Source organism: Sander lucioperca, chromosome 20 (assembly GCF_008315115.2).
Source record: "Sander lucioperca isolate FBNREF2018 chromosome 20, SLUC_FBN_1.2, whole genome shotgun sequence".
NCBI lineage: Eukaryota > Metazoa > Chordata > Actinopteri > Perciformes > Percidae > Sander > Sander lucioperca.
The window spans coordinates 25,926,789-26,070,967 of NC_050192.1; the positions used below are offsets into that span (position 1 = coordinate 25,926,789).

The 144,179-nt window shown below is 42.0% G+C and overlaps 4 protein-coding genes across 12 annotated transcripts in view; 2 read left to right on the forward strand and 2 right to left on the reverse strand.

Annotated features, from left to right (window-relative positions):
* gas2l3 (growth arrest-specific 2 like 3) overlaps positions 1 to 16,610 on the reverse strand; it is a 46,445-nt gene extending 29,835 nt beyond the window's left edge. For 2 of the 3 annotated variants that reach the window (XR_004896089.1, XM_031306455.2), the window contains exons 1-2: positions 16,470 to 16,610; positions 2,449 to 2,504 (exon numbers count right to left, since the gene is read on the reverse strand). Coding sequence is in view for 2 of the 3 variants with exons in the window: in XM_031306455.2 (XP_031162315.1) it covers positions 2,449 to 2,472 (24 nt within the window). In the remaining variant the exon portion in view is untranslated. Of the gene's footprint in view, positions 1 to 2,448; positions 2,505 to 4,921; positions 5,187 to 16,469 lie in introns of those variants that run through there. The other variant, XM_031306456.2, reaches the window with a different exon arrangement.
* Positions 16,611 to 25,745: 9,135 nt separating this feature from the next.
* On the forward strand, positions 25,746 to 74,229 carry arid2 (AT rich interactive domain 2 (ARID, RFX-like)). Of its 4 annotated transcripts, none has more exons than XM_035996040.1 (22): positions 25,746 to 25,914; positions 28,029 to 28,214; positions 28,338 to 28,431; positions 29,356 to 29,453; positions 43,478 to 43,611; positions 52,552 to 52,770; positions 53,666 to 53,733; positions 55,080 to 55,149; positions 55,272 to 55,522; positions 58,641 to 58,737; positions 59,317 to 59,526; positions 59,996 to 60,160; positions 62,433 to 62,511; positions 62,890 to 63,024; positions 63,885 to 64,084; positions 64,265 to 66,675; positions 69,521 to 69,669; positions 69,760 to 69,898; positions 70,065 to 70,150; positions 70,467 to 70,590; positions 71,992 to 72,083; positions 72,571 to 74,229. In XM_035996040.1, exons 2-22 carry the CDS (start codon positions 28,123 to 28,125, stop codon positions 72,680 to 72,682), a joined length of 5,025 nt encoding a protein of 1,674 aa, XP_035851933.1. In that variant the 5' UTR covers positions 25,746 to 25,914; positions 28,029 to 28,122; the 3' UTR covers positions 72,683 to 74,229. The 4 variants fall into 4 exon arrangements, with proteins under 4 accessions (XP_035851933.1, XP_031162304.1, XP_035851934.1 ...); XM_031306444.2 differs by having other exon boundaries at positions 25,746 to 25,893; XM_035996041.1 differs by lacking the exon at positions 25,746 to 25,914 and having other exon boundaries at positions 27,602 to 28,214; positions 72,571 to 72,710; positions 72,751 to 74,229.
* A 3,161-nt stretch (positions 74,230 to 77,390) lies between these two features.
* Positions 77,391 to 94,419, forward strand: scaf11 (SR-related CTD-associated factor 11). 4 transcript variants are annotated; one of them, XM_031306448.2, is made up of 16 exons: positions 77,391 to 77,623; positions 80,323 to 80,368; positions 81,417 to 81,562; positions 82,016 to 82,099; positions 83,971 to 84,050; positions 85,476 to 85,555; positions 85,645 to 85,682; positions 85,786 to 85,856; positions 86,214 to 86,339; positions 87,485 to 87,570; positions 88,479 to 89,814; positions 89,848 to 90,746; positions 91,221 to 91,543; positions 91,728 to 91,901; positions 92,020 to 92,139; positions 93,408 to 94,419. In XM_031306448.2, the coding sequence occupies exons 2-16, from the start codon at positions 80,350 to 80,352 to the stop codon at positions 93,501 to 93,503; spliced, it is 3,678 nt and encodes a 1,225-aa protein (XP_031162308.1). In that variant the 5' UTR covers positions 77,391 to 77,623; positions 80,323 to 80,349; the 3' UTR covers positions 93,504 to 94,419. The 4 variants fall into 4 exon arrangements, with proteins under 4 accessions (XP_031162308.1, XP_031162305.1, XP_031162307.1 ...); XM_031306445.2 differs by having other exon boundaries at positions 88,479 to 90,746; XM_031306447.2 differs by having other exon boundaries at positions 88,479 to 90,746; positions 92,029 to 92,139.
* Positions 94,420 to 102,546: 8,127 nt separating this feature from the next.
* slc38a2 (solute carrier family 38 member 2) lies at positions 102,547 to 117,558 on the reverse strand. Its single transcript, XM_031306465.2, has 16 exons — positions 117,207 to 117,558; positions 115,832 to 115,951; positions 115,588 to 115,669; positions 115,359 to 115,474; positions 112,224 to 112,297; positions 112,028 to 112,120; positions 111,542 to 111,617; positions 109,759 to 109,841; positions 109,507 to 109,565; positions 108,546 to 108,713; positions 108,350 to 108,429; positions 108,107 to 108,207; positions 106,241 to 106,365; positions 105,998 to 106,142; positions 105,160 to 105,257; positions 102,547 to 104,343 (listed from the first exon to the last, which is right to left on the reverse strand). The coding sequence occupies exons 2-16, from the start codon at positions 115,948 to 115,950 to the stop codon at positions 104,227 to 104,229; spliced, it is 1,536 nt and encodes a 511-aa protein (XP_031162325.1). The 5' UTR covers position 115,951; positions 117,207 to 117,558; the 3' UTR covers positions 102,547 to 104,226.
* Positions 117,559 to 144,179: the final 26,621 nt, after the last annotated feature.

A 144,179-nucleotide genomic window follows, 5' to 3' on the forward strand; every position in this document is an offset into this window, starting at 1 on the left:
TCATGACTGTAGCATCTGTTCACATTATTATAAAACATTTTCTTCATGCCATATGTCAATGAGTCATGTATATGAAGCCTATAAACCACTTTCACTTTAAGCTTTGTCAGATGTTCAGCTCCAGCTCCAACTTAAACTAGAAGTTACGATTTGATCAAGTTAAATAATACCAGAACGACTTTCCACTCCTTTACATTTGAAGTGCTTTGCCATTACTTTAGCTCTCCCAATTTGTTGACTTCCCAAACTTCATGGCCTGGTTGTTGACCTTTGACCTTTCAGGATCATAACTAAACCAAGAGCTGATTGGTTTGGTCAGGCTGAACTAACGAGGTTGTGTTGCCCTTTTCAAATACTTGGAGGGCATTCTATTTGGTGTGCGTTTCTATTTGCTACCTGATAAAGATGCTACAAGGAGACAACATCTCCCTAACCCTGATCTGCATTGATGTGCATCTATATTAATCTCTGTCAACAGATAATCTGTAGCCCACGGGAAAAAGAAAATTGAGATTGAACGCACTGGCCAAAATGCAATCTAGGAACCCATTGGTTATCGTTATTTTTTTATTTATTATCTGCACCCTATGCAGATATCCATTCATAGAGATTGGCCGAAAAGTCGTCTGGACCTAAAACACCTACAAAAAGTACAGGCACCACAGAAATATTGGCTGTTGTCCCTAGAAACTAAATCGTCATCAGACCGATAGCTGATTGGTTCAGAGATTGTATCCCTCTAAACTTTGTTACTTCCGTGTTTTGCTTTCTACTTTTGAACTTAAAAATTGAAGGATTATAGGTTTAGAAAGGTCAAATCAGAAACACTATCGAGCTAAAAGATACATTTTTTTTTTGCTTTGTAGTGACAGGGTTTTAACCCCACAGCAACAATTTGTAGCCATCACCAAATATTTCTGAGGTTCGTCAGATATCCCAGGCATGAGACCAAAACCTGCAGACATCATATACAATGTGTTTTACTGTTGCATTAATGTACGCATATGCTACTTATACTTCCATGAGTGCATACATTTTCAGCATGGGTGAACAGAGCAGTCAGAGTGTGACCAGTTATCGAATGCGACTGTGCTGCTCTACATTGGCAGTGAAGCTCTGAGCTGAGCTTTGGAAGTAGCTGCAGTGTTACGTTCTCTGCAGCATCACCACAGCCTGATACGGATCAATACCCTCACAGGGTGCCTGCCATGGCACACAATATCATCCACCAATTCCTAGATTTCTTCTTCTATTTGAAGTGCAAGTGGGATTTTGGGTGCTCCACAAACATACATGAATTAACTAAATATGACCTCACACAATGACTGTCTATAATGTCTATATCTTTTTCGCCAATTAGGAAATCCTTACTGTTGTTTTCTGCGGTCTTTGGTATTGAATGGGAATGAGATGCACTGTAAAAACAAGTTTGAACTAAAAAACAGGAATTGTCCTTAAAAGGGTGATTCATTTATATGTAAACTACTCTTACCCACGTTTTAGACAAAGTGACAGTGATTTTGGGGAAACGTAAGCCTACAGAGATAAAGCACCATACAGTTTAAACCAACCTATAAAAAAAATCTCCTGGCACAAACAAACCTAATTAACACCATCTTTTGGTGCATTTGAAGCTAGAGCATCCGACCACAGTTCATCAACAACTCTGGGGAGGTTCCTCTTAGCCTCGTCAACACATTAGCATCAGTCTGAGACATTTCCTGCCACATGTTATGTGTGCAGAACTGGGATACATATTTTGCAATATCTACAGTCCAAGACGGATGGGGAGAGAGCCAGGACTTTCCAAACCAGATGACAGAGAAATGCCCTTCTCAACGACGACATTCTGCCATGGGACAAATCTGTTAACACGATACGTTTGTTGTTTGGGGTTTTTGGGATGGCTGACATTTCGTTGCTGGGAGTGAAAGGAGGAGAGAGAGAAAAAACGTGTTGCACATTCCACCCACTCCCTTTAAAAACAATGTGCGGAGAAACTCCTCGGGGTCCAAACGGTGGAAAGTCAGACATGCATAACAACAACAAGATGGCATGCTGGAACACAGGTGGGCTCGCCGCAGTTGTTGAGTGGGAGACAGATGTCAACACCGCTTTATTTAACCGGAATAACTATAGCACAGTCTGAGAACTTTTTCCCCCCCAATTTTTTTCACACAGATGTGACTCACTGCCCGGACACTAAGAATGGTACCGATTGACCAAACAGGGTGCAATAATGAGGTCTCAAAGTCAAGTTCAGCTCTACTGCAATGTTGACATTTGTAACTCATCTACTTATGTGTTGAGACTTGAAGAACACACAGCCATGTGAACGTTTCGGACTCCTTGATCTCTAACCTGTACCACTATCTGCAATGGACTCAAGGACTTTGTTTCTTCTCTGGCCAATCAAAGTACATCTAATCTAGATGGTGATGAGCCTACCTGGATGCCAGCCTGGACAGCCATGACTGTGACCACAGATTGTTCACTTCTTCATTCTGTGGAGAGATAAGACAGACTTGGGTTAAAAGAGATCATATCCAGAAGGTCTGTTGTTCATCTCACATTGCAATTCAAAGAGTGGGAATAAGAAGGTTCAAATGGTTGCCTCCGAGTTTCCTCTCATGGGGTCCGATTATGGGCTAGCTACAGTTCTAAAGAAACGGTTTGACATTTTAAGAAACGTCCCCGTTTGCTTTCTTTCCAAGAGTTAAATGAGAAGTTTGATTTCACTGTCATGTCAAGTGTGGATTCAGGGGGGCGATTATCTTAGCTCATTCTAATGGACTAGAAGCAAAGAAAACAGGTGATTTACATACTGTAACTATTTCTTGGTGAACAGCAAGAAGCAGCGACTAGAGTCTTGCCATCACCTTGGAGTTGCCAGACAACCAGCAGAAATGCTGAGCGGAAGGATTAAACTGTTGACAGTCAAGAAATAGTTCCACCACGCAACTCCCTCGAAGAGCACACATTGATTTAGATTGCCGATTGTGTACAGACTAAAACAAATGAGACCATGTGTGAATTTGTACATTTTAGAGGGGCTGGTAGACAGATTTTGGAGAGAGCCAGGCTAGCCTTTCCCCCTGCTAAACTTAGCTAATCACGTCTAATTCTAGCTCCGTACCTTACCTGAGAGTGTATCAATCTTCACTTCTAACTCTCAGCAGTACCAATGAATTATGGCATATCCCAAAAATGTCAAACTATTCCTTTAAAAGAGCGTTCACTGGAGTACAGTAAAGAATATTGTTCTAATACATTATCTATCTCTTCACTTCAATACATCGGTATTGATTCATTACTGCATGCCCAGTTAAAATTCTGGAGCGGTCTTTGACCAGACTGGTTTGGTATCATTGGTTGTAGCAGATTTTCTGAGTTTGAGTATTCAGCATTCAAACAATGTATCTATTGAAAACTCACTGCGATGATAATAAAGTTAGGTCAGTAAGAGATTAATAATATATAATATGTGGTTTATCGTCCAGCCCTACCCTGGAGCCCTCTGACTTAGGGCTGGGCGATTGGGAGAAAAACAGATATCACAATATTCTTGACCAAATACCTTGATATCCATATTGCGGCGATATTCTAGGGTTGACAATTGGTGCTTCACACTTAGATTTTACATAAATAATCATCAGTAATGTGGACATAATGTCTAAGTGGGGAAAAAAGGCAAATAATAGAACAGCTAGAACAGACTGGTAAGTTCAGAAAATGACATCACTTTACTGTAATGCAGCCTTTAAAACCAGGAGAAGACAACACTTATGTCATATCACGATATTACGATATCCAAAATCTAAGACGATATCTAATCCCATATCACAATATCAATATAATATCGATATATTGCCCAGCCCTACTCGGACTCCTGGGACAGGAGAAAGACATCAAAGAACCCTGTGAATGACATTCAAGCTTAACTGGCTCCACACAATTACTTTGAAGCTTAATTCAAGATTATCCCATCAAGTACATGCAGTATTTACACTAATTTCAGACATGGGGCTCTTTCATCTACAGTACACACTGTCAGTGTGATTCCTCTGCAAAAAAATAAATCAAATTTACAAGACATTAAATTCAGATGTCGCAAGGTATCCTGGTGAATCAGCTGGGAAAGTTGAAAACCATGTAGCTGTGATGCCCCGAGTAGTGATAAAGTAGTAATGGAGAAACATTAAAAGGAGGACAGTTGAACAGGATATAAGCTGCAAACAAGCACTCGGGATGACGCGAACAGCCCTCTGGGTAAAAAATAAATTAAAAAAACAGCCGGGATGTTGTTGTTTTTCTGGACAAGCAGTGGGTTTTAGTGGATCAGACTTTCTCACGAGGAAGTGATGAGGTTAGTCTGAGTGCTCCTCTCTGCCCTTTCCCACACAGGATGTGAAGGATTACCCCGACGCTCCACTGTCCCCGAGGGTGTGTGCGTTTGACAAAGAGAGGCAGCGGGTGGGGGGAGAAAGCAATCACAAGGACGTAGATCCTAATAACACTGATAATTTGGTCAACACAGCTGAGGCAATAGTCTCCTAACACCACCATATCCCCCTCCCCCCCCATGCTCCGCAGACACACAAATATCACTTCACATAAACCATCCAACCAACATTACACCCAACATTGGTTTGAGAAACTTCTAGCCCTATGGTGTTCTCACCTGATGTCATCATGCACAAAGTGATGAAAACGCTAGAAGAAGCCAAGAAAACTAGCGTAGTCATAGAAATGCCTTAATAACCACTTAAATTGCATCCTCGGCTGTTCATCAAAAGGCATGCCTAATGAGTGCTGCGTGCAGTCATCCGACACCAAAACTGCAGCTCAGGGGAAGAGAAGATGCAAGTCAGCGGCCAAGGACGGGACGTGACAGGAAGGATGACAACACAAGACAACTTACCTCAGAACAAAAATGGTACGGTACTGGGCGAGGAAGCTGCGCCAAACAACTGCGGTCAGCCTCAAAAGCACATCCTCATCATCAATGCTGAGTCAAAACCCTGCGCTAGGCTCAGTGCTGTCCATTCAGAGCGGCTCCTGCCTCTGTGGGTCCACGAGTGAGTGGGGAAGGAAAGGCAGCGAGGGAATGACAGGGAGGGAGGATGGATGGGAGGAGGAGGTGCAAAAGGAGAGCCCTGACTAATGAAGTGGCTACGCTTGGCTAAGCCCTGACCGCCCCTCTGCTTCCCCCCCCACCAAACAATCCTGTCACGGCGGGACCCTCTCACAAAGCCTCTATTGTTTTGTTAGCTTGCCACCCTCCCCACCACACACACACACACACACACACACACACACACACACACACACACACACACACACACACACACACACACACACACACACACACACACACACACACACACACACACACACACACACACACACACACACACACACACACACACACACACACACACACACACACACACACACACCTCATTTCCAAGCCAGCAGCGCAATCAGGAACTCCCCAACCAGGGTGCAATGAAATGGAATGAGATGGGATAGAGGAGGTGAGGTGGGGGTTACCTCCACTTCCTTTTCATCCCCCCCACCCCCACCTCCCTGTAGCCCCAACAGAGAACTCACCCAAGCTCCCACACCGGCACTCATCAGAAAGTTCGGGGAGGGAAGCAGGAAAACAATAAGCTTGTTCTGTTTTTTTTTTTTGGATGGTTGTTGATGTCGATGTCAAGAGAGTTGACAGCTGCATCCATGTGGAAAGGGTTCCAACAAGTTTGCCTTGGGGTGAGCAAAACTCTAAGAAAGCAAAGAACAGAACACATGACGTCACACGAGCTACTGAGATGCACAGATGTTGGGTGTCCACAGCTGTTCCAACCAGCTCAGTTCTGAAGACTGAAGTGCTGTCTGACTGACATTAGCAAGGCTCATTTTTTGAACATACTGTGTTAGATATTACATCCAAGTGTCCTGGGGCACAAAATCACACATGCGACGGAATACTCAGAAGACATGAAAATAAGTGAATGCCTGAAATTAGCCTGAAGTCTACAATGACGTTCTGGCAAAGACAACTACGCATGCTCTTGTATTCGTTCAATGATATTTTGAACAGCAGATCAACCGCTGAAATTAAGCTATTAAAACCACAACATGCTCCAAGCGATACCTTGTGCTGTGCCAACATTCAGTGACTGTGGGTCAATCACATCTGAAATTCAAGAGAATTACTCTTTATTTGTAGAAAGAAGGAAAAAGAATGGAAATAAAAGAAAGTCAAAAATGTCAAAAGGTCAAAGACCAGCACTGAAAAACTTGATTTGTTGCAGCTAGAGGATTTGAAAAGGATGGTTTTCTTCCTCTTTCAAGTCTTTTAAAGCAATGTCCTCAAGGCTATGAAGCGGAATAACCAGAAACAGTGACGGAACGACGACATTTAGGATTTCAGAAGAGGGAAACAATCCAGAATGGCTCTGCTTCTTTTCAGCGTGCAGGCGTTCGAGAGGGCTCGCACTTAACAACAAAGAACAAAAGGGCAAATCTTTGGCTCTGGACTCCAGTTGTGTGCATCTGGGGCCCCAGCAGAGCCTGAGAGCGTGACTCCCTACAGGGACCAAAGGCACCCACACACAGTCAAATGTCAAGCACAGAGGAGGGCGAGAGAATCGAAAGCCAAAAAAAGGGGGAGGGGGAGGCGAAGACACAACACGTTTTATATTGGCGGTGAACTTGGGAGTGGCACGCTGGAAAGGGCAGGGCTCGACACTGTGACACTGAGCACTACCACGCACATTCCCCAACGGTTGCCGGGAGAAAAAAGACATCCGGCAATGCTGGCGCTCTTCTGCCATCCATCTGTAATGTGCCGTTTCCTCCAGAACCTTCCTGCTTCTGTCAGCAAGATGTTGCATCCAAAAGATGTGGCAGTTTTTGCGATTATGCATTTGTGTATTATTTCTTTGGGGCCAAATACGCATCAGAGCCTCTTTGTGGATCAACTTCGTCGAGCTCATGATGAAGTTGTACTTCATATGAACAATGTTATTTTGGGCGTTTCTGTGAAAGCCCAGTTCATAGAACAGAGAGGGAATTTACAACTTTCTAAGAATCCCAATTCCCCATTCAGTTTACTCACACATGGTGCACATGTGAGCCATTACTATATTGTTAAAGCCACATTAGGATTACATTTTTTTCCAAATTGCTTTGGCACATTTACTGACAACAAACTTACAATTGTCAAAACTCTAAGTAAAATCCTCACACCACGTGTGTTTGTCAGTGTGTATGGGTCTGTGTTGTGTGTCCCCGTCTGTTTTGGACCTGAACTGGGTTGGTTTGGGGTCCGGTATGGGGAATTGAAGGGAAGTGACACGCTGTTCTCACTATGCTTTGTTCACCATGGATTGTGCTGTATGTCACGTGTTATGAAATTTTAAATAAAAAAAAGTTGGTGGAAAAAAAAAATCCTCACACCACGTGGAACATAGAGCACATCACTCTATGTGACCTGCAAAAGGTGATTACTCAATAAAAATTTTGTGCCAAAGCGATTGAAAAAAAAACTGTAACTGAGTAAATGAGGCACAGAAAAGCTGGTACACAAAGACCCTGGTCAGGTTTGGAGTGACTAACCTGTATTTAGGAGTGAAATAAAAGCTTTGTTGCCATTTTATCCCCTCAGGAAATCTGCTATTTCCAGGACTCCACTCCACACTTTTTTAGGTATTATCTTCAGATGGTGTTTCCAGATGTTAAATTTACAAACGCATTGCAGTGTTACACATGTGCAATTGCAGAAACTGCAGATTTTGAGGCTATTATCATATTCAGAATGCAATTCCACTGGTAATTCAAGATACATTTAAAGTCGATGTGGTATCTGGCCTGCAGGAATTCACAAACAAACACAAAATAATGAATTTAATGACATTAAATGTGTGGGTGCACCAACAGTACAGATCCACTTTGGCAACACGACTGAAGCGTGGTGTCGCGACGTCATACATCCATGGTTGATGCTCCACGCCCTTGACCGGGAGCTGATTGGACGAACGCGTCACGTGGGTCTGGCTACTCCCGAATTTCAAAACGACAGTAATGGCGGCCAGTTCGGAATACGATCTAGTATTTTACGAAAATAGTTCACCGGAACGTGTTTCTGAAAACATTTTAAGCGAGAAATGGGCCATGCAGTTGCTGAATCTGTCTTCATTTCAGATCGACAAAGGTCAGTTTGAAAGATTTTCTTCTACTTCTATTGGATAGTCGCGTTCAACGGATTCATTTGCATAAAGATGGGCATCGGCCAGCTTTTTTGACGCGCAGCATTTCGCGGGATGCTTTGCGGGCGCGTTAAAGTCACCCATAGGAATAAGTGGAGCGCGTCGCGACAGAAGCGTCGCATGGCCAGGTGGATCTGCACCGTAAGACAATCTTCAACTCAGCAAATTTGATTTGAAGGGATAAACAAGCTGCAACAACTACTTAAGATAACTGTCCTCAGTAGGAGGCCTGTTTTCTCCTTATAGTGCTCTACACACAATCCACTTCCTGCCAGAAAAAGGTGCTGAATAAATGAAAGGAATTGCCTTTGTCTAGGTACAAATGAGCGGTATAATAGACTGGAGTCTATTAAAAGGAAAGGGATCAAGTACGAGCTTCCCTGTATCCTGAACTAAACATAGATGCTGTGTGTGTGCGCATGTGCGTGCGTGTGTTGTTGAGGGTGGGGGTGAGACATCTGTCCGCATGTTGCCCACGCAGGTCGCCTCTCCCTGGTCTCATCTAGTAATCATTTAAGAGGATCAGCGCTATTCCAGACAGCAGAGTGCATCCACCTCCACGACGCTCCGTCATCACAACACACAGCGCGTGGCGCACGCATGCTGCCCGCGGTGCTCCGGTAGTGCACGCGAGCAACCGTGCATAAAAGTGCAAACAAAAGAAAAATGAGAACGCATTACGTAATGAGTTAAAAGTGGAATGTTCAGGCGACGATGTCCTTTTGATTTTCCACTCCACGGTGTTGAGCGTGTGTCAGGGGAATAAAAACAAAGTAAACATGAGCAAAAAATAAAATCAAAGACAGCCATGTGCAGTTTCAAGAACCCCTATGGGTCTTTAAAGGCATTTTATTTAGGTGGGAGTCCCAGGAGAAATTAATGTTTTATTTTCTAATTTAATTTCCTGGAAGTTATTCTTCCGTTACGCAAAATTTTTCATGATGGGTTTTCTCTAATATTTCCTGAAAGCTTTTTTTCTTTGGAGTACTGAATCATTTTCAGCCCAATCATTTTTCATTTACCAACTCAAAAACAACTTGGAGAAAAAAAAAAAAAGGGAAAATCGTCTCTGCTGCTGTTCACCACTCTGCATGTGATGGAGTCTTAAGGGGCCCAGTATGCTTCATGCAAAGGGCTTGTCAGATCATAGGAAAGCACCTGAAACCCCCTTTCTGAAACCGACAATTCAACGTGCACGGCGGCTTAGCACAGTGATTGGCCAGGCGTGCTGCAGAGCACATTTATCAGGATTTTATCTTTTCTCTCAAGCTGTGTTCTTTCATTCTTCACACAGTTACTTCCATCACGTTGTGTGTATAGAGCCAAGTGCAACAGCATGAGTGCCTTCAAGAACAGACTGTCTGAAAAGTGTGTACTGTTATCCCTAGTGTCATGGCAGGTCATACCAACTAGTTTGTTTCAAGCATAATAACCTAGCCTTTGGACATAGCTTCTTTTGCATCATTTATTTTAAACCTGGAAGCTTCTCAGTTTGGATTCTACTGAACACAATTTATAGAATTTAAATTGATTGACTTGAGCAGACAGATACAGATGAGTAATAACGTGTGCGTGCCCAGTAGCCGTGGTGTGAAGTGGCTGCAGGCCAGTGAACCTCCTGCGCCCTTCCCCGCAGTCCAAAAAAGGGTTCTGCTGGGCCAAACTTCCCCCTGGAGAATACTAACTCCTCCTCTATTAAACTCCATCCTGCTGAGCCCTTTGTGTCTGGACTTAATTACCCTGTCGGAGGAGAATTTCATTTAGAGCCCTGACTCCCCCTTTTCATTACAGATGGGGCCCGGCTTGCACTGTGTCGAGAGGGAAATTCATTCAGTTGCTGAGAATGAAAAAGTAAATATACGTCAACGGTCTGTTGTTGAACGTCTTCAATGAAACTTTACGTTCTAAAAGTGATTCAGTCCCCCCTGGGCCTGCACAAGCTTGCTCATCATGGTTTTCCATGGCAAAAGACTATCCCCCTCTAAAGCAGGATTAAAACTTTTCTTGGCCTCCTTCCTCCTGTCCTTGTTGGAGCGGTCTTTCCTTAGGTGGGACACTGTGAGTAAAGTCCATCTTAAAGGCTTGGCTGAGTGGGAGCCACCTGCCAATCCCATTTTGATTTGTTGATGCTAATCCACAGCTCAATACACGCCACTCGGTGTTCTCCGGGACTTCAAAGCCCCTCACTGCTGACTCAGGATCAGGCTTCCTGCCATGCCTTCTATAACCTAGACCAGCAGAGGAACCAAAAGAAGCCGATTCCAGGTCGGTGAAAAGAGACTGATTAGTTTGCAGCACACAAACAGAAAATACAATCAGTCATGTATTTCAGATTTGCCTTCTTTAAAACTCTGTTACTTTTTAAAAAGGACACATCTTTATCCAACTGTATCTTTACGGTCAGTTCTGTAGCCTTACAAAATATGTCACTCCTTGCCTTGGTAAACAGAGCCAGTAGTCGTTGATAGTCTCTAAGTAGATAGAATATGCTCTACTGTTGAAACAAACAAGACTTAAGACTTCAGGGTTTCCCACAGTGCTCTATTCATTACAACAGTAACTGAACACAACATCTAAGATGACTTGACCAAAAGATTCCACACAACATTTCAAAACAGCAACAAGATAAGCAGTACTTGCCCGTTTTGGTGACTAAGAGAATATCTAAACAGTGACTCCAATGTTTTACAGGAACTACAAGAGGAGACACCAAAACATCTGCTTTAGGGCAAGCAAATTAATCAGTTTTATGAAAACATATGAATGAATGGGCTGCGTGAAGCTGTCGGGTTTCACATCAATGTGCACTTTGACGTGTCTGAAACATGCAGAGGCCTTAGCTGTACAGTTTACCATGTCCCAGTAATCCACATTTGGAGATCAGACTGTTGACTTTGCCAGAAAAAAATTACTACACGGGGCAACAGCCAAACCACCACAAGCCAGTTCTCTTACAGAGTACCATCATGGCACCAACCTGCGCCAACTGCAAACCCTGAACATACAGTTTCAATTTTCCATTTTGAGTCATCTTCCACATTTTTAAATTTCCTCCCCTGCATGATGTCAGCGATCAGTTGGCTGAGTCAATCAGCAGTAACCAACATGCAGGCAGAGCATCCTTTAAGCTACAGCAGGCCTGGAATGATGCCCACTCTGAGCCGTTTCTGCTGACCTCATACACACACACACACACACACACACACACACACACACACAGGCCAACTAACCGTAATGACGTCATCGCTTCAGCTGCAGGCCCGCAGTTTGAAAGACCTAAGGGCACTATCACGCCAATCCGACAGTTGATTTTCACTCAGCTGTTCGCCATCAGCTGTTATTAAACGTTTAGTAACCGTTAGTCATCCCCTAATGAAGTGCTCACACGAGCGCATCACATCATGTGTTCATTAAATGAATGCACTGGGACGTGAAGCTGTTGACAGATAGGCGCACCAGGAGGGAAAATTGCAAAAACCTTTTGATTTCAAACATGACATTTACCATGCAGCCAAAAACTGCCAGGCCATAAGGGAAGTCTACTCCTACAAACTTACTAGTGTAAATACTTATGTGAAGCATGGCTGGGCTGGGCTCCTCCTTTATTGTCAACATTAGTTAATCATGTGAGCCCTTCCTTTACCGATAACATTTCACATGGGAGATTTTAAATCCAGTCACACCAAATGATCACGGTCATTGTGTGTCAGCGTTGTGCCAACAATCAAGGATTAGTTATCCACAAACTAGGATCTACAAACATAGTCTGGATCGACAACAGTTAATTTACCCAATAGTTCCGAAACGCCGGAAGTTCCACCGGATGTCCCTCACTTTCCGCTTTCTTTGGGTTAACTTTAAATTCCGGTAACATCGAGGAACATTAACTAGAATCCCTGAGCAACGTTGGCAACATGCTCATAAATGGCAAGTAAAAATGTACAAATTGCGATACGCTGGTACGAGCAAATGATGTTTAACCATGTATCAGCTAATTTAAATGGCTCACGTTACTGTATTGTGTCAACAGTTAACTTCATTTATTGTATGTGGCGATTCTTTTGGCGGGGTGCAAATGTTCCACCAAAACAAGTTCTTTCCCGAGACAACCCAGAGTGTTGCCATGTAACAAGCTTTATCGGGGTCAGTTCAGATAAGCCTGAGTAGCTCAAACAGCCACGTTGCCCGTTCCCAACTCTTCACAGAAGGTCAGGCCAAGGAGACGCAAAAGGTTGGCGGGGGGGTCGTCGAGATCAGCCTTATTAGCCATGTTTGTCACATAATTCCCCTAGTTAGTGTGTGGGGAGGAGAGGAGGGGTTTAAAAACATGGGTTACCTTTCACCTTAAGCCTTTACCAGTGCTAAGACATGGCGGGAGAACCCTGTGCACCCTTAGATCTTCTGTGAGCAGAGACACACTCACACCAGCCATACAAAGAGTGATTAAAAAGGATGGCTTTTAACAAAGTGACACCACAACGGAAACAAAGAAAAATTCTAATAAAAACGCAGCCCCTCAAACCGACAGGATATGACAATATCGGTGAATGCAAACTGTTGAAACTCATTTTAATGTACTACCAGGAATGCAAATCAGACTTAAATTAACCAAATAGACATTTTTCACCAGCCTCAATATGAGGATTTTAGTTCTAAGATGTCAAAAGAATACTGTGTTCATATAATGACTTGTAGCATTCAAAGAACACACAGATGACTCCATTATCTCACATCACGTTACCAATCCAAACCACCATCTCCTGAATGAAGAATGCATGATGTCAGCCCTTCTCTGCAACTATATACAGTATCTAAACGCATGCACCTACAGAATAACAAACCCCATTTTACACACACACACACACACACACACAAACACAAAACAGCCCCCACCATTACCATTCCCTTCCTGTAAACTGTACCCTAAATAAATGAGGGGTAATCCAAGATTTCATTATCATCTCCATTGTGTCCGGTCCACACGCAGCATCGCAGCCCATATGTGCCCACGTGCATTTTTAACTCATTAAGCCTTCTTTGTCTCATCTGGTGTGTGTGTGTGTGTGTGTGTGTGTGTGTGTGTGTGTGTGTGTGTGTGTCTTAACTTCCTTCGGGAGCCCTGGCAGGCCCACACTGCGAGGCCTGATGCCAAAGATCAAGCAGATGGTGGTTATGAAGAGAAGTTGGAATTGGGGTTGCTACTTATGCGTGGGCACATTCATTGAGAGCTGGGCAGTGACAGCTTTGTCTGAAACAGAGTGCTGTACTGTATTGTCAGTGATCTGGTGGCAGATCCTAGTGCAGTCTAAGGGACAACATCATAACAATGACACCTTCAGTCAGACACAGTGAGTCCCAGCTCCTAAACAAAAGTCACATCGCCGACTCAAAAGTAGCAAATTTATTGGATAGACTTTTAGAAAATTATTCCTGCCCAAAGCCAAACAAAAAGCACTTTTCTTAACCAGGTTACAAAGTGCTTTTCAGAAAAAAAAACAGCAGATACAACCAAGAACAAAAAATAACAATGAAATAAATTAAAAAGGAACAGAGGGATCATAAAAACATAACACCTGAGGACAAGTTAAAAAGACAGAAAAAAAAATGGCCAAGGAGGGATGTTAAAAACCTAACAGCATATTCAATATTCATAAACACTTTCCTATTAATGAAAGTTTTAAGTAGGGATTAAAAAGATGCTAATGATGTAGCATGTCTGATTTTGATAGGCAGAGTTTTCCACAGTCTGACAGCAAAGGCCCGGTCACCTTTGGTCACAAGCTGGGATCTTGGAACAAGCACCACATTTACCAAAGGAAGCCAAGCAGACAAGAACGGACACAAATCAAATGCCGGGATGGACAGGGTTGACTTAGTGCTTATAATTAAGTTTGACTCATGACTTTCTTTGCTTGGAGAGAGTCCAAACTGACAGCAGGATATACTTGTGCAAATTAGAATAAAAACTCAATTAGTGGGGACGGACACATTCTCTGTTGCAGCTTCACCGCGTGTGTGGGGCCGATATAGTCTGGATCGACGTAAGTTCATTCCGTGGATAATGGCCGGAACGTCCAGCGCCATCGGATGTTCCACCGGATGTCCCTCGCCTTGCCAAACTCCGTTCCTTTCAGGAAACGACGACAACCTTCGAGCTAGCAAGCTACACGCTGAAAATGGCAAGTTTTGAAGAAAATTTGGATCGTGCAACAAGGCAGGCCTGCTTGGTTCTTTCGGGGGAAAATTGTAAAGATTTACAAAGTGCATGTTTAACGTTATGGCATTTACTATCTTACTGGGACGTTTTGGGACCGATTGTGGCAGGATTGCTGTGGATGAAGTAATGTTACACACGGCGGTACACTGGTAAGAGCAAATGACGTTTAACCATGTATCCAGCTAATTTAAATAGCTCACGTTACTGTATTGTGTGAACAGTTAACTTCATTTTATACGTGGCGTTTTCTTTTATCGGGGTGCAAATATTCAAAACAAGTTCCTTCACGAGACCATTATGCAGAGCCACCTTCACTGTGGTCCGGAGATTAGCGCTGCCCCAAGACGATTGGGATTGGTTTCAAGAAATGCAAAACAACCCAGAGCGGTTTTTCCCTCCTATCCTGGAATGTAGGTGTGAAAGAGACTGCGAGACAACGGCAGATAAGACAGGCGTGTTTTGTTATATAGAGCTAGCTTAGTGTAACTTTAAGTAACGTAAGATTTTAAACACAGGGTGCACATTTAACTGATCACCGACTCTAATCCTAATGCAATCTGATACAAGTCAGTTTCTCAACAGCAAGGCAGAAAGCTGACCCATCAGACGATTAGTGGTTCGGATTAATGGTGATGTAGGAAATGATTGGAGGGTATGCTGATTACATACATACGTGTGGGACAATTACATGTTACGTTTCATGAACTGCATGTGGAGGAATTATAACGACGCGCCTGCGCCCGTTCACACCCTTCCTTTTGCTTGAGTCATGAGTTATAGTGACATCCAATAAGTGCATGTCATTGGATGTGGGAAAATGTATTCACACAGCAATATTCGTAAGTAGCCTGGTTCCAGACCTCTGAATCGACGCCCACATCTCCTACTCTTTCAGCAATTCATATAGAATGAATAAAAAAATTAAAAAAAAATCTTGTTGTTGTGAAGACAAAAATAGGCTAAATATCTCCATTAACTCATCACCAGAGTGTGAGTGGCCTTTCCCTGGTGTAACCCTTAGTGCAGGAAGCACCTGCAGAGCATTTACTTCATCCTTTTTCCTCAAACAGGAAACCAGGATTGTCACATATGTACACAACTTGATATAAGTGTCTCCCTCGTTATTGTCCCGGACACAATAGCTACACTAGCAGGGTCAAAAATGCCTGTGTGTGTGTGTGTGTGTGTGTGTGTGTTTTGATCTAAAAAAAACAAACAAAAAAAACAGCATGAGAGAGAATTGCACCCTGCTCTTCCTAATGAACTCATCACAGACACAACATTCACTTAATCCTATAACCAACCGCTGCAACGTCACATTATTATAATGAGAGACATAGTAAACTACTGATCCTCTTACCTATTTATGCCTACCTGCCAATCAAGGATATTTAAATGCATGTGCGCATGCTCCAGACTGAAAGCTGTTGTTTTACACTCAACACAAGCACGCTCAGACCTGTCAAAGTCAATTAACTGCCATTACGGAACAGTGAGATAGACTGTAAAAGTGCAGGGATGTTAACGCTAAATTAGTTCGAACTGCAGCCTTTCCGTTTGAATTTGATTGTGGCTCGTGTAAAAAGCAAAGGACATCGTTTATTTAACATTTGAGTCATAAACATAACCACAGTCTTTATGTGAAAGTCACGTCAATAAAGATAGACTTTAAGCTAGCTGCGTAGAAGACGTTTTAGGCAAAACCCTAAACTTTTATTATACTTCAATGTTCCGTCAGTTCTGCACTCCTGGCAGTATATGTATGGGAATTATCATTTGAAAAACACACTGCACTTCAGTTGTGAGAAAATAACGGTATTTTCAGTATTTTTTGCTAACAGCTTCCACGAGGCTCCCTCATGGATTTTGGGGAGAAACAGGAGGAAACCTCTTTCTCCTCGCAGGAGAAAACTTTCGGATAGACTCACCCCGCTTATTCTCGCTTTAATAAAAAGATGAAGTACACGTTTTAGACTTACCAGGAAAACGGTAGGGTATAGAGTCTTCAAGCAGAAAGTCCGGGCACTTTGAGTTGATTTTTAAAGCGTTTTCCTTGTGGAAATCTGACTTGGCACTCCAGTTATTTGGAGTTACTCATGTTCTCCGCTGCTGTGCTGTGTGTTTGTGGACAGTGCTGTTCGAATCAGCCAATCAGAGCGCTCCGGGCGCTGGGGGCGGGGCCATACGTCTCACCTGAGTGTCATTTTACTGAATGATGAAAACCCATTCAATTAAATATAAGTGCCTACATAAAGCTATATAAACTAGCATCCTAAATCATAGAATACGATTTGTATAGGTACTGTGAGTAAGATAAGCAATAAAGAATTTTTTTTTTTTTTTTTTACATTTTCTCCCCCCTTTTCATTCAGTTTCTATGCAGTCTTTTACTCTGTCCCTCCTTCAACTACTTTCTACTATCACCCTAATATGCTTTTTCTAGTTTCACTTGTGTCCATTTTACCTGCAGTTCACAGAGTGATGGATTTTTTTTTTTAATCCATCACAGCCTATTTATGATTCTATAAGATTTGAGTTACCACTCCGAGACGTTTCTATACATTGGGTGTGGAAAAAGGTCCGAAGAAAAGACAAGAAATTGTAATCATTTTTTTGTTTTAAAGCCAATATCAACAAAACACAAGGGTTAATTTAGATGGCAGTCTACTTTCACAGGATTGTTGTTAGTGATGTATGTGCAACACATAGGTCAATGGTGACAACTACCATGGACAAGCTGAGAAGAAGGTGGGGAGTCAGAAAACTCACAACTTGCACTACTGTACATACTGTAATATGTAAAAAAAAATAATAATAAAAAAATATACAAAAAGTATTATAAGAAATAGAATAAGAGTAATAAAAAATAATAATATCAAGATTTAGGCTACACTATAAACCCCTCTATTATAAACAGACAGGTAAAAACATATATGTATACAGATGAGTAAAGAAATGGGATATTGCACAGTAGGAGGTGACAGAGTAATAAATAAATAAATATGCAAAGTGCAGAATATTGTCAAGTGATGACTCTCAAGTGATGAGTGTTGCAAAATCAGCTAGCAGCGAGGAGGATGAGTCCCACTTACATCCAGCCATCTCTTCAGGGGCTAATCATCTCGTGAGGGGGGGGGGGGGGGGTTTGTGTTGAGTTTCAGCCGCACCCTTGCCATTGTGCAGTGAAACCATGGCAGCCCACACTTAGACATTTTTTTGTTATATATACTTCTGGAAACAGCCAGTCTTCCAGCTGCCCAGGCTGCCTTTCTGCCAGCTGACCCTTTTAAGCTCCCTGAAACTGGATCCTGTTCTGTTAGCAGTGGTGGAAGAAGTATTCGGATCCTTTACTTAAGTAAAGGTACTAATACCACACTGTAAAAAAAAAAACCACTCTGTTACAAGTTAAAGTCCTGTATTGAAAGTGTTACTTAAGTACAAGTATGTAAGTATAATCAGAAAAAATGTACTTAAAGTATTAAAAGTAAATGTACTCGATTTAGAGAAATCCTCACATTTTAGAAACTGGAAACGATCCAAACAGTTCTGTCTTTAACGGTGTAATCATTTCAGCTGGACTTGAAGTTTAATTTATAAGAAAACGTCGTATTTTATAGACTATGTGTGTTTTGTGTGCAAACATCTTAATTTGTAAAGTAACTAAAGCTGTCAGATGAATGTAGTGGAGTAAAAGGTACAATTTTTCCCTCTGAGATGTAGCGGAGTAGAAGTAGAAAGTGGCATGGAAAGAAAAGACTCAAGTAAAGTACAAGTACCTCAAATTTGTTCTTAAGTACAGTACTTAAGTAAACGTACTAAGTTACATTACACAACTGTCTGCAAGAAAACACACACAACTATAGATGTCAATTAACTGAATTTGTGAAGAATGTAAACTCAAACTTGTTTTTCTTGTAATTGCCTGGGTACTGCAGTGTACGGTTACTGTGTAGGTGGGCAGATTACACATTTGCCCTGTGTGCCTGAGCTTACTAAACCACAGGTTACTGTTCTACAAACAGTGTTCAATCTCTAAAACCTCACTGGCCTGATGAAGCTGCTAATCAGTACCAGCATAGCACATAAATGGTCCCTTTTTTATACAAGGAATTTGGGTTGGATTAGTGATTAAAAAACAAACAAAAAGATTACTTTGACACACATTTTATAAGTGAATTTAACCCTTGTGTTGTCCTCGGGTCAAATTTGACCCGTTTTCAAAGATTGTATATCAGAAGTAGGGGTTTCTTTTAACCCAATTTCCCAAAAATAACATGGATGGTTCCATACGCTAATTGATGATCACTACTTACCCGGGTGAAGATAAGTTAATAAGTAAGTTATAGACCATAGACTGTATAATATTAATGGACAAAGCATCCGGTTCGGCGATTACCTCAGTAAACATCTTCATAATGAGTTTATGGTCTCAATCGCTAGTTTTAAGTCTTCTGCAACACAGAATGATGTTCATTTTTTTGAATTATGGTCTCGTTGATTTTAAAATCTGCGATAAAGCAGGGGGTGTTTTAGGGCGTGGCTATGATGTGATTGCCAGTGAAAGTGTGTAACGTAACGTAGTGTAAGCAGCTCCTCCCTCACTCCTCCCTCTCGTCTAAAGTCGTCACATCCGCAACCAGAAGGGCTGCACCCGTAACGGCAAACTCAAGGATTCATAGCAGATCTCCACAAACCAATGGGTGACGTCACACATGCTCTGTCCATTAATATTATACAGTCTATGGATATGACGTTGACTAAGAAGCTGTAATCCAGAATTGGGTGATAATTTATAGGCTACTTTATGCTTCATAAACAGGTAAACCAAACGGGAGGACAACAAGTGCATGGTCGATGGGAAGATGATACGAGGGTAAACCCATATGTTGTTCTTTTGTTTTCACAGCTTTTTTTTATATTACAAATATGAGATGTCGAAAAAAGCGCAAACAATGTCTGAAAAAGCGACAGAAACATCTGAAAAAGCGACAAAAACGTTGAGATAGGGATAACTAAAGTGTTTTTTTCATGGTCGACGGGAAGACAACACAAGGGTTAATGAATAAAGGGTAATATATATTCTGTGCAGTGCAGTTCTGGACACACACACAATCAACTCTGAACGCGGCATTACAAACTACAGATCTTTTATAGGCCTTTTCACAGCAGTTGTTTTGGCTTGTCATAGTAGGAAAAGCACAGGTGTTACTAATTACATTAACAATGGCTATGCTCTGTTCATGTGTCCCAGTACGCCTTGACAGCATGCACAATACAGGGAGCCTGAAACTGGAGCAGCTAAATGGAATTCAGCCACCATTCATTTCATTATCTACACCTGTGCTTTTCCTACTACGACAAGTCAAAATGTCCTGAAACAAAGATACTTCCTGTAAAACAAGAAGGAGTTACCAGACATTGAGAACGTTTTATATATCAGTCTCTATATGGGTTTCAATCATGACATATAGTCAACATTTTTTAATGGCACATATTTGGACATTTTACAGGTGCATTAATTATGGCTGCATTCCAGTTAGGTGCGCCAATTCCAGCTCAATGGTGTTTTAAGCCCCCGACGTCGGCTGCCTGGAAGACGACGTTGGGGGCTTAAAACACTGAACACCCCAATTCCAGGCCCTTGCAATAGACCTTTTTCCAATGCAGACATGTTGACATGTCATAGTAGGAAAGGCACAGGTGTATTCCAAACCATTAATGATGGCTGCATTCCACTTAGGAGAGGCCCTGGTATTGTTCATGCTGACTCACTGAAATAGCTTACTGGGACACTTGATGGAATTGAGCCATCGTTAAGGTTATCAATTTCAGCTGTAGGCTACTTTTCCTACTATGACAAGTCAAAATATCTGCTGTGAAAAGGTCCATACTGTCCTTGATTGGAACCTAGCCATTGTTAATGTCAACAGTTGCACCTGTGTGTTTCCTGTGTAAAACAAGTCAAAAGGGCTGTGGAAAAGATCCTACTGGATTTCAGGCACAGGGGTCTATCGAGTCAATAATCTGCAGTGCATACTGAACAATACAACAATACAAACGGAAGTATTTGGGCTTTGTGTCATACAGGGGGCTGAATGTAGGCTAAATATGGAAAACACAGCTGCAACTGATTGAACATTAGTGAGGAGTTCATGTTATTAGCTACAGCTGTGTTTACTCTTGACACTTTGTCCCACTTCCACATCGTAAATCTACTAACTGTGTACTTTACACTGGAAAAATTACAAACCATAGTACCAGGGGTTAAATTGGGATTTGTTATGTGGGGGGGCTCTCCCTAAGGGGGTCCGCGGGTATGCCCCCACGGGAAGTTTTTTTGAAAAATAAACCATTAAATGGCACTTTCTGGAGAGTTTTGTGCAAAGAAATGGAGAAATCGAGTCTTACATGATATATGGAAAAACTGCAAGGTTCAGAGCCTATACTTTGCATTGTTGTAGTATCAACAGGTATTAGGGGATTTAGCATTTACATTACTGTATTGCATTACTTATTACATTACTTATTGTAGAGTTACTAATTTCCAAGCTAGGTTATTGACAAAAATAGGCCAACTGCCACTTTGCTTGTTTGAAAGCCATGATGTCTCTCTCTTTCTCATGGGTGGGCCAAATTCTCTGGGCGGGCAAAGCAGAGAAAGGAGAGGTAACCTTCCTCCTTATGACGTCATAAAGGGAAGATTCCAGATCGGCCCATCTGAGCTTTCATTTTCTCAAAGGCAGAGCAGGATACCCAGGGCTCAGTTTACACCTATCACCATTTCTAGCCACTGGGGGACCATAGGCAGGCTGGGGGAACGCATATTAATGTTAAAAAAACACATAAAGTGAAATTTTCATGCCATGGGACCTTTCATTTTTTAAAAGGGACAGTGTACATTAAATAACATTCTTTAGGAAAAGAATAATGTAAATTCACCCGAGTTAGCTAAAAAAAAATCTGTAGTCCCTTTGCCTGTTGTTAATAGGCTTCCTAAGGTGAAAACAACATACAAATACATCAGATAAAAGCACATTACATTCTTGTTTTATACACAACAAATACAAGCACATTTCATACAGCTTCCATTTAGTGATCTTTGTAAACAAAGATGGTCTAAGTTTTTAACGGTGCCATCTGGGAATTGTCTAAGTTGAATGTCCAAAAAAGAGAGATTTTTTTAAAACACTGAAATTACACAAATGGCCAAAGTGTCTTGGATATAAGAGCGTTTATGATGTGTTTAAGGGCTGGATCATAGGCCTATATGAAGAAGAAAAAAATGGAAGGGGATAATGTAACAGCTAACAGGCCAGTGTGGTTTAAAAAAAAGGTCAATAATTACATTAAAAGTATGGGCAATCAGTAAAAGAGTGCCATATTTCATGAGCTGCAACACCTCTGCTCTGATGTGATGACGAGCTCCCCAGCTTTAAACACAACTGCCACCTAGTGATGGAAATGGACAAACACACACAGAAGTCAGAAGACATTTTGACACATCAAAGTTTAAATGATTGTTTTTAAATAACAAAAATAAATGATGGTTAAAGGGCAGGAGCACTTTATTAAAAAGGATTTTGGTACATCCATACACTTACATCTTTAAACAATTTGTTATTTGTCTCATTCACCTTTGGCTTTACCTTACCAACATACTGTTTGCAATCACAACTAATTACCTTTTAAAGATGCTATTTTAGTACTTTTTATTGATCCTGGTTCAATGATTTATTTATGTATTGGAAGCAAGGTTATAATAATATTTTTTTAATAAGTTTAGTTTGGAGTTTTATATTTCATTCTAGTTAAGTTTTAGTTTTCAGAGTGTTTTTCTAGTTTTAGTTTAGTTTTTAAGTTTTTTTTGGGGCATTTCTGCCTTTATTTGATAGGAAAGCTGAGACATGAAAGGGGAGAGAGAGGGGAAAGACATGCAGGAAAACCATCGCAGGTCGGACTCGAGCCCTGAACCTTCTGCATCGAGGAATAACCCTCTGCGCATGTGCGCCCGCTTTACCAACTGAGCTAACCGGCCACATTTTAGTTTGTTTTTGTTAAGGGTAGAATGTCTCAAAGGTATGCATGTAAGTACGTAGCCACATGCTTGATGCAATAACGGACTCTGTGCACTAATTACTCTGTGTAATAACGTTTGTCTTGTCTTGGCATCTTTAAAGTTGATTCCATTTTACAGTGAACATGATTAACTTGGAGGTGTTTTGTAACAGAGATCAGGAGCCACTGGATCACACTGACTTGCATACACTGGATTGGTAATATTAGTTGCAGTTAAAATCCGGTTACGACTTTGCCGGAAAATAAGCAACGAAGAACAGAAGACTGTATGACTCCCCTAATAGCAAACAACATCTCACAAGTTCTTAATGTTTTTAAAACTGCCTTGTTGAGTTAATGTATGACTGTTTAGGTCCATTTTAAAATGTGTTCTAATGTGTTATTTTATAAAAGACATCTGTATGTTATGGGAATAGTAGAACAAAATGTGATAATGTGTATATATTTTTTTACTATAATCTATCAATTTGGGATGAGGAATATAATGTATATTGTCATTATTCGGTGGCATTTATTGTTTTTTCTCATTGCAACCTAGCAACAATAGCAACTATTCAAAACCAAGCACTTGAAAAAAGTGGTTGGTTGCCGATGCAATTTTCATTATTCAGCTCCTATAATGTTTATGAAGAGGCAACATAATTTTGCTCTCTGCACTGCTAGAGAACAAAATACACGGTCATGAGTTGTGATTTTATTGCATCATTGTTTATTTAGTGCTTTTTTTGTATAAAGGACGGGCATTGCAAACTAGCTTACAAATGCTGTGATATGCAGCATTGGTCCATTGTTTAATGGTCCGTACTTGTCCCTATAAAAATAAGCATTCAATAGATTTGATGTGCAACAAAATGTATTTTATTCAGTGTATTAGTGTCCAATCCACAACAATCTTAGGCAAATATTATACTGACTTAAAAATACTAAAAAAAGTTCCAATCCACAAACAACTTTTAAAATGACATTATCAAGTGAACTTTACTGCATAACTTCCTGCTCTATTATTAGGATCCCTCACTACCACCCACTGCTCCCTCCCCTAATCTCCCAGCATGCATCTTGCTCCAACTGTGACTGTATCCAGTTCAAAATCTCTCAACTGATCCCTTCCAAGTACAATATGTTCCTAATGCAATGAGGTGAATCCATCCCATCATTTAGACACGGTGCAAAGGCTGCCAGAAGATGGAGCCATTTTCCACCAAATGACTCCACATCAGCCATTACTTTCAGAGACATAAACCTCAGAGGAGGAAGCTGCAGGGGTGCATGGAGGTGTAAGGACGTTACATGTAAACTGGGATCTTTTGTCTGGGTGTTTGGAGGCGGCTTCAGCTTTACTGGCCCCATTTGCGCCATATGCCATGAGAGGCCTGGCTGTCACATCAGATGAAGACCTCTGTGTGATGGCATAACTGACCGTGCAGCTTGCAAGTGCACATTCACAGTCACTGCACATCACTCTTTAAATGCTCTTTAAGTTAAGTTCAAGCTGCTTTTTGTTTACAGATGTTAAGCTTACATTTGCCTTAATGTGCACCTTTATGGCATTAGTTCATAATGTAGTTTGATGACTGTCAAAATGCTTTGACAGTAAGTGCATTGTGTATATATTTGTTTCTGTATTTATTGTTTGTTTCATATTAATGTTCAATATGTTTATGTTTATGTATGCACCAACCACCAAGGCACATGACTTGTTGAGTGTTACTAACTTGGCAATAAACCCTTTTCTGATTCTGATTGAATAATGTCTGTGAAAACATATCTGATACTTACATAATGGTAATTTGCTTAAAGTCAGTTCATAAGCCTTTTCATTTCCAATTCCCTATATTATTGATTTTAAGGGCCTTGTTTGGATCTATTTAAGCATTTCCACAGTCCATATGACTGGTCAGAGTGCCATGAATTAAGGCATTTGAAAACACTTCAAGTCTCATATGGGAATTGTATCGCTCACGACATTTTGCAACTTATGCCCTATGACGTAACTGCAATATCATGCCTGATGTACGGTATCTTCATTGTGTTGTACCCATGTTTATAGAGCAAAGGTTTTGCTGTAGGCAACATCATCATTTCATCACATTGATATTAGGGTAAACACAAGATTTAAAGTGGTGCTTTTGCATGATTCTTTTTGGAGAAATTCAGTTTTACAGATCTGTCGATTAAATAAACCGATATTAGTTGACAAAATCATATTAGTGTTACTTGACTAAGAATTTCTTTAGTCGAGGACAGCCCTATTGCTATTACAGTTGATCCACCCAGAACATCCTTACAATGTGTCAATAATTTTGAATTTACTGGCTGGAATTAAATTAAATGTTTTGTTAGGTAATCTAGGATGCCAAAAGGTAAATAATGCACAACACTACAAATGTAATTAATATACGAAGTGCATGACTGCAGATATTTCATTGTTCATTTCTACTTGCTATATATATATATATATCATTACTACACTGAATACTTGAAATATATACAATACATATCAATCTTTATCAAGACCACCACATATTTGATGCAAAACTGAATAGCAGCTCAAATAATTTGATAATCCCCAAGTGTACCTCATGCCTGCTATGAATCGGAATAAGTAGGCCGTTTTCTAGCAAAGCATTTACGATACAGCAGTGTTCATCTTTGTTACTTACTCAACATTAATTCAATTAATGTATTCTATTTAACCACTAATGCAATAAAGTCCTAGTTAAAATAATGGAACGTTAGAGGTATGATTTGTAATTCCTAAGTAGCCAGAGAGGAAATTAAATGAGAAGCTACGTCTTTCACAAAATTATGATAAAACAAACAAGTGAAATAACTCGAAATTATTAATTAACGCTCTCTGTTTGACAATATAGTGTTGTAGCTAGTATTTGGGAACTTGTCAGTCTAAACGGTGGTCTCTGGTCCGCAAATACAAAAATGGGTTTCAAATTTAGCACGCCATTTTCCAACCCATGCACTGTATACAGTAGCTATATACCGATACAGAGGTAGCATAGAGACCAACAATACAGAGTAATTAATTCGTTTTACTGACTTTCAAGAGGTCCCAGAATTAGTAATAGCATGGACTGTTAAAAACTGAAAAGCTATCAAATAACTAGAAATGCAAAGCAAAGCTACGCACATACTGCGGCTAACCACCCAGTTAGCTACAACACCCGCGTGCCTTAAACTATTATAACAACCTAACGTTAAATTAGTTTGGCAGGTAGCTATCATGTGGTGAAAACTGCTCCGCGTTTAAGCTACATGTAGCTAAACGATGACAACGGCAAACTAATGTTTGCTATGGGAGCTTCTAGCTAGGTGAGCTGCTGGCATCCGGAGGTAACCTACTTAGCAATATTAGCAGTGTTAATAAAGGACTGGAATCTGACACGCTAATGTACAGCTAGCTAGCGCCCAAACGATTCACCTAGCTAGCTAGCTAGCTAGCACACCTAGAACAAAAACGAACTCAACAGAGTGGTAACGTTATTAATAACGACACAAAGTAGTAGATACATTCTTCTTAAACGTAATATGGTAGTGGATAATTGGATTACTACAAACTGCTCAGGACAGGTTCGTGGTACTTTTGCTAAGTTAGCTAACGCTTGCTAAGCTAACAAGCTAGCGCACGACCGACTCGTTAGCGCAGAATTCGGTTGACGGGAGTCCAAACAGACGTGAGGTGAACACGGGTGTGCCGCAGTTCGTTTGCAAAAAATATCACTTTTTTGAAAACCACACGCAAGGACACGCACTTTTCCGCTGTCTAGTGTCAATTCCTCAAAATGGGGTCTGCTAACGTACGTCTCCGCCATTTTGTGACAGGTTTTTCATTGAGCAAAGGGGTACGTGTAATGGTTGAATGTAACCCCATCAAGAAGATATTCACTTGGCAGTCACAGGGAGAAGGGATCAGGAGTAATTTCCAACCATCCTGTGAGATAAAAGTCGTTTTGAAGTGGTCAGCAAGGGATAGGGGCAGCTTCCCAGAAACGTTAACAAGTTTCCAGCAACAAATTGCACCATGAAAAAAAAAAAATTTAGTGACCATATGTGAAGCACCAAAAAAAATTGACAACTAACACCACTATAAATAGATTTTTTGCCAGATAGTGGTCACAATGTGTAACGTAAGTATACATTTTAACTTGATATAATAATACACCCTATTTACAAAATCAACAAGACTGCAACATAAGTGGCACTTAATGTCAAACTAACCCAAATCCAGCTCTAAATATAATGCTGATCATATAACATCTATCAATGTGTCATGTTTTCAATTAAAAGTTCCTACCCGGTTGCACTGTATTACTGTTCAATATGACATGAGACACAAAAGATGTCAAAATAATTTTAGAAACAAAAAAAAAAAAAAATACATTTTGGGGAAAGTATGATACACATACATGACCACATATGCAAGAAAAAAAAAATATTTTCAGAAAATAGATGTACATGAATGTCAAAACATGTCAGTATAGTGGTAAAAAGTGAGTAAATGAGCCTTCATAAAAAGCACCAGAAAACAATAATGATGCATGTAATTCATAGAAATATTTGTTTTTTTCCCCCTCTTAAATATAGGAAGGAAGTATTTCTTTGCGAAATGGAATTTGTATCCCTACACCTTATTTTGTTGTAGTGGTGAAAAAACTCATGTTAATATACTACATGCTTCCTGCAGTGTTGGATTTAAGTGGCTGCATGGTATTTTGAAATATTGCTGTGGTACTTGTATGAAATTGTTACAGGTTGACTATAGTTTTTTATTTCCTAATGAAAATACCACTTCTTCATTTAACTAATATCACTGAGGTAAGATATTCAGTTTGAAGCCAGTTATAAATATACAATGTCAGGTTGGAAAAATAGTATTTTGCCGTTAAAATGTAGGGTTGCCCTCTATTACACGCCTGGTTGGGATAACAAGGAAGCTATGTTAATTAGTGCTATCCCCTCCCCCCACGGGACATTTCCAAGTACCTCCTGACCCGTTCTCCTAACAGAGAAACGAGTTGTCAGACGGTCCCTAAAAAAGAAAACAGTCTCTATTGTTCCAGCACCCGCTCTGCCTGGACGGTGCACTGCCGCCTGTGGCCGCAGAGGGCGCTGCACGCATGGCAGGCTGGGCTCCGCGGCCTTCACATACATCTTTTTGTCTGAGAACTGATCCTCTGCCGCTCTACAGTGTGTGCGATAGCCTCGGAGCTGCGTCCGTAACACACTGTCAAACCACTCCAAACGAATACAATCGCGACCAAAAGCATTAATTCTACACATTCTGCCATGGCGTTTCTAATCTGCCGGTAAATCGTTTGTATTTCTGACTGTTCGTTGGAACTTAGTCCGGGGTTGAAACGGGCTTGCTTTCTGTGTGCATCAGTCTTTATTAGCGAGCTGCCGCTCTTCTTGCTATCAGCTATTTCTTTAACTTTTTAAACACTCAGCTTCGCGAATGACTGAGCGCCGGCGGAGTATGGGATCCTTGGTGTCTTAAGAAGCGACTGAAGTGGGGTTTAACCGTTTTTGCATGCAAAAACAATGGCAAATTCGACGGGGAAAAATCTACTAGATCAGCGGAGGAAAGGACAGGCTTTCCTGGACGAGCTGCGGCAATTTCACCAAAGCAGAGGGTGAGATTGGGGCGTCTTTATTCACAAGAAATATAACTTTAAATCGTGATTGCATGTGACTGTGAGTTAACCAAAACTGTTATTTAAACATACATGCATTTATTTATTGTGTTATTCCCTTAGATCGCCTTTCAGGAAGATTCCTATCGTGGGTGGGAAAGAGCTGGACCTGAATGCTCTCTATATCAGAGTCGTCTCTTTAGGTGGATTTGCTAAGGTGAGTGGGAACTAAAAGTGGATTTCTCCACACTCTGCTGTCTGTGGACTCCTCGGTGGACCACTCTACAACTCCGTGTGGGTACCACGGGAAGTATAACCCTCTACAAAAACGTTAGTTGGTCGGTGTTGGCCTTGTGCTAGTTTCCCATGTATCTCTATGCAGTGTGGTGGCTTGTGTTGTTGTGTGGTTTGAATTGAGAGTCTAACAGCTCGGAGTCAGAGTGCAGTTGGAGCGACTCAAAATTAGCGGGCACGTTTAACATCGATTATCGGTACGGAGCCCGGCCTCGGGAAACACCGCTTAGGACACAGCGTTTCGCCCGGGCTTTTACCGGTAGTTTTCAACCAGGGGAAGCTTAATTTCTCTTTCTCGCCATAGCCATCTTTCTTCGGCTTCATGGCTGATCACAAAATGTAGGCCTCACAGGCCCATGTAGTGAATACACTAAACGGTACCAAAACATACTCCACAATCAAACGGGTCGCCGCAAGCTAAATCATTTGCGTTTGGTGGAGACAGTTCGTCGGAGTTTAGCCTCGTTAGCTTTTAACGCCCAAAATTGAAAAGTCAAGTTAGCTTGTTAGCTACAGTGCTAACTAGCCTCAACATTAACGATACTATCCTAAAGGGAGTCAGTCACTTGTACTTACTGTTGTGTCAAATGTAAATATGTTCGGATAACAAACGCGTTAATAGCTAAATACATGCTAAAATACTAAATGTACTGCTGGATAATTTCATATTTCTCAGTATTTAAAAAAATATTTTCAGCAGTTTGAGAAAGTTATTGATTAATGGTTGTGATATGGCCTCATTGGTGGGGGGGAGGCTGTAGTAGACCAGATGGTAGCAGTGTAACCGCTCTTTTTGTTTGTTGCAAGTGCTTTTTTATCTCCTAACGAACTCATTTCCTCCTTTCAGGTCTCTGACAAAAACCAATGGATTGAACTTGGAGACGAGTTTAACTTTCCAAGGAGTTGTTCCAACGCTGCATTTGCTTTAAAACAGTACTACCTTCGGTAAGTAGCATGGCTCTCTCAGGTAGCATGTGGGAAGTGTTTACAAATGTGAAGATGCAGTCAGCAGGATCTAGCCTCTCCACTCCCCTCTACTAGGAAGCAGCGCTAGTACAATATTTTGACATGCAGAGCAAGGTCTGTATTGTGTACATTTGTCACAACATAGTATATATGTACTCAGTTGCTTCTTGCACACAAGAAAAGAACACTGGTCTTTTACAATTCAAAAAAGAAAAGAGAATATGTTGTCCCAAATGTCTCTTCTGCATTTTGTTAAGTCTGGAACATAGTTTTGGAGAACACTCTTAAGGTGCATTTTGTCTGTAATGACCCTAAACCATACACTAATGACGTTATTCCTTTCTGAAAATGGTGTAGCCACAGGGCGTTTGGGTTTGATACAGCACTAATGATTGAGCAGCTCCGGGTGCTGTGTAACGTGTCTAACATTTTAGCCTCCAAGTCTGAACACAGTCAGCTGCCAGTGATGGGAGTCTGGTGGAAATGCAGCTCTTAACAGCTGTACTCCTTTTCTTTTCTTCTCCCCCCTTACCTCATGCAACGATTGTTTCCATCACTAGCACCTGCCTGCAGGGGATTACACCTCTGTAGCAGAGAAACGCTTGTAGCCTGTAATGGATATGTTACAGGCAACTGCAGGTCACTGGTTGGCATCAGAAGTAGCAGTCAATTATCCATGCTATTTTTCTTTTTTTATTATTTTATTATTTTTTTTTACTTAAGTTGGCTTTTTGATGCAAGCTGATTTGATTACCAACTGTACACATCCGATGAGACTTGTTGCTCCTCAAAAGTTCACAGATAAAAATCAGCGCTGGCTGCAGGGGCAAAACAACTCAGGCACATGCAGGCGTGCAGTGCTGCTGAACTTGGTCGAGGTCTTTCCGAGTATGGCCACAAACCACTATTTACCTGCCACATATTTATATATGACGGAATACTAGACGTCTGACAAGATAGTTGTTTAGGTCTGTTCTTCGAGTGGAGGAAGTAGCTATAGAGCAAAGGTGTTGAGTTCCAGTGATCAGATTTTTGTTGTGAACTTGTCTTCAGTGGCTCAGTCAAACACTTAACATTCAGAAATCTTTTTTTTGTCTTTGTCTAACGGGCTTAGTTTTGAGTGTACCTGAAGTACCTTTCACAGAAAGTCAACTGATGATGTGCTCTGTTGAGCCTCTATACAACTTTATAGTAGGACACAGTTTGGGCCAGCTAACATGTCTAATTATCTTAAGTCAGAAAGTGGTTTATAAATATCTTGTTCTGCCGATGACAAAGACAGAGCAGAAAATTATTTGGAACCATTAACATCATAACATTTTTTTTATTCTTTTGAAGAATCCATCATTCCCCCTCCCCCCCAGAACATTTTCACCCGTGTTCCTCAGAACAGCTACAAGTCACTGTAATTATTACCTGTACAAATATTTTTGAAGGTTGATGAGCAAGGGAGGCCTGACAGCTGAGTCAACGGACATGGCGAATATCACCCTCGTGTCGCGACAGCCACTGGAGCTACTTGGTGGAGTTTTATCTAAGGCAGTTCAGCGTAGTGCATGTCAGAGGCAGCAGGCAGCTGGACTTGTCTTCCCTCAACTTTTAAGGCTGATAAAAAGAGACCTGCCTCGCACCCCTCATGCTGCTTTTTTTGGCTGACAGAGCATGGTAGAGAAATTAGGCTTTTTTTTTCCACGTCCAGTTTGTCTATGCATAAGCAGGCTAATAATGTGATCACTGTGGGGGGAAATCTTTCATTTGGACGTAATCCAGGGAGGTCAGAGTTCATAGCCGGTTACAAGGTGGGTACGTACCCAGTGGAGCTGGTTCAAATTCAGTGTCTCGCTCAAGGAGGCGTAAGCTGGGTGGATGTTTGCTAATATCATGTGTCAATCTTGATTATCCAGTCGACTGACTATCTGTAACTGGGCGTTTTTAAGCTGTGTGTGCAATTTTCAGGCCTTTTGTACAATTGAAGTAATCTATAGATGTGTGTTTTGTAGGTGATGATGTTGAAAGCAGTATCGAGTAACACTTAAAAAGATTGTAATGCGGCTCAGTTTTTGGTATCTGGCCTTTTTAACAAGCCCAACTTCAAGTTGACAACTCCAGTGACGATTCCTGATGCGTTTTAATTTAACCCAAGTGAATGAAATTAGGGCTGCAGGATTTGGAGAAAAGGTCATATTGTGATTTACAATACTGAGATTGCGATAATGGTATCATGAGTCTAGTTGCTTGATTATCAAGGAAAATGCATGAGATACAAAAATGTTTAAATGTGTATATCTTAACTTGAGCATACAAAGTTAAATGGGTTCAGGAGAAATGCATAAACCGTGCAATGCTTTTTTTTAAATTTTTTTTTATAACTTAATATTTTACAAAATAGACATTTTTGCCTTGTCAACAGTACAAAACACATAAGGAAAAATACATTCTTATCAAAATTATACATTTTGTATGGCCTTATAAACACTGACATTTAGGATGGGTGTAATATAGTCTTGCATTGCCAGACCTTCCTCCACAGCACTGTGGAGGAGGGTCTGGCTAGTCCACACAGCATGCCGGAGAAAACGTGCTCTGTTTTCTTGGCATTTCTTTAAACCAATCACAATGGTCTTGGGGTGGCCGGACGGTGCCTCTGCAAAATAGCCTCAGGAAGGAACTTGTTTTGGTGGAACTTGTGTACGTTTTAAAAGTTGTTTTAGTTGTGCGAGAGAGAACTCAGATTGGACAGATAGTCTAGCTAGCTGTCTGGATTTACCCTGCAGAGATCTGAGGAGCAGTTAACCATAGTCCTCAGAAATCCACCGGAGTTTAGAATTACAACAAAGAAAGCGGAAGGTAACGGACATCTGGCCGAAAAGAGTGACATCCGGCGGCACCTGAACAATCCCGGAAGTGGAACGTCGTGGATATAGACTATGTGTAATATAATAACCAGTGATTAAGTTACAAAATATACTTTGTACAACCTCTTCTTAAAATCTGCATGCTCTGAAACCCTCTACACTTCTGATACTCGTGTGAATCGCACACTTTGCGTTGTGAGCTGTATGAACGTGTTGGACTGCCTTCTCTATCAACACGGAGACTTCAACACTGGCATATCTTCATATACAAGGCTATTTTAGGTCTACTTCCATCCTACCTTATGACCTATATCAGTGTAAATGGTATCGGGACTTAAAATCTTCGTTCCCAGGATCTTTTCCTTCTGTCTGTTCCAAAGGTCAGAACTGAGCTGGGGAAAAAAGGAATTTAGGTTTGCTGCTCCCTCTACCTGGAACAAGTTACAGAAATCCATGAAACTTAATGAGCTGCTCTCATTGGTCGCTTTTAAGAGGATGTTAATTGACTCAGAGGCAGCCACATCTGGCTGTTGTGTTTAGGATTGTGGTTGACTTTGAGGGATTTGCTGTTTCAGTTGTTAGTGTTTTTGTGTTTGTATGTGTGGTTGTACTGCTGCCTGTCTTGGCCTTTTTCAGTCAGTCGTGCCGCCCATATTAAAATGAGTTAGCAGGTAGGACTTAAGGATACTCCATTGCTGCAGGGATCAAACTTGTGACTTTTCTGATACAGGGCAGTCTGTCTGTTGACCAAGTTTTCCTGTCTGAATGAATTGGATGATCACGATGTGTGTGTGTGTGTGTGTGTCTCTCTAGTCAGCACCTCCCACTCAGAGCAGAGTAATAAGCAGCACTGTAAGATCCGTGCCAGCTCCTGCTGCTGTCTATTTGATATCTGAATGTCACTCGGTAATAAGTGAGAGGCGCGTGCCAGAAACATTTTTTCCAGCTCGTTTTCAACTTGTCGAAGCGCTCCTCGGGCATCAGTCCTACCAATGGCGCGGGGAAAAAAATGCAGCCGCGTAAAGCTAAGACCGATTCAACTTTTGGAGAGACGCATTCTGGCGTCACCCTGCGGTGGCCAATCACGTAGCCGGCGATAAGACATGGCAGTCAGTTTTGAGGCGGCGTGACAGTCCCGTACAGTAAACATCCCTGTCTCTATCGCTGCCACAAGAAAGTTTTAAAACACTATAAGGTGTTCACTGAACTGCCCAGGAGTTAACAGCTGACTGTTTCCTGGACAACAAAGCACAGTCTGTCCATCTTAAATTAAGCTGCCTTCAAGTGCGGTCGGAAATGTGGAGATCTGCAAACAATATGACCGAAAACTAATTGTGAAATATAAAGTCTACTTGTGCTACGTTGGGGGTGTCGAAAGCCTCGACTGCCGCGTTCCCTTGGAAACTGAGTTCACACGGGCCCCGCTAAACAGGACCGCTACAGTAGCTTTGAAAATAGCGACATGGGACACCGAAACTGATGAATTTACTCTTTATCAGACTACAAATGAGACCAGAATTGGCTAGCTAGCGCAACCCCGTGGTCCCTCTGCCTCGCTCCCTGCTACTAGGAGACTATTTTAGCCAGGAGGAGAATGGGCGGCAGCTGTGGAGAATTCAGCCAGCGCCAGGGGTCGCAGCGGGCTGGTGGGCAGCGGCAGCGCTGGGTCTAAACTGTGGTAGCGGCAGAAAGTTTGCTGATCCGGTGGGTAAGTCAAGGCGGTCCGGGATCAGCAAACTTTCGGATAACGCTAACCTTCCTTGACATACATTTAAGTTCTACATCTGTGTACTCTGAACTCTTGTTTCAGTGGATTGGGTTAGGGTTACCAGCGGCTGCTTCCAGTTTTCCTGTGGCTACACTGATTTTGGGATGATTCTCAGTCAATGCCATTTCACATCTCCACGGTCTTCCTCTCCCATTAGTAGTGTCATATGATTGTGGTTTGCGCTAAGCGCTCAACCCTCATGGGTTTTTATTTTTTTCTTCAGTAAAACGCCATCCAGTTCTTCCAGGCGCACACTGTAATTTGAGAGTGAATGTAACGGTGTTTTGAAGTGTTGCTACACTCTTTGGCTCTTTTTTTTTTTTTCCTCCAAACTGCAGCACACTGAACACAGAAGCCAAGTCAGGTGACAGATACCCTGGCTCAACCTTTGTTTGCCCTCTCCACTGCATCCCCGCTGGGAGGGATCAGGCCCAGGAGGCACTGACATCGAGTTTAACCGCTGACTTAATTCTCTGTTAGCTCAAATGTTCAAATCATCTATTGTCTTGATGTGGTTTAAACACATGGTTGGAAATGTGTAAGAAGAAACTTGTTTTTCGGCCTTGTTCAACCATTTCAATAGGGAGAGTGTTGCTCTGTGATCTCGTTTCACGTCGCATGGCGTTCATTGGGAGGAATACCATTCATCCAGATTGAATTTTTAAAGCGCGCCTTGATTTGAGCACATGTAGCGGTGATCTATTGAAGGTATTTTGATTCATCAGTGTTGTGTTGCAATGCTAAAGTACAGATCAGGTTTCACCTTTTTAACCCCATGCTGTAATATGAGCAAGTTTGGCCTTTAGCTCTGCTGCCAAGGACCGTGTTTGCTGTCCTCGGTGATTATAGAAAAAGAAAGCATCTCTTAACTATATAACTTTTTTTTTCTGCTGAATCAACCACTACCAACCAAGTAATCTCTTTTTCAGGGATGAACACGCTGCTTCCTCTAAAGCAAAACTATTATACCACACTTTCATCTGTTAACCTTAACTGTTTGTGGCGTAGAGCAGCAGGTGCAGTCAGATTCACAGGTTTACTCATTTTGAATGTTTCACTTTTTTGATCTCAGTCCTCTGCTAACGCCAGACTACTTGCCCCATGTGTTTCTTGACTCCACTTTTAAGGTCCCAAAATTCTCATGACCCACAGCAATTAGACAGTGTTTTAGTTACTACTTTCCCCTCTATTGCAGCCAGCCGCGAGTGGATTATATTTATTCAAACCCAAGAAAATACAATTATATCAATCTTAAAGGTGTCCTGTGACCCTGTCCGCATATCGCGCACAATGCCACGTGGGTTTCTGAACCGAAGATTGAGAAACTCTTGAAGTTAATTATTGAGACTGTAGAGCAGCAGCGGTTCGAATGCACAGAGAACCCACCAGGAGCATGTTTGATACAAAGGCATAGCTTTCATTTAGCCTAGTTAGATTGTATAGAGATACAAAGTTTGGCTCGGGCAATCACTGAAAATGTGTTGCAGGCATTGGAAATGTTTCCAATTTACCCACCGTATCTATTAATGTGTCTACTCATCTATTTTTGTGTTAAAGAAATACTTGAAGCTGATAGTGCCAAACTGCGGAGTTAACGTCTTCATTTACCGATCATACTTTAGCCAATTCACACCTGATTTTCTCATTTAATTAATTAGAAGATAACATGCCATATCACTGTTTTCTACTGAAAAAAAAAAAAAAAAACCCAACAGAAAACAGCATCATTGTCCTATTGGCCAGCCTCACACCCCAGACGCATTTCACTGCCTCTTTCAGCTTGGCGGCTGTTGATTTTCGCACCTGCTTATGAGGTTATTGTGAGTACCATCATTCTCGTTGGTCTGCTTCCTGTGTATGTCGGTACACTCTCCCGCTCATCTGAAACATCTGGATGAAGTGGCCTTTGATCTGGCTTGCGTTAGTCGTGTTTTGTATTCCTCATCCGAGCTGCAGCTCAGCCTTTAGACATGCTCAGGTGACAGCCTTCCTACACAGCATAACAAGAGACTTTTATAACAGTAAGAGCGACGGAGCAAACTTGCTATCTCCGATATCTGAGGGCTCTTTGAGTGACTCACTTTGTCTTTTTGGCCTGTCTGTAATTTGACCTGCCCTCCAGCAGTGTTGGCCACCACTGATAGCCTAATCTTCTTCTCTCAGTTTCCTTGCTAACTAGCAGATGGGACAGCTCTGCCTTGTACTTGACGGTGCACCTAGAATCTGGCTTTACCATTTCATTAGATAGCTGATATGGTTAAACTAGTTTGCCCTGGGTGTAACATAGGCTACAGCTCTTCAGTGGAAGTAGAACTGCTTTATTTGCTAAGTGCATTTTACACACAACTGGAGCTTGTTCTGTGTGATTAGTCCATCCCAAATAATAGGAAAAAGTGTCTGATCCAAGTACGCCTCAGTGTTTCCTTTAGGATTTTTTTTAGCAGTGGAGGCAGGTCCGCACACCCCCCCCTTTCCCCCATGAAACGGAACTGACACTTCGCTGCAACACAAACTAATATATTTATTCACCTCTATTCACACACACAATGAGGCATATTTTCAGTTGTGATTGGACTGTATTTTTTGAGTCACTATATAGGCCAGCTTTGATCTTGACATATAGGCTAAGCATTCTGTAGCAAATAACAGTAAACCCACTATTAATTACATTATCTTAATGCAGTGTAACTACTTCAGCATGTAAATGATGTACCTAAAATACAAACGTGGGCGAGGGCGTTCAGCAATCGCTATCGACTCAACAGTCACGTGCAATTTAGCTCGCAGGTGAAGAACACAAACAACGAAAATCACCAGTTAACTTTAATTTAAATTTGCAAGACCAGGCTTAAATGATCTGACAACGTAAGTTATACGACTTACAGTTCTCAAGGACGTACACACACAATCTCAACTGGCTAGTTATCCTCGTGCGTCCGCGCTATTCTCCGACATGCACTCTAACAATGCGGCCCTATTTCTGATACCGTGGGGGGGCCACCACGGTCAAATCAAAAGTGGAAACACTGGGCCTGCTAACATTGTTCCTGTAAAACAAAGTGTGTATATGAGGAGATTTTATACAGTCTGTTATGGGTGCGTGATTCAGAAAATGTCACGATTCGATATTGATTTTTAGGCTCAAGATTCGATTCAAAATCGATTTTCGGTTAAAAAACGATTCACGATTATTTAAAAAAAAAAAAAAAAAAAAAGTTTCACAGTATGTAAATGTAGTTACTTTTCCCATGTGATTGCAGTAGACATGCAATTTTTGGAATTCTATGAATCGATTTGGAATCGATATAGCTTGAATCACGATACAAATGTGAATCAAATTTTTTTTTGCACACTCCCTCGTTAGGTTCACTGTCCCTAATGTCGCTTAAAAAAACCCCAGTGTAGGACTGTGTGATATAGGCCACAAAAAAAATCACAATGTCATCGTTTTTTTTCATGCAAAATGCAGGAAAATGAAAACGTAAAATAACCTGTTTTAGGACAATTAGGAATAGAATACTTGCACCACCTACAGGGCTGTAATCATTATGCCTATTTAAAAAATATATAAAAATACAGGTTATCACACACAGCTGTGGAATGTCAGTGCCAGGTGCCTCAACTAATTAGAGCCCGGTTTAATAATCAGTTATAGCAGATATCTGAAGACTGCTGGCTAGCTAGCGTTAGCAACCTGGTATTGTTGCTTATCTATTCTGGGATGGGGCAAAAAAAAAGAAAAGCTTTGGCGTGTTTGTATTTCTATAAACCAATTACAGTCAATCATGCAGCAACGGTGCCCTAGCAAAAACAGATAGCGGAAGAAGAGGGACATGCACCGGATGTCAGCTTTATCCCAGCAACGTACATCCGTGGAGCCAGACGTGCGACCTGGCTACATGGCAGGGACGGCCTGAATAAAGTCGAATCTGAACGCGGTCCCGTCTTAACAAGAGATAACCCCTCGTCAACAAACCCAGAGCGGAGATCGCGGCTGTCTTTTTTTTTCCCAGTATGTCTTTTACGTAGATGCAATGGGCTTGATCAACCGTTTAACGTCATCTGACCACACAGTCATACGGACGAGGCAAGAAGCGGTCATTTCAAACGGGCACTGAGGAACAGGATTCATATTTTGGAGAAAAGGAGGTGGATTCACTTCCAAAAAAAATTGCATGATGTAAAAGGGCTAGTCCAAGCTGGAATATACATTCAAGTATATATTTCCAAGCAGGTGGCTTACTTAACAACGAAAAGCAATCCCACCAAGTCCAACTTAGTCGAAGGAAAACATCTTGTCCCTGATGTGTATCACCTGTGTCGGCGGCGTTGTGGAAGAAAATGCACCGGTGTGTCTTCCCCTGCAAAAGGTCTAGTTTGAACCCAGGAAATGCTGCTCACCGCTGAGCTACAGTGCCATCGAGATTAACACGGCTGATAACTGAAATGGAAGTGCTTGCAGTGTTGTATTTGGTATTGCTTATCTTTTTGTGTGCAGACCTTTACATTAGCATACATGCATTGACGTTTTAGAATATTGTTATATAAAGAGTTTAACATGCACAAGATATCGTTTTTTTTTTTAATTGTCATCGCGATATCAACTTGCACAATATACACGTCGCAAAAGCTATGCTAGACACTGATTTTTAAGAAATATCAGTAGAAAACTGCACTTTAAAATGTAACCGTCAGTTGTTTTTTTTCAGTGGTGCCAATGTTAAAGTTGTTCAAAAAAATGTTTCTGTTGGAAAGATTTCCTTTTTTTATTTGTTTTTAAATTCAGCAAGCAATTTTTCTTGTATTTTAGCAGAATGCTGAAAGCAGCAGAAATGCAGAACTGAGTGCGCTTGAACATCTGTTTATTTGTCGCAAGAAATAGCACTATCGTGATATTCAAAGTTATCGCGTATTCTCCTCGTATCGTGCAGCCCTGACTTGTCCACCATGTCCACTTGCTTGCTTCCTACTATGCTCTAGTGTGACTTTAAGTCTGCTTTTAGGAAACATGTAGTCTGTTCTGTAACTGATCCAACTTTTACAGTAGTTTCTCAATTGGCTCCACCTTCAGTAAATGGCCCTGCGATTATTGACTTTAAGCAAACCCACCTCAGTCTGTATCGACAGCCGGCTCCATTAAATCCCAGCAAACATTTCTGTCCAGAAATTGGCACTGGGTGTGAGTCTGTGTGTGTTTGCATGTCTGCGTCCACGTCCAGCAGGGGGCAATGGACTCCCACACACCGACACATTGAGGGCATCTGGGCAGCTGAGGGTAATTGCAGCCAGGAGAATATGCACTGGTGCGATCCAGATGACCGTAAATAACAGAACACTAATGACAGCGGCTGTTTGCACATGTATGTCTATTCATCACTTCTCGACGTTCCTCAGTTCCCCACCCTTTGCGCTTGTTGTATTATTTTGGAGGGAAAACATGCCTCAGTGTTGGCAGTGATAGTGCACATTTCCCTAAAACAAGGCTGCCCAATTTGGGGCCTGCATGCCAAGTTTGGCCCATGCTCCCTTTTTTGTTTTGGCCCGTTATGGCATTTGACATGCTCATGCTTATTCCCCTTATTTTGAAAGTGCTGTAAAATCCTAACTGTAATGACTAGGAAAATGTACATTTTGTGCAGCTAAAAATGACTTGATGTGAGTTTTACGGCAATGTCAAGCACAGGACTGTGCTGGTAAACTTCCCTATTAAATTAAATGCGTAAGTTTTATCTACGGCGAATTACAAGAATTGCGGTATTCTTCAACATCCACATTTATTTCTTGGCCTGTGGCCTTCCACATCCAGATACATTTTGGCCCTTCGAATGAAATTATTTGGGCACCTCTGCCCTAAACAGTTGCTGTAGTAAAACAACGAAAGCCCAGTGGTTTCTGTTGGTTGGAAGTTGCGTGCCACTCAAGTTGGGGAGGGATTGATGTTTTTCTCATCATGCATGTAAAAAAAGGGGGAAGTGCAGACATTAGCAGCTGCAGTTAAACCCCTCCTCCCTCCCCATGCCCCCACCCGTCTTTCCCTGCAGCCTTTTTCTTGCTTGTGCCCAGACAGACAGCGGTTGATGACGCTGCAGTCGGGACTGGGGCCTATCTCTCCCGCTCTCTCTCACTCTCACTCTCTGTACAAATGAAGGCTGAGTGTATTTATAGTCCAGCGTGTCGCCCGGCAGCCAGCGGACGGGGGATTACCTTGGCCACGATGAACAAGCGGGGCCTCATTCAGTAACAGGCGCTCGCTCGGTGACTCAACGGCCACACAGGCAGGGTTCACCACAATATCACTGCCGAGGTATTTTGCTGGCACGCGTGTGTTTTTTGTTTGTCTGAGAGATTTCTCCGCATTATAACGGGGTGTTTATCAAATCCAAGAGCGCCTGATGTGGTAGTTGGCATGCTCAATGAGAATATGTTCTCCCAAGTTAAGTGCAAACTTCTCAAGAATGTGGGAGTGATTTACAGTTCAAGAGGAATTGTATGCTTGGTGTTGGCTCCCAGCTGTTGGTGTTGCAGACAGTTCACTCGGTTCTACTACAGGCTGTAGCGCTGTTTAGATGAGAAGTGGTGTTATTCAAATCACCCCAATTTACACATTTCTATTCAAAGTAGTTTGAACTGAAGTTTAAGGTCAACTCATCCTCGGAAATATGTTGCTGTATAGAATAATCCTCACTTATACAGGGATACAAACTTAGATTTTCAGCAAGGTACGATTCTGGGGGAAAAAAAGTGGGATTTTAGAATTGAAATGCATGACAATCTACGGTTTTTGTGCGATGGCAGATGCATTTTCTCATGTGTCACATCTCACACAGTCATGCCACTGACTAATTTTGCTCTATGCTGCGGTGACACTTGTCAGCCCTTTGTCATTAAAAAGACCTGCATATGTTGTGCAGTGCTCATTTTTAGCTTCACCTTTCTGTGTGGATCATGCTTCACTCAGCGCCTGTTGAAAAGCGCCATGGGCTGGGTAGAAGTGATTACCGCTGGCTCTGTCGAGCTTACGCTCCTTAACTAGTAAAGCGAGGTGAAAGCTCACCGTGGAAGCTATCAAATTGCATTTTTCAAATTACACTTTTGAACTCTGTAATTTACACTGAATGTGCAGCGTAATAAAAGGATTTGTTTCACCATTGGGTACACTGAATTGTTAAGTAGATCCATGTAGGGCTGTGCAATGAATCAAATTTTGATCGCGATTTTGATTTCGGCGCCTAACGATCACAAAAAACAATATAATAAAGAAACAATTATTTTGCGCATTACGTTTAGCAAGAAAACTCTTATTTTGTCTTGTTCTGAATAAAAAAATGTTTTTTTTTTTTTAAATAAATTCAAACGTGAAAAATATTCAGGGAAATTTCACAGTTTAAGGTGTTTTCACTGTTGATTTGTTTCACTGTTTTTTAAGCTCAATAAATGCAATACCTTTCCAAAAGTCAATAAGTAATCATTTTAAATAATTGTGATGATTATTTTTTTTCTATAATCGAGCAGCCCCAGATTCATGTCTTATCTTGACTTAAAGGTGTCTGTTTCTGAGATGTACAGGAACACCACAGCAACAAGCATTTAGTCGCAAAGTGGAGAGCTAAAAAAAGAAATGCAAATCAAATCAAGAGAGCGTCTTGCAGACTGCACAGGAACTACGGTAAAGTCTTTTCCCTCCAAATCTCTGTTGAGGATGTTCGGGTGTCTATAGGTGGTGCTCTTTGTCTCTCAGCCACGGTTGCTTACACTGCTCATGTTACACACGCACACTCATTCATCGGTTTGTAGATTCTAGTTTGACTGGGTCAACGGGTGGAATCCGTTGCATTCCTTCAGCCGATAAGCCAAGAAACGCTTCACGAAACGGCGGCCTGTTGTCTCCTTGACAATATGTCCGGATCGGGTGTAGAGCCTTTGTGATATGACTTTGTATAGAAAAGGTGATTCACTTCACCCGTTATTGAAAACATCTGAAAGCTGTGCCACTGTCATCTGGCATCAACAGCAGGTCGTTTCCCCCTCTAAACCTGGTCGGAACATGTCATGTTTTACATGTTAGTTGTATGGCACAGCTGGTGTGCTGTATGGCTTTTATCCAGCTTTGTAAATGTCAAGATGTTGCCATACTGTAGCTTCTCAATTGGAGTAAGAAAGATGAAGTTCGTTAGAAAACACGTTGAATTATAGAACTGCTCTAAATAATGATGTAACCGCTCTAAATAAATAAACCTATTTGTCTAACATTATGTTCTCTGACTCTTTAACATTGTAGCTACTTTTTGTACTGTGAAAATGTTTTATTCTTAATAAGTTATTTAAAAATTCAAATGAAAGTTTTGCATATTGATGCTGAATTTTCCAGAAAGGATAATTATAACATTCTTTGTAATTGACAGTTGTTTTCTTTAGGGATTTCCAAGCACAGCACAAGATTCAAGTATATATTTGTATTTAAGCTTTAGTGCGTAACTTTTTGATATTAATGAACGTCCGTTACATTCAAGCCATTGCCAAATGAGTTGCTACAAAGCTAATTAAGCTCCACACAACTCTCTCTCTGTATTTCTCAGTATGGCTATGTTCAGAAACTAGTGTCGTCCGGTGACTTTCCCGCGCAGAAACTTGAGTGAAGATAATGACCTCTTCTGAAGAGTCCATGTCTTTGTAATCCTCCGTGTCCTCCATGGCTACTAGCAACTGCGTGGAGGAGGGGTGGGGGTGGTGCGCGAGATCACGGAAGGCTTGTATCATGTGGACGCGCCAACAGCGTTGTTGTCAATACTCAGAATTCCTCATGGGGGAGACAGAAACTACGCACTATAGCTTTTAATGAGTTTGCTCAAAAACTTAAAGGCTAAGGAGTTAGGAAAGTGAAGGAAATGCCGGTCACACCTGTATTTATCGTCTGTTATCAAGATTTAGGGTACAGTGCAATCCTTCCAGGTATGAATGATACTACATTTATCAGCGTTTGTTTGTTTATTTATTTTTAGCCAGCAGTACTGATATTGTTGGTTTCATGTTGTCGTGCTGACCTAGAGAAAGATTCTATCTCTGAGTAAACTGTTTCCCTTCAATGGGGGACATTCTTTAGTGCAGATTTTTACTGTTTAGTTGAAAGAAGCCGTTACCACTTACATTTTAAAATACAGCTAGACTGTCAGTGGCTTGTTAGGAGTTTGTACTCCGTATCACAGAGAAAGAACGCTACGTCAACTTCAAGGCTTCTGTGCTCACTGGGAAATGTGCCTGCTGCATAAATAAAAATGCAAATCTCAAGTCACTCAAGTCTGGGGGGGAAGTCAAAAGCACAAATTCACAGCAAAATGTACACCAAGCAAGTCTTGGCTCATCTTTCTTTTCTCCCTCCGCAGATACTTGGAGAAGTATGAGAAAGTGCACCACTTCGGTGAGGATGATGAAGAAGCGCAGCCGGGGAATCCCAAAGCCTCTCTTCCAATCGGTGCAATTCCCAGCTCCTATAACTACCAGCAGCACATTGTATCAGGTAAGGCAGTGACTCCTCTTCTTGTGTGCACCATACTTGGTATTCAGAAGCGTCCTTATTCTTTTCTGTGTTCACAAGTTCACTCTTTTGTTTCTGTCTGAGTCACGTCCGTAAAAGGTACATGGATTCAGCTTCTATTTGCATACTTTTCTCGTTTTCTGTCTCACTTCTGTCTGCGGCTCATCCTCTCCGCCTCGGTCTGCTTCTCTCGGCCCCTCGGCCAACTCAAACACTCAATCCTCACACAGACGCGATTACAGCAGAGCATCGCTTCATCAGAGCTGTGTGTGTGTGTGTCTGTTTCATGGGAAAACTGGTCAGCCCATAGGTCAAGCATATGCGTAGAAATGCGCTTCATCAATGGCTGTTTGTTTCAAGGATTTTTCTAGTGGGTTGAATTCATTTCACAAGAATATGATGAGGAAGGAAATTGCAAGTTTTGATGGAAGGTTGAAATAACTTTAATATCTCTAATATTGTTATAAGACGTAGAGTTTGGCATGACAAATGATTCCGTTCATGAAATGTTTTTCATTTCAGCTGCTGGGGAAACCCAACGTGCTGCTGTGTTAATGAAAACAGGTTTTTATGTGCTGAAGTCGAGCAGGCAACGTTTTTGTTGCTCTGACGTAGGCGCCGGCCGGTACATGATTCTGATGGTATGATAACCTTATGATATAATTTTCAAACAATTACAGCTTTAAAATGTATTACTTTTGAAATGTGTGGGTAAAAAAAAAAAAAAACACGTTGAACACAATGTATTTTATTTTGACGCACACTGCACACTGGCAGGGAGAGGGATTTCTAAAGTGCACTTTCTGTCCTTGAAGACTGAAAAACAGCTCACACCTTAGCAACGGTATGACAGAAAATGTTAGTGGTTGTGAAACCGTGACTTTTTTCAAACAACGGCGTACCTTGAAACCAGTAACTGGCCCATGCCTACTCTGACGTGACGTAACCTCCCGTACAATGTTGAATTGACGTTTTACCACTTGGACCTTTCTCAGGATTAAACTCTTGAAATACAACGTGTCGATCGGTGACCTTTTTTTCACACCTACCTCATTTGGTCCGTCTAAAACGACCCAAATACGGGAAGTGAACCAAAAACAGCTATTTACAAGCCTGCAATTTCGACCTTGCACACGGTTACCGGACTTAAGCACGACTTAAGGGACGATAACTTTCAGATCCGTAAGCTGTTCTGAGCACACATCGCTGCTCGTGTGACAACACATCATCCTCTCTCTCTCTCCTTCACTCGCTGTCTTGTCATCTGCTCGTTGTTGGCCTTCTTCTAAATTATTAGAAACCCTAAAGCCGAGCCAGAAAACCCCCAAGACGTTATAAATGTGGCGTTTCTCCAATTTTTTTTTCTGAGACCAGAAGTGTCCAGTTTCGGATATTCTGTCCAATAGACCAGCGACCGCTTTGTTCACGTGACGTGTGTTTACAGCGTTTGGTGCGCTTGACAAAGTGCAGCGTGAAAGCAAACCGACCCAAATGTCAAACGCAACAATGTTGCCACAATTCACCCCCGAATCGCACGGAGTCTACCGAACTATATATAAAGCGCCCTTTGAGGTGCTTGTGAGGAGGACTTTGGTACCTTTGGACAGAGCTACGCTAACAGGCTGCTGGCTGCAGCTTTAAATTTACTGTACAGACACGAGAGTGGTCAAACTATTCCTTAAACCATTTAAAGCTAGGCCGGTGGATCCCAAAGTGGGGTCCGGGGACCCACAGGGGGTCCTTTTTTAAGGGTGCTCCAGGGGGTCCTAGCAAAAAGGTAAAAGTTCCATCCATAAGTAACACAATGACTGAATGTATGGCTATTTTGGTCGTGGGGTTCATACACTTTCTGTCATAAGCAAGTCTAAAAGCAAAAATCCTATTAGATGGGGCGAAGTCTTATCCGTTGTGTAATTTGTGTCAGTTTAAGGGTCCTTACCCTCAGATTGATCCCATTCATACACTTCAAACTAGTACAAATAACTGCGTCATCTCTACACTGAGAAGTTCAGTCAGAAGTAAATAGTCTCTTATGTGGAGTTATGTCCTTGGCTATTTGAAGCTGAGCTTCCTGCCATTTGAGCAGTTCATGGGCATGCCTGCTGTACTTCACATTTATCACTTTTATTACACAGTGACTCATTTAATTCCGTTTTTACCTTCCTAAGCGCTGCTGTGTTTGAATCAAGGCTATGAAGCGTGCAAAACGCATTGTTGATACCTTTTTTTTCCCTTTTTCTTTTTGCTGTTGGAGGTTGCCTACGCGCACCTAAGCATTGACTGCTGCCCGCTAATCAATTTTTTAAACCAAGCATGCTGCTGCTTTCATGATGAAAGAACAGCCTTTGAGTAACCACATTTTATTTCAAACCAAATGTTTTTGTGCAGCCTGCCAAGGTCTTGTGTGTATTGTCCAACCCCGCCTGCACCAAGCCCCCAGGAAGAGCGCCAAGTCTAAAAGCCACCATGGGCTTAGCGGATAACGGTGGTACTGCACCCCATGGCCCAGAAAGACTTTTCACATAGACTTTGCATGGCGAAAGAAACGTCTATATTTCAGCGGATAATTTGTTTCTGGGTATATCAACTTACCAGCCCGAACACTGAAAGGGACCTTGTTTAAAACGTCACGTTTTTAACATTTTTAACATTCACTAGAAGGGAATGCAGAATTATTAAATTTGGCATGATGAACGCGCATAATGGACTGCGCCCGCCCGCTCACATGACTGTTCTCCTGAGCTCATGTAGCTAGCTGTAATAATGGATATAGCTAGCTAGCTAATGGTTGTAATTCACCATGTGTTCTATGAATACGTCCATGGTATTATCTTATGAAGTTGTGATACATCTGAGGGATGTATGTAGCTATGCTGTAAAGCCTGTTAGCTACGTGGATGTAACGTCATTAGCGTTTCCAAAACTGGCGGGCTATCGGCTAGCTAGCTAGTTGCTAACATCAGGGGTAGCTAGCATGGCTGTATTAAGATCTATAGCTACATAGCTAGTTATATGCCTACATAACGTTACTACAGACATAGTGATTACATCGCCTTGGTTCTCTCTTATGATACATCCGAGGGCCGTATGCTGTAAAGCTTGTAACGTAGATGAGGGATGAAGCCATGGATGAGCTCTGTTCACGAAACTGCAGGCTAACAGCTAGCTAGCGCTAGTTAGTAGCTAGCTAGCTAGCTAGTAGCACAACCTAATTATTAAATCTCCTTGGTTGTCTAGCTAAATACATCTATCGTTTATTTAGCTAAGCATGTAAACGATCGGGAACAACGAAAACACAGTGTTTAACGTTAGTGAATATTTTAGACAATGAAAACGGCGAGTTCATGAGTTCGCCACTTGTAAGAGACACGAGAGAGGAGCTCATGAACGAACATGTTGCTACCGGTTGCTACGACAACACAAACAAATTGTTGCTAGTGCGCATGCCCATCGTGAGCCAACCAGCGTTATGGGCCAACAATGCGGAAGAGCCGAGCTCCATGTTTGCTTTATGCGCTTTTGAGCACTCTCATTGGAATGTACGGGGCTTCCCGCCGAACACTGTATCCAGTTCTCTTAATACATCCATGGCTCGCACCCACGGTGAAAGGGAGCTGTCCATTAGCCTCAGTGTTGTAGTGTTGACCGCGGGACTGCTCCCTGAGGTACTTGACTGTCCTGACAGCAGTTCATGATAAAGGGAATGGAGGGGGCAGCAGTTGTTGTTTTTTTTCCTCCACCTCAGTTTAGAGCCTCCAGCCTTTTAAGGCCTTGGCACATTTAGGCAGGCGGGAAAGAACTAGTGGCGACAAAGGCTGACTGTGGCGTCCTCGCGTTGCCTGAATCTTGAATAAGAAAAGTTCCACTTGAACACACCACAAAGACTACAGGCCGCGGCCAACTACCACATGCGTTCTGTGCATTTGTGATAGGAAATAACTTTCCATGCCAGCAGGCGGCAGTAATCTTTTCATACAAAAAAGGGAAAACGGATAAACAAAACTGTTGCTGCTATGATGCATACAACAAAACGTCGTTTGCCCGAATCAACCAGCGGCAGCACAGAGCCTAAGGTTCCTCTGCTTCACTCCCAGACGGGATGACAGTGGACGCCGGGAGATTGGCTAGCCAGATTGTCCATCTCGCCAGGCTGTCATCTGTTCTCGGCAATGAAGTCTCACTGTGGAGGGAAAGCGAAGGGACCGAGCGGCCCGCTGCGGGCCGGTGGTCCTGCAACAAGCTCCAGCACCATCTCTTTTCTTTCCTCTGTGAAATGAAGCTGCTTTTGGTGCGGTCTGAAAATGTCGCTCTATGAACGATCTGACAGAAAATGTTAATTGTGAAATATAAAGTCTACTTGGGCTAAATTGGGGGGCTAAATAGCACAACACACAATTGAAGTGACCCTGATCTCTGCACGACCCTGCCATGGATCGCCAGATCACTTCATTTGGTCTGAATGAGCCCTTAAGTCTCACGCTCTTTCCCCTAACAATCAGCTCTCTGCCTGCTGAGCTAAGAGACTCCACAACATGACCTGGGTGAGAAAAGGCACACAAACAGTGGTGAACTTTGTTGTGGCTTGTACATTTTTTTTTTTTTTTTTTTTTTTTTCATTCACTGCACGGATGAGTCAGACATCGAAGAACACAGTGGGTCCCCCCCCCCCCCCGCAGTTGACGGTGCAACTCCTTTCGATTGTTGTAGGTCGATTGTAGGTTTGAGGCTGGTTTTGAGCGATGATGCTTCACTGTAATGCTTTGCTTGTAGGGGTTGCTGGAGTGGACCTTTTTTTCCTCTTGTGATTTGAATGTGTGCTGACAAGCCCAGTTGAACACACACATTGTCATACTTGGGCTGAAACCATTACTTCAGGAATTTGAGTTTAATAAAAAAAAAATGTAATGTGGCTATATCAATATTTTTTTTATGTTGTCAATGGATCACATGACTGACTAAATTATTAAAAGTAGTAGAAAGTGTCAGATACTCAGAGATGCCCAGTGATATTGGCTAGTTTTATTTAATAGTCTTAAGCCCAAAGAGATTTAGGTGAACATTATACATGACTAAGAAAAGTATGAAATCCTCCCGCATGGGACGCTGGAAACGGGGGATGTTGGGGAATTTTGCTTTACAAATGACAAATTAATAATGAATTGTCAGAGTAGTTGTTTATCAACTAATGGATTGATCCGCTAATCATCGTGGTTCTAATCGGCGTGTATAGCAGCTAAAGATATTAGGGCTGCTCCGTCTTAGTCGATTAGTCGACTAATCGGTCGTTTTGGTCTTAGTCAACTAAGATTTCTTTAGTCGATTAGTCATGTTTTATGCTTTTTTCATGCTGAATGACTTATTTCCAAGAAACGTACGAGCACATCTCTTGTAAACACAAGAATTAAAGTGGTGCTTTTGCATGACTCTTTGCAGAGAAACTCAGATTTACAGATCTTTCGATTAAATCAACTAATCGATTAGTCGATACAATTGAATGAGTGTTAGTCGACTAAGAATTTCTTTAATCGAGCACAGCCCTAAAAGATATTTCCCTCCGGTGTTTGTAGGGACCAAAAGCGGTTTCTGAATGACCTGAAACCTAGTTTGACGTTTCCTTCGACAGTCCTACATTTCCTTGTTCCAGTACTCCACAGCTGACACATACATTGCAGAGGGGTTCCCTACCATTTTATAAGGCTTGAACGCCGCACCCAAGCCGTTTTGGGCACCACCTAAGCCAAATGAATGTAACTTAATGACCTTTCTCAGATCTAATGGTTGTAGTTGGTCCCAAGTGGACTTCTCTAGCAAGTTTTGTCTTTAAGCTTTTTGAGTTTTACTTATTCCTCTGCTCTACCTTTTTTCAACGTTGTAGGGGTGTAGGGGATAATTAGGGGTGTAAGAAAAAGTCAATAGACTTGAGTATCGCGATATTTTATTTTGCAATACTGTATCGATTTTCAAAAACGCAATATCGATTTTAAAAAAATATATATATTCATGTAAGACAGTGGTTCACGTTTATGTTGTGTTCAAACCAAACTTTTTGCTAGAAGCTAACAATGTAGCTATGTCTGAACTTTGGCCTACTTTAGCATATAAACTCTATAAACTTGCTCACTAAGAACCACAATCCCAAACAGTTTGATTTTCCGCGTACTGAATCGTTTACCTAAAGTAAACTTCTTTGACTTTTATACACATGTCTTTTTTTTTAAATATAAGTTTTTCTAAAATTATACTTTCAAAAAAATCCTAATGTATCGCCTTACGCACAGTATCAAAATGTATTGCAATATATTGAATCGTGATCCATGTATAGTGATACGTATGGTATCTCCAGATTCTTGCCAATACACAGCTCTAATGATGATAATAATAATAATAATGGTCCAAAATGATGCGATTGATACATCTGCAGTAGGCTAATATTGGCTAAGATATCTGCCTGGCTGATTGGTCTAGCTCTATTACAGACTTTTCATAACTGAACTCTGTCTGTACTCCGGGCTCTGTGTTTAAATGCAACTGTAATGTAGTAGGACAGCCAGGCTGAAATCATGCTACGTTGGCTTGGCAGGCTCAGTGATGCTTAATTATTTGACAGTTAGTCTGTAAATCTCTCTCGCTGAGCTTTGGTCTTCGCTGCTTCGTATCATGTTTTGGTCGTAGGCCTGCGACAACGTGTTCTCCACTCTGCTCATAAAGCCCTCTCTGTCAAATGCGATGTTGTACATCAGCACTCTGCACCTCTGTACAGAGCCGGCTCGCCGCAGGTGTCGGGGCAACAGCAGACACAGGCAGGTTTTTTTTTTTTTTTCCCCGAACGGAGCTGTTGCTGCTATAATAGCAACTCGGCTGAATCCCATTCGCCTGCACAAACCTTTTCAGCATGGAAATGAAATTCACTCAGCAGGATTCCTCTCTGCTTTGTGATTGGTTTCCAGAGGCAGCTGTCTACAAAGCTCCTGCACCAAATTGAAGTATCCACTTTATGGAACAATGACACCTATGCACACAAATGATTGATGGCAGAAAATCAACCCATAGGGAAGGGTGGACACTTGGGTCTTTGTTGACAACATGATTGCCCTTTGACAGACTGGATCATCTGTCATTTAGAGCTGTTCAATAACAGTCGAGTCATGACTCCCCACACGGGGATACCCGCTGTTTAGATTAGAAACCTTTTTAATATTAATAAAAAAGCCCATCATGGAGGTTGACTGAGTCAAAGACGATCGCGATTTAAAAGTTGGCGAACATTTATGTTCCTCAGTCACACGAGACACAGCTCATCAAACTAATTTGAAGACAGCTTTCACTGAACCGCTGAATGCCCCATTTGGTTTGCTTAAACTCAGTTAAAGGAAAAAAATAAATCTGAGTTCAGCTGGCTGAAGGTGTGCAGAGGCAATGGCAGTGAGGGAGTAGGGCAACCAAAGGCATTTACGCTGCAGCTCTAATGCAATACTCACATGATGCAATGAATCCTTTTAAAATCCTCTACAGTGTGCGAGTGTTTGTCTTGTCTTGCTCCATTTCTCCTCCGTATCTCCTCCAGAAGCAAGTGTGTTACGGTCGAATGCCATGACGGCGGTTTATATTTAACATCATTACTGTATGCTTTAAAGTCATTTGTGTTTACCTTTGCTTTGGTAGGCAGTATTATAATGCTTTTTGGGGCTTTAAATACAACGTTTTCAGACAGTTATTGAGCCTGTTCAACAACAGTTTTTTAACTCTTGGCATCACTAAGGACATTTTTGGCTTTTTTAATGCATTGGCATGCATTTTGGCAAGGGTTTGAGATTATTATTTTTTTTGTGGAAGTTTAGTCTCACATTGCCAGCTCTATCTCCACAGCGCTGTGGAGTAAGGTCTGGCCACACCACAGATACATGCTGGAATAGGAGAAAAAAAAAACGGACGCAGTGACGGTGGCTCTGCAAAATAGTCTCTGGAAGGAACTTGTTGGTGGGACATTTGCACCCCGCGAATGAACATGCCACATACAATATTAAATGAAGTTACCTGTTCACACAACACAGTAACGTGAGCTATTTAAATTAGCTGGATACATTTATACATGGTTAAACAGTGACGCCATTTGCTCTTACCAGTGTATCGCTGTGGGTAATTCGTCCACAGCAATCCCACCAATCGGTCCCAGTTGGAGAGTAAATGCAGTAAACATATTCTTTGTAAATCTTTACAATCATTCCCCAAAAGAACCACGCAGGCCTGCCTTGTTGCACGATCCGAATCTCTTTCAAAGTTGGCATTTTCAGGGTGTAGATTGCTAGCTCGAAGGTTGTTGTTGATCCCCGAAGGTCCCGAAGGAAACGCAGTTACACAGCGGCAACACACATCCTGGGAATGTTGTTGATCCAGACTATTGGAAGTTCAAGCTCAGCTCCTACAATTATACAGTCTATAATAAACAGCCTCGTCAAAATACAGACACTCTCGGACCCTTAAGGACAAAATGCCCCTATTTAAACTCATTAAAACCACATTTGTTGGTCCCACGGTCATTACAGCATAAATCATGCATTCTATTATATCAGGCTTTCAATCTAGAGCCCTGGCTTCAAAGTTGTAGTTTTCACTGTTTTCCACCAGGTTTGCATCATGGGGCAAATACATGCTATTTTTCTGGTGAGTGTCTGTTCGTCACACATCATCGCTCACACGGCTGACGGGAGTTTGGTGAAATCCGTGCCCCTCGATTTGGAAAATTTTGTCCATGCACATGTCCAGCAAGTGTGTGTGTGTGTGTGCGCGTGTCTTTTTATATAGAGACCTGTAGTAAGGAACAAGTTAACGACGTCTCTCTCTCACCTCCCTGACATTTAAATGCCAGATTTGATCATGGAATATGTAAAGTAACCCTGAGATATGCTGCGTTCTCTCTTTCAGACTATCTCCGCCAAAGCTATGGACTGTCTTTGGATTTCGTCCCGCCGTGTGACTACAACAAACTGGTGCTGTCTCTCCTTTCGGGGCTACCCAACGAAGTGGACTTTGCTGTTAACGTTTGCACACTGCTCTCCAACGAGAGCAAGCACGCCATGCAGCTGGACAAGGATCCCAAACTGGTCACGTTGCTGCTGGCGCACGCCGGCGTCTTCGACGACTGTACGTTGCGAAACCTCACTCATCACCTCACTTAGAAGTAGTCTCTCACTTCATCCGTTGCACACATTGGAGCACATTAGACAAACCTTGTAATACACATACCTTTGGAAAGTCGATTCTCGACATGTAATTAAAGTAGACTATCTGTTGAAAATGGTAGTTTCATTAAAGATGTCCAAAGGGAATTAGCTAGAACTAGGGATGTCCCGATCAGATCGATGCCACCCACATCACCTTACTCCGATCATTTACCTCAGAAAATTCTACACCATTCTAAGTAGAATTAGATTTTTATATGTGAGTTTTACAAAAATGCTAGCTGCACTAAAATAAATGAATTAAGCTGAAGGCATCTTTTAGTTACTTTGTTTTCTTTTGTAAACAAAAGACACTGTGCAGCTTTATTATCTAGGTAAATACAAGTATCGGATCGGGACTCGGTATTGGAGGATATTCAATATTTTTAAAAAAAATCGCATTGGGATCGGGTGCTAACAAAGCCGATCGGGACATCCCCACTCGAATCCCTTGTAATACAAAGAATCCTATAAACATTATTTCGGAAAACCCAAGTTTTCATTTGAATTGTGCAGCCCTACAAAACAGTGTTATCATTCAATCAGTTGTATTTGTCACATGGAATCATATGAGGTACAATCCGGATACATTAATAACGTAACGTATTACAATATATTAGTAGGACTCTGCAAATACGTTCCCAATTTGCTGCTTCCTTTCTAACCTCTCTCTTGCTCTTGGATCAGAGGTCCTCTGTTCTTGGCGCCTCCTAAATATAACTGATCGAGGGGGAATTGAAGAACAGGGGATAGAGACAAATAACACTGAACTGAACTCTGATGCTGTACTCTGACCCTCCCTCTGTGTTCCTTCGCAGCGCTAGGCAGCTTCTCCGGGGTATTCGGGACGGACTGGAAGGAACACACCTCCCGGGACTTTATCAGGGTAAAGTAGAAAACGATATTTACGTGCGTGACCTTTTTTTTATGCCTTGTGCAAGTAGTCGGCTAAACATTACTACAAATGTCTGTTGAATTATATATAGAAATAACATAGATCTAGTAAATATGCTTACAGAAGCCACCGAGCATCTGTTTCACTCTTTGCTGTATGATGATTGGCAGAAAACCAAGCAGTTACTCCCAACAGAGCAACTTTTAAAGAGCAGTTTTCTCTGAATTTGCGAGGCGTGCGTACGAGTTCAGTCATGACTCAGACATGATGCAATGTAGCGTTTAATTTATCGCCAGTCACAAGTGCATTTTCAGGTCAGAGTTCACAGTCGGAAGCCAACAGAAGTCCAGTGTCTTTCTCAATGACATTTCAATTCAATCAGTGGCTTTGAGCCGTGTTAGGGGGAAGGCTGGTCTCCTACTCACATTGTCTCGACAGCATGGTGCAGGTTTTCATGATTGTGGGTAAAAATGTGTTCAAGTTCCCAACGAATTGTTAACCATGTAGTGGCGCTAGTGCCAGATTAAAGGGGAACATTGAATTCGGTTTACAGGTGTTTGGGAGTACTACTGCATATGTGGGGAAAAAAAAAAAAAAAAAGTTGTGTAAAGCCTTTTGTGGCTCCAGAGGGAGCTGTGTGAAGTCTGATAAATGTCCCCAAGTGATGTCACTTGAGTCAGCTACGGTCGGAGCGGAGTTTTCAAGAAATCTGGAGATGTGGAGTTAGAAAGAAGTGAGCTTACCAGACCTCTGTAGCCCGCTCCTCATCTCTGTTTGAGCTACGTTAGCCGCGACTAGCGTAGCACACCTGAATCTTGGACCAGACTGTTGGCGCTTGAGTTGCATTGTGGGTAGTCTTCCACTGCTAGGCCTAGACCTGTCTCCTCAGCGCTGGGGTGAGGGCTGTGTACACCGCGTGTCTATTCTGCGATAGGGGAGAAAAAAAACCACTCTCGCTTTTTGTACGCGTTTCTTTAAACCAAATCAGAATCGTCCTGGGCAGTGCTATGCTCGGGATGCAGCAACGCTGCCCTTGCAAAATAGACAGCGAAAAGGGAGGGAAGTGTTTTATCCCAGGTGAGCCAGGCTACATCGTGGGTAATGTAGGTTTTGACAAGGAACAAGAATACGCGGAATAAAGAAGACAATTTCTCTGGTTCTGCTGCATCGATTTTGATGTTTTTAACTGGAGATTTGATTTTTAGTTCCGGTCTGTTATGGTCTGGTAGATCGTTACCACAACAGTTGCAATTAACTTGCTATTGCTGAAGTTGGCTGTGATTTGAATCATTATTATCTGGTCAAATGCACTGCTAACAGCTGCCGTTCTTCTGCAGTTCTGGAAGGAGGTAGTGGAGGACGTGGAAGTCAGGGAGCTGATCTGGGACAAGAACAGCCCGGCACAAGGTAAACCCGCTCGCTGCTAGAAGCCACAGAAAGCAACGAAAGGGTATACTCCTGCTGAGCTCTATACATGCATGATAAACAAAAATGGCTAAAAGCTGGTTCCCGCTCTGTTGTCGTTGCAGATGGTATGTCGTGCGAGGGCCGCTGGCAGAGCCTCTTCCACCCACCGCGGAACCTGGGCATCAGCGACATGGAGGCCCAGCGGGTGCTGCAGATTGCCGTTATCCTGCGGAACCTCTCCTTCGAGGAGGCCAACGTCAAGCTGCTGGCGGCCAACCGAACGTGCCTGCGCTTCCTTTTGCTCTGTGCCCACTGTAACCTCATCTCACTCCGACAGCTCGGACTCGACACGTTGGGCAACGTGGCTGCCGAGGTTGGTCGGGTTGCTACCGTTTTGGGGCTCTCGTCAAAAATAACTCCATGCCAAAACATTGTGCCAAATAGGGCTGCACGATATGAGGAAAATATCCGACATGACGGTAACGCTGTTGTAAATGGCAATGCCGTTCTGCGGCTTTCAGTATTCTGCTAAATACAACAAATTGCTTGAATTTAAAACAAATGAAAGGAAATCATTTCCAAACACCATTTTATTGAACAAATTGAACATTAAATTGAATATAAAAGGCACCACTAAAACAAGAATGACCGTAACGCTTTAAAGTGCAATTTTCTACGGATAATTTCTTTCAACTAACACAAAAAATCTCTTGAGTGTTTTTCGTGATACATCGCAGCCTTTCCCGATGTTTGTTGCGCCAGTTGATGTCGAAAAAAAACATATATTGTGCAGCCCTAGCACCAAATATAGCAAGCATGGCTTTAAAAAGAGCCAGCTTTTTAAAAAAAAATAAAAAAAATAAAAAAAAATAATTATAATTATTATCTAATCGATAATTTGGGTTAGTTCAGTAATGTAGGAAAAAGGTGCCAGATGAGCAGGGCCACGCGGACTCTGGGGACGCAGAATGTTTCACAGATTTTAAACAAATTTAAAATAGAACTCTAATGTGTACACATCTCCACCCCAAGCAGAAAACCAGTCCGCTAAATTCCACAGATTTTCAAAAAGAATCTGCAGATTCCATTTGGGCCTGCTGATGAGGGAGCTTTGTTTCCAAAATGTAGGTTACTGTACAGTAAACACTCTGGTCTTTAGCCAACATTTCTGCTCCAAAACGGTCTGAATTGGAGCTTGAGATGGGCCAGTCCAGTTCATGTATGATAGGAGTTTCATTCATTTGTTTATCACACTATCCAGTGGTCTAGACAGATTTCATTGACCGTTCGTTAAACCCCTCCTCCGTACCGCGATTGTCCAATCATAACATAGCAACAGTTACTAAACGCTGCAGGTCTGTCGAGCTTTGGATTCCATCCACATGTTGAAGTGGTGTGCATCAGGCTGTAGCAAAAGCGATGCTCGGTATTTGAAGAGTTTGGAGCGTCTTTTTTTTTTTTTTTTTTTTCTTTTTTTTCTTCAGGCTTTCCAAAACCAAAAACGCAGCAGCAAACGTGTAAAGAATGGATTTAACTGTGGGCATCTGCCCTTAGCTTCTGCTTGTGCAGATCAGATGTCTTCACAGATTTTCTAAACATGCACAGTGGTTAGTTAGCTAACAACCTTGCATTATCCTCTTCCAAAATCAGATGAAGTAATAATCAAATGTTCCTGCTCAAAAACAAACACGTCTGCAAGGATCATTAGGGACGGACCAGTGCTCTGTTTTAGAACCCAATCAGCTGTAATTGTAGTTAGTTTCCTAAGAAAGGAGCTCTGCCAGATGGTGTGTTTTTCTGTTTTTCAGAATAAGTTTTACGTATTCATTTGACCGAGGTGAATTATCACATTTTCTAGTTGTTACAGACCTATATATACACACCACATTAACCTAAAAACATAGTCCAACGTAGAATAAAAGTCTTAAATGTAGATTGTATGGTGAACGTTGAGAATACATTGCAAGGGCTCGCTTCAATTTCAATATCACATTAATTGGTATGAGATGCATGTAGATGAGCCCACATCTATTTTTAGACACCGTATGTATGGGGTCCCTGATACAATCAGTTAAGCCTTTGATGCCATTAATTGGATGGTTGGGATTCGGGCAGTTAACACATTTCTATATGATACGGCAAAGCCTTGTATTATCTGTCAATGTAAATCATATAAATACTACTAGAGCACTCTTTTTGGTTGCTTATAAGTTGTGACCAGTACACAAATCATTGACGTCACGATGCGATGCCGCGTTGCCCACAGGTTGAGAATTTACTTGTGGTGATGGGTGGCGCGTGATGGCTGGGTTCAGTTGTAAACTAGTCAAACTGAAAGTGGAAACAATGACCACATAACATACTTTAGAAATAAAAAATAAAAAAATAAGTATTTACATATTAAACAAATTAGACTAAAACATGCAGATGAAAATATCGCGACACTATGCAGCATCTGACACCATTTCAGGGTAGTTATTAGGGCTGCACGATATGAGGAAAATATGCGATATGCCCCAACGTTGTTAAATATCACGATAATGATATTACTTGCGATAAATAAACACGTTAAAATGTACTCGGTTCTGCCTTTCTGCTGCATAGTATTCTGCCAAAATACAACAAATTGCTCATTGAATTTAAAAGAAATGAAAGGAAAGCGTAGCCATGATGTGCTTTGTCAATTAAATCTTTTTTTTTTTTTTTTTTTGCCAAATGTTAACGGTTCAGCAGATAAAATACCTGTAATACTAGATGATCCATACAGAAAGTTCCATGTTGTTATTATTAATCTCAACACTGTTTCCTCCTAACTCCTGTTAAATCACATAAGTCTAGGGCTATCTATCTAAAATGTAATACTACTTTAATAGGGCAGGTCTCAATCTACCTAGGCGGTGTGCCCAAGTAGAACCAATGTATGGGAAACACTGCAATGACTGTTGTGGCAATGTGGTTTGGCTTTTGGCCAACTTGCTGTTTTGAAATATAGTAACAAGTCACGCTTTTGGTTTGCCTTTGGCTCAGTGTAGTTATTATTAGTAAGTTAAGTCACGCCTTATTCTCATAGGTGTTTTAAGGGCGTTTTCACACATGTAGCTTGTCTGCTTTGTTCTGATTTAGGGGCTGAAGTGATACAATGGTTGCATTTGTCCCTTGGTTCGCTTCCGTTCACATGGCGACATTCAACATCGGTCCAAAGTGGTCTCAAAGTTGTAAACATTTGCCACGCGAAAGCAAACTGTTCTCTCATTGGTCATATATCTTACTGGAAGATTTCCCCTAAGGCCAGATTTCCCTCTTCTTTTTTCGCCTGAAGAGCACGTCAGCAGGTCAGCTGTTTGGGTTGCTAGATTGATTGCCTCTCCAAGGATGGATTGGAAGCGATCTGAGAGGGCGGTTCTGACATGTATAAGAAATGTTGCCGTTCTTGCAAGCTGACGGTGCCGGATGGTGGGATCATAGAACTAATCTCGTGTGACTTCTTGCAGCTCCAGCTGGATCCCGTTGACTTTCGGACAACTCATCTGATCTTTCACACCATCACCAAATGTTTGATGTCCAGGGACAGGTTTCTCAAAATGAGAGGTGAGTTTTCTGGTGGGCCATTATGTTAAACCTCTTAAAGCTGACTTATGCTTCTGCGCTAAATCGTGGATACGTATGTGGAGATACGGACCTTACGCCGTAGCCTGGCGTGCACCTCTCCAGAAATGTAACCCCACGCCGCTCGGCCGTGGCTTGGTAGCGTTGCATTTCCCCCCCCAACTCATTTCCTGGTTCTCCTTCTCCATAAACAACATGAAATCAAGGAGAGGTTAACTTTTCCTGCCACAGGTTTGCAACCGTAGTCAGAAAGCACAGGGGAGACACTTTGTTTCTCCCACTATGACTCTAGAGTCGCTACTCGCTCCGAAGCTAATCACCGTCACTCTCTCACTCGCTCTACCACACACTCCACACACACACATATGTCGGCCCTGCTATTCCCTTAAAGAGATCGAAGCACACACCAACGCACAAGTACCAACTTTAGGCTACAGCGAAAGCTGTGTGTAGCGCCTCCGCAGAACCATAAATCATCCTTTAGTGTCAGTATATTCTGTATGAAGCATCGTAAGTGAAATGCGTGTTCTTGTGTGTCCCTTTTTTTTCATTTATTTTCAGCCATGGAAATCCTGGGCAACCTCAGCAAGGCGGAGGACAACGGCGTGCTGATCTGTGAGTACGTGGACCAGGACTCGTACAGGGAGGTAATAATGCTGCTCACCCTGCCGGACCTCATGCTCCTCATGGCCTCTCTGGAGGTGCTGTACCTGCTGGCCCAGCTCGGAGACATCCCCTGCAGCAAGATCGCCTCCGTCGACCATAGCATAGGTATGCACCCGCGACTGTCACTGTGTTCTAGTTTGGTTTGAAACGTACCACGTAGAAACGTACCTCATTTTGAGGTCCAGTGGTTCTAGAGAAAGCTCCAAGCAGCAGTACCACAGGCCAAGCAAACAGCCGGTCCAAACAGGCACATTTTGAACGGGCACTGCACTAGTTCTACTTAATAGGTGAATCCAGGGCTTGAAATCTAGCATCACATGGGCTTGGTAGCGTTTAAAAAAAGAAATTTGCCTGCCAAGTTTTGTCACCCTAGTCTTCCATTCCATTCATAAATAACTGGCTCAAATGACAGTGTTTCCTTCCTTCTACTCTTACAATCTTAAAGGATCTGGTTTGTGTTCTCTCCATGGCGGGAATGTGACTCCTTGTTCCGCTGGTTTTTTCAGTGCTGAACCTGTGCTGTGTGTTTTCTTCTTTTTCTCTCTCTCTCCCCTCCCTCCCTTCCTTGGGTCAGACCTGTTAGTGCGGTTAGTATCGGTGGACCTCCATACGTTTGGACCCGACGCCCTGACAGCGGTGCGATTGATCGAGCATCAGGCCAACGCCGAGCAGGCGGCCGAGGTCCGGCCACAGCTGGTGGAGCAGGTGCCTGCAGCCGCGCAGGGAGCAGCAGCACCTGGTGAGTGTCTGCTCGCCGCGCATCATCTCTCACACTGCTGATGGGAGCTGGGCGCAGCGGTGTGTCTAGATCCTTTACTTAAGCAAAAGTACTAATACCACACTGTAAAAAAACACGGTTACAAGTTAAAGTCCTGCATTGGAAATGTTACTTAAGTAAAAGTATGTAAGCATTGTCAGAAAATGTACTAATGGGCTAAGTTGCCCCCCCCCCTCAATTTTGCAATTCCGTCCATGATTCTGTTATCACAGAAACTTTTGGGGAAACCCTGTTGTTGGGTAAATTAATTTATAATATAACATCATCATATTTTATATGCGTTTTCTGTGCAAAAATCTTAATTTGTCAAGTAACTAAAGCTGTCAGATGAATGTAGTGCAGTAAAAAGTACAATATTTCTCTCTGAAATGTAGCGGAGTAGAATTAGAAAGTGGCATGAAAAGAACAATTCCCTTAAATTTGTACTTAAGTACAGTAGTTGAGTAAAGGTACTTAATTACATTCCACCACTGGTTGGGTGAAACCCCTTCATAAGAAAATGTTCTGCCTTTTTTTTAATTATTTTTTTAAACTTACTTTTGGGCATTTTTAGGCCTTTATTTGACTGGACAGCTGAAGACATGAAAGGGGAGAGAGCGGGGGGAATGACATGCAGCAAAGGGCCGCAGGGCGGAGTCGAGGTTGCTGTGGTTTGATCTGTGAAGGTGTGTCATGAACTGCATGTCTGAGCCAGATGAGGTTTTAAAAGATCTGAACTAAAAAATACTTGATAGTAAATTAACTGCATAAATTTAGCGTTTCTCATATCTTAGCGACCGCTCAAAGCACCTTCCACTACAGCCAAACTTTGATACACCTCTGGCAGAGCCATTGGAGCCCTGCGCTGCATCCTTCACTACAAGTTCTTCACAATCAGTTTGTTTTGTACCCAGTCCTGGCCCAAATACCTGCTGATTGATCATTAATCACATTTTTCCCTGTCACTTGGAATAAGTCGCTTTGGTTTTATTTATGGTGCAAAACTAATAGCACATGGACGTTGGCAATTTTCCAAGCTCTTCGTTTCCTATTTGCTAATTAATAAGGACGGCCGGAGTCGTGCAGTATTCCAGATTTGAAGCCGTTCTTGTCTGTGATGAAATGAGTTGTAACTGTTACAAATACGTTTGAAGTAGCAAATCTAGATGATACGGTTAAAGTTAAGCTTACGTTTAATTTTTTAACAGTTATTGATGACATTTTAAAACCACCAAGAAAATTAGATGCAGACTTTATAGTTATTGTAAAAAAAAAAAAAAAAAAAACTATTTACACCTATTGATATAAAACCTATTTATGGCGTTTTTCCACTACATGGTACCGGCTCGACTTGACCGCGGTGCCCCGTCCTCCTTTGTCCATTGCAGATTTAGTACTGCCTCATGCGTGAGGCGAGCGTGGCTGGTCGTCATAGCGACGCCGCAGGAAATTGCCGTGACCTCACGCGACACGCACACACAGAACGTCGAAGGTGTGTTATTTTTGATTCTCGGCATGTGGCTGTTGCCACAGCCAGAAGACACATTTAGTTTCAAAAGAAGCTGGAGGCAGTAAAAAAAAAAAAAAAAAAAACACCGCTGGCTAAACTATTTAAAAATGGCGGTTTTGTTCAGGACACCCCCGTCTGTCGCTAGCAATGATGACGCAGTGATTAGTGACGATTGTCTCCGACCAATCAGCAGTCTGCAGGTTTTCACGTCACCTTTTCGTATCGCCTCAGCTCGCTTGGAACCTCGACGGAGGTGATACTAAAAAAAGTACCTGTTGGCAGGTACCAGGGACTTTTTTATCATAATGGAAAACCAAAAAACGCCATTAATTTTAAATCTCTGTACCTTTTTTAATTATTTACCTGCTTCATGGTTGGCAGAAACAAAGGAATTCAAATGCAGATGTAAAAGCAGCGTTCCACATTTCTCACTGCACCACAAGTGTGTGTGTGTGTGTGTGTGTGTGTGTGTGTGTGTGTGTGTGTGTGTGAATGAACAGGTGACCCTTTGGTGGGAACTAAACCCACCTAACCTTGGAAGTGTCATTCCTTGGCAGTCAGTGGGCTGATATTAGATATTACTTTGCTGACATCTAGTGGACAGCCTGGAGAGCACCACAACCCTGAAGTGGATTGGATCAGTGGACCAATTCACCGACAACCTCTAGCTTTCAGCGTTTAATCAATTTCGCTGAAACCTTTATCGTTTTAAGCCTTAAATGTTTTTCTTTTTTGCCTTTTCAGTAACGAGGGTCCCAGTTCAATCCACTCCACCGCCACCTGGTATCGTTGAGCTTGATGGGGAGAAATTTACACTGCAGTGGTAAGATTAATTCATCTGTAGGTGTGAATTCTGATATTTGAACTGAATAAAAAAAAAAACAGTTATGGATGCCTTTTTGTAAGAAAACAAATGTATGATTTTCCTGTACTAGGGCTGCACAATATCTTTGTTTTTTGTTTTTTTAAATCATCATCGCAATATCAAGTGGTGCAATAAACACGTTGCCAAAGGCTGCTACATATCGTGAAAGACAGACTTTTTGTGTCAGTTGAAAGACAATATTAGTAGAAAACTGCACTCATTTTTTTAACACACACACACACACACACACACACACACACACACGTACACACACGTCTGCGGCTTTGTTGCGCTCATAGTAACCACTCTGTTTGTTTTATTTTTTTTCTCCAACAGGCTAAACGCACACTTTGAGACAAACCCAGAGGGCTCGGTGTCGCGATCAGAAATTTACTCCGAGTACTTGGCCACTTGCAGTAAAATGGGACGAAGCAACATCTTGAACTCCACCGGCTTCCTCAAGTGTCTGCGGTCAGTAGTCCCGTTTCCGTCCCCGTCTGAAGCGTCTCTGTTCTCCCAGCGCAGAGCACTGGTGTCTTTGCCCTGCCTGAGAGACTTTTCTCCGTTTGCTACACAGCAGTTACTGCCCTTTGCCTTTGTAGAGCAGCTCTAATAAAGCATAGCTGTTTTGAGTTTTTTTTTTTTTTTTGGGATGAAACAGAGGTGTAAACTTTATTTTAGTCAATGAGGTTCTGAGTTCACGTCTGCAGACGTTCAACTGAAAACCAGAGCAAGTGATGTACATGCAGGAGAGCTGGGCGATATGGAGAAAATCAACTATCACAATATCTTTGACCAAATACGTCGATATTGTGACGACATTGTAGGTTTGACTATTGGTGCTTTCACAAAATATTTACAAAAATAGATTTTTGATCAATAATCCTCAGTAATGTAGAGATGACTAAGTGGGTGAAGGCAAATAGAACAGTCTGGTAAGTTCAGAAAATGACATCACTTTACTGTAATGTAGCCTTTAAAACCAGGAAAACGCAGTACTTGTGTCAATATAATATTCATTTATTGCTCAGCCCTAACATGCAGTAACCCCTTCTTCCTTTCTATTTAAAAAAAATATATATATATATTTGGAGAAGGATTCCTTTCACAGTGTAGGTTGTACTGCAAGTAGATAAATACTGTATATCATTGTCCATATGAGCAAGGGATTGGCAGTACATTGAATTTTCATTTCGCTGTCTAGCTCTTCCACAGAATTTGTGTTTAACAGCTTAGCTGTTTTGAGTTTTAATAGTGATAATGATCCTCCAGATAGATACCAGCAATCGTTCCCCTTTGTGATGAACCTGTGTCTCCTCCTTCCACCACAGGACTGTCTTTCCCAACCACACAATGCGGCGGCAAGAGGAGACCAAGGCCACCGGTCAGCTTCAGATTCTCCTGGTAGGGCTGAGGCGCAGGTCGATCCCCCTGCCCATCCAGCTGTACTACCAGCAGCCTCAGCAGCAGAATCCGGCAGCAGCTCCAACGCCTCCAGCAGCCCCCGGAGACCCCCAGGCCCTGCCTCCAGGTAGAACTAATAGAATTAAAATGTCAACTTTCTTCCATTCACTTCTTCTTCGGGAGTGATGATTGTAAGGGTTGAAAGAGTCTTCGTAAACTAGGAAAAGCTAATTAAGTAATATGTTAAGCTGACGCTAACATCTTGGATCTGAACAGTTCTGTGTTTGTGTGTTAATGTTTTGACCAGGCTTACCTCTTGGGCCTCCCAGCCTTGGAGCCCAGTTTGTCAGGGCCCTGGGCCCCAGCCTCAGCACCCCCGGCGCCGCCCCATCCATGGCCTTGACTGCACAGGAGCCTCCTCATCAAAGCCACCCGACTGTTTCCCGACACCTGGTGCCCCCGCAGGCGTCTCCGCAGTTACCGCCGAATCCTCTGGCGGCGGTGCAGCAGCAGCAGGTCCGACCTGGTCCAGTGGTCCAGATTCCGACGTCGGCACCGGCCGCCCAGAACCACAGCCCCCAGAACCCCGGCGCCCCTCCTGCAGCTCAGCAACACTCCCCCATGCTCCCCACGGGGACGCCCGTCACGCTATTTCAGCAGGTACCGCAGGGCCACATTCTCACCGCCAGGGTGCAAGGCGTGTGCCCTCCGATCACCCAGCACCCGGCCCTGCCTCAAACCCCTGTCCTGTCGGGGCCTCAGGGTGACGCTGCCCAGGTGGAGCCCCGGTGTGTTGCTGGGACAGTGACACCGTCTTCTTCCATCCAGGTGGGGGCCGGTCAGGCGTTTAGTATCGCCGGCGTGCCCAATTCCCAGGGCTCACGCGTCACATTTCAGAATATCGCCCCCAAACCAGCGCCAAGCCAGTCAGGTGGACCAGCAGCCACGATAGCCACTCCCAACCAGCAGCCTCCGCCTCAACAGCAGGCGCAGAGTGTCGTAATAGTTGGCCCCGACCCCCAGCAGAGCCCAGCCTACACCCCTGCCATACACCAGATCGTTCTCACCAACCCCTCCGCCCTTCCCGGTGCCCAGACTATCCAGATAGCAGGGCAGCCCGGAGCTGCTTCCAGCCCCTGGCCGCCCCCTGCTTCTCACTCCAACACTCAGCCTAACCAAACTGTCAGCCACGCACTGTCCATGAAACCCCATCAGCAGCAGCCGCATCAACAACAGCAGCCGCAGCTCCAATTTATTTCCCCAAATCCCCCCTCTCAGCCTACCTCCACCGAGTCCAGCTTGATCAAACAGCTACTGCTTCCAAAGCGAGGGCCTTCTACTCCGGGAGGGAAACTCATCCTACCCGCTCCACAGGTGCCCCCTCCCAACAGCACGATAGCCCCAGGTCCACAGGTCATCTACCAGACGAGCTACAGCACCCAGAATCCCTCTCCTCAGCCTCAGCAGCTCAATGTCCAGCTGGTTCCTGGTCAGCTTCCTGCTGCGGGAGCCCCAGCCCTCCAGACGGTCCAGCTCTTGCCAGGCCAGCTCATTTCCACGAGTAGCCCCGGGGCAGCTACCATCATCCAGGGCCCCACGGCGGCTGGACAGGTCACGTTCACCGTGGTCCCCAACACTGGCTTCACCTCTACCGCTGCTGTCGCCGCCGTCAGCCAGGGTGCCGTGGCTACTGGAGTCCCCCCACCTCCGTTCTCTGCTGCAACGGTGGCCCACCACGCCCCAGCAACTCCACCGCCAGCTCCCCTCAGAGGAGACAAGATCATTTGTCAAAAGGAGGAGGAGGCCAAGGACGCCACGGGGCTGCACATCCACGAGCGAAAGATCGAGGTAATGGAGAACTCGTCTTTGGCGGAAGGCGACTCCAACGGCAAAACCAGCAACGGCGACGTCGCGGCAGGTGCCAAGCTGCTAAACGGTCGGAAGTGCATGGAGTCGAATCTACCTCCATACCACTCAGGGAACAGCCAGGGGGCGCTCAACGGCCCGGCCACAGAGGGTCACCCTGCTAATGGGAAGCAGGCCCTCTCCCCCAGCCCGAACGCCCCTCTGGAGGGCAACCCCGACCCCAAAAAGACTCTGGTCAACGGGGTGTGTGACTTTGATCGGGGTGACAGTGGTGGCAACATAAACAAAAACATTCCAAATCACATTGCTTCCAAACAGTACTTGGGGAACGGGGAGGTGGGCCCCTCTGAGAAGAGTCACGGGTCAGACCCCCCTCTTCCTAGTCCTCCTCCCCCCCAGCAGGACACTGCCAAAGCCCAGCAGGCTGAGCGCCTGGCTAACGGACCCCAGGCAGCCGGCAACAGGCCTCCCTCGGAATTAACCAATGGACCTTTGGGGCCGGGCCACGCCGCGCATGTGCTAAGACAGCAACTGCTCCCCAAATCTACCCTCCCCTCCGCTGTTACCGTTACCTCCCCGAGTCCCGCCGCCCCTCCTGCGAACGGAGTGGCCCCCGAGGCTCGAGGTCTCAAGAGACCAGCCGATAGCGAGGACCGCAGCGCTGCGTCCTCGGGGATCCCCAATAAAGTGGGAGTGCGCATCATCACCATCAGTGACCCCAACAACGCCGGCAGCAGTGCCACCATGGTGGCGGTGCCCGCAGGAACAGACCCAAGCACAGTAGCCAAAGTAGCAATAGAGAACGCCACTCAGCAGAGGAACTGCTCGCCCGCACTGGCAGCTGGCTTAACGGTGAGTCATTTTGTAAAGCTAGTCTTACAGCAAGCCACGTTTTATCAGTGTCTTCTAGTAGCGTGACTCAATGTCAGGTCTATTACAAAATGCGTCTTGCATGTCTGTCACAGACGCGCCAAGGTGAGTATTTGCATTACCAAGTCACGTATGTTGTCTGTGCCTACTGTGTTTGTCTAATGTACCACCTACGTATTTGGTGTAGGGTATCATTTGGTATTTTCATTGACAACAAACGGATTTATTTACAATCACCAGAACGCATTAGATGTTCCCTTCACAGTCTAGCAGACAGGATGGAGTATAAAGCATATGCATCGGTTTGTTTTTAAACCCACATTTTATGCTGGCTAATGTTGGCAGCTGTTATCTGTTCACTTTTGACTGTTAATCAGTGTTTCAACAACTCAACTTTTACGATGTTAGATACTTTACACATAGTTCTAAAACAAAACGTAGCTGTAGTCTGTGGTGGTGTTCTGTGGTCTTGAGTTGAGATGCAGTTATTTGACACCCAATTTTTTGGGGAAGGCACATTATAACTTAAGTCCAGATACTATGACCTCAGATTTCTTTCACCAGAGCAGACAGAGACAGAGCAGAAACGGCTCTTTGCTTCCTCCATTCAGTGCCTCCCTCTGTCATAATGAGTTGCTGATGTTTTTGCCGGTGGAACGACATGAAGTTAAACCTGCAGAGAGGCTGCTGAGAATAATTTTGCAGATTCCAAAATGGGGTCAGACATGTTTTCAAATTTCTCCGTGTATACGTAGCAAAAGATATTTGTTTTTAAACCAAAAGGTAGCAATGCAAATGTAGCCTTAGACACTTACTTTTTTGTTAGTGTGCCAATCCTTGAGATTATTTTTATGCCATGTCTGTGAGATGCCAAAAAAGACACTAAAGTGAGCATTATGGGTAAAACATTACACTTTAAAAGGTATGACTCACATCTCACCATGCTTACGGCTCGCTGTATATTCTGTTATAGCTGTTAGAACACAGGCAACTCATAACAAACATTGTTCTGCACTTCCACTGTTGGTCAGAAACATTACAGGGTGTGTTTTTAGTACGATTGCAGCATTCTATTCTGAAATACACTGTTATGTAACGGAATTAAAGTGGTACGTTATGTTCTAGATGTGAAATATGTTAGTGTCAGACTGAAATCAGACTGTGTGTGTTTTTGTGGGCTGATTAAGACACTGCCATGTGTGTGTGTTTACTGCAGAGTCTGCAGGTTGAGTAGAATCATGTTTTTCATTATATTTTGCCACAGGTTTTTTGTCTGGTGTATGCTACACTAGTCTGTACTGTATGAATGTTATGATGCAGGCTGTGTGTAAATCATCAGACTGATTGATAACCGGTGTGTCCAATAACAGACTTTTGTCACCTTGGTGGTGTTGCACTGGAGATGGTTACCTTTTTGTGAAAAACAAACTGAAGAGAGAGAGCCATGTGAAGATATGTCTGCGATTCTTCAGGGGGCATTAACTTCCACTGAGATATTAGTTTTAAAATCTAATTTTAAAAATTTGTCTGTGAAGAAGCGCGATTCCAAGAGCAAACAATTCTGAGTGAAAACATTTTTTAAAAACTCAAACACCAACAAATCACTTGTGTTTAATGTCTGGAGGTTAAGAAGGTGAGGCCAGTTAAGACCATGTGGCTCTCACCGATACCCACCTCCTATAGCAAAGCAGCTGAGAGAACAACTTCTGCCAGTAGACAGGCCTGGGTTACATCTCAGCCAACAGTTCTTGTTTGGGGAAAATTACAAATTGCAGCTGGTGAATATTCTATTCTGTCTTTTCAAAAGTCCTTTTTTATTGTTGTCAGCAAAAGTCTTGACTCAGGACTTGCGCGTTAACCCGTTCAGAGCTTGATCTGTCACTAACGGTGAATATCTTTTATGTGGAATGTAGGGATGTAATGATGCGCTCAACTCCCAATTCGATACGATTCACGATTTTTAAGTTCACAATACAATTTTCTCACGGTATTTTAACAGAATGAGCTGCAGACTAATGGCAGAAAAATATTCCTTTATTCATATAAACAGTAAAAGTGCAACTGAAATTGTGTTTTTCTCTCTCTGTTGAAGTTTAAAACTATTGGATCTGCCCAGAGCCACTCTGGTAGCCTGGCTCCGCCCTCCTACGTACTGTCTGGTAGGACCAGGCTAACAAGAGGGGAGACGACAACAACTATCGGCTTAGCATCACTAACATTAGCCTTAGCCAAACAGAGAAGAAAAAAAGCTCTTCAAATAAATGAACCAAGATGTACAGTCCCTCCAGAAAAATGTGATTATGTGATCGCATAATTCAATGCATAATCAGCCAAAGTCCGCATATTTATGCGGGGGCCGCATTTTTTTTTTACAAAGTGACGTAATTACGCGACGTGAACATCATCGAAAAGCTGCAAACCCCGCGATAAAGCCATGATGAAACTGCAGTTTTTGCAAGTTCCCGCAATTTCATCGCATAAAATTGCATAAATATCCCGCATATTCCATCGCATTTTTTAAGAAAAAGTGCCGCATAATCAAGAATCTTTGCCCGCAACAATCACAAAAAAAACTCATTTTTCTGGAAGGACTGGATGTAGTAACGTCTGAAGTCAAACCAGTGAAATCAAAAGAAGGTCACGCCCTAGGCTGTTTTTAAAAATTGCATCGTGATTGGTTGTAATCTTTACACATTTATATAGATTTTTAACCAATTCACAATGCACGGTTACATCCCTAATAGAATGAGGGTCTTTACTCGATGGTGTCTAATTTTTCATTCCATTTTGTTTTATTCTAATTTATGTTCCCCGACTCTTTCCGCAGCCTACATTTACCCCGCCCCCTGTGTCCCAGCCTGCTCCGGGGGGTAACCACAGCCCCCACCTCTCAGCACAGCAAACCCCCGCAGCACCGCCAGAGCAGAGCAGGAAAGCAGGGCAGAACTTCAAGTGTCTCTGGCAGTCCTGTAAACGGTACGTGTCGGACACCGGACGCCCCTGGTTCTCCTTCGCTGAGGCCTTTTTTGTTGAGCTTCAGCTGACCGGTTGTCGTTTCTTCTCTAGGTGGTTCGAAACGCCGTCTCGGGTGTTTTACCACGCAGCGACGCAACACGGCGGGAAAGGTGTATATGGAGGCCACTGTCAATGGGAGGGATGTGAACCCTTCCCCCGGCAGAGACTGTCATTCATCACGCATCTACAGGTAAGACTCACTGCACTTCCTCTGTGGCTGGGACAGGGACATCTCTTCTCTGTGTTTGTGTTATTGCACCTTTTCATAGTACCATTAACACGTCAACATAAAGATTTATAACAAACGAAAAACTGTCCAAGATTGATCTAAATAGTTTCCACTCTTTCTTTTCCAGGATAAGCACTGTTCTCGAGAGGCTTTGCTGGCTGGACTCAAACTAGAGGAGCAGCAGGCGCAAAGTCCCAATCAGACTTCTTCCCAGTACATACACCTTTCTTTATTCATCTTAATGATTGATGCATGAAACTAAACCTTTTTTTTTTTTTTCTTGTTTGTGCTTGGACTTCATTTTCTGAAGCATTGACTGGTTGATTTCATTCTTGTCCGGTAGATGGGACATTGAAATAAATGTAGTTAAAATGGTAGATGGAAAAGGAACTTGCTTTGTAAGGGACTATGCCGAATTGGCACGGAACAAATCAGAAATATTGCACTGCAATTTTCTGGGGGGGGGGGGGGGGGAACGAGTGGACAGATGACATTGATGTATTGTGTGTATGCTTGGTGTGTTCTAAAGGACTCCGCCAGCAGCAGGCAGTTCTCAGACACCGCGAGCACCCAAAGCAATCGTGAATCATCCGAGCGCAGCTCTCATGGCCCTCCGCAGAGGCTCTCGAAACCTGGTCTTCAGGGACTTCACTGTGAGTAGAACACGGCAATTACCTCATTCCTCCCCGATTTTCCTTGAAACACACACACACACCAGCTAAAATAGAATGAGACCGGTATAAAATACAAGAATAAAAGTTAAAATGCAGAGTAAGACATGAACAACTACTTCAAAAACGCAGCATCAAAAAGAAAAGTCTTCAGCCTTTAATTTGAAAGAACTTTTCTGAGAGGTTTTCTAGGAGTTTGTTTGTGTGGAACAAACTGACATGAAGAAACATGGTCATGTCTGGGTCTTTGTTAGGCTGAATACTCCATTAGACTGTACACTAGGCGTGGGCGATCATCCAATCGTGGTTACAAGAGATTGCCGATAAAAAAATAATAAAAAATGAGCACCATCCACCAGCCAAACGGTGGTCTATTGAGTGGCTAGTATAACTTGTAACGTTAATGGGTGCGGGCGGACCTAATGCAACGTTAGCTCCCGTCCCCTGGCAGCAGCCAGGAAGCCAGGCAGGCTGGGATACGGTCCGAAAGAAGCACGGCCCGTCAGATGCATGGAAAAGGGACGGCAAACTCCTTTTTTAATAATTAACGTTTGGGATTTAAAATGTACTTGTGCTAATTAACGCGGCTCAGCGGGTGGACTTAGACGCTCCACTAGAAAATAAACAGTAGCGCAAAGATTATAGATACTAGTTCTCATAGTAAGTTAGTTAAAATCGCTTTAATATACGCGTAGGAAAACCCAATCGCCAATCATTCCTTCAATCGTCGATATGTGATCTGATCGCCAATCGGCCCAAGCCTACTGTACATAAACTTTCTGCAGGTTTAGAACAGAACACTTTGTAAATGTTATACCATGTTTGGGACAACTGTGTGTAAGAACACTCATCTTGTTACCATGTTACTATCACAACTAGGATAAATGGATGTTCCGCCGTCGTCTTACCCGTCCACATTAGAGTGCTGATCGGGCCACATTTTTCTGTCCGAGCCCGGCCCGAGCCTGACAGGCATTAAGATATTTGTGTCCAAGCCCGACACAGTTAAAATCTCTTTTTTTTTTTCCCTCATACTAATGACACATGTACGTTTGTTTGTGTGGAAAGCCCGCTTTTAATAAGCAACGGTAGGAAGGCATTCGGAAATGTCAACAGATGAGCGCATCAGCGCACACAGGGCAACAAGTACACGTTAATAAGCTGTTTAATTTAAAATATTCAATGCCTTATCGCGCTGATGTGACCGAGCCCGACCCGAACATCATTTCTAAATATCTGTCCGAACCCGGCCCATCGGGTCCCGAGGGGCTCTAATCCACATGTCCAAATAAGTGCCTTTCTTCAACTGCCTCTCCTTCTGAACCTCTATCATCTCTCAAAGTGGAATCTCTGAATTTGTTTCTCGTTTGTTCCCTCTCCTAGGATGAGAAAGAGGGACCAGTGACCAAACACATACGACTAACTGCTGCCTTAACGTTAAAGAACATCGCCAAGCACTCTGACTGTGGTCGCATGTAAGTGTCCTTCTGCCTTTGGGGAGTGTTGAGTGAAACTTTTCTGGTTTTTGCTGCCGTTTGTTCCTCTGCCTTGTGACCAGAAAGATGTCATGAAAATTACGAGTATCCTGGTGTTTGGATAAAGATTTAATTCCCGACTGTTTGCTGTCCTGGCTCCTAAACGGTGGCACGATTCCAAAACGCATCTCTTCCGATTGCACCTTGGCTACAAAGATGATGGTTATAAAAAAAAAATAATAATCAGACAAATTGCACTTGCACTGACATGTAGCACTTTGTAGTTTGGCTTATTTGAAGAAAATACACTTCTACGTGATTCTTGCGGTTTGTCGGAGTCTGTACCTTTATGGTTAAATGCACTTACTTGGAAGACGCTTTGGATAAAAGCGTCGGCTAAATGAATTGTGATGTAATTTATTGTTTCTTTGTGAAATGCAGGACAAAACTTAAACTTTAGTTTTGTGTTTCTTTCTCCCTTGCCCAGGTTGGTAAAGAGGCATGAGACACACCTGTCTGTGCTCGCGCTAAGTAACATGGAGGTTTCCACCACGCTCGCCAAATGCCTTTATGAACTGACGCGCTCACTCCAGGCTTAACGCCAAAAGGACAAGCTCTACAACCCCCCCTACCCCCATCCTTCTCCTGAGACGAGATGGGGAAGCCGCCGGTGAGCCGTTGCGGGTCTGCAGGGGGAGCGGAGGGTGGGAATCGGACCGAAGACCCCTCCTTCTGCCGCGCCTGGCACCCTCCAACCCCCTCTCATCCCTCACCACCTTCCTCGCCAACGTGTGTTCAAACCCCCGCCCTCCCCCATCCACACACACACACACTCAAAAAAAACTGCCACGGGGTCTTCCACCAGCTGCCCACCAGGGGAAGCTCTTTAAGACTGCTTCCCTGAGGGACTCCACCGACAAAACCCCAAACAGAGCACATTTTGTTTACGTTTTTTTGTTATTTTAATTTTTCCTCTCTTCGTCCCGTGAACGGATGTGTGCGTTGGAGTGAGTGGCGGTCGACTGAAGAGTACAGAAGGGCAGGGAGGGGGTGCGGGCTATTGTAGGTGTCCCACAGGGTCGGGTGGAGGAGGACTCAGCTGGCAACTGGCGCAGATACTTTTTTTTTTTTTTTATTTTTTTTTTTTTTTTAAGAAACTTGGTAGCTTGGTTTTCTTACTTGAGTCAATATATTTTCACTTATTTATTATTGAAATGAATACCATTACAATTAATGAAAAAGAATCTTGTAAATATGTTGTGAATATATATAAAGAAGATCCTTTCATGCCGATGCAGCCACTGGAGAACTTGCTCTGTGGAGTAATAGAAGCATTACTTTGGTAGAATTGAATAAAGTAGTATGTTTTTTCTGTTTTGTTGCTTTTTTTTTATGATCCCTGGTCACTTGTATCTAATGTGATTCTATACTCAGCAGTGGATGAATGTACTTAAAAACCTGTAAATAATTCTGCAAAGGTACTGATGCTGTAAAGCTTAGGGAGGGGGTAAAAACAGTTTTTTGTGGAACTGTGACATTTTTTGTATTATAATACCTTGTAGAACTCATTTTGCTGGCTGAAAGAGTATGGAATAATATATCTCATGTCATTTTGTAGAAGAAAAAAAAAAATATTGAAGGTATTCTCTTCCCTTCCCTGTTCCCTCACACGCCCTCCCCTCAACACGCGCGCACACACAAGTAACATATATCCACTGTAAGCGTTTTGTCATTGTACGGGCACAGTGCGCGTACCAAAATTTTTTTGTATTTGTAAATTGGTTTAAATACATGGAGTTTTTATACAGGTTTTCTCCTGTGTTCTTTGCTTTACGTGCAGGTATGATATTTTCTTCACTACTTTTTTCTATCTTAATATAGTGTGGAGTTTTATTGTACTATTTTTTCATTCTTAATACCATGCCACATTCCGGCTCACGTCCTCAGACTGTCCTCTCTACCGTGTGTTGTGTAACATTTATGATTGCCTGTCGTATTAGCATCTGACCGGGGCGACCCAACCATCCTCATTTCTGCGGTGTCAGTAGGATGTGTGACTATACATAGACCTAACAGTCTGTTAGAGATTGGCTTTATTTACTTTGGTGACTGTTTATAGTTTTTAAATAAAACACTGAACATTTTGCTTTGGTTTTACGCTTGCTTCTTTTTTTCCCCCCCCCCCCCCCTCCCCAATTTCTCCTACTTTCCTGTCTATCAAAGTGCATGCAGCACTCAATGTAGAGCAGTGTTTACCAACCAGGGGTACTTGTATCCCACACCAGGGGTTATTTGGAAAGATTGTGGTGTAGCTCAACTAATTTGATAAAGAAATTTACATATTGAGTGAGCTGTAACACCTGTTGCGATTGAGAGTGCTATAAATTAACAAGTGAGCAGAGAAGTCTGTACAGTTAGCTTAGAGTACTGGGTAAACATTTGAAATAGTTAGCTAAGTTAAATGGTTAAAATAGATTGCCAAACGTAAGTTAACAGTTAGCTCAGTTAATAGTTAGCTAAAAGTAATTGATAAGCAATTAAAACAGCTAAAAGTAATGGATAAATGGTTTAAATAGTTAGCTAGCTAAAAGAAAATGTTAACGGTTGAAATAGCCAAAAGAAATGGATAAACAATTGAAATAGCTGAAAGTAATGGATAACCGTTTGAAATAGTGAAAGGAAATGTATAAACGGTTGAAAAAAAGGTCGGTGTATCTTTTGGTCATTCGATTTTCATTTCATAAACAGTTATTGAAAAACAAAAAACGAATGGTTATTTGATTTTCCACTGGTGTAGAGAACACCAATTGAGCATGAGTCGTTTCCTGGATTCATCATGGCAACCTCTGTTGTGGGCTTAATAAGAGACATCTGAACAGATGCCAATGTTTTTGAATATTTAGCACTCAGTTTTCATGGTTGGTAGCTGGGACTTAAAAACAGCCCTCTTGTCTGATATAGCTAACCTAACAAGCTCCATTTGCTGGCAAGCTCAACCTTTTGTTCTGCTTAACCACTGGACATATTCTGTTGGCTCTTTTCCTTTCAACATAATTGAATTGTTAATGACTTTGCTGAGCGCTCCACTGTTCCCAAAACATGCTTGTGTTTAATCTCACATTACAGAGAACTTTCTGTATTTAGCAAAAGACTGTACACCGTCATATTTTGTTAGTGCTTAAAGCATGATAAGAGATAATTTTGTTGGTTTAGTTTCACTTCCATCTTTGTTGCTCACTGGTCATTGCTTTGGTGTTTCTGCATTCAATCAAAAGGCACAGTCTTGTGTAATTGCCACTGAGGTTTGGGTTAAATACCTGGTGCTCTCTTTTCAGTCGTGGTAGCTATCCCTGCTCATTTAAACAACCCTGACATGGATTCTGTGTCTGCTGAAAATCCTTGCTTTTATATAATTGATTAAATCCAGACTTGTTGTAATTGCCTTTTTCCACATTTTGACATTTTGGCTCACCGTGTGAGAGAAGGCACAGGTGTTTCTAATAACATTAACGATTGCTTGGTTCTGTTTGATTGTCCCAGTAATGCTGCGTTCCAGGAAACCCGTAACTCGTGTTTTCACAACCTTCTACTTGTGAAAGTGCCCTGGTACGGCAGTCAAACCCGTAATTTACTACTCGTGAACTGGTACCAGATCGTTGTACTCCCAGTTACAGTTTTTGACGTCACACGCACATAAACAACAATGTCGACCCCTTTTGATCCTGTACAGACGCCGGTGATTAACTGTGAGAAATAGAAATAAATAGGCAACGTAAAGTAATTCCACACATTGTAATCAAAACAATACACATACGATTGTGTACTACTACAGGTTATGTTTATTAAATTAAGCCCAAAATATGTTGCCGACTAGAAATCGCTAGTATCAGCTAGCGCGAGCTAACGCCAACGGTAGGTAGCCGCTAGCTAACTCTAGCTAGAAGGGTTTGTCGTGACTTTACCTGGAACGCTACCAAGTCGTGAGTCGTGACTTGAAGTCGTAACTTACGGGCTAAAAATTGTGTCTGGAACGCAGCATAAGTCATGACAGTGTCACAGTGAGCCAGCATGAACAATACCAGGACCCTGACACTGAACTGAAGCAGCTAAATGGAATTCAGCCATCATTAACTTTTATTATTTTCACCTGTGCTTCTGCAGCACTAGCTACAGTTAAACTATCACAATTTTGATGTGGGGAGCCACAAAGCATTTTAAGGAGTAGCTTCAATTGTAGTGTGATGACCTTTTTTTATAAGGTAAGTAAAAGAAAGTAACCTTTTACTTAGCGTAACTTCTCCCAACCAGTTTCAATCCCACGCAATGGCTTGTATTTGTATTTTTTAAATATTTACGAGAAGTGTTAGGTTATGTCTGACACGACACGTCCTGACTTGATTCTGTTTCGCTGTACGGTACTTACCAATATTGATATTGCTTTGTTGTTTTTAATAATCACACTATACAATAGTTACATTTAACACTGTGTGTTAGCCATACATGTAGCTATGTAGTGTTTCAGTACTTTGTGACCACTGGATGGCAGTGAACACTCATGTTTCTAAATACACTCATGTCAGCTGTCAGTTCCAACAGCCACTGCAGACACAATGCCATACTTATACTTCAAAACTTTCAAAATAAAATGAATGTTTTTTTTCCAAATATGTTACCATGTCTGACTTGAGGTGTCTTATCTTGATGTAGTTTCTCAATGTGACCACTGGAATGCAGTGGACACACTCACTGACATATTGCATGTTTTCAAATCAGAAATATGTCATTAAAACAACTCCTAATAGGCCTTTTACACAGCAGACATTTTGACTTGTCAAAGTAGGAAAAGCACAGGTGTTACTAATGACACTAATGATGGCTCTGTTCTTTTTAAGTGTCCTAGTGAGAGTGACAGTGAGCCAGCATGGACAAAACCAGGACCATGATATCAAAAGAAGCTAACTGGAATTCAGCCTTTTCCTACTGTGACAAGTCAAAATGTTTTGGACTATCCCTACAGTGCACTCACCAATGCTCAGTGCTGTATCTATGTTTACTTAAACCCTTATAGATATTAAACATTTAAGACTTGATTTGTCAGGTGTGCTAAATTCTATCTGGGGTTATCTAAAAGTATAAAACACATGTTGACTTTATTTGTTTTTTATAAAATATAGTTACATGATTCATATATTAATTCATATATAACCCTAAGTCAAGTAATGTCCACATGGAAGTTGGAAGTTGAATACAGTTTTGGCATCTACCACCTGTTACTGTAACGTTATTTCTTTGCACTGTAATACCACCAGAGGAATAAATCCACTGTGATTTGTAATGCTCGGCGGTTCCGGTAGGGGGAGACAGCTGCACCAACTCTCAGCCAGACCGCGAGACATGTGGCTGAGACTTTCTGAAAGCTACGCTCCGTTTTTTAGCCCAAAACAGTTCCCGGATAGTGCGATTTGTCAGCATTTCATAGCAGCAGTTTGGACGCTAAAACCAGTTTACTAGGTGCAAACCAGCTGCAGCAGCACTTAAAGGTGAGTAACGACACTTGCCGCTAGCTAACTGGAGCTAACTGCTAGCAAGCTAAAAGCGACGTAAGCAGGTGCTGTTGTTCAGAGCAGCTAGATAGCTTTCAGCTACATTCGCTTGCTGCTAGCTAGCTAGCTAACTTATGACCTTCATTACAATCACCGTGGCTTATATTAGAAACTATTTAGCCATGTTTGCAGACATGCTAACAACAGCCAGCTAGCCCTTTGCTAGTTGTGTTTTTAGCTAGCAATAGCTGTCTGGCTAACCAACAACAATCATGTTGTCATCGTCGTCGTGTTGGCACTGGTTGATCTTGTTGGTGCTAATTTTGTGTCTCTAGGAGCCAGGCCGTGCTGGCACAAAACAGCAGCAAGCTTCCTCAAGTATCTGCTCGCCAACTCAACTGATAGTTAGTTAAACCAATCACTCTATTTAGGGATTTAACGTAATCTGACGTGAGGCTAACTCTTGGTTGAGGCTTTCAGTCTTACAAGTTATCCGGTAAAATGACAGTTTTGGCACAAGGCTAGCAACTAACGGCCTGTGTTGACTTGGTTTATTTAAAGTGTTTTATAAATGAGACCTTGTGGTTGTCCCTACATCACCGATGCTCTGGCTTAGGCCCGTTACACAGGTTTCACTTTTAGACACATTTTAAGATCGTCATAATGAAATCGGTGAAACCCAAGACTGGTTCCGGATCAGATATCATTCTCAGCTTTAGATCTCAGGCTTCCTGCTCACTGTCAGCCAGCTTAGAGAAGTATTCTGGTCTGCTGGATCTAGGTTTGTTCACCATCATTACTAAGGTACATAACAATTTAAGTTTAGATTCTGGACGTTAACGCCTAAAAAAACACCTGAAAGTAGCACTCAAGACTTGATCACAGACACCTGATCACATATCTTGTCCGTAGCTAGCTAGCTAGCTGTCTGTATTGGTTTTAGGCCACTGTTTTTCACTGTTGCCAAAGAGTGAGTGAGTCAGACTATCAAATGGGGAACCAACAATGATTTACATTATATCCATTTATATTGACATTTGATACATTGGATATTTGATCCAATTTATAAGTCAGGGGTTTTCTGTGTAATGAATTAATAGTTTTAATTCATAGTCTCAAGCAGCAACATGTTTCATTTTAGAAACTGTCACCATGAGGCCAACATAGTTTGTCCACTAAGTAGTTTATTACGTTTCAATTATACGTTTTGGTCACAATTCTACAAAAAAAAAAAAAAAATCTTTAAAGGGGCTGTACCTGGCATTAATGTAGTACACAATTATTTGCTATGTAAAGATATGGTGGAGAAATGGCGTCCTGAACAGAAAATAAAGTCACATTCCCTCTCTGTGTCATCTAAGCTTCTCTGTTTCAAAAGCCGGCCCGGCCATGTGTGCATGTAAGGGCCTTGTGCGTCGGTATCAAGACGCAGAGGGCTGTGACGGTGTTTGGAGAAGGGGATATCTGCGCGTTGGAAGAGAGGGGCGTAACTTAAAGTTGTCCAAACTACACGAGAAGTCAAAACGCTACGACCTATTGAAATAAATTGCAACGTCCGCACTGTGAGACTCCTAAGACAGCGCTACAGGGAGACAGGAATGACAGCTGTTGTCCTCACGGTGGCAGACCACGTGTAACAACACCTGCACAGGATCCTGCGGGACAGGATGGTAACAGCAACTGCAAGAACTGGCAAATCTCAGTCCATGAGGAGGAGATGCACTGCAGTACTTAATGCAGCTGGTGGCCACATCAGATACTGAGTGCAACTTTTGATTTTGACACTACCCCCCCCCCCCCCCCCCTTGTTCTGGGGCACATTATTCCATTTCTGTAAGTCACATGTCTGTGAAAATGTTTAGTTTGTCTTAGTTGTTACATCTTTCAATGTTCATACAAATATATACATATGTTAAGTTTGCTTAAAATATAAAAGCAGTCAAAAGTGAGAGGACATTTATTTTTTTTGCTGAGTGTATATATGCGTTTCCAATTTTGAAAAACGAATAGATTACTGCCGCCCGCTGACATGGAGAGTTATTTCCCCTCACACAGGCACAGTAAGGAGGTGCTAGTTGGCCGTTGACTGTAGTCTCTGCGGTGTGTTCAAGTGCAACTTTTTGGCCAAGACACAGGCGACGCAAGGAGACGAGAGGCCACACCCCAGTCAGCCTTCGTCGCCACTGGTTCTTTGCCGTCTGCTTGGTGCGTCAGCACCTTTTTTCAAAGGTTGTGTTCACTCTAAACAATCTCCACTGGCATCAGACACTTCCAGGAAAAAACACAAGCAGCAACTTGTGCATAGGCACAGGAAGCATGTTATCAGGGGTCCATTTTTTAACATCCACGTACAATGCAGTCAGTTAGAGAGAGAACCTCACCTAAAATGGAATATCCCAACGCATGTACTGTTCTATAACTCCATAGTAAGTAGTGGAGATGATGTAAACATTGCCAACCACCAGCCCTCTTGGAAATGTAAACGCATCAATCTCCCAGGTTTCAAAATCACTCAAACAAATTGGTCACATACAGTATATTCTTTCACATCTTGCTGCTGTTATCAGGAGATTTTAGTTTAATTTCCCTGTTGGCTAAACTGAGTGCACAACGCAGTGTACATAATCAGCTGTACTCCTCTCCGTTGCATCAACCACACCTCCATCTTTCATTTTCTCTCCTACTTTGTGTTGTAGTGGTGATCAGGACAGCCCAGGGGTGACATGACTGGAGCTGGAAGTGGTGAGACTTGACACAGCACAATGATGTTTTAGGTCAAATGTTTAGATATATACAGTATATGTGCCATTAACGGTATGACCCATTAGTTGTAGTATATCCACGTAGGGCTGCACGATATTAGAAAAAAACTGACATTGCGATATTTTTTCCCCCTGCGATATATATTGCGACACCATTGTATTCATATAATACTATCAATTCAGGCTAAAGTCAATGATATTAATAATGCATGCATGTTGCTTCCTCTAAATTTCAGGTTGTGGTCGTCTAGCGGGGCCTGCTTTAGTTGTTTTGATAAATTGATCAACATTGATTGTGATTGGTGGTTGGCTGTGCATGCGGAGCCTGCATGTCACGCACTAGCAACACACACTGTAGTGTATCCAAGAACACTTGAATCAGTGTAAAACGTGTTCTATCAGACACAGACTTCTGTTGTAGATTAGTATTATGTTTCCAGCTTCGTGGCTCCGAACCGAACGTTAGTTGGGACAGGCCCCTTGATTCTTAAGGCTATGTTAAAACAATATTAGCTTAAGCCTGGCTGGTAGCAGCTTTCTGGCAACTCTGCGGTGAAAAATGGCCGGGAGACGTCGCGATAACGTTGCGTTAATCAGGTGATTTATTTCGTCTTCGCAGCGAACATAAAACAGTGACTGCTGTAGGTTCACTACCCATGGAAAAGCATACTTTTCTACACACGGGAGAGCCTCACTTCCCATAACGAACACCCGTCGGACTAACTTTATGTCATACACACACGCACACCGACGTTGCTCGCGTGGCCACCTGTCTTAAAGGAGAAGGGTCGGCCGGTAACAATCATGTAAAAGGAGAACGGTGAAAGTTTGCTCTTCTATCAAGCAGCAAAAAAGTTGTAGTCCTGCGACGTGACTACCGCACATTGCGATGTAGACGATGAAACAAAATATGGTGCAGCCCCACACTGAAAAACCTTTTATCTTAGTGCATCTTTTTCCTGGTCACACTGAGTAGAGAACATCCGATCTGAATCATAAATGTTTGAAGTATTTCTGCGTGTGTTTAGGCGGCCAGGGCCCACCTGATGGGACGGATGCCGAGGAGGCGGAGAGGTGTCCTATCTGCCTGGGCGTCCTGGCTGGAGGCGAGCTCGCCATGCCCGACAGCTGCTGCCACGTCTTCTGCCTCAGATGTCTCCTCACGTGGGCAGAGGTGACGCTCATTGCCACTACACGTGGACTTTTATGAAATTTGTGATTAAATATAGTTGTGAAATAGTGATATCAGCAGCAGTGCACTGGTGTGGGGCCAACTTCAGAGCATAATCCAAATGGGTGTGAAAAAATGGAGTGTAGGTGGCTCATACAATTTTTTTGAAATACTGAATGTCAGACTGACACAAAAACTTGAAATGGTATGTTCATTCTTACATCTAAATTTAGAAAGTATTTGTTTAAGGATTCGACCAATTCCCTTTTTTTTTAAGGTTATTACTGATATTGGCCTTGCGCTGAAAAAGATAATTTAAATCGTAACATTTTCATGCCAAAAACAGGATTTAGTGTTTTCCCCAGAATATCATTCATGTTGGAGTGGAAAAGCCTGTAAAGCATTTTGACCAGTGTTAATTGTTTTCTCTTTTAAGCTGTTTCCTTCACTTTAAAGTTGCAGATGGCCCCCTCCTGCCCGGTGGACAGAAGACCTTTCACTAATGTTTACAGATGGGACGGGAATCTCAGCTGTGTGCAGGTCAGTCTGCGGCCTACCTGTGTTTTTCTCCGTCGTTGCTGAGGATAGCATGGCTGCGTTTGCTGTTCAGAAGATGCCGTTTGCTGCTGTTCTTTTCATAATCCGACACTGTAATCCGACACTCGCTCAAAGAAGCTTTGTTGTTCATTTAAAGCTGGAGTGCGGAACTTTTACATATATCTGAACGTACGTTCTAGCCCTTGCTAAACGCAAAACACAGAATGCTGAATGCCTCCAGGAAAAGCGGTCATATTTCGCAGTATACCGGAGTTGTGGTGTCTGTGGCGACTTTCCCGCACTGGCACACCGAAAGTGATGCGTATACGTCAACCAGCCACAGCTAAGGGGGCGGGGAGACCATAGCGACGGAGCAGCAGCAGCTAGAAGTATGGTGGTAGCTATGGTGGAAAATGCTAAGAACTGCCAAGAAAAGTTTAAGGAGTGGATGCTCCAGATTTAAAAAAAAAAAAAAAAAAAGGAAACCGGCAAGGGCAAACACAGATCACCATTGGTATAGCTTTTCCTCGTTGGAGATTGCTGAAAGAAGGGAAGGGACTAATAGCAGACATGGAAGGGAGACTCGTGCTTCCGCTGCTGGCATTGATAATTACTTCATCTGCTGTGTCCCACGCGTTACTATGGATCCCACGTAATTTCTAGGCAAGTCCCGCCCTACGAAGCAGCTCGATTGGTTGGGGTTAGGCATTGACCTGGAGTGGTTAAGGTTAGGATAGCTGATTGGTCAGGGTATAGGACCTGAACAAATCGGGTTACGTTTCCTTGCTTAAGCATGAACACCTGGCCAATAGTAGTGTGTGAATGCTATTGAAGGGCGGGCCTTGCCTCGAAGTTGCGTGGGTTCCATAATGACGCGTCTCCTACCACTTGGCCCTTTCTTTCCCTCTGCCCCTTATTTTGCACCTTTCCACCTTGGAATAACAGGGACCGCCCCCGTGATTACGTTGTTTTTCCGACTACCAGTGTTCACATGGTTAGGATGGTCGGGATGCGTGTTCTTCTTCTTCTGTTATATTGGCGTTTGGCATAACAACTTGTTGCATGACTGCCATCAAATGTTGGGCGTAGCCTAGAGCATCAGGTGTGTGAAAACATGGAGGCTACAATAATTTGCTGCTGTTTTGTTATGCGAGCATACAAACAGCACATCGTCAGGTGTTTGTGTTATCTGCAGGACAATGAACAGGAAAGGACACGGATAATGTGTTGTTTTTTTATACATAGGCCTATTTATGAATAATTTGAAACATGTTATGTCTGTGTATGTTTCTCAGCAGAGGCATTTGTCCACAATAAACAGTTTATTGTCATTTGAAATATGTTCAGTGAACCAAAGTCGCCTCCATCAAACGTCAGTTGGCAACAACGCGTCACCAACTGGGAAACTCGGTTAGCAAAATCTAGCCCGAGTTTCCCACCTCTGATTCCCACAGGAAGGGATGTGAATGATGACGTTTTCACTCGGAAAAACGTTTTTCCGATGTCGATGAACGCACGGAAAGTGTTTGTGTAATTACTGTCACTGCCAGAGGGAGGAGACAAAGGTTCCGCACTGCAGGATTATTCTGAAAATCGCTCTCTGTTTAGGGGAAACATTTTTCTCATTTAGGCACCCTCGCCAAGGCATATACCTTTCTGCATGCTGTTTGTCTTCTGTCTTTGTATATCTTTGCATGAAGCCAATCTAAACATTAGATTTTGAACAATATTTGCCGACGGACTGGTTAGCACTTTGACCAGTTTAAAGACGTACCTGCAAATGTCCGTTTAGGGGCAAATGATGTGATTTTGGTGGAATACAATGCAAATGTTGGCACTAAAATGAAAGGTGCTTCTGTCGTTGTTGTTTACAGGTTCCTGTGAGGAAACGAGCGACTCAACCTGAAGCCGAGAGTTGCTGCTGTAGAACCCCCGAACAAAAAGTCTGTCTAAAGTGAGTGTCAGCCAGTTTTTTTTCTCTCCGTCGGATCATAAGGATTAGCACTTTTTTTTTGACCACTTAAATATAAAAATATGAAACAGTACTCTGTGTCATACATTAAAATACATAAATAGTCAGGGATGACACAATAAAGCCCAAAGACTTATTTCCATTGTGGTCCCTATAAGGGCAGGGGGAGAGGACAAGTGGCAGCAGATCACACATCATTCATTCATCATACATTAAACACATTCATCCATATTATACAGAAAAATTAACAATAAAAATAGACTATGATATGATAATGACTATGATTGGCACCTAAGCCATACTTTCAAACCCCGTTTAAAACTGCATATGCTTCTTATGGCGTTTTTCCACTGCTAGTACCAGCTCTACTTGGCTCGGCTCGGCCGCGGTTCCCCGTCCTCCTTTTTCCGTTGCAGATTTAGTACCGCCTCATGCGTGAGGCGAGCTTGGCTGGTCATCATAGCGGCGCCGCAGTAAACTGCTGTGACGTAACGCGACACACACACACACACACACACACACACACACACACACACACACACAGAACGTTGAAGGTGTGTTGTTGTTGCCACAGCCAAAAGACACATTTTGTTTCAAATGAAGCTGGAGGCAGCAAAAAAAAAAAAAAAACGCCACTGACACGGACTTTTGTTCGTAATGGAAAACCAAAAAAGGCGAGTAGAGGTGAGTCGAGCAGGTATGTAGTGGAAAAACGCCATTACTGTCTTGAGTGTACCAGGTAACCGGTTCCGAAGGGTAGTTCCAGCATAAAGAAAAGACTGTTTGCCCAGATTAGTGTTAAATCTGGCGGGTACAAAAGCTGTTGAGCTGCCCCTAGTGGAGTACCTGTGAACTTCATTTACTCTATTAAAAATAATTTCAAAAATATTTGGGAACATCTCCATAAACAATTTTATATACCATACCCAGCTGCATCTGAGACACTCGATCCTCAACTTTCAACCATCCCACCCTTTCAAAGTGGGAAGATTCCAGATGAGTTCTTATGGGAAGGTCTAAAATAAGCCTTATTAATTTATTTTGAGACGACGTCCGAAGCCAATGTTTCAGGTTCCCTGTGACACCATTGTACCATGAGCCACACGCATAATCAAAATAAGGCTGAATTAAAGCTCCTGCCAGAATTAGCTTTGTTTTTTCATCCAAAAACTTTGATATTCTGGCCAAAAAGCGGACTCTCTGATTTACTTTGGTGATTACCTTTTGGTCCTGACCTACTCCAGATAAGTTGCAGTCTAACATACATCCAAGGTAACTGATTGATTAGAGAAAATACGTAATGAGATCTACTTAATCATAAATAAGGGAGAAGTGATGTTGTAGTATGAAATTCTGTGCTACTATGTTGAATATCTTGACTATGAAATCAAGGTTTACTTTTTTCAGAAGTAAACCTGCAAGAAGACTGAGACGGCAAAAGGTGGAGAGGATGGCAGACGCAAAAACAAAAGGACTTGTGAGGAAATGTAGGTTAACACCCTTCTTCCTTCTGAAACATGCACGACCAACTCTCTTTTGTCTAACTGGTCTAACAGTCTGTAAATGTCTTTTACAGGTAACGATGACGACCCCTCCTCACTGAGCCGAAAAAAGGTGTTTTTCATTAGTTCCTTTTTCATCGCCCTGTGTTCTCGTTTCAGTGTTTGGTGTAACGTGAATGTTTAATCTCATCACTGTTTTGATGTATTTTCTCCAGGTGAGAGGAACAGAGTGCTGTACGTGGTCGCCGTCTCCCTGTGTCTCATTAACGACTTCATCTCAGGACATGTAAGTCACGCGTCCCTCTATGTTAGGCGTTATGATGTTACGATGAATGATAACAAACACTGCTAGTGTGTCCGCTGGTTAGCACAGCAAAAAAGAAAATCTGAAATTGGGTGCCTTGATGGGGCGATTACCTGACTTACTAGTTGCTAGGCTTTCTGGTTTTCAGATTTTTTTTGGTCAGATTAGGATCAGATTTTTTTTCTTCCCATCAGTGTCAAAGATTGAAATTTTAAGTTAACTAGAGTAACTCTGACGCATCTTGTTTAAGAGTGATACAGCTAAAAGTGTCAGTAGTTCAGCCTTAACACTTGGAAGTACTTCCTAAATGACTCTAAAATTCTTTTCATGGTCCTGCAGTGCAGAGCCTGTGTGGGTGGCAGAGGACATACCATATGACACCGGGTTCAAACAGTGCAAACCCCAGGCGCAAGACTGTCCGTGGCTTTCTCCCGCTGCTCCCATCCCTGCTACCGGCACCTCAAGGTAGAGAAATCCCAACTCGCCACTTGCATTGATAAAGGGGCACAGAGTAGGGATGCACGATCCGTTTCTGTACATGATCAAAACTGGTCCTATGTGAACAACCGAGGAGTGAGAGTGAGAGTGTGTGTGTGTGTGTGTGTGTGTGTGTGTGTGATGCTGCACATAATGTCCTACAGAGGTCCAACGTACAACAAGACACATAATAACTTGTATACAGGGCACAAAATTAGCCAGCCAAATGCTGGTAGATTTGCCTCCTTCACCAGCCCAAAAAACAACAGTGCTGCGTGCCTGGTAAAATTTCAACATTCAGCAGCCACTTGGCTGATGGTAGAAAAAAGGGTTCTATAGCTATGTTTATTTCAACATAAACATATCTTTTAAGAAATCTCACTCAGGGATTTTTTTTTTTAGTAAGTTGAAAGAGAGTATCGGTAGAAAACTACACATTAAAATGTAACTATCATTCTTATTTTTAATGCGGCCTTTTGTGTTCAGTTCAATAAAAGAATGTTGGAAGTGATTTTCGAATTATTAGCTGTATCCTGGAAGCAGCAGAAGGGCAGAACAGTACATTTTAATATCCGTTTATCGCAAGTAATATCGTCATCATGATATATAACAACGTTATCGCATCGTGCAGCCCTACCAGCAGGGAGTCTGGGCGGTCTGGGATCGAAAACTTTGTGTTAACCCTAAAGGCTCGATTATACTCCCAAACGGACACAGACAGCTGCGGACACAACGGACCGAATAGTAGTTCTGTTTATACTATTCGCTTTGAGGACGCTTTCCACACATGCACAGCAGATCGCTGCTGTAGTGGAGTGGCCGGGCGGTCACAACAAATTAGCGGTACGAGGACGTCCGCACAGATCCTAGGCGTACACCGTCTGATGACGACATTTACGCCACGTGGACCCTCGTGGACAGTACAATTTCGGCTTAACCCTTTTCCCCCCCACTGCTGAAAAAAATCCTAAAGGAAACCCTCAAAGTGATGAAGATCTAGTAATGCAGATTAAAAACAAAAGCTAGCATACGTGGTATCACTAATTGAGTCACTGAGAGAAGATACATGACAATGTCCTTACTGTGTTTAAACAGATGGTATCTTGTTTTTGTGTTTATTGTTGGCTTTACAGGCAGAATTTCCATCCCAGTGGTTGGAACCACAGCTCATCTCCATCTCCCTTTACCTCCACTTCACTGTTTGGCCCCGGTCATTTCGGTGAGTCTTTTCTTTGCGGATTTTGTTTTTGTTGTTAATCCAATGTAAACAGTCTCCTTGTTTGGATATGAATATTATTTAGACTCAGTTTAGACTTTGTTTTCTGAAAGCATGTTGAGCTTTAATATATGATGACATGGCAGTAGCAAAACAAATTAACAAAAAATAAAGCGATCTAGATGACTTGATAGATTCCTAAATGGTGTATAGTTTAAAGTGCCCATATTATGAAAAAAAATCACTTTTTTCTGGGATTTGGGGTGTTATTTTGTGTCTCTGGTGCTTCCACACGCATACAAACTTGGAAAAAAAACCATCCATGCTGTTTTGAGTGAGATACAGATTTCTGAATGTCTTCTCCCTTCAGTCTCTGGGTGAGCTGTTGAAAATCTGCAGGGCTTTCTACGTCAGAAGCCAAGACGTTCTGAATGGCAAAACACTGCTACAACACACACTAGTTCACCATAATCTACAAAAGAACTACTTACATGTCCCTGTTCTGCAGGTATTCCACGCAAAGTTGGAAGTGCGCCCTCGTTTAGAAGAAGTCTCCCAGCTAATCCTGCCTTGTACTGACTGCAGTTAGAGAAACAGCTAGCTAGCAACTGTGAGCCTTACCTAGCTACTGCGCATGTGCAAATCCCAACAAAGATGGTTCAGAAATAGGATGTCTCACTCTGTAGCTAAAATAGAGACCTGAACACAGGGTGAATAGAGGAGCTGCAGCAATGTGCAGTACAACAAAAATATGGTGTTTTTGGATAATTAAACCATGTAAACCTATTCTGGTACAACCTCTAAATACAATTATGAACCTGAAATGAGCATAATATGGGCACTTTAAAAGGTTTGGCAGCTGATTTTATATGAATACTGTTGGACCTCGCTCATATCGTTTTCTCTCCCAGTGTTTCAGGGCGTTGTCTGCGCCATCACGTGTCCCAAAGGTGGAGAGAAGAGAGGCGGCCGAGCTTCCACCTCCAAAGCTCCCCCCAAAGAGGCCAAGTCTCTACCGTCCAGGCGATCTGGACGCAACAGTAAAAGCCAGGAAGAGGCTCCCGCCTCCGACCCGTCGTCCCCGCCGCAGTCCAGCTCATCGGACGGCGACTCGTCCACCGGCCGATCCGCCAAGCCGGGCAGGACTTCACAGGCGCCGGCCAAGAGGAAGGGGAAACAGGTAACAAACCGAAAGGCCAGCGGAAAACGGAAAGCCACAACAAGGAGAAAAAAGTCCCCCGAAGTCGTCAGCAGCCCGGCAGCAAGCGAAGAGGAGGAAGAAGAGGGTGATGGATGTGACAACATGACGACAAAGGTGGAGGAAGGGGACAAATCTGATCAGGAACAAGAGTTGAAACCCTCAGAGCAGCAGCCGTCTGATGCTGAATGGAGCCTCAACGAAGACCAGGACGGGTTCAACTCTGCCGATGAGAGAGGAGGCGCCGAACCCTCGAGTAACGACGTGGGACAGGACAGCGACTGGACTGAGGAACAATTCAACCAACACCAACTGAAACCAGGTAAGGGGGACGATGTCATGTCTTGTCCCTCGGACTCGGCTCCTTACAGCCCCGGCTCATGCTCTGACGGAGACCAGAGCAAGAGGGAGGAAGAAGAGCCGGCAAGCCCTGTCTCCTCCGGAGGAAAGGACTCTGAGGACAGGGCTTCACCGTCCCCCTCGGACTCTGAGAACGCTCTGCAGGACCACACTGCGATGTCTCCACAACGTGACGAGCAGCCCGAGCAGGATGAGGACATGGAGCTTTGTGCAGAGTCCGAAGAAGCCAACAATGAAGCATCGCCAAAGGAAGCGATGGCTGAATCATGTGAGGATTCCCCACAAGAGTCGGAGGACGATTCGGCCGTCCCAGACTCCAAAGCCTCAGAGGACGCCGACGTAAAACCTGCTGGATCAGAAGAGCCACCCGTAGTGGACAGCCCTGGGGAAGGAACCAAGGAGGACAGTCCATCCAAGGATGACACCAAAGTCATCCCCATGGACTGCAGTTCACCCACGAGCGAGCATGGCAGCAGTCCCATTTTGGAACTCCCGAAGGAGAGTGCTGCCTCCGCCGCTGCAGAACCTCCTGCGGCTGTAGGCCGAGTCGCCAAAGACGAAAGCTACAAGGAGCAACCGGAAAGAGAGAGGAGCCAAGAGAGGAAGAATGGCAGGCAGCGGCGCTCTCGCTTCCACTCCCCAACCTCCAAGTGGTCACCCAAGAGGGAGTCCAAGCGAGAACCATCCAGGCGCTCACGCTCTCGGTCCAGAGAGCCATCCAGGCGCTCACGCTCACGGTCCAGAGAACCATCCAGGCGCTCCCGGTCCAGAGAACGTGACGGCAGCCCGCCCTCAAGCCGCTCGTCCCGTGCCCGCAGCAGAGAAAGAGACAGGGAACGGGATGGCGAGAGAGACCATTCTAAGAGGGAACGTAGTCGCGAGAGGAGGAGAAGGCGATCCAAGAGTCGCTCAAAGTCCAAGTCTCGGTCTAGATCACGATCCAGAACGAGATCCTACAGACGAGGGCCCAGCCCCGATCGGCCAGCTTCCAGAGAGCAGTCTCCCCAGAGGAAGGAGCGACGGGGCGGCTGGAGGTCTGGGCAGGGCAGTGGGTCTGGTGGCGAGGGACAGAGGCATCACGGAGGCGCTGGGCGCTTTGAAAACGGTGGGCCCACAGAAAGTTCCCCTGAACGCCAGGCCTGGTCAGAAAATCCCGACTGGGTTACCGAAAAGACTCGTGAGGTCGGCGGCGGCTCACGCTGGGAAGACCGCAACAGTGGCGGGAACAGAGGAGAGTCACGGGGCCGCGGGGGCCGCGGAGGGTTTGAACGCGGCCGGGGTGCAGGGCGGGGCGGCGCCGGTGGCAACCGTAGCTTTTTCAGCCAGCAGGAGGAAACGGCCGACAGCCGCTGGCAGCCCCGAAACAACTTCTCAGGTACAGGCAACGTTTCAGGGAATGACGCGTACAGCCGCTTCAACGAGAACCGGGGCGGTGGCCGGAGGAAAGAGTCGGACCCAGGAGACTACGACCGGTCAGGCTGGTCATCGGCATCCAGCTGGGCTGTCAGGAGGACGCTTCCCGCGGACGTTCAGGATTATTACTCCAAGAGGGAGAGAGGAGGACCAGGAGGCTGGAGCCGACAAGAGGAGGAGCAGCCTGGGGCAGCAGCAGCAGCATCAGGTCAAAAATCTTTTCAGTTTTGCCCCACAACTGTGAAAACCAGGCTTCTCTGTACAGTTCTTTACCTTTACCATCACTTCAAAAACGCTAAAATACAAGCAGTAGTCATGGTGTTTGGGATAAATGTTTTCTTTGAGGCTAGCAGAGGAAGGTAATTATAGTGCTGTAGCTGGCACCAGAACCTCGACTGTGAACAGGCACAAAACAAACTAGAAATTCCCCCTCAGGCACCACTGTTCATTACATTTCACACAATATCTATTTTTGAGAAAAGGCTAATAGTTTGATTCTACCATGTATTGTGTGAGCCACCTCCTGTGAAGTATTATGTGTACATTTTCACAATTTATGAATTGATATATCTCTTTTATACATAAATATACAGTACTTTAAATTGATTACAAAATGTGGCTGTTTTTAGCTTTCATGCAGGGTGACAGGCTAACCCTAACTATGTGTTTCTGGTTCTCCCAGATCCACCTAAAAGCGAGCCTCCTCCCCAGGCGGTCCCAGGCAACGCTCCGGTGCCTGTGATGAACGTGATTCCTGCTCAGCTGAATGTTCTTCACCATCACTACCCCATGCAGGGCCCGCGGGGAGCCCTGCCGGTCAGCCTGCAGCCTGCAGCGCCATACGCCATGCCCCCTCAGGTCCCTGTGCACCTCCACCCCGCCGTACCACTGCTTCAGGTCCCGGCTGTTGGTGCGCAGGGCCTCCCGCCCCCTCCCCCACCGCCTCCACCCATGCATCAAGGAAGCCTGACAGCAGCAGCTCAGCCTGATGGCTACACCACACAGGTACGCTTAATTAGGACCTAGACGGGACTAGTGCTGAGCATGTGATGGGATTATGTTCCAGACTCTGTATATCATTGGCATTACAAATAGCTTAAGTTTTGAAAATAAGAAAATTAAATACACGAGTACAGTTTTTCTGCAGCCTTCCTGTAGTCTTTATTCTGATTCTCTGCTTTGCCCCTAGATGGCAAGTACAATGATGGGTTATGGGAAACCTGGCCTTCTTCCCACCCCGACCAAAGCTGGTGTTGCTGTGGCGACCCATGGCCAGTCGGCGCCCAGCCAGGTGCTACCATCCTCTACAACTCAGCCCGGCCAGCATTACAAGGCTCAAGCTGACAGCTCCAAAAAAGAAAAGGTAACCTGCCGCCACTGGTCTGCCTGTCGCTCCATCACAGACCACCTTTTTTAGGATGTTTCTCTGTCTATTTCTGTCAGTTTCTTTCCAGCAATCTGAAACCCTCTTTTTGCTTAAGAAACAACAGATCCAAGAGAAAGCTGTAAACGAAGTGAAGAATGCCATCAAACCCTATTACCAAAAGAAGGAAATCACAAAGGACGAGTACAAGGAGATTGTCCGCAAAGCGGTAGAAAAGGTAAATGCTTTTTCTGACACTAGATGTTTGCTAAGCCCCGCCCCCAATAGTTACTGTTGCTATCCCTGTCAAGCTTTCCTCACGAGTTGATGATCCATGCAGAAGATGTAGAAATAAAGAAGCAACGTTGTTCTTGTATTGCAGACAGAGTAGAATGTTAGTGCAAGTATTACTAGTGTGATCAGGAAACTAAGTTTCATTCTTACATACACCCGTTTGGTTGCTTGGCTTACATGCTTGGTTGGTTTTTCACTTCTACAAGAGACGAGGCTAACCGATGCGTTTTGCAAATGTAACACTACCTCAGGTAATAAGTTGGACTGGTGACGCTGGAGTGTAAAGGACGGAGCTGCTAACATTACCCTAAAAACTGATAGCATCCAGGTTGCAAAGCTTGCGTTTCCTAGGATGGCGTGGGAATGACCCGCCCCTACTCTACTCAGATTTTTTTTTGTGTGGCATTTTTGGCATTTATTCAATAGGATGGCTGAAAACAGGAAAGGGGAGAGAGAGGGGGGGATGACATGCAGCAAAGGGCCACGGGTCGGACTCAAACCTGGCCCGCTAGGAAAAGCAATATCTAGCCTGTAACCCCACAAAATAATGTAGCTAATGATGTGCCCCATAGCCTTAAACATATGACTCCATTACCACGGTTGGTAGTAAGCTAGTCCCGCTTTGCCAGACCCTCCTCCAAAGTGCCCTGAAGGAGGGTCTGGCTACTCCACATAGCGTTCGGGGATGGGAGGAAAACATCCTCTGGTTTAATGGCATTTCTTTAAACCAATCACAATTGCCATGGGTGGTGCTAAACTCCGCACAGAGCCGCTGCAAAATAGTCCTGTAAGAGAAAACTCAGATTGGACAGATAGTCTAGCTAGCTGTCTGGATTTACCCTGCAGAGATCTGAGGAGCAGTTAACCATAGTCCTCAGAAATCCACCAAATTTAAAATTCCAAGGAAACGGAAAATGCATGCGTCCGGCGGAATTTCCTGCAGCACCGGAGCAATCCCAGAAGGGGAACGTGAAGGATATGGACTAGTAGCACGCTAGTTAGCCAGGCATGCTAACAATTCATCTTATGTTAGAGCAGATTAACACTGTAGTTCTTACACTTCTGCTCTTGTGTTATTACGCTAAACAAAAGGCACCTCCTCAGAGTGTCCCTCTTACTACAGCCCCATGCTCACTGCTTCAACGCGTCCAGTCGGCAGCTAATATTTAAAATGACTGTTTTGTTTTAACCTAGGCTGTGTTTTTACCTCAGGTGTGTCACAGCAAGAGTGGCGAGGTGAACTCCAGTAAGGTGGCCAACCTGGTGAAGGCCTACGTGGACAAATACAAGCACGCTCGCAAGAAGTGAACCCCCACCCTGCTGATGGCGCGGCAGCGCCCTCACAGACCCATTCAGCTGCTTAAGTGCAATTTCCTCTGGCTGGAATTTGGCCTCCAAACTGAAAGACAACGGAGAGCCAACATTTTTTTTTTTATTTTTTTTTTTATATATATCTCTACCTTTTATTGAATGAAGATTTTTTTTTTCTATAGAATTTCATATTTTGTTAGAAAAATAATTTCCCAATCAGAAATTGTAATGCAAGAGCCCTTTATTTTGCATAGATCATGTGACTTGGGAACTACTGTAAGGAGCGCAGGGGGGGGGGGATGCAACGCTCAGCGAGCGATGTCAGCTTATGTAGTGGAGAGCCTCTCCCAGGGTGCTGGTACGATGAATTTCTCCTAAATGGCATCCTGATCGCATAGCTTATTAATTAAATATTGTCAATGTTCTTTTTTTTAAATATATAATATTTCAGATGAAAGCCTAGTTTAAAAAAACAGTGCATTGCCTTTATTAATCTCTGTGGCCCAGTTTAGGGCTGGAATCTGATGAGTGTGATTGTAATCTGGGCCCTGATTGGTTGAGGAGACTCTTAAGTGGGATGGCCAATCAGCAGTGAGTTTGTAATGTAAGGCACAGGTCTCAGAGGGGCAGATCAAATGAAATTAACCCCACCCCCTGCCTGAATGTGTATTCAATGTCAATGGGTGAACAGGAACTGTGCAAAGTATCCAGAGAGTAGTGAAATAAATTAGCTGCTTCCTGATCTGCTGTGTGTTTGTCAGGCTTCAGATGAAAGAAGGAAACGTCTCCATTATAAGATTTTAAAGATGGAAGTGTTTCCTTCCTCTGAGTTTATATTTTAATTTCGTCTCCATCTTGTTTCTGTATTGTTTCTGCTCTGTACTTCCCAAAAAAAATCACCTTTGAAACAATAGGCGGTATTGTGATGTTTTCTTTGTTTAAACACAATGGGTCCCTCCTTACTTATTTTTTCCTAAGGAAAGGACTACCAGCCAACAAGTGAAAAGCTGCCATGAATTGGATGTACAGTAGGTTGGAGCGCTGTTAGAGTATTATATAATATTAGCTACACACCGACATGTAAAAAAACATGCAAACATGCTTATTTACACATCCAGCAGTTACGTTTTCATTTCCAACATTCACTTATTTTAGCTATTTAGGTCTCTGTCTACTCTGGAGAGAAATCTCTGTCCTTTTAAGCTGCTTAGTGCTCCACTATGTTGACCAGCTAGTCTCTCGGTTGTGTCTGTCTGCTGTTTGGTGCTGAGGAGGTAGTGTACAGTGGGTTATTGGAACTTTTCTCTGAAAAACATTTCTCTCAGCTGTGGCAGAAAACGATGCTATGAGAGTGAACCAAACTAAACTTGGCACAAAAAGTGAGGAAATTTGTGTTTGGTAGATTATTTCTCTGTGGTAACAATGCTTTTTGGCAATAAATCTTATACTGTTGGAAAGCCTGTTTAGTTCCCTTTGAAATGGTGCCCCATTTGTAAGGAACATGCATTTGTGGGATGAGCAGCAGCGCTGAGTATGTGGGTTGCGCTCATGAAATATTTGCCAAATCTTCTCTGCCGATGCCAAACGGCTTATTCTGCCATTGACTCGTTTGGTGGATTAGATGATTGAAGTTTGAAGAAACAAGACATATTGGCAGTTGAACAATTTATTCATTTCACAAACAGGAGCCTCAGTAGCGTGTGGAAGAACCATACACAGCTACAACAGCCTGGCACCTCCTCCTCATGCTGGTCACCAGCCTGGTCACACACTGCTGTGGGATGGCATCCCATTCTTCAACCAGCATTTGTCGCAAGTCAGCCAACGTGGTCGTGTTGGTCACTCTGGCACGAACAGCACACCCAAGCTGATCCCACAAGTGTTCAATGGGGTTGAGGTCAGGACTGCTGGTTAAAGAATGGGATGCCATCCCACAGCAGTCTGTGACCAGGCTGGTGACCAGCATGAGGAGGAGGTGCCAGGCTGTTGTAGCTGTGTATGGTTCTTCCACACGCTACTGAGGCTCCTGTTTGTGAAATGAATAAATTGTTAAATTGCCAATATGTCTTGTTTCTTCAAACTTCAATCATCTAATCCACCAAACGAGTCAATGGCAGAATAAGCTGTTTGGCATTGGCAGAGAAGACTTGGCAAATTTTTCATGGGCGCAACCCACATACTCAGCGCTGCTGCTCATCCCACAAATGCATGTTCCTTACAAATGGGGCACCATTTGAAAGGGAACTAAACAGGCTTTCCAACGGTATAAGATTTATTGCTAAAAAGCATTGTTACCACAGAGAAATAATCTACCAAACACAAATTTCCTTAAAGTTGTGGATCAGACAGCTAAACGGTAAGCTGAAACTTCACATTACATTTCATTTAACTGAAACTTTTATCCAAAGCAACTTCCAATAAGTCAACCAAGATGAACTCCGAACAGCAAGGATCAATTACAAGTACATTAGCTTCAAATAAGCGTAACCTGTATCACATATGTGCAACATGTAACACTTTTTTTTTGGTAGCATCATCTTTAAAGTACAGTCGGAGGAAAAGTGACACCATAAAGCTCGTAATGTCAGCGACTGCTGCTTTCAATCAACAAATCTTAAAGGTGCTGTAGGTAGGATTGTGAAGATCCAGACATTTGAATATCGACAACTTCTCAGTCCCTCCCCCCTTTCCGCTAAAGCCCCAAATGGTCTCCTAAGCCCCTCTCCCCACAATGGAGAATGAATGCTTGTGCATGAGCAGTGATTGACATGCAGTTAGACACCCCCCCCCCCGGCCCTGATTGGTACATCTGAACAGGGACCTGTGGATTTTGGCAAATTGCGCTACAGGCTGTAGGTGGTGCCAGAGGAGCAGGATTTTTTTTGTTAATTACCTGCTTCATGTAGTTCTACTGGAACATAGGGTCACTTTCAGCAAATATGACAAAGTTAGTTTTATAAGTCTTACCTACTCCACCTTTAAAGAAACGTGTTGGTCTGGTGCGCTGACAGGACAGTGCACACAGCTGCAGTCAATTACTCTGGCTAATTAGACCGAAGGTTGACAGTGGGTAAATCTTTGCTAGGGGTTATGTCCTGTCTCTAGACGTGTAAATGAATAAGAATAGGAGAAGCACAGGTGTAAATAATTAAATGAATGATGGTTGATTTCCATTTAGCTACTCCTGTTTCAGCGTCCTGGCTTTCCTGTGAGGAGAAACATTTGTCTACTGTTTCCATGGTCAGAACTATCTTTTGAGTTCAATTACAGGCTTGAATGTAATAAGTTGTACATGAGCTGAAAAGTTGGGCAGTGTGCATTTTGCTCTGGCAAATCTTATAGTACACTTATTTGAATCCCCCTACTCTTTTATCAGACTTCTATAAATATTTAATCAGTGTGGGATAAAAAGGTTAAATGAACTTGTGCTGCAGCTGTGGAGTGTCCTCTGTTGACCACTAGAGAGCAGCGGTGTCAAGAGAGAAATTGATGGTAATCCCAGGAGAAAATTCATAATAATTTAACACTGAAGTCGTGCTCGATGAGATCCCTGTTAGTCTGCAGTTGGAGAATAATTATAAACCTACAATTGTGACAGGGACTTTCTGTTATTGTGGAAGGCCCAGAGTAAATATTTGTTTCATACACTCACAAGTTATTAGACTTGACTTATATTTAAGTCATTACTTCCTAAAAAATAGAGCATTCAGAGTTTGTCTTTAGTATATTATATAATAGGATGAAACGTCATTGTTGAAGGTTAATACAGGGTGCAATACAATCCATTTTAAAGGTGTAACATTGTCAGTGTATGTCTTTAGGGGAAAATTGTGAGCTACATGAAAGCAGCATGTGAAGAAAAAGGACAGATTTTTTTACTTGTTTGTTATTGCCAAGGCTCTCTAGTGGCCTTGCTGACGTGGATTTTAATTCAGAAAACCACTTGATGAGACATTTCAAACCCACACAGGTGTTTTGATTTAATCTGGCTGATTGGACCTCTTCCCAGGACCGTGTGAGTGTGTTTACATCATAGACTGTACAAGGTTTAGACTGATTGATTGACATCTTCCTGATTCTTCTGTTAGTTTGTTGCACCTGTAAGGGCTGGACATATTACATATTTATCATTCATATAGGGAGATGAATTTTTGTGATCTAAAAATTCCCATCAAAGCTCTGGCCCCCATCTTCAACCTGAGCACAGGTATAATCAGCCAGAATAACTGAAATCACGTGTGTGTGTGTGTGTGTGTGTGTGTGTGTGTGTGTGTGTGTGTGTGTGTGTGTGTGTGTGTGTGTGTGTGTGTGTGTGTGTGTGTGTGTGTGTGTGTGTGTGTGTGTGTGTGTGTGTGTGTGTGTGTGTGTGTGTGTGATTGCATGATGGAGCACCTGGTATAAATCCACTGATTGACTTCCAGATCAGTTTTTGACTCCTTGTCCTCATTAAACCACATTTACAAACTGCTCAGACAAAAAGAAGCTGACGCAGAACAAAAAAAACACCAACGCCATGTTATAGTTTTTTGATTTTAGTAGGACATTAATCACAGGTTTGTCTTCAGAGACCAAAAAGGAAAGCTGACAGTAAGCACAGGTAGAGATTTACTTTACAGTACTTCTGTGTACAGCCCTAATGCTTTGTTAACCATGACAACCCAAGGTTGAAATCAGTAATCAGAAGTGCAGTGCTACGCGCTTCTCTGTGCTTCTGTTGGAGCAGTCACCCACTCATAGTCCTATAACCACGGTGTCTTTCCCCCGACTCAGATCAGTTAAATCAAAGGTAAACAAAAGAGGGGCTATACTTAAGAACCTAATTGGAATTAAAACTCCCACTGATAGAACAGAATGGGAAAATTAGATGTGGACTATTAAATATTAGATCTCTGTCTTCTAAAGCAGTAATAGTAAACAATTTGATATCAGATAATCAAATTGATCTATTCTGTCTTACCGAAACCTGGATGGGCCATGAAGAATATGTTAGTCTAAATGAATCCACTCCTCCCAGTCATATTAATACTCAAATTCCTCGAGGCTCTCATCGAGGAGGGGGGAGTTGCAGCCATCTTTGATTCAAGCCTGTTCATTCAACTAAATTATAACTCGTGTGAAAGCCTTGTTCTTAATCTTCTACATCCAACATGGAAAACATTACAGCCAATTATATTTGTTGTTGTTTACCGAGCTCCAGGTCCGTATTCTGAATTTTTATCTGAAGTTGAGTTTTTATCATGTGTAGTCCTGAAATCAGACAAAGTACTTATTGTAGGTTATTTTAATATCCATGTGGACGTTGACAACGATAGCCTTAGTATTGCTTTCAACTCACTACTAGATTCAATTAGTTTCAGTCAGAGTGTGCATAAGGCCACTCACTGTTTTAACCACACCCTTGACCTTGTGCTGGCATATGGTATCGAAATTGAAGTTTTAATAGTATTTCCACAGAATACTTTATTATCAGACATTCTTTAATAACTTTCGAAATCTTACTACCCGATTATACGAAATTAGATATAAGCTTCTACACTAGATGCCTATCTGACAGTGCTATAGCTAAATTTAAGGAAGATATTCCAACAGCATTTAATTCACTGCCATGCCTTAATATAACAGAGGACTCTTATGTTAACTTTAGTCCCTCCCAAACTGATAACTTTGTAGACAGTGCTACAAAAACAATTGATCTATCTCAATCTCAATTTGTTAATGTTAACGATGAATCCTCCAGGCATGCTAAAGTTAGCCATGGCGTTCCACAAGGCTCAGTGCTTGGACCAATTCTATTCACCTTATATAGGCTTCCTCCTGGCAATATTTTTAGGAAACACTCAATTAACTTTAAGTGTTACTCGGATGACACCCAATTATACTTATCAATCAAGCCAGACGAAACCAGTCAGTTAGCTAAACTTCAAGCATGCATTAACGATATAAAATCATGGATGACCTACAATTTTCTGGTGTTAAACTCAGACAAAACCGAGGTTATTGTGCTGGGCCCTAAACACCTCCGAAGCTCATTATCTAAAGATATAGCTACTCTGGATGGTATTGCCCTGGCCTCCAGCACTACTGTCAGAAATCTAGGAGTTATTTTTGATCAGGATATATCCTTTAACGCCCACTTAAAACAAACCTCAAGAACAGCTTTTTTTCACCTTCTTAACATTGCCAAAATTAGGCACATCCTGTCTCAAAATGATGCTGAAAAACTAGTCCATGCGTTTGTTACTTCCAGGCTGGACTATTGTAATTCCTTACTATCAGGTTGCTCAAATAAGTCCCTTAAGACTCTCCAGCTGATCCAGAATGCTGCAGCGTGTGTTCTGACAAGAACTAAGAAAAGAGATCATATTTCTCCTGTATTAGCTTCTCTGCATTGGCTTCCTGTAAAATTCAGGATTGAATTTAAAATTCTTCTCCTGACCTACAAAGCTCTAAATGGACAAGCACCATCATATCTTGAAGAGCTCAACAATCTGTCTGGACATTTGAAGGTCCATCAGATGTAACTCCTTGTCCTCTTATATCACGTTCACAAACTCTGCTCAGACAAAAAGAATTTGACACAGGACACAATGAACACCAAGGCCATGTTGTAGTTTATGTTGGATTTTAGTAGGACATTAATCACAGGTTTGTGTTCAGAGGCCGAAAAGGAAAGCTGACAGAAAGCACAGATAGAGGTTTTCTTTACAGTTCCTCTGTGTACAGTACTAATGTTTTATTATCAGAGTTTATATTAAACTGATTTGTTTTAACACTAATGTATATGTTCATGGGTCATACAGTTTTTAAATAAAGAAAATTATATATATATATATATATAAAGACATGCATGCAACTAGGACTACAGTTGAAAATTAGCCGACTGGCTAACACTGGCGCATTTACAGAAATGTTGATTAATGTGCATTGTCCTAATCAAATAAATAAATCTCTCTATCTATCTATCTATCTATCTATCTATCTATCTATCTATATTAAAATAGATTAAATTACATTGATCATGAATGTATGAACTTCGAACAGCAAAAATCAAGAACAACTACATTAGCTTCAAATAAGCTAAACTACAAAGGGCCACATATAAGTGCAACCTTTAAGTGCAATTTTTGCTAGCCATCATCTTAGTTAAAGGGCAGTCGGAAGAGATGTGACACTATAATGCTCGTAATGTCAGCGACTACTGCTTTCAATCAACCCAACCCTGAAAAGAGGTCAGATCAGCCTGTCAAGTGAAATCAAATCAGCTGTGTAGGTTTATGTTTGTGCATGGCCTTTTAGATCACTAGAGTAAATAAACATGGTTGAATCACTAAAAAAAGTATTAAAGTATTAAAAAAATATTAAATAAAGCCAAATTGACAGGGATAACAGGTATGCTGTTAAAAACGTGAGGAGAAACATTTGTCTAATGTTTCCATGGTCAGTAACTATCTTTTGAGCTCAATTACAGGCTTGAATGTAATAAGTTGTACATAAGCTGAAAAGTTGGGCAGTGTGCATTTTGCTCTGGCAAATCTTATAGTACAGATATTTAAATCCCCCTACTCTTTTATCAGACTTCTATAAATATTTAATCAGTGTGGGATAAAAAGGTTAAATGAACTTGTGCTGCAGCTGTGGAGTGTCCTCTGTTGACCACTAGAGAGCACCGATGTCAAGAGAGAAATTGATGGTAATCCCAGGAGAAAATACAGAATAATTTAACACTGAAGTCGTGCTCGATGAGATCCCTGTTAGTCTGCACTTGGAGAATAATTATAAACCTACAATTGTGACAGGGACTTTCTGTTATTGTGGAAGGCCCAGAGTAAATATTTGTTTCATACACTCACAAGTTATTAGACTTGACTTATATTTAAGTCATTACTTCCTAAAAAATAGAGGAAAAAATAGATATAGGTTTTCTTAAGCATTCAGAGTTTGTCTTTAGTATATTTAACTAATAGGATGAAACACCAATGTTGAAGTTTAATACAGGGTGCAATACAATCCATTTTAAAGGTGTAACATTGTCAGTGTATGTCTTTAGGGGGAAATTGTGAGCTACATGAAAGCAGCATGTGAAGAAAAGGACAGATTTTTTTTACTTTTCTTGTTTGTTAGTGGCCTTGCTGAGGTGGACTTTAATTCAGAAAACCACTTGATGAGACATTTCAAACCCACACAGGTGTTTTGAGTTAATCTGGCTGATTGGACCTCTTCCCAGGACCGTGTGAGTGTGTTTAGATCATAGACTGTACAAGGTTTAGACTGATTGATTGACATCTTCCTGATTCTTCTGTTAGTTTGTTGCACCTGTAAGGGCTGGACAAATTACATATTTATCATTGTTATTGGTAGAGGTGTGTGTGTGTGTGTGGCTGTAATTGCATGATGGAGCACCTGGTATAAATCCACTGATTGACTTCCAGATCAGTTTTTGACTCCTTGTCCTCATAAACCACATTTACAAACTGCTCAGACAAAAAGAAGCTGACGCAGAACAAAAAAGAAATACACCAACGCCATGTTATAGTTTATGTTTGAATTTAGAAGGACATTAATCACAGGTTTGTGGAAAGCTGACAGAAAGCACAGACAGAGGTTTTCTCTACAGTTCCTCTATGTGCTGTACTAACGCTTTATCAGAGTTTATATTTAACTGATATGTTTTAACACTAATACATACGTTTATAGGTCATTGCAGCTTTTTACATAAATTATTTATGTTATATGTGTTTCGAAAGAAACTATACACTAGATTGAGACGGCAATGAATATGCAGCAATACATAATACAAGACAGCAATATTTTCTTTCAAAAACTATACTTCAACAAATTCATATTTTTTAAAAACATAATTTGTGTTGTTTATCATTAATGACGCCCCCTAGTGGCCTCTGTGGTGGCTGACCAGCATTCTGACAACAATCTGACCGGACATTTGAACGTCTGTCAGTCGTAACTCCTTGTCCTCCTAAACCACATTCACAAACTCTTTTACAAAAAGAAGCCGACACAGGACACAAAGAACACCAACAGGTTATAGATTATCTTTGATTTTAATTGGACATTATTTACAGGATATACATAGTGTTTCATTGAAACAAGAGTGTAACACTGGTGGGAAAAGCCCTCTTTGCTCCTGAAGTCAAGAGATGGCTAATGTACTCTCCAACCAAGATGTGCGTAAAGAACATGTTGCTGATCTGGGTTCGTATTCTGGGGTCAAAAAGTAAACAAGACTGCTGCCGCTGTATCAGTGGCTTCAACATGTAACAGTTTTCACAGAATCAACACAGTAGGATAATTCAGAGATTAACAGTTCAAGCTCCAGTGTATTAGAGCCAATTGGGGCGGTGTCCGCTTTTGTTTTACAGCTCCAATGCATTATTGTAAAAAAAAAAAAAGTTCAAACAAAACAAAGTGTATATACAGTTGAACTCAATAGATATATACATATATATACATACAATATTATATAAATATAGTAAAATAGATTAAATTACATTGATTTAACGGTCTTCCATAAATAGATGTTGGACAATAACAGTATGGTGACGTGTTAAGTTAGTGTTGGAAGCACAGTGCACTGTCAGATGACAGGTTTACGACTCAATGGGGAAACAAGTCCGCATCGAGCTGTCAAGTTCTTCATTGTGAAACATTTTGAAAGCAGAAAACTGGGCGACCGTTTTAGGTTGTTTTTTTTTGCAAGTTTAACAGGTATATTAGAACCACTGCATGTGGTCAAATTCAAAGTATTCTCCCATAAAGAAAAACATTTTAAGTTTGAACTGGAGACTGTTCTCAAAGCAGTAGTGTCATCGCTGCACGCACTGTTCCAAAAAGATCTTCAGCAGGTTATAAAGAGTAAATACAGTTTTGTGAGCATCCTCTTGTGAGCTACTCTGCAGCTCCCAGTGTTGGGGTTTGAAAAGGCAGGTTCTGTTGACTTATATTGGGTTTTACAAGGAAAGCTGACACTATAAGCAAGGTCACAAAGCCTTAGGTACGAATACTGAAAAGGCGGTGTAGTAGGCCTCGCCTGTGGAAACTGACACCTTGTTTTTTTTCTTCTCCACAATTGTGCTGAACAGTAAGTGCTTTTCGATATACTGAGATGCTTTACAAATACAATTTTGGCAAAGGAAAAATGGAAAAAACAACAAAAACAACAAATGTTGGAAGGAACTTAATTGTCTTTGAGGAGGATGAACTTTCAAGTTGGTTGTCTCTTGTCAGTCTTCGGGGAGATTCACATACGTTTTTCAGCAGGATTAGTTGTTGCAGAGCTCTGAGGTCACAGCCACACATGACACCGCACCTGAGTGTGAGCTGCACTTTGAACTCTCAGCTGTCATCTCTGATTTGAGGCACCTTCAAATATTTGTTTTCAGCTGTACCATAACTACAAAAGACCATCACAAAATAAAAACGAGCATGAAACGACAATGAAAAAAAGTTACAATAAAAAGAGAAAACGAGTAAAACACCATTGTTGTGGCCTAGAACAGCATACTGTACAAAGTTCGATACATTCTCTTGGAATGGCATGGGTCGTCGCTCAGGAAGTCAAAGCCGAGCATTAAGTGAGTTCTTGTGGTTTTTTTTCTTTTCTTTTACAATAGGTGTTGATCTTTGTTGGTTTGCGCGGCTGTAGCAGTCCAGCGCTGAAAGCCTTCTCTGTCCTCGGCAGGCCACAGCAGAAGAGGCGGACCTTTTAGTGTCCGTTGCCGTGTGCGTCTGGGCTGGATGAAGCATTGTGGATCCAGTCCAGCATGATGAGGCTCATGCTGCCGATCATGACCACGAAACCGCACAGCAGGAAGGCGGTGGCCTGGAGAGGAGAAAGAAAACGCATTTAGCTAACATGTTCATCCTGAGTGACATTAAGGAAGAGCTTGACAATTTGGGAAATACGCTTATTTGCATTTTTGCCAAGAGTAAGAAGAGAAAAATCTATATTATTCTTTAGTTCAATATAAAATGGTAAGCTTAGCTTAACATGAGAAATGGCCAAAATATAATAGAGATATAACGTGGTTAGTGAGTGAGCTTTTAGAGATACTGGGCAGATTTTTAGGGTTGGGTATCATTTGGATTTTTACGATTCCGATGCTGAACCGGTACTTTTAAAATGATTCCAATTCCTAAACCGATTCTTGAAAAACTGAAAAATGACATCAAAGAAAGGCTCTTTTTTTTCTTCTTTTTTTTTAAAGTACTTAAATATACAATAAGTAAACCTAAGTCACCTAACACACAACTACAATACGTCTGTTTCGGAGCAACAGAGGCAGAGACACATTAAGTAGAACCGAAATGAGGAACCAAAATTTGTATTCTAATCCAGTCCGATTCCTACTTTTCGGTTTCGGTGCCCAACCCTAGATTTTGTTACCATCTGACAAAGCCAGGCTAGCTGTTTCCCCACGTTTCTAGTCTTAGCTAAGCTAGACTAACAGTCTGCTGGCTACAGTGTCACGTTGAACAGACAAATGTGGATGCGTTGCAAGTGTTTGATCTAACTCTCAGCAAGAAACAAGCAAAGTAAATAAGTCTGTTATCTAAAATGTCGCACCATTGCTTCAAAATTAAGCAAAAAAGAAAGCTTCTATATACATGTAGATCTAAGAACTAACTAACTCCTTACCCCAATCTTTTGCACGGACTTCATGGACTCCTTCTTGACCAGTTTGATGTAGAAAGCTGAGGGCAGGATGAAGATGAGCATGGCAGCAGCAGAGGCACCTGTGTGACGGAAGAAATTCGGCATTTAAGTCACATTGTTGCAATTATTGGGTCGTTGTAAATTAGTGAGGTGTAGACCTACTCCATCTAAAGTGTTCTGAGATAACTTCTGTTATGATATGACGCTAGAGCCCAGCCGGTTTTTAAGGCTGATATCGATACAAATATTTGGTGATTTAAAAATCTGATATTCCGATATATATCGGCCGATTATATATATTTTTTAAAAATCCAGAAACGCGCAACAAAAACAGATTTCCCTAACATTAGTTATTTGTAGTTATTTATGAGTCCTCACTAAAATATGATAATGCAGTTTAAAAATAAACTTGTTTGTCAGAACAGAGGAACATCAAAATATATTAAAGTTCTGATAAATAAAATGTATAAAAATACAAACTTAAGATATGAAACTTAAAGAATTAAACATGAGTGTTGCCAACAGGGACGTTGTAGAGCGTCCTCTGGTGGACAAACTATGCAACGCCAACACTCAGATCATGGTTGAAGGGTGTTTTGTCCGTTTTTATTTAATTTTTTAAATATTCATTTATCGGCCATTATAAATGCAGATACCGATATTTTGGAAAATGCCTAATATCGGCCGATAATATCAGCCCTGCCGATATATTGTCGGGCTCTATATGACGCTATAAATAAAATTTGAATTGAATTGTGTTTTGTAATTGAAATGCTTTTTTATGGCATTATCACACACGTTAACACACGCAGACACTCACCGATGAAGCCAAAAATGTCCCTGATGGTGGGGACAAAGATGACCAGGGCGTTGGTGCCGGCCAGCAGGACAACAGTGATGATGGTGTGGCGGATCCAGCTGAATTCCTTAGAGGCGCACAGGAGGTGGTTGACGGAGGTACGAATCTATGCAGAGAGAGAGAGACACAAAGAGAGGTCATCCTCATGACCCACTAAATTCACTACAGTAATAATAAGACAAGCTCAATCTCTTTGACACTTACAGGGAAGAGCACCACGGGGACGGTGAGGGTGACAGCGGTCAGCACAGCCAGACGGACGATCAGCAGGACCACATCAGCCTTGTAGATTTTGGAGTAGGTGTGCAGCAGCTCAGGCTCCACGTTCACTGTGTAGAAAGACAGCAGAGACCCTTTTAGAACTTGATTCAAGTAGCCTGGTTGACACCAGACCCTTCTCAGTTGTAACTGAGAGTGGGTCTGGGAAAGGTTCATTGACAGTTCATTTCCAAAGGGGCGTCATCAACGGACGCCGCTCAAATGCCTCCAGGGCGCATTGGATAGTCCTTCAACCAATCAGACCAACGATCCGGGTGACGCTGCGCTTCGGTAGCCGTCATGTTGAATGTAAACAAAAAGCTGCTCGCCGTCGCTGCGCTATCGTTGTCGCGTAAAGCCCGCCTCAACGGTTGTGATTGGTGTAAAGCCCGCCTCAGCGGTTGTGATTGGTGCCTCGATTTTGGGGACATTGGAAATGGGTTTAAATGGGCTCTTCACCAGACTGACTTGCAGAGCAAATCTCAAATTTGCCGGAAGTTCGTCAGGGTTTACCCAGGCTATGATTCAAGTACAGTTTGCAATAAAGGGCTGTAAAGCTGCCAAAACCGGAGAGTGTTAGCAAACACAAAAGTGATCCATGAAACTCTTTAACTGTCTATTATGAAAACGAAAAAAAAAACCTGACTCAAAGCCAAAGTTTTTATCGGAATTACGAAACACCTATGTAGTTTAATCAATAGTTACAGTATGGCTGTAGACTCTTGTTATATTTTGGAGAACATGTAAAGACCTGTTAAATACTTAAAGCAACAACAAAGCACTTTTGCTCTTTGGTCCCCCTACAGGTTGGAAGCGGAATTGTCCATTACCGCTGTCGTATGTCTCATTCGAACTACAGATCCGCTACCCGATCTGGCAAACTTGCATAGTGTGGTTATAGCCGATAGAGAGCCGCAAAGCGAATGCAGAAGTGCCGTTCACCCTGTTACGAGTTGATGAACCATTGAAACGATTTTGGAAACATTATTTTAAAGTACAAAAGAATCTTTAGTGTTGCTCTAAGCATGAAAAGGCTTCATGTGAGTGTGAAAGTTAATATTTTACTAGGCTTAAAACGCGTGTTCAGTAGTAAAAGTGAAACATTTTGCTCTATCTATCCATGACTCCTAACAGTGCATTGGTTTCAGTGTGATAAAACTCACAATACCGGACAAGCAGGTTATAACAAACGTCATTATGGTTTCTTAATCTCTGCCTGCCCTGACTTAAACTCTGCACCGCCCCACATCAGGTTTTGCCCTGACGGTGACGGTGGAGTAAGTATTTTTTTTTTTTTATCAAGCTCTTGTACAACCAGTCTGTAAGTTTGCTATGTTCCTGCCATAGCAAACAGAGAAGAATGCATGTTGACACACTGGTCAGTTGTGTCAGGTGGCTTATTCCCAGTCTTGCATAACAGACCTTGAGTCCGGAGGATTTTGTGCCAGGGGGGATACTATTTAATTTGGACCTGGGAGCTTCTCCTAAATTTGGATTGATCCGCTATGACTATCCTGGGTTAATGACTGCTAGTAAACCCACGGTACGATTAACAATTACAATTACTCTTTGTGGCTGTCTAGACATCTGTTCCTGAAAGAATTTTTGGCATGTTTTTGATGCCATATATGCTTCTCCTTACATTTCATTTTGTGAAAATAAAATTAATTCTCTCATTTATTTATTTTTTATTGTTTAAATTTCAGGTAGATTACGGAATCAGCTACATACCAAAAACTGTTCCACCATACAGCAAGCAATTCATATATACACATGAAATGCCATTGGTTTTTCCCAGTCAAAGAGACTCACCGTTGAATGTCAGATATCCGAAGAGGGCGGCCAGCAGGTACATGATGAACATGGCCAGGAAGGACACATTGGCAACGCCCTGCATCTTTCTGCGGGAACGGCTGTTTGGGCGAGAGAGGAGGGGATGTTTCATTTAGACACCAGTTTTTTTTTTAATGTAAATGTGAGATAAACTCCTGAAAATGATAAGACAGCAGCTGTGGTTTGTAGTTTGGTGATACAATGAAAGTAGTGCACACTCACTCTTTAAGCTCCTCGTACATGGGCAGGATGGCAGGGTGGCACACAAAGGCGAAGGATAGGATAGGAACGGCGTAGACAGTCTGGGGGGGGGAAAAAACAACAAATTTAACATTCACGCACCAAGTATTCCATGAGATCTTTTTGGTTTAGTACAAATTTCATTCCTCCAAATGCTTTGCATTTTAAAGAGCTTTACCTGGGAGTTGAAGACAAAGTATTTTGGCGTGCAAGCGTCCTCGCTGTAGTCCACGGCGGTGGTGTTCAGGTGGGACAAGGTGGTGTTCAGCACTGTACTTAATGTTTCGTTCAGAGCGCTGACGTCCACAGGGAGAGGGCACGGGATCTGGAACTTCTTGATGATCACCTGGAGGACAAGACATCCGATTTTAGGCTAAATCAGCTAGCGCTTTAGGCTAATATACAGCAGATCTTTAAATGTGTCTATCGTTTCTCGCTAAAAAGCATTTAAAACAGCATTTAGCTCATTTTGGGAAACAAAAACCACACTGAAACCACACCACTGTGAGAAATGGGTTAAAAAAAAAAATCAATATATCTCAAACCAAATCTTAAAAGATCACAATGTTGTAGCCAAATTTCAGTTTCACTATTTTATTTCATTAAGTTCAATTGTTTTTATGACTCTGGCTTATTTTATTTCCCAATAAGTTAATCCTACTCGTGGACTGTGTAGGAACAGAGGGGGGCCGGAGATTCCATGGAAAAAATTAACTTAGTTCTCTGACTGAGACTCATCTGGCACAACAGGCTGGCTCATGTGCCCAAGGGAGTGTGCAGGAAATGTGTGTGTGTGTGTGTGTGTGTGTGTGTGTGTGTGTGTGTGTGTGTGTGTGTGTGTGTGTGTGTGTGTATGTGCGACACTTTAACGCACAAATACACAAACACTTGTACTGCCCCACAAAGCCAAACAGTTGGAACTGTGTGAGGAGTGAAACTGAGATAAGTAACTTCACACAATCGCCAGGGGTCAGTTATAATCTAAACACATAACTGAAGCAGTACCTCTTTAAGTTCATTTATATATATATATATATTTGTGTGTGTGTGTGTGTGTGTGTGTGTGTGTGTGTGTGTGTGTGCGTGCGTGCGTGCGTGCGTGTGTGTGACGAATGAGGAAGCAGGTGGGTTTTACTCACCACAATCAGAAAGAACACCATACAGAGCAGGGACAGACCACTGGTGTAACCAAGGTAACCTAAGGGCGGAAGCAAAAACGGAAATATGAGCTACTGCTTTTTTTTTTTCTATTTTGAAACTGCAGAATGTTTCTTCTATTTTCCTTGCATGACTTCACTCTGAGTTGTGAACATTTTGAGACATGCAAGTGCGTCACGACACCTAACCAGCCATATGTGGCAATGCATGAACACATTTCACACACTGCTTACCCAAGTTCCTGAGCAGTGACAGGGGCAGGATAATAACAAGGGTCACCAGCAGCACCAGGTAGTCACCATTAGTGTACCACGCTCTGAAACACAACAAGACAGGACAAGAACAAGTTAGTGATACTGTTTACGTCATTTACTGTCATATGAAAGGGGCACTCAACCAAGCATTTTTGCTTCCTGTTCCTTACTGTTATTTAGATTTGATATATTAGATTGATACAAGTTTTTTTGTTGTTGCAATGTTTGCAAGCTCTACTGTGTAATGCAAAAATGCAAATATTTTCCATGCATCCTCATCTAATTTTAACATCAGAACAACATCAAAGCTTCAAAGGATCATTTTACCTTTCATAGAAACAAAAACCCGGAAACCTTGTATGTATGTAACATTTTATTTAAGGTTATTAAGGTATTGTTGGCAGTAGACAAGTTTAGAAAATCATTTTTATTTTGTGTCATCTTTTTTAAGATACACTACAGTGTTTTTGACATGTGGATTTTGTCTTGTTTTTTATATATATATATATATATATATATATACTGTAGCTTTGATCATCTTTTTCCAAGCTGAAGACACTGAGTAACCAGCACCAGGAGTAAACTAATTAGCACTAAAAACCACTACTTCGTCCAGAAAAGCATTCACATTAAATCCACTTTTCTGTCAGAATTCTCTTTTACATTTTCAGGCCTGATCAAAGCTCTCCAACGTCTGCATGTCAGCTGCCACGAAACTGGCCTGCGCAGGATGACTGCATCGCTCACAGAAATAGATTGAACAAAGCAGCACTGAGGAGCTTTTTGCTCTGAACATCAATTTTTTAAACTGGGAGCGAGGTCGCGGTGAGCTCATGGCGCGCTCCGTCTCGATGCGGCACCGGCTGCATCTTCTAAAAGGGCTCTTTGAAGGATCGACTGAGCACTGTCCATCCCTTTTAAAACGTCTGGACCCCCCCTCCCCAGCACTTCAATAACAACCGGCAGCCATTTTGCTTGATGTGACACTTCACCTCGAGTGCCTCAGCCAGGAGTTCCTGCTCTCTATAGGGTTAACCTTAACCCTTACCCTAACACCTCATTTAAAAATCTTTGTTCTGATGGGGAATGTTGTTGTTTTTGTGCTCGACCACACAGCTTTCCAACACATCAGTTCTTTCACCAATTATTCAAAGTCCTGACCCTGCAAACAGCCCCTTCTGGGATGTGTGTATTGACATTTGGTGAACAGTTATATCAGCAAACCAAAACCTATTCATCTGTTCCTTGGCCGCAGGCTGATCTGCTCACCGATTTCTTGGAAATCTAGTCGGAGAGTTGTTGGAGGGTTCAGAACCTCCATTTGCGGCTCATAAACCTACATTTGTTACCAATATAAAAAAAAAAAAAATGTCCTGAATTTATATCAAACTAAATTTGAATTTGTTTCAAAAATTAAATCGAAAATGTTAAAGAAAATAAAGTTTTTATTTACCCATGTATTTTCTGCTCTAGATGCAGCAAAGGTTTCATATTTTTATGCTTCTAAAATGAATCAATTTGAAATATGAAAACCAAAGTAATGTCTGTAAGTGATTAGTCCTATTAGGATGCTGAAAGTTAAAGCAACCCCTTTAGACTTTTTGACCACTACTAGCGCTATTGAGCAATGTTTTTATGAGTGGATCCCTGTTTTTGTAAACATAACTTCACGACAAATCAGCTACATCACCGTGAAGACACATTTGTTTTCAACTTTTCGAGTTTGGAAGTTTGGAAGCTAATCAAATATTTGGTCACTCACCCAGTGCTGACTCCCATAAAGGATTCAATGACGATGGGCAGCTCGTATTTGACGATGTAGAGGTAGCTTGACATGGCTGTGAAGACAAAAACTGCAGTCAGTATATTACCATGTCAAATGAGCCAAGTCATGTCCCATGACGGGAACTGGAAAAACTGCTCTACGTTCCAAAAACACACACTGGTTTTCCCCTCCATGCAGTCAGTTTAGACACAGAGGGACAGTGTTGTATATGTGGAATAAACACAGGGTGGATAAATGAAGAAAAGTAATTTATAGTTACATAACACTTCTCAAAAAAAAGTAATAACCACTTATATAATTGCAATTTTGGCATAGCTAAACAAAATCAACAATTACCATCAAGAGTCCTACCCCTTAGGACCTTAGCTAATGTTAAACAAAGGAACGGCGATTACGTAAAAATAACTGCGATTAGACAATGACGTAATAACAGTTTGCTGTTAAAATGCCACAGTCTCTCACCTCCGATGTTCTGCATGGTGATGGAGATGGAAGCGGCGAGTTTCCCCGGCATCCCGAAGGCTTTGTAACCCAGCTGCTCGTACACCAGTGCACCTTTTAAAGAAGAAATACACAAAGACGGGAAGATTTAGCATTCCGAAAATACCTCCAAGAAGTCAGTGGGAAGTCTGGACACAGGACTATCTGACAGACGCACCTCCTTCGTTGGCCGTCTTCAGCAGCAAGTGGACAGAATACAAGGAGAAGATGGCAACGGCCATGAGGAGAATCCTGTAAACAGACGAGAGGGGTCTTTAGCTGAATGTTAACTACATCCGAGACGGAAATTACAAAGGAAAACCGGCAAAATCAATGACAAACTGGTCCTGACATATGCTGAAATGTTTCGCTGTTACAGATGCTAATCTCTAGAGTGAACGCTTGTGTTGAACATGCGATTTTAAAGGCCAATCCAATGACAAATGTGTTACCGTGGCTGCGGTAAACAAACACATTGACATTTAGTTAACGGGAAGGTTGGGCTTTCCTCTGCTGGATGTGCAGAATATGTTTCTTACACCAATGTACCCTCGTCATGACTCAAATCTTATGTCTTTTGGAAGAATCTGCCAGCAGGATAAGGGAATTTCATGCATTTCTACTAAAATACTGATATTCATTTCAAGAAAGTACCTCAAAGAGAGGCCAGTGAATGATTATCTAAATTTTTTGTTTATATATATCTGGAAAGAATGTCCACAATGAGAGAATTTTGACTAGAGATGTTCCAATAACATTATTTCCTTCCTGACACCGATTCCGAAACCTAAACTTGCAGCCCAGAATGTTTTCTTAACTACTAATCTACTATTATGCTGTTCCCTGGAGACATCTAATATAATTGAGTAAATTTTCTTTTGGGAATCCTTGATTTACAATTAGAGCAGTCCAGTTTATTATGGGACTGATTCGAATGTAGCAGATGTGTCATTGTCAACATTCATTCTGTGAACTCTACTCCAGCATAGTATAACAAAAAAAATAGGTTCCAAGATTAGTAATGCTGTTTATGCCAAATTCCTACCCTATGTAACTTAAAAATAATAACAGACAATGTTTGCCTCTTTTTAGGTGGCAGGAGTGACAATAAGTCATTCTCAACAATTGCTGTGTTCTGCTTTGAGAACGACAGTTGGAGAACAATTAAACACAAAAAGGATGTGGGTCTTTTTTCCTTGGCAACTATCGTGTTTTTCCTAAACGGTGTGCAGATTTTTAAGCGTTCTATTATCTCAAATAGCTCAAAATATAGTGCATATAGCTGCTGTAAATGGGAGAGGAAAAAAATCTCTCCTTTGGGATGAGCCCCCAATGTTTACAACTGCTGGCTCCGTCCCTGCTGCATCAGCAGGGTTACAAAGGACGAAAGGTTTCCCTGTACGACATCATCTTAACACTCTTGGGATGCTGCAGAGCCAACAGTATGTGCCCGGGTATTAATAGTCCAGGTGAAAATGAATCTCCAGGCCATTAGAGGACCTGGGTGGATAGGCGCAGCGTTTCCTCTGTGCACGTAAGCACTGAGCTGCTTTGAGCCTCTGGCTGGCCAGAGTCTGTCTGTCTGTCTGTCTGTCTCTGACATCCAAATGTTTAATTTTTTTATCGCTTTACATCATCAGACTCAACAAATATATGCTTTGGATGACCTTTTATGGAGAATAGATTTGCTCTGGAACCGTTTACTTACGTAGCTCAAAATCCTGATGAGTCGAGCACCAGACAGTGTTTCGAAACGCAAACAGACACGCTATCTCCCATTCAGGGTTTCTGTAATCCCCAACTTCTGGCCCATGTAGGGCTCCGATTGGTCACCTGCTGGCTCACAGTGTACCATGACGCGCCCCATTCATGATCTCCTGCGAGAGTACGTTACATAACCCTGACCCAAATGCAGTCGGATTAGCTCGGCTAAGCTGCTTCTGCTGCCACTCCCTGTGTTGGAAACGTACATACTGCCATTCGGTGACACCCAAAGAAAGCTAGTAACCTGCTATGAGTACATGTATCCGTATTTGGACACGTGTTACATAAAAAAGACACTTAACTGGTTTTTGCCTCCTGAGTGCCTCTGAGGGCCTCTTAGACAGTAGTTATAAAGTGTGATTCAAAGAAAAGTGCTGTTATAAGTGGTAGTTTCTCCGCAGGAAATTGGGCTCAGAAACGCAGACACTAAAACAAAATGACAACTGATGTAGAAACGTCTTAACGTGATTCACATATGCTGCAAAAGTGATAGACACTGTAGGCATTTTGATCTCAAATGCTCTGGATAACCAATAGGGGGAGCTCTAATAAAAAACCCAGAAGAGAACTTACCTTTCCCCTTTTTTTCCCACTGAAAATGACACTCTCTCCACAGTTGTATCTACTGCAAACATGATAGCGAGTACTTAAAAACTGCCCGAATGAGCATTTGTAAACTTTCGACCCTGGTGTAATCTGCTGCTCAGGGTCAAGCAGCTGCAGATTGAACACACACACACACACACACACACACACACACACACACACACACACACACACACACACACACACACACACACACACACTGCTGGCAGGGAAAAAAGCCAAGCAGATACTTAGTACACATCATGATCTGCAACCTTGATGCAACAGACAAAACCACACCTGCCCGTGTTCGCCTCAGCTGGATCCAGACTATGAAACAAAACTGTGCACGCGATGAGTGGTGGTTTTCCTTTTACTTTAAACCTTATCCTCCTGTGACTGTTTTGGTACCTCAAGTTCTGCCTTTCTCTGATGCCTATTGGTGCTTTGCAGTTGTATTTACCTTGGCATTACCACCAGATCAGCTTTTCTTTTACTCTCAGTTTCAACGTAATGAAAGTAGGGTTGTCAAAATGAACCCGATAATAACGATTTAATGCAAAGTTCCTTTAAACGGACCCTAGTTGTTTTGACGCTGGATTAACGCACGTGCCTTGTGTGATTTGGGCCTTGGGCCGCTCCGTAGTTTGGGAAAACAGAAAGCGGTGCAGCAATAGCATTGTTGATGGCTATTGAGCAGAAATGGTTAAAGAAAAAGATCTTTTGAATGGCAAATCAAGATTCAAAGCCCTTCCAGATGGTTCTCTCCACAGGACTAAAGTTATTTGCATGTACAGTCCACGTGAACTGAGTTAACACCAGAGTACGTTGAGTCTCAAATGCCATTTGAACATTAAAGAACAGATAAAAAAATGGCCAATAAATCGCAAGTTTACAATAGACAGCACCAGAAAGATAAAGGCTGTTGGGGAAAAGAACCTAATTAATATATATAGAAACTTACACAAATAGGGCGATGCCAGTGTTGGCCATGGCGTAGGACAGACCCAGGATGCCGCTGCCCATGATGGCGTTGCCCAGGTTGAAGACGGACATGCCAAAGGAAGCATTGCCCTGGTGCTGTGGGAAAACAGTAACAGGCTCACAGTTAGGAAATGAGGACATACCGGTGTGATCACTGAAGATGAACTGTGTTGAAGGATCAGATTATCATTGTATGAGGATCATCTTACATATTCAGTCTCATACTTCTTCTTGCCCAGGTTGTGTTCGGGGAGGAAGTTTTGACTCTCTCCATCCATGTCAGAGAATTGGCTTTAAAAGAGAACAAAAGAGAATTTAGAGAAAACAATGCGTGTACACAGGATGTTCAGTTACTACTTCAAAATAAGGGGTAATTTAAATATATCTATATATATATATATATATACATATATATTTTGTATGTTATGGACATATATTTAAAGCCAGTCTCACCCGTCCAGTGGGACCTTCCTAGGACAGTCCGGGTATATGGTGTACTCGTTGCTGTTGGAGCTGCTGGTGTCTTCTTCGGGAGAGATGTTAAGATGGCTCATCTCAGTGGGCTGTTTCATGCTTCAGAGTAGAAAAGAAAAAAGAGACCATTTTGATTAATTATTATATATTAAATGATATTATATATATATATATATATATATTTTTTTACACATTTCTGCTCCCTGCGTCATGCCATAAAAAGACCACAGCCTTTTTTTTTTTTCTAGCTGTGCGCGTTCACGCTCCCTTTGGAATCATCAATATTATAGTGAGCATGCAGGCGCGCGCCGCAGCTCTTCTCATGAATCTCAGACCATGTGACTTTTCTTTGTAAGGGAGGGGGGAGGAGGGAGAGAAAGGGAGGGGGGCGGGTGACGCACCGGCAGTGGAAAAATACCAGACCGGCATCACCTCAGCAGCTCCGATGTGATGTAGAGACGCTGAATGACAAAAAGCCGCAGTACGCGCCGCTGACTTTGCGCTCATTTCACTCCGAAATCATTTGAAAAGTGGAATGAAAACAGGGTGTGTCAGCGTCTTTACCCTGACACAGACACACTCCTTAGACATTTCTAAAGCAGAATAAGGGTGTCAATAAGATAAAACGTGGATATTCTAAAATCTGACATTCTAATTTAATAATAAGAGGCTAATAGGTATATGTATCTCTTGAGTGTGCACATGTGGATCCACACAGAGAGCGCAAAAAGGCGTAACCCCATGCAGATCCATTTAATAACATCATTCCCATGGCCGGCTCCGATGGAAACAATGGCACGTGTTGTCCCCTTTATGGGCAAGGCTCTCCATTTTGCGCAGAGGGCTCGCGCTCTAATTCCTCCTCGGTTTACGATTAGAGCCTTTGCTGATGAAACACAGGGACAGGTTTACATGATTTCCTTTTCACTCAGCTTGTGTTGCAATGTTACCTGTGTGGCAATGGCACTGCAGCATCACTGTCTGTCACACTGATCAATTTTTTATTTATTTATTTTTGGACTGGGGCTGACCTGATACGAAAATAAACGCATCAGGCCCCTCAGAAAGGACATGTCTGGCTCTTTTGGAAACAGATCCACACAGCTATTATGACAGGAAGTCGGTTTAATACTGACTAATTAGCCCAAAAGAGCTGGCGACGCATCCACTTTTCAATAGATGATATTCAAAATACAAACAAAAGACATATATTGGAGTTATTATTTAAGTAGAAATCCGAAAAGTGTACCACATAAAAGCTTAGAATGATCTCCCAAAACACTGGGCCGCCTCCATCCGGAAATTTTCTGACAGACAGTGGGTAAATGATGAGACACAACACCGGCATTCTTACCTTGTAAAGATGTGGCAGGATGCCTGTAAAATCCTTTCAGTAAGTACAAAAAGAAAAGAAGAAACAGCAAATGTCCGGACGATTCCTTCTTTTACTCAAACGGATCCTTAAGTGTATTTAGGCTGAGTGAGAATGAATTGAAAAATGAATGGATAGGCCTATTAGACAGGATCTGATTCAAAACACGAGCTGAAACACTTGAAGTGAAGTCATCACAAAAGACACTTTGAATAAAGTAAAAAATCAAAAGAAATTAGATTTTCGTCTGATTTATATAAAAAAAACTTTTTTCCAGAGATGCGTTAGGCTCGGAGAGAAAAGCCTGATCTGGTGAAGGAGGGACTCACCCTTTTATAAAGATGAGCATTGCATCAGCCTAGACCTACACGGAAGGGGAGTAGTCTGGCAGGGGGAGTGGCCTGAGTCTTTTAGATTGAGAAGGTGGAGACTTTTTACGCACAGCAGTGACGTGCGTTTGTGTACAAACAGAGCAATGACCGAGAGACTTTCCCGTGGAAAACCACAGGAAGCCTCTAGGAGGCTACAGTTTTACAATAGGTGGTATCCATGAATGCCATATACAGTAAATACTACACTAGTACTATTAAAGTGTTCTACAGCAGGCCCTATTAAAATGTTCCAAATAATTCTGTGATCATCAGGATTAGAAAGCAGTTTATTGCCACAGTAGTGGAACTATACGCGGAATTTGCCTTGGTGATCGGGTGCGTACATACAAACCAAGAAACATATTAAACATGAATAAGAATAAACAATAAATACTGAAACAGAGACAAATGTATACAAAATAGTTGTTTATTATTATAGGAACATCAAAAGTCACCTTATGATAATTGAAGGATAGGGATGAGACAACTCACGACACGATTTTTCTTACAATTTCTTTTAACAGAATGAGCTGCAGACAAATAACTGGGAAATATTCCTTTATTCATATAAACTGTGCAAAACGCCATGTGTCCTCTTATCTAAAGTGCAACTGATAATTATATAATTATATATATATTATATTGATAATTATATTATATGTATAAGTGATTAATTTGTTAAAATAAATCCCACATCAGAATACCTAAAAAAAAATCTCTTGAAATAAATGAACTAAGAACAAGTAGCGATGTCTGAAGTCAATCAAGTGAAAAGTAGATTACACCTTAGGCCATTTAAAAATTGCATCGACATTCTTTTTTTTTTTTTATCTCAACCTATTGTCATCTTTACACATTTATATCGATTTTTAACCGATTGGCGATGCATCCTTACATCCCTACTAAAGGATAAACCCCGGAGTAATGTGGACTGTAGTCCTGTCAGATGAACTCAAATACCCCTTCATGTTCATTGCAATTGATTTTAAATTTGATTTGATTTAACCCTATGAATCATTTCACAAAGTGATTTTTGTTACTGCAGAAGTATTCTTTAAATCACTTGTACACTGACGTACAGATATGTTTCCATAGCCTATATATCATTTATCATAGGACATTGCTCTCCTTTGGAAAGCAGAATAAGGTCAGCAATCCCTCGCTGTCGAACCTCTGGAGACTTTTTGAAGGTAAAGTGGACTCAAAAGTTCCTGGAAGTCTGTCACTCCAGATCAGTTTGGGAGTGGAGCTTCAAAGCGGACCTCCCTGTCGGAAGGAGATTACAGACAAACGCTCTCATGTGATAGAGGCCATCCTGATCCGCCTTCACACTGCTGGCTCTCCTCACCGGTCAGGTGTGTGTGTGTATGTGTGTGTGTGTGTGTGTGTGTGTGTGTGTGTGTGTGTGTGTGTGAAGGAGAATCTTCCCCAGCTATGGTTTACAGTCTAGTATGATGTCTTGGATGACCAAGAACTGTAAAGTCAGTTAACCATCAGTCTGACCTTAAATATAACACTCCCTACTGATGCAACTGCTGCTAATACTACAACATTTTACCGCCACTGCTCCTTATTCTGATAGTAATACATCACTACAACCCTGTCTTATCACCACTACTACCTCTATACTACTGTTGTTGCTACTAGACTGCTGAATAATTAGAATTAGAAGAAAATAATTACTACTACTTGTACTAACTTCTACTACTCTTTTTTTTAAAGATTTTTGTGCTTTTTTTGGACACGAAAGCGGGGAGAGAAAGGGGGGACAACATGTAGCAAAGAGCCGCGGGTCGGACTCGAGTAGGGCTGGGTATTGTTCAAATATTTTTGGTGCTGCCCTTCTACAGAGAATCGGGGGTCAGATTCAGCTCATGGACACTCCAGCAGGGTGCATGATTCAACCTGGCTCACCTGAGTCCAGTCATTAAGTGAAGAATGACTCCAAATGAGGAGTTAATGCGTATTTAAGAATAAATGACACACAGTTGAGTGTGCGAGATCCGTGTTATGAATCTGCCTTAGCTGGAGGTGAAATGTCAGCAGCTGACAACAAAGAGATCTTTCTTTTCTAACGCATCATGCAACATCATTCTTCTGTCTTTACACCCTGAACTGCTTCACAAAATGTCATTTTGGCTTTGTGATCTTGCGACACCAGTTCAAATTACAGCTTTACACAATGAAGAGGGACGTTTGGGAATATAAACAGTCTCACATAGATGCACTGTGTCATATTGTCTGGTTTCTATTGTTGGTGGAGAATAAATAATGTAGTCCTCAGGTGTTGTGCACAGAGCTCTATGTTCTTTAAAGGTGCACACAAATTTTCATTTCATAGTTTGTTCCAATTAGGCAAGATTTCAGTCACCTAAAATAATAATATAAAAAGCTTTTTGGTTAAAACAAAAGTCATGGCATTCAGTTGGTGCAGTTGGACCACTGTTCCATGTCTCGTGTGAAACCAAAAGTCATCGTTGACTTATTTTAACTTACTTATGTACTGTAAGTTAACTTGCTTACATTACATACTCAACTAACATCACGTACATAAGTTAACAAAAGTACTTATTCTAACCCAAACCACAATCTTCTACTAAACCTAACCTAGTAGTTCTGTTGCCTAAACCTAACCAAACCCTGCACGCTGACAAAATAACGCAAAGGGACACCCAGAGCATTAGTTGGGAGTGAGAATATGTTGGCTCTAATGGAAGATTGCCTCACGTGCATTTCATTGCATTCCCAAACTCTCCAAAACAGTGTGCAGATGAATGCAGGTGCTATTGTCTCATGGCACCTGACCTGCAAGGGAAGAGGGAACGATAAACACAACACACACGCGTAAACACACACATAGCTACACACTTGGCATCAAGAAATAAATAATACAAAAGGCGACACATTCATGGGTGAAAGGACACTTCTGTTGACTCTCTCTCTCACTATTCCTCATAATCTCTCACTCACTCACACTCTCTCTCTCACACACACACACACACACACACACACACACACACACACACACACACACACACACACACACACACACACACTGTGCATTCCTCTGCCCTCAGTCACACATGAGTACGTTTGTGTGGGGCTCTCTCTGTGTACAAGCCTTTGTTTGGGGCTTTAGATCGACCCAGCCGATCTCAGACGGATCAAGAAACTGGAGCAGGGGCAAGGGGTGCGGGAGGGGACGTGATCTGAACACCGGTGCCCTGTTGCCCCATCCACACACACACACACACACACACACACACACACACACACACACACATACACACACACATATATACATATACATATATATATATATATATATATGTGTACTGTATATATAAACACACACATGCATAACATTTGCTATGATTTGGTCCAGGGAGCAGTGGAGGTAGCAGTGCATGGTCAGTCAGGTGAGAGATGGCGGGTTCAGAAAAGTCAACAAGGGTGTGTCCAAAGGTGGTAAGTAAATAGAAGGTGAAAAGCTCTTAGTAGTCAGGCGCCATCATATCTTAAATAGCTCATAATATCCTATCACCCCACTAGAACACTATGCTCCCCCAATTCAGAGTTACTTGTGGTTCCTAGAATCTCCAAAAGTAGAATGGGATCCAGGCTTTTTTAGTTTCATTTGTGGCAAATAAGACACATCCTGTTACTTAACCACAGAGGTTTCCTGAGAAATTAAAAGATTATGATCACAGAAATTAAAAGAGAAGGCTTCATCTTTTGCTTCTATGGAAATATTCTTATAAGTAAGACATAAGTTCTGATCCATGTTTGTCATTTAAACTTTGGGTTTATGGTCAGGTGAAAACGTTTAAACCCTGGTGTGTGTCTGCACGAAAATATCCAATCTGAAAATACAAGTCTAAGTTTGTTTGTGCAGTGAAAACGTCACCATTCTTGGAAACAACACCAGTCACAACATATTGGTCATTATGAGGAGATAGATGATATGTAATTACCAATGGTTCATCATACTTGGAGAGCTGAGTGCAAATGGAAATTATTCTGTCGTACAATAACTGACAGAAATGGGTCAACATTATTTTTTTTGGAAAGATTTTAGGTTACCTAACCCTGACTACACAATAGGTTATTTGTGAGTGCTCGTGACAAAAGAGTTTGACATATTGGGAAGGAAGAGTTTGACATTATGGGAAATTTACTTCCTTGGCAAGAATTACAGTAGAAGATTGATGCCACTACAATGTCTGTTAAATGAATATGGCGTGAGAGATGGGAGATGATTAGCTTAGCCTCACATAACAGACTGGAACCAGGAAACAGCTAGCTAACTCCCTGTAAAACCACAACTTTTATGTTTTGTGTACTGATTAAACTAATAAGAAAATGTTAATCATTGAGCTTTAGAATTGCTTGGAGGCAGATTGTTTTTAGCTAGCTGTTTCCCCCTGCTTCTAGTCTTTATGCTAAGTTAATCATCTGCTGGCTCTTGCTTCATATTAAGCTAGCGTACAGACAGGAGACTGCGTGGTAGTAATCTTTTCAACTATTTCCCGGCAAAAATGCAAGCATCTATGAAAAGCAAATGATTGATGCATGGCGATATTTTCCTCTCTTCTGTACGACTGGCTTTAGTAGCTAATTATCTGCTGGCTCTGTTCATATTTAGCATAGCGTACAGACAAGAGAGTGCATTGTATCAATCTCTTCATCTTTCTCTCGGCAAGAATGCGAGCAAATCTTCCAAAAAGTCAAACTATTCTTTTAAAAACCAAATTATTGATGCATTGCGTGTTGTCAAGATATTGTTGTCTCTTATCTACGACTGGCTTTAGTAGCTAATTGTCTGCTGGCGCTGGCTTCATATTTAGCTAGCGTACAGACACGAGAGTGCATTGTATCCATCTTTTCATCTATCTCTTGGCAAGAATGCAAGCATTTTTTCCAAAATGTCAAACTATTCTTTTAACAAGCAAACTATTACCTATCTGGCCTCAAAGACTACCGCCCAGTGGCTCTCACATCCCATGTGATGAAGGTGCTGGAGAGGCTGGTCTTGGCCTACCTGAGGCCGCAGGTGAGATCTTCTCTGGACCCTCTACAGTTTGCCTACCAGCCTCGTCTGGGAGTGGACGATGCTGTCATCTATCTTCTGCAGCGAGCTCATTTGCACCTGGATGGCGGTGGCAGCACTGTGAGAATCACATTTTTCGATTTCTCCAGTGCATTCAACACCATCCAGCCACTGCTACTAGGTGAGAAGCTGCAGATGATGGGTGTCGGTGTGTCCACAGTCTCCTGGATCACTGACTACCTGACAGACCACAGTTTGTCCGTCTGGACCGTGTTCTGTCTGATGTGGTGGTGAGTGGTACGGGGGCTCCACAGGGGACTGTGCTGTCTCCTTTTCTGTTCACCTTATACACCACAGACTTCCAGTACAACTCAGAGTCATGTCACCTACAGAAGGTCTCTGATGACTCTGCAGTTGTTGGGTGTATAAGGGATGGACAGGAGGGAGAGTACAGAGCGCTGGTGGACAACTTTGTGGAGTGGTCTGGTAAGAATCACCTGCTGCTGAATGTGGATAAGACCAGGGAGATGGTGATTGACTTCAGGAGGAAGGGAACGGCTCCGCAGCCCCTTTGCATTCTGGGTTGAGATGTGGACATGGTTGAGGAGTACAGATACCTGGGTGTCAACATCGACAGCAGGCTGAACTGGAAAATCAACAGCACTGCTGTTTACAAGAAGGGGATGAGCAGACTATTTCCTGAGGAAGCTGAGATCCTTCAACGTGTGCAGCAGAATGTTGGAGATGTTCTACCAGTCTGTTGTGGCCAGCGCTCTGTTCTCCTCTGCCATCTGCAGGGGCAGCAGCATCGGAGCCAGCGACACAAACAGACTGAACAAACTGATCAGGAAGGCTGGCTCCGTTATTGGCTGCAAACAGGAGACATTTGAAGCTGTGGTGGAGAGGAGGTCACTGAACAAACTGTTATCTATCATGGATAACCCCGACCACCCTCTCCACCCCACACTGGTCCAACAGAGGAGCACCTTCTCTAAGAGGCTCCAACAGCTTCGATGTCGCACAGACCGCTACAGGAAATCATTCCTCCTACAGCCAATTAAACTTTTTAACACTTCATCTCTGAGTGTGAGATAAGACTCATATACATCACAACTGCACTGAATGCACCTTGCACAACTTTGCACAATAGGTTTATCTACATCCTATCATTACTAGTGAAACAGTTGTACATTTTTACTCCCCAACTTGCACATTAAGTGTATCTATATCTATTGAAACAGTTGTACATTTTATTTCCAAATTGTATATATTTTAAATATTGCTTGTGTAGTATTCTATTATTATTTCATGTATATTGTTTCCTATTATTTAATGTTTACTCTGTATGTGTGCTGTGTGTCTGATATTTTGCTGCTGCAACACCGTTATTTCCCTTTTTTTGGGATCAATAAAAAAAATCTATCTATCTATCTATCTATCTATTGATGCATGGCGTGTTGACAACATTTGCACTGAGACCTCAGACTGGTTGAACTTGTTTGATGTTACTGGTTTGTTGTGGTTCCTGGTTGGGTCTGTGGTTTATTTTCTTCACCTTACAACCATTGCACACCTACCTCTGCACATTTCATACCCAAGAACTGTATACATATACACACACACTATACAAATGGTATGCAGTGCAATTTATTTTCTTAAAAACACATTTTAAATCAACTAAAATACCCAATATTTCCATTAGCAGCTGTTAGTCCGCTGTAAAGGCGTGATTACTTCCTCCCTTTTAAATGGTTCCAATACATGGAGTTTGGTGGCGATTCCCAGCATAGCTCCACCCTGAGGTGAACACACCTTTAGCCGAAAGGATAGTAAATATTAGGACAAACATTCATCAGGTGGCCAGAAAAACGACTCTAATTGAATGCTATTGTTGTCCTGTGTCTGCTGGATGTGTAAATAGGCAATTGATTGCAAACATGTTAGCCCTAGAAGTTTCAATCTTCTGTCTTGTTGGAAGTAATATTCCCCTACAATCATTGTACCTGATCACTCTGACCCCAAAGTAAATTCTTTTTCACCTTTATTTTTTACAGGCAAGTCATTAAGAACAGGTTCCTTTTTACAATGGTGGCCTAACAAGTGACAAAGCTAGGGCAAGGGAAGGAGGTTTAGGAAATAAAATACATCAGACATACAATACATACAGTTTAAAAGAACATAAAATACATTTTTAAAATAAAATACAGACAGCCGTCAACACGTTAATTACCTCCTTGGCAGCCATGTTTTTTCTAATGTAAATCCATCGCCCACTTCCCATATAAATACCTTCCAGTGCATCATATTTAACTGTGTCAGTCTCCCACCGAGCCCCCCTCCTGCGTCCAAAGCAGATCGCTAACACCAGCTGCCCCTCTTCCCCCAGCCTATACTAATTAACTTTTCATTTTCTCTGACTTTAGAGTGGGGATTTTCTTGCTCCTCAACCTTACTCACCCCATCCCCACTGTGAGTGTTCTTGGAACAGTCAACCTCTAAGGAGGATCTTTATTACAATATAGACAAACAACTTCTTTTTTTCCAAGAAGGAGGAGATCTCATGATCGGCCTTGCTTTATAAGGAAAACAAAGGTCGTTGGGTTTTTCTCCACTGGGTCTAGGTGTGAACAAAGAGTTAATGCCAAGATCTGTAGGGGTCAAACGTGTATGGGGTAACTGGGTTATTTCCACTACGAGAGAAGAGCTAAGCGGAGATGAAGACAGTGGTGTTCTGGTTCATGATGAGCCACCAAGGAAATAAAGACTTACCTTTGTTCCTGTGGAGCCAACAATTAGGAGCATTTTGGTCCTTTTCAAAAGTGATTTTACTAAGATTAGATGAAAGACATTTGCGTTTGCATCTTACATTCCGTGTTTTGTAGGTGTGTGTGTGCAGGACCGCCATTTTAGTGTCTTGCTCGTGCCCAGGACAAGATGATTTCCAAATGCCCCCCCCAGCAAATTATTTAACGTTTAGAGGGCCCTTTTGGGTCCTCCCTTGACCCAGGGCCCAGGACAACTGTCCCGGTGTCCCCCTCCTCCGGTGTGTCACCCTCCCCCTACTGTCGGCGGCCCTGTGTGTGTGTGTGTGTGTGTGTGTGTGTCCCTTTTTGATGGGCATCGGGTGCATGAATGCAACCGCCATTTCATGCGGTCGACACAAAGCAGGCTGGTGGCCATCAGACTGAAAAACAAACAAGTCGCCAAAGAGGAAGTGAGTTATCTTTCTAACCTTGTCATGGCGCTCACACACACAGAGGCAGAGTTGATCCTGATCGGACGTGAGGCCTGCGACAGGATCAGGGTCGCTACGTAAACACACCTTAGCTAAACACGACCTCCCCAACACAGTGGGAAAACTAACAAGGTCTACCAAGCATCACTGGATTCTCTGCACAGAATGGACTGAGCTCCCGCAGATTTGCCTTAAATGACAGATTCCCATGCCGGACAGATTCCCATGCCAGTCCCGTTTCTTTATTGTGCACTGTGCTAACATTTCTATCATCATCTCTTGTCAGAAACTACAGTTTAATACAACTGGTGCCAGCCATTAGTATTTTTAATATCCTACCAAACCAGATTTTTTCATAAATCAGAAACTCAAAGTCCCTTTTATGCATTCCTATATTAATGTTTACACCATCTGAAGAACCGTAAGTGCTAGCCTAGAATGCTAGAATTAGAATAGAAAGTTTTGACTTTTGGATTTCATCTCAGTTTAGTTTTAGTTAGTTTTTTAGAGTGTGTTTGTTAGTTTTTCTATATTTAATTTTACAGGAGTTTTAGTTTGTTTTTGTTAGGGGCCAGGCATAATGTCTCAGAAGTATGCAGTTACATATACATAAATAATACAGGGATGGAGAATGGACATGATGTTTAATGTTTAATCTTTGCGCCACTTTAGTGTCCGATGTGAAGCAATTACGACACAGCGCCATCTCACGTCAAGTCCGTTCACTTTCTGTGGTTCAATGTCACGAGAGTTGACGGAAATTCCTGCTGTCTTCTTTTTCCTTTAGTTTTTATTGGTTTTTAACACAGCATTATAGTTTCAGTTTAGTTTTAGTTTAGTTTTTATTTAGTTTCAGTTTACTAAAAATCATCTCCACTGCTTATTTTCGTTTTAGTTTTAAGTTTACTATCATAACCCTGCTGCAAACTCCTCCTCGATAGTTCCTGGATCGTCTGAAAACACTAGTGTTTTGGTTTAATCAAAGCAATCCAACACGTGAAAAGAGAAATAAAAAGCGGAAAAATGCTCAAATGTTGACAAAAAATGTAAAAGTAACTGACCAAAAAAAAAAAAAAAAAAATTAAGAAAAAGGCAGCTGCAAAACACTTGCCTCACATCGGAGAGACCCAGGGATAATTCGCGGCAGCACTAACCCCGGTTTGGTTGTACATTCCAGCGGAAACACAATTGGCGGTGTTCACAGTTGGGAAGCCAGTGAGGGATCATGTCCTGGTTACTGCACTTGTGACTCTTGCTGGTTGCTTACGAGGGCGAAATCTTGTGGAAAGCATCCTTACTGCCAGGTGAAAAGAAATGGCTGGTGACTCCATGTGTATCAGAGATAGCACATGGCTGTCTATGCACCCCCCCCCCCCCAGGACAACAATAGAGTAAGCAGAGACAAAGAGCACAACTGAATTCCAGGCATTCTGAACATTCCAAGACAGGAATCACTACCAATTTAGATGTTTCCCTCTCGTTTGATTCAAAACCTGCCTAGAAGACTAGGTAGCTAGCAAGCATCTTCAAGCCATATGTCTTGGGTAAGGCACCTAGTTTGATCCACAGGGGGGGAAATCTCACTCCAGCTTTCAACAGAAGTTATTAAATTCTGCTTCCCAATCTCTAGATGTGGCAGAGCATCTCTTAATTCAGGAGCATTACCTTAGTAATCCTCTTAGTGGTGGGAAAGTGGTTTAGCGGGCGCATTCTTTATGACAGGAGTACAAATGGGGGGATCACGTTAGCCTTAGGGGCCCCGGAGGGGAGGGAAGGGGAGGCAGCTCGTCTCGCCCTCTAAAAACTTTCCATCCAGGATGGACCTTGGTCGGTCCTGTGAACCCGCTGACTCCTGTTCGCCTCCGCTGCACTGCCGTGGGATGTGTGCTTCAAAGAATGAAACTCAGACAGATAGAGGGAAGAGAAATTAGAAATGTGTAAGAGGTTACCCCACAACAATGCTGACCGTCAAACATATTTCTTTAATTGGCAGTAAAAAACAAAATAAATGCAATTTCGAGAATTTCCACAACTTTGCCGACCTAAAAATATAATTTTCTAACATAAATGATAGTATCTCACAAGCAGTTTATCATTAGGTAATAAGTTACGCTAATTTACTTTCAAAGCCACAAAACTGAGTATTTGTTTTCTGTTTTTAGAGGCCATAGGTTGCAACTGGGTTTAAATTTCATTCCATAACACAGACAATGCTTTTTTCCCCTCATCCTGTAAAACAGCAAAATATTTTTACACAATTATTTAAGCTTGGAGTCGTATACATACATTTATACAATCTAATGTGATTTTGGGCCACTAGCTAAACTGGACCATCTTATAACACCACACTTGGCCGTTAGCTTGTGCTCCATGGTAGCTAGCAGGGCAGAGTCATAAGAAGGTGTGTGTTTGACTGTCATTAGGAAAAAAAACTGGAATTTTAAGGCACCAACACAGAAAACTGACTATTTATTACAGCTTTGAAATAAAATAAAAAATGAACTTAAAGAGGTACTACTTCAGTTATGTGTTGAGATTATAACTGACCCCTGGCGATTGTGTGAAGTTACTTATCTCAGTTTCACTCCTCACACAGTTCCAGCTGTTTGGCTTTGTGGGGCAGTACAAGTGTGTTTGTGTATTTGTGCATGATAGTGTAGCTCTTAAAACATGAATCGAGCCTGAACATCTCACACAACCAGCGGGGAGAAAAAAGGTTTTAAAAAAGGGCATATAGAGGTAATTCGGTTTACAGTGCAGGGTAAAGTTAGGGCACCAATGTGGCACAAGGAATTAGTGGAGCTGTAGCAACTGAGAGGATTAGGAGGACACACACACACACACACACACACACACACACACACACACACACACACACATATTTATATATATATATCTTTGTCTAAATCTACACTGCTATGTTTTGGTTTAAAAACAAATATCTTTTGCTACGTTTACGCCTCGTATCCACACTACTGCGGCGTTTCCGAGCCCCTAAAACAGAAACATTTGGAAAGACTACTGTCCCTGTTTCAGTTTGAAAACTACGGTGTTGCTTTGTAGCCTGGACGGGCACGAACGGAGACCTTTGGAAACGACGACACACGTCAGTCAGTCTTATAAGTTAGGTAGGCTTACACACACCTTTCGGTAACAGTTCTCCATCTCATCGTCGGTATATAAATCTTAAGTAATAAATCCCTAGTAAGTCTTACTTTTCGCCATTGTTGTTCTTTCTCCAAAGTATTTTCTGTATTTTCAACTTATACATCTATGATTTACACCGGGACGCGCATGCCCAGTGTATGTGAATGGTTATGTGATATGTGTTGGATGAAAACATAGTAGTGTAGATGTAGCCTTAACGTTACAAAGATATCAATACAAAAAGTACAAGTACTGCATTCATCAAGTGTAACAAATTAGAGGAAACATGACAACTTCAGTTCCTTATTCAGGCCAAAAGGTTCAACTGTGTTAAAAGTATTTGGTGTTGGGCGAGTTAGAACATTGTGCACAGTGGCCCGGATGGAAAAAGCCTGTAAGTTGATTAGACAGCCACGAGACAGTGTTAGTTGGTTCGTCTAATATCAAAATGAGCCAGTCTGTCCCTCAGTCTGTCTCTCAGATTGTGACACGTTTGAACACTGAGGCACTGAGCTGATATTGTTTAGACATTGATTACTTTTGAGGACATTCCAATATTAAATGCATAACGCTGTCAATAGCCTTCATTTAGGCCACGTCCACACGTACCAAAACTATCTTTATTTACCCCCCCTGTCTTCCCTGGCATCGTTTCAAGAATTTTTGCGTCCAAACTGATCCATTTGTAAATGACTACTTCATATTACACGCCTATAAGTGGTGCTGTTTCTGCTACAGAAATTCACCAAAAAACGGAGACGAAGAGGCGGAGCATGCACGTAAAGCTTGCGCGCTGTATACAAACAGAGAGTAGAAGAAGAAACCAAACAGCCCTAGTAACCCTAATAGGCTCAATATCTTCTCCAGCAGGAACACAAGCATGTAGTCCGCCATTGTTGTTGTTATGAGACGTTGTCGCGGGATAACAGGTCGAAGGCTAGAGGTCGAGGGGTGTAGTGATGACATCATCGATACGCAAGTATGCGGCTTTGCTGTCCAAACGAAGACGCAAGGGCGCCGTTTTCAAATTTTTTCTTCCTGGGACCAGGTTCCAAAAAAGTGCGTCTTCAGGCATTGCGTTTACAGGATTTGTTTGGACGATCAGCCAAAGCGATGCAAAACGTGCATTTACACCAAAAAGTGTTTCCGTGTGGATGGCCCCTTAGTCTGCAGGCTTTCTCATTTCTGATGTTTTAGCTGACTGCTCATCCACATCTCTGCCAATAGTGTTAAATAGACACACATGCAAGCCTCTTTTCACGCATAGTTCCTGGTAAATTACTGGAATGGGCACTGCTTGTGGTTTTCAGTATTGACACATGCAGCCACATTGCGCCTTTTCACACACACCATAACAATGCCAGAATAGATGGGGGAAGGGACAACGCAACAGTGCTTAACCCCGCAATGTTCCTGCTTGCATTCACACCACAGCCATACCAGCATTTTCTCTGGAATGTCACCAAGTCCTGAGGTATGAAATTGGTAGGATAGATTTTCCAGCATATCGATCCCTGCTTTTTCCAATTAACACATGACACCATGGCTTAGATTTTGACATGCAACTTTGAAAAATGCCTATTCAAGCAGATAAGTGTAGATAAGAGCTAAATATGAAAACTGATTAAAAAAAGGGCCGTCTGCTTTTACAAAATAACTGATTTCAAATTTCTAAAATGTCCAATGTGTCATTTCCTCCTTTAAAACAAAAATGTAGTAAATACATTTTTCAAATAGCTGCTGAGTGAGAAACAAAGTCCGGTCAGCACATGATAACCTCCGAGTTCCTGTCTGGTCCTTGTGTCTGTGTTTGTTTCAGTGTGGTAATGTTCCTTTAACACAGGAAGGGTAATCAAATGCCTTCACTCTGACAGTTTCCTGTCTACAGCTGAAGGTGAAGAGGAAGCAAACAGCGTGCTGATGCTGGGAAAGGCAGTGCTGTGAAGCCAAGTGTTGCATAAAGTGAGACAATGTTCTGGTTGTGTCCAGAAGCATTGTTTAATGTTAATGGTGACAGCTTTGTTCTCTTTAAAATGATTCTGCAGCCCATAATTAGCCCAACGTGGGATTTAAAATGGCATCCACCAAATCTAAAGTAAGCTTTAAGTTTTTCGACTACTACCGTCTAAAATTTGTATTTTTAAGATGCTCTTTCACTTGGTAACATCAGGACAGCTGGTATAAAACACATTATTTTGGGGTTTTAGAAAGGACAGGGCCTGTATGAGTAGCCTGTTATCACTGTATTCTAAAGTAAAAACAGGAAGGTATTTCAACAGAAATGAAACGTCAAGCTAACCGTTTCTTAGCTCTAGCTTCACATACACACTACACACACACACACACACACACACACACACACTACAGCTTCATACAACACAAAAAAACAAAAGAATCTACATAAGCAAAAAAGCAAACATGAAAAGTGTTATGAGACGTGCAACCACTTGTTTTGGTTTAGAAGGCCAAGATCTCTGAATGCGTGGAATCATTTCAGTTCAGATGACCTATTCTTGGAAAGTGGCTCACCACAGGTTGTTGTGCACGTACTATGAGTGCATGTATTTGTCAGAGAATTGTGACACAGCGACGGATTTGTAGCGTGTACGCTTACCTTCACTCCTCCATCTACAGGACTGTAATGTTGACTGACTTGAGACATGTTACAGTAGTCTAAAGGGACACTGCAATTATATTATGTAATGTCTTCCATTATGCACTCTGTGTTAAGTTAAAATTCCCCACACCAAGATTCAACGTGGGAGGTTGGGAGTGTTTTTCCAAAGCACAGTTCATTAAGACACATCAAATGAAAATGGCCGCCCAGGTATCATATCATATCATATTATCAGATCACATGCTTCTTAAAACACTTCAAATTCAGATTCTCAGCATGGATTCTTTTGAAATCCATTAGCATACAGAGAGAGTAATGCTAGCTGTTCAAACCTGCAATTACAAGCTCTGGTGCTCATACACAGCTAAACAATGACTTTAAAGTTGCCATCAATGTTTTCATTCATCTTGCTAGCTGTAAAGAAGAAGAACACATTCACACAGCCACAAACTGACACAGCCTAAAGAGAGGAAGAACTGGTCTAGTCTGACGAGAAGGAAATGCAAGATGATTATGTAACAGTACTGTTTTAGATGGGTGATCTCTAAGATAGCCGGTCTTACATCCGTGTTACTGATCAGACCCGTCTAAACCGAACTGAGACAATAACCCACTTTTCTTTCAGCAAATCAAACTTAACTATAGATGTATTAATTGATAAAAACGCATGATGCATTTCTTCATAGAATGAGATATCAAACAAAGATAGCTACTCTTATAAAAGTAATGGAAATCATATGACTGTGCTTAGGGGAGCTTTGAGTGGAAAACCCAATGTTGGTGCCTTTTAGTCTTTTGCTTTTGAAAAAATGTATATAAATACTTTCCACTTGCTATGAGTAAAGCAGCAGAACTATAAATCATAGAACCTTTTTAAAGACACAATGAAATTAAAAATCAAATTTCCAAGTTTAAATCCTGGGCCACTGTTTTAATTGTTACATGCTAAATATGTGAAAACATCAACAACAACAAAACATTTTTGTGTATCTTTTCTTATTAAATGTGATTTGGGTTAACCAATGGTTTAAACCCGCACTTGACCATTAGCTAGTGGGTAGCTAACAGAGCCTTTAATGTGTAAGCAGTATTTAAACATTATGAAAGATCCTGAAGGAGACAGGATTAATTGCTTCATAAACTGTCAAGTACAGTCTTCTTCTTGTTCATTCATAAAAATAATTATTGAAGTTGCTGAAGCATGTGTGGTTTGCTGGTGAATGTTTAGGAAAGTTGTGTCAAATAACCAAAATGTTCATGTTTTATTCTGCTTTTTATGATTTTGTAACCAACAGTGACTAAGCACATACTAGTTTACTTAATTATGCTGACTCACATGCCAGATGGATGGGAGCCTTAACTGTGCGGCTGTAGCTTATATCACATTTTACCAAATCATGCCTGGCTGAGAAACTCTGTAAATAATGTCCACCATGAATGCTGTCTCAAACCATAAACAAATGCTGGATAGCATTGTTATGTGTAGCACAGAGCAGATTTCTATTCAGCTGTGACTGTTCATTACAACATGTCCGCCTGCAGTTATATTGCAATGGAAAAAAAAAGTGTAAATACACCAACACCTGCTACAGATCTCACACTACCTGCATGCCAGGTTAGCCCAGATAGCATTACAGACAATAGAGCATAACCGTGCCGGCCACTTTTTGAATGGCTGTGGTTATGCAAGTGATTGACGTTTCAGGATATATTTATGTAAAAACTTAAGCCTGGAAGCAAGCCAACCAACTATGGGATGAATCGTGGCCATAAAACATTTGATTCAGAGGATCATTGAAATACATATAAAAGACAACACGTCAAGACTGTGTACATAATGATCGTAATGGTATTAAACAGTATACTTCATGTCTCCTCAGCGTGGCCTCATTTGTAAGTGTAGCAAATGTCATGCATGGATGAAAAGTTATACATGCATAATGTTTTTTTAGATTTCCTTTTGCCACCATTGGATATTTACACAGCTAAAAGATATATCTAGCATTATGAAAATAAGTTATCTGGTGTGTTCACAAACCTTAGTGGACGCTTATCCATGTTGCCAGATCTTGCAGAAGTTTGTTGCTGAGACAGAAAAAAGTCTCGAACAACGTTAACGTTCTCCTGATGTGTCTGTCTGAAAAACACAATTCCATTGTCAAAATGTTCAGGACATATGTGGCTTTTGAAAAATGGGTCAAATATTTATTCTAGTGGCCGTGGGGCAAAAGAATCGGTCATAATCTGTGATCACGTTCACTTCTTCCATTGGAATCAATACACTCAGGACCTGCTGCTAGTCTCCGAAAGAGGCGTAGCAGTGGTGAAACCCACTCGACACAGATATAGGAAATGACTCTGAGTTGGGAAGGCCCATAGGAAGTGTGCCAGGCTTTGAAGCAAATTGAACATAGTGGCCAAACAGTGGAATTGAAACTCCTGGGCCTTCATGTGATAACCTCTTGCCCAAAAAGACTTTTTCACATGGTCTTACATGGCGAAAGGCACGTCTGTAAATGAGTGGATCCATTTCCTTGAGCGTTACAACCCCTGGAAAATAACCAGCATATCAGAATTTGATTCATTCCGTCTGATACCATTTGGAAAGTCTAGAAGATCCATGATGGCTTCATGCGCCACTGAGAAACTCTCATAGGAATGAACGGAGTTTCGCTGTATCCAGCTCTTATAATACATCCGTGAGAGTTGGGGCGTCTTGGTACTAAACCGTCTATGTAGAAACTCACTAGCCTTCTGCGGGTTTGCGGGTGCGGTAAACATTTCCATGGTAACAGCGAGCTCCACCAATCAGAGTTGTTGCTGTAACGCTTCGGATTGTGGGTACTTCTCCATGACATCACAAATAAAACATGTTTTTCTTAAAACAAGGTTGATTTTATACTAGTCTCGCATTGCCAGACCTTCCTCCACAGCGCTGCGGAGGAGGGTCTGGCTAGTCCACACAGCATTCCGATGGGAGATGGGAGATGGGAGATGGGAGAAAAACGTGCTCTGGTTTATTGGCATTTCTTTAAACCAACACAATCGTCTTGGGCGGCGCTAAGCGCAGGATGGAGCAACAGTGCCTCTGCAAAATAGCCTCTGGAAGGAACTTGTTTTGGTGGAACGTGTACGTTCAAAGGTTGTTTTAGTCGTGCAACAGAAAACTCAGATTGGACAGATAGCTCTGGGGAGTAAGAAAGTAGAGGTGGGTGACCAGGTGCTGAGGAGCTCTGCAGTCTGTGGCACAGTTATGTAACATACGCTACAGGAGGGCCAGGTGAGGGGAATCTGACACAAAGTCATCAAAACCTGGACCTACGCATTTCCTCCATCCCTCCATCCATCCACACCGGTCAACCTGTGAGTCTTTGTGCCCCATAAACTAATTATTTGTAGACTGTAAAAGTATTAGAGAACTGAACAAAAAAAGAAAATGCAAATAATTGTATCCTGTGTGACTGCATTTGTTTTAGATGGATGGACTTTATTAATCCCAAACTGGGAAATGACTCTGTTACAGCGGCGAGTTACAGGGACATACACACATAATCAGTCACACACAAACAAGAAATATACTAGAAATAATAAATAAGATAACAAAAGATCAAAATGCCAGAACAACTACTAAAAAAATATACTCAGAGGAATGAAAAGAATGTACACATGTAGAATGAAATTTACAACATATATACATAGTATACATAACTAAATAAAATATGTATAATATTAAATATGAAATAAACAGTGTGCAAGTTGCATGCTTTTTTTTTTTTTTTCTTTAACATCCCCTTGGATTGTCCTTCAAATCATATTAATTATAATAGAGTGAAGTATTATAAATGTAATCTAAAATGTGATCTAAGTATCATAAATACATTTTTTTTGGCAAGAGTTGGTGATTTCCATTTTAAATGGGATACATCTTAAATATCTGTTGATGTGTCAAGTTTTTTTATGCTCACTTTGCAGTGTAAGTGAATGTTGTTGCTTTATTGAATATATTTGATGCTGTTTTTTATTTTCATTCAGATCTTGAATAGTTTCTAACACTTGTCGATGCAATCATTGCCTGCAGCTGCACACTGCGACACCTGAATCAGTAGATTCAGCTGTGTGTGGGAGGAGCTAAAGTGATGTATAGAGCTCTGATGAAGGGCTGCAGGGACTGAAACACTAGTTTGATGTACTAATCACTACATTTTATAAGTGAGCACTGTCTGGGAATCAACTGCAGGCACAGTTTGTTCCAAATATGCAACTTTCTACAGCTTGTCTTCTGAGAACTTGATTTGTGGCTTTGCTGACTTTAACCTCAGTATGTAGACAAAAACCTTAAAGCACCAACAGTCACATGGCTGCAACAGTAAAGCCGTGTGGGCCATATCTTTTTATGCAATCTTCAGTCGTACAGTGAGATGTAACGTGAGACAAATCTGTCCCCCATTAATTGGCAGCTGTATTTATTGATAGAGCCAAATGACTATTTACTTTTCTCATCTTAAACTTATGTGTTTCATCAGGGCTGCTGATACCTCAGAAGGTGTGATTCAATTCCAAACATTTCTATTATCTTCATCTGTGTTGCATTACTTCAACTACCTTGCTGTTGCATAACACTAACCTATAGGGACCGACCCTGTTTAAAGTTTTTGGTTCCTTATCTCATCTGCTCTTGTTGGTGTCACATTCCTGCTTATCTCCACGCTTCGTCATTTGAATTACTTGATTATCTTTCAAATAATAATAATATAGACGCGAAAAGTGTAAGGAGTGCCTTTGTTTGCACCTAAACAGACCTCGAGGTAAAAAAATATACATATTCTCAGAGGCTCATTGGGTTTAGGCATTCCTTCTGTATACGTAACAGCATTTACAGAATAAGTCAGATTCAAGAGAACGGTATTTTAATGAAAGATTAACTTTTTGACCCTGCGTTTTTAACCCTTCTGACCACCTGATGTCATTATTAAAGTGTGTACTGAATACATGCTGTTAGGTACTGTTTGTGGAATAGAGAATGCTCCTAATACCATTAACAACAACAGTCAAGAAAGCGTTCCTATTGTTGGCACGAAAAATACATTACTGAAACCAGTCACACAGAACGCTCAACGGGAACCTGCAAATGTTTTTTTCATTTTTTCATTTACCACCAGTCGTGAAAATAGGCAGGGTATATAATTATATAGAGGCATTAAATTTAATGAATCCCGACAAGGTTTTTAACTCAAGTCTGCAAAAAACATCTAATGACATTCAAAAGCACCCTGTCTCCCTTAAGAAATTATGTTTGCATGAAGGAATTCTCCTGAATTACAGTTGTTTTTAAAATTTTCTCGTAACCAGCAATCTCTCGCAGGCTGTTTTCATGAACTATTTGTACATAGTACAAGTAATGCACTGTAATTCGTAAGCATTCCATGTGGATGGGTGGGTCTTTAAACACACAGCTTTCAAGCTGGGGAGCGGAGTCTTTCTGGGAGACTTTCACCCAGAGACACGTGTTCACAGACACAGTTGTTCTGGTGCCTTAACTTAACTGTCGTCGCCACATAACGCTCACTTGTTGTCGACTAAACTCGCTCTGTAGCCGACGTCACGTGACCAGCCGACGGTCGCCTAATTTCGTAAGATATCCTACGAATTGGTGTGCGTAGGTTTTCGTACCATATCATGCGACTGCATCGTCTCGTACCAGGGACAGGTGTACATTGTAAGATGGTCGCTGTTATGAAACAATCTGATCACAATTTGTTTTGTGGTTAAAATCTAATCTACTGGCTTGATCTCTGTTGATTCTTAAAGCAGTTACAGGCGCTCGGAGAGCAAAGTGACACGGAGCAGTATTCAGGTCATAATGTTCTAAAGGTTAAATGAGACACACAAGAATATTTAAATTTTCAAAAGAATCGCAAACACCCCATTAAACAGTGTTCCGACACACAATGGATTATGGCATACCAAAGGGTGCAGGTGAAGATGCAGAAAAGCCTTCATGCTGCTTATTTAGTGTCTTTGTTACCTTTTTTTGTAAGGTGCTGCAACATTGTGCAGAAACACTACAGCAAAGAACACTTTGCACCAAAATAAAAGCACTTGACGTCAAAACACAAAAAACACAATAGTGCCTATTGTTCTCCAGGCTCCACCCTCAGTTATCTTTTCTAGCACGTTCACTCATATCAGCTCAGGGAATTGTGCCGAGTCATGCAACGTTATTAGAGAATTGAATCCCCTGAAGGAAATCCAGTACCAGAACAGGAACATTTAAAAACACATGGGGGGCAGAAGAACAAACGGCAACTTTAACTAAGCCAAAAGAATACTGTACTGTATTATTGAGTCGTACCTTTTTGTGGTGCCAGGGATCCTTTTTTGTTTTAATAAAGTACCATCAGAGGCTCAGTCGCTCTGTGGATTTACATTATGAATTCTATACTAACCCTGTCTGAGTCTCTTGACCCAGCTTGTACAATAACTTACATATTTCCTTCTGGCTGGGACTGCCTCTCTTTCATGAAAATAACATGACTAAGCCTTTTTAAATGACAACTGTACATTCTAGCAAATCTCCCTCTCTTTTGGAATTCTAAAAGATATTGTTTTGCCGCAAAGGTATTTAATACCGTTTCTGTTCTCTTGCCGCCACACATTTTTAAGTAATCCAACAATGTCTGAAGGAGCTTCATAAGACCATATAAAGTCATGTAATTCTTGAAGATGGAGCATCTACGTCTTAAGTGAAATTGACAAAAAGAGCACATGTCTAATTTAGATTACTACATGAATATAAAAGCAAACTCCAGAAAAGCGTCAAGAATAAACTTTTCAGTTTCAATTTTTAAGTGTTGTGGTTGTAGTTGGGCTCAATGGAAGTACATTGCTACATTGCTGATGGTGCCCTTGCAAATCTAATGGGGGATGGACGCTCCCGTTCTGCGATCTACACCATCTGTTTTGCAAGGGCACCATTGCTGCATCCAGGACTCAGCACCACCCAGGACAGGTGTGATTTGTTTAAAAAAACACAAACAAGCCAGAGAGATTTTCCCCCTTATCCCAGAAAAGATGAGCAGTGTAGCCAGAACATACCGTACTCTAGTGCTTACACAGCGCTGTAGAGATAGGTCTGGCAATGCGAGACTAGTTTGGATGTAGTCAGTGTGCTCTGTTGCACCTGTAACCACACCCATCAGTTATGTGACAGTGTACTAACCATAGACTGTAACAATAATGGACGTAGCGTCAGTGACATCACTCATTGGTCTGTGGACTGCTGTTTTGGCTGTCGCCATCTTGGTATTTTGGAGCCAGAAGTGGCCATATTTGGTCAAGATCGCGGCAAATCTAATGACGTGTATGGTTGTAATGGCATTGTGCTAAGCTGTATTACTGTATTGAAGAAGACTTGAAACTAGCGATTGAGACCATAAACTCATTATGAAAATGTTTATCGGGTAATAAATCAAGTGAAAATAAGGTCATTTTCCTATAGACTACATACAATAGGACTTCTTTTTGGAGTCAGTGGAGTTGCCCACTGCTGGAAATGAGGTAGAATGCAGGTTTAAGGCACTTTTGCATTGGCTTCACTTTTCAGACCCGAAAGTTGCCGCTTGGTACTGACAAACCGTTGAGTACACTTCTACATCACTGCAGCATGATGAATAGATAAACTCCTACATATCAGCACAAATAAGACCCCCCCCCCCCAATAATGACTTAACTTGAAATTAATTTTACTTGTATGGAAATACTTAAGTAAAAGTGCCATTGTACTTAAGTACAGTACTTAATTAACTACCGATATTGCTGTCTAATGGTGACACAAGTCCTGGTTCAGATACTATTTTCTTATGTGAGTGTTGTAACTTTGCCCAGACTGGTTTGTGTTACCTTGTTGGGCATCAGGAAGGACTACAAATTAGGTAAAAACATATCTGACACTATCTAAACCAAGCCTTGTTTGCTGAACTCCACCCATCTACGGAAATCATTGTTAACATTTAGCTCATCCTGCTTTATGTGTCTCTTCAACTGGTTGTTCATGTCTTTACATGTCAATGGACTGCAGCCCGGAAGAATGTAAAAAGTTCAGGTTTTGTGTGAAATTAGATACCGTCTATATCTACTCTGTAGCTCCAGCCAAACTCCAATAGTAAACTGTTATCATAAATACATCTTATTTTGAAGAGTAGATACATTTCAGTTAGCTGTGTTTTCTGTGTAAATTCACAAGAGAACCAACATGTAGAAACAGTCCAATGGAAAATACAACATAGAACATGTACTTTAAAAAATGATTGTTGCTGATTAAACAATAAAGAAATACTTGACTTACAACCGAATATTCATTAATGATATATTGCCATATCATTGTACTGCTCTTCAATTTTTGCAGATTCATGCTAGGAATCACAGTATTTCTTAATATTGTCCGACTGAACAAATCCTCCAGCAGTGACCTTTGAACTGAACTATCTGTTCAAAGCACAAGATTATATCTTATTATTGTTTGACATGTCACTGGAATGTAAACTTGCGATGAGCCACACAAGTTTTGACACTCTGGGATCTTATCTTATCCACAGGAAGTAATTACAGGCATGCCATCACTCAGTCATCATCAACATGTCAGTGTTGTATATGGCTTGAAGTTAGTGTAGAGTTTCATAAATTGGTGTTTAGAATAAACCAATATAGATACAACAGTGCTGGTCAGAGTGGTTTGTTGTAGCCTTGTAGCTGTACAATATTATTACAAGCACCGACCAAAGAGCAAATAATATAACAATAACTTAATTTGTATAGCACTTTTCTTATCACAGTCACAAAGTAGATGAATAAATATAATAAATGAAATAATAAATAAAATCCAGTTTCAATTTCAGCAAATGTAGACATAGGAACTGCAAGAAAAACATTGCATGCAGACATAACTGTGTGCCATTGTATGTATAGGTTTAGTATGTCACACGATAAAGAGTCTACATCTATGCTAGCAGCTCTGTGCAGCTGTACTCAGCGGTGCTTTGAGCTAAATGCTAATGTCAGTATGCTAACATGCGCACAATGACAATGCTTACATGGTAATGTTTAGCAAGTATAATGTTTATGCTGATGGGAATGTCATTTTTTTTTTGCTGATTTTTGATCATAAATCAACGTTCTGGACAAATTAAAATGTTGACCTGATGGTTGCACTAACATGAATGTCTGTACCACATTCCATGGCAATGCATCCAATAGTCGTTGAGACATTTCACTAAAAAACACAAATGTGAACCTCATAGTGACACTAGAGTAAAAGTCACCATGAATATCCATACAAAATTCCACAGAAATCCATCTAATAAGTGTAGAAAGATTTTTAGTCTAGACCAAAGTGGTGGATCTACAGATTTTCATTAAACTGCAGCAATTTAAAAGACATCCAACATTTCATATCCTCAAAGCAAGTTTTTAATCTTTTTGGGCAACCAAACTACTAGTATGAGTAGGGTTAACAGGAAGGTATAATTGTGTATCATCAGCTTGGAAACGAATAGAAACTATGTTCTTCTAACAAGAAATGGAAGGAAGAGGGCCCAAAATTTACCCTTGAGGTACACAACACATTGTGTTGATGAAAAACTTAAGCTATGCACAGTTCCACAATAGAATTGCCTGTCAGAGAAAGGTTTTAATCCACTCAAGTTTTACAGGCACATGATTTGTAATTTTTATCTTCAAGACAATCAAGAGTAATAATAAGGGGCAGAATGGCTGAAGGCTCTGAACCTCATTGTGGGGAAAATGTTAAAGTGGATGCCACTTGTTTATATGCTTAGGATCAGGATCATACTTTATATAAGTTCCGTATGTTTCACAAGGACATGATGAAACTGCAGGGTTGGAGCTCTGAGTTTGCAAACCTAGCAAATGTTCTGCATTTGCTTGGAAACGGTGTGATAAGCTCAGAGGGGGGAAACAAAACAACTGGAGCAGTGAGATGAGAGGAAAGGGTTTAAACAACTTTGCCCGCTGGTGAGAAATAAATAGATGAGTCTTTGACTATTCAGTTTAATACTTACCAAAATACCACACACCAAAAAAAGTACATGGTGCTCACAAAAGCTCCTTCTCAGGTAATTCTCTCTGTCTTTTCCCCTCTGTGCTAATGAAATAGATTTATTTTCCAACACAGTAGGAGAGGACCATGGAACTGAGGAAATCAGGGAAGGTCCAGGGGTTGAATTTGATCCAAGACCAGCTTGTCTGCAGCAGTATTTCCACAGGCTGAGGGACTTTAATGCATCATCATCTCTGCACAATTATAATTGTAATAAAAAACTTTTATAGTGCACAATAATGTAATGTTAGCACACATTATATTTTTTAACAGTTTGCCTTTGAAAAGGTAAACAATAACATTTTCTGTCCCCTTCCCCTGTTCTCTTCCTGTCATTCCCTTCTTTTTGTTTATCTTCTCCTCCTGTTTAAATCCATCTTTTTTTCTTCTCCTTTAGTCAGGACTTTTCCATCTACTAAGATAGATGTGTTATTGTTGAGGAACGTTGGGAGATTTGTAGTTTTGCTGTTTTGACACACCCATGACCTGCTGCACTGTTACACTCTTAACATTATCTACTGAGGTGTCTCAAACAGTCCTGAGAGGTCAGAATCAAGACCACCCTCTTTGTGTGTGTGTGTGTGTGTTGGGGTGTGTGTCCTCGGCTGGCATGGCTGCCCTTTCACACCAGAGCGTAGTTTCTCTCACCATGTCCCCATCTTTGCCACTGCGGTTGTGTCACACAGCACCTTCCAGTAAGTCACGCTAAATCACACAGCCGGCTCAGATCTCTGACACTCAGAGTCTGAGGAGCTGCCATGTACATGAGAGAAGGTGACCTGAATCCCACGCCATACTGAATGTATTGTATACCAAAGCAGATATGTCATTCGAGTTGGTAAAAATATCCCACGCAGGAATTTCTGTAAAAGTGTACAGACTGTGGGAAACACTGTACACTGTAATAGACAGTAAAATACACTAACACTGTAAAAACCAACCAATATAAATTCTATCAATATATTTGTATATATCATCCACATTACATACAATGAAAAGCTTGAGTTCATTCTCAAACATGGAAACAGCAGTTAACAAAACAATCTCAACTCAAGTTCCACACATTTGTTTGGAAGCTTTCGACCGCATCCCACAGTCTTTATCTTCATCAGCAAATAAAAAAAAGCTCTTTCTTCCAAAAAGATCATACAAAAATACACAAAACATGAAAAATTTAGAAAAGTTCTTAAAAAAAAAAGAGCCTCTTTTGTATTCTCCAAACATTGTATAAAATAGTAAAAAAGAATTGGGGTATTGCTGCAAGATTTCCCATACAAACTAGCATAAACAGACTAGATGTTTATATTCTAGCCACAACACATCTTCAGACCTAAATGGCATTATAGGTCGATTTCCAAAGACTCCCAAAACGACACATTTGACCGTTCCATTTACTGCCGTGCGGTGGAGGTTTAATCATGTGACTGCAATCATGTGACCGTTAAACAGTCGCCGTTTTAAACACTTAGTAAACTTTGTGAAATGAAACTTGTTTGGGCAATAAAAATAGTTAAGGTTAGTAAAACATAAGGGATTGGCTTAAAATAAGTCACGTAAAACTACTAAAATCAGGACATGACGTGACGTCACGGACGTCATTGCATCACAGACTAAGGTCTGTAAAACTCCATTAATTTCAAAGTGACAGTTGACTTTTGGTTTCACACGGGACATAATTCTCCATCTCCTGAATGAAAGTCCTGTGTTTGTTTGACTCATTCATCCATCCATCCACCCTGTCCTCCTCCTTATCTTTATACCACGTCACCTGACTTCCTCTTTCGCTCCCGTAATAATTACTAGAGGTCGCCACTTAACAATAAACGTAAATATGGGTCGTAATAAGCTGCTTGCACAAACGACCTATAAGGACGTTTTTTTGGGGAGGACAATCTGGTTCTAGCATTATATACAGACAACATACAGTAGACAACTGGATCTAAAATTTTTGTCAATGACGTAAATAAATTCCAAGAAGAATACCTTGTCAGCAGAGCCTGCAAAAACTGTACAAATGCCTGCCTACATGACCAAAACATTTCAATTCATATGTGTGTTACATCTGCCACACGTGACCCTTTGATGAATGCAGGATGCTGCTCTCAGAGGAGCCCTTGTTTCTAGCCAGCAGCAACGATGAACCAGACACATCCCAAAGACACACACACACACACACACACACACACACACACACACACGCTCTTTTTGACTCCACTCAGCTCTTATGGAAATTGAATCTGTGTTACATAACAGCACATTTACCAGAGTCCTTCACCCTTCACAGTGGAGGGTGCACCAAGGATGTCCTTTCCAGAGTCGATTATTTATTTGGCATTTTTGCTTTTATTATCATTTTGGGTGCAGCAATTTCCATCCATAGTTAATCAATAGTAGTCTAAAAACAAATAATAAAACAAAAAT

What these genes read in the sequence shown, in the direction of transcription:
- arid2 (XM_035996040.1), top strand. Translation starts at nt 28,123, where the DNA reads ATGGCAAATTCGACGGGGAAAAATCTACTAGATCAGCGGAGGAAAGGA. An exon ending in CCAGCAGCACATTGTATCAG is followed by an intron (nt 43,612 to 52,551) that starts GTAAGGCAGTGA and finishes TCTCTCTTTCAG; the next exon opens with ACTATCTCCGCCAAAGCTAT. An exon ending in CACTGGCAGCTGGCTTAACG is followed by an intron (nt 66,676 to 69,520) that starts GTGAGTCATTTT and finishes CTCTTTCCGCAG; the next exon opens with CCTACATTTACCCCGCCCCC.
- scaf11 (XM_031306445.2), top strand. An exon ending in CCTGCTACCGGCACCTCAAG is followed by an intron (nt 86,340 to 87,484) that starts GTAGAGAAATCC and finishes TTGGCTTTACAG; the next exon opens with GCAGAATTTCCATCCCAGTG. An exon ending in ACAGCTCCAAAAAAGAAAAG is followed by an intron (nt 91,902 to 92,019) that starts GTAACCTGCCGC and finishes TTTTTGCTTAAG; the next exon opens with AAACAACAGATCCAAGAGAA.
- slc38a2 (XM_031306465.2), bottom strand. Translation starts at nt 115,950, where the DNA reads ATGAAACAGCCCACTGAGATGAGCCATCTTAACATCTCTCCCGAAGAA. An exon ending in ACTGGCATCGCCCTATTTGT is followed by an intron (nt 112,298 to 115,358) that starts GTAAGTTTCTAT and finishes GTCTGTTTACAG; the next exon opens with GATTCTCCTCATGGCCGTTG. An exon ending in TCCCCGTGGTGCTCTTCCCT is followed by an intron (nt 106,143 to 106,240) that starts GTAAGTGTCAAA and finishes CTCTCTGCATAG; the next exon opens with ATTCGTACCTCCGTCAACCA.